Source organism: Epargyreus clarus, unplaced genomic scaffold, assembly GCF_041222505.1.
Source record: "Epargyreus clarus isolate Ecla_fem2 unplaced genomic scaffold, WU_Ecla_fem_2.2 ptg000017l, whole genome shotgun sequence".
In the NCBI taxonomy this organism is placed as follows: domain Eukaryota; kingdom Metazoa; phylum Arthropoda; class Insecta; order Lepidoptera; family Hesperiidae; genus Epargyreus; species Epargyreus clarus.
In genome coordinates this window covers 2,559,244-2,703,422 of record NW_027332225.1, presented here as the reverse complement: position 1 = coordinate 2,703,422, position 144,179 = coordinate 2,559,244, and the positions used below count along the sequence as shown (strand labels likewise).

Below are 144,179 nucleotides of genomic sequence, written 5' to 3'. Positions count from 1 at the left end.
ATATTGGATTGCACCGATGCTAACACCGCTGCTGATTTACTAATACACTCATTATCAACAGCTATAAAGGAAAGCTTGAAGTCGATTAAAACACCCAATAGAAGACGTATCATAAAGCCATGGATTACTGTGAGTATATTGCGATGTATGAAGCACCGAGACAAACTGTATAAAAAATTAAAAAAGAATCCTGGAAACGAGGAACTAACACTTATCTATAAACGATATCGCAATTATTGCACCTCTCTCTTAAAAAAAGCTAAGAGAAACTACGAGAAACAGGAGATAGAAAAAGCAAAAAATAATAAGAAAAGGCTATGGGCAGTGATAAACAAAATAGGAGGCAGAAGTAAAAATGTAGATCATTCAACGTGCTTGCTCATGACTGGTCAACAAGAGCAGAGGTTAAATGATATCAACAGTCACTTTGTAGGCATAGGTAAAAAGCTTGCAGAGGCCATTCAGGATTACACTCGACAACACACCCGGCATCTTACCTTGAGTTCTATGGCCCCAACAGATTCCTTTGTACTATTTCCAACGGATGAGAATGAAGTGAACCTAATTATCCAATCCATGAAGGAAATTTGTGCAGTAGGCGTTGACAAAATTTCAGCCAAACTAGTTAAAAAATACTTGCCTCTCCTTATACCGTCCATCACCCATGTATGTAACCTCGCCATAACTGAAGGTATATTTCCCTCAGCTTTCAAAAAAGCTGTCATCAAACCAGTCCACAAAGGTGGGATGAGGGACATTATTGATAATTATAGACCGATCTCCATCCTGCCGACTCTATCTAAGGTCCTGGAACGTATCATGAACCGTCGCCTCACCAATTTTTTAGAAATAAACCACCTTCTTTCGCCAGCTCAATACGGATTTCGACAAGGGAAATCGACGAACGATGCAGTACACGAGCTGGTGAACTCTGTGGTGGGGTGCCTTGATCGTGGGAAAAAATGTTTGTCGGTATTCCTTGATCTTGCCCGGGCATTTGACACAGTTTCAATTCCACTCCTCCTGAAAAAACTAGAGGCCTTTGGAGTGAGGGGAGTGCCGTTGAATCTTTTCAGGGACTATTTGATTGACAGAAAACAGCAAGTCAAGATAAACCATATGCTAAGTGACGAATTAACTACAGAGTACGGCATTCCTCAAGGTAGCATTATCGGGCCGACCTTGTTTCTGGTTTACATAAACGACCTGTGTCAACTTCAACTGCATAACGGTCGAGTACTCGCCTTTGCTGATGATACTGCCCTCTTCTTTAGTGGAGAGAGTTGGGATGAAGTCTTTGACACTGCCCAGATGGGCCTGAACAGGGTCGTCGAATGGTTACAAAATAATCTTTTGACACTTAACGTACGGAAAACAAAAATTTTGACTTTTGCCACCAAGTTGAGCTTTCTTCCTCCCGATCCTCTATCAATATTAGTTCACAAGTGTCGTGACGGAATCTCCGATTGTTCTTGCTCACCTATTGAGAGAACAAGTAATATTAAATATTTGGGAGTCACCATAGACCATACCCTATCGTTCAAGCCACACATAGAAACACTTGTCGGGCGATTGCGTAAAGTCATTTATATATTTAGAACACTACGACATATAGCTGACCGCCGTATCATAAAAATGATATATTATGCTCTTTGCCAATCTCTCATAGATTACTGCATAACGACTTGGGGTGGTGCGGCTAAATCACACATGTTAGAGGTAGAGAGAGCCCAGCGTATTATACTAAAAGTAGGAGCGGGTCTCCCTTACCATCACCCCACCACTGATTTGTATAAGCTATGGGATGTATTTACAGTGCGTCAAACCTTCATTCTGTCTACTGTGCTCAGACAACATTCTCGGCTAACTTATGACCCTGAGCTTGCAAAAAATAAACGACGGAAAGGAACTGTTGCCACCACCCAATCATTCCACATGTCCCGTTCATGTAATTTCTTCTGTTTCCTTGGACCTTTCCTCTACAACTTATTAAACAATAAACTTAATATTTACCCACGTAACTCTCATAACTGCAAGTCAACTGTTGCTAATTACCTCAAGACTCTCACCTATCAAGAAACTGAAAACTTACTGCATCCCATGACATAATCTTTCTATTCACTGCCTTAGTTCTGTGTCCCTTCTGTACATTCCCTCACACACACTTACACCCACCCACACACACACCACACACACACACACACACACACACACACGCACACTCTCGCACACACGCACACTCTCGCACACACACATACACACGCACACTCTCGCACACACACATACACACGCACACTCTCGCACACACTCATACACACAGACACTCTCGCACACACATATACACACGCACACTCTCGCACACACTTATACACACACACACTCTCGCACACACATATACACACGCACACTCTCGCACACACACATACACACGCACACTCTCGCACACACACATACACACGCACACTTCGCACACACTCATACACACACACACACTCTCGCACACACATATACACACGCACACTCTCGCACTCACACACACAGTGTAATGTAAATGTTCTCCTCACGCTAATATTTTAATTTAAAATATAAGATACCTTGGTTTGTACAGTTAACATTATGTTTAAAATGTATTCTGTAATCTAACCGCGGGAGGGCACTGGTGACCTGTAACTCAGGTTTCTACCTACTTCAGGCACCAGTCTCTCACAACGTAAGGCTTGCAAATAATTTTATCTCATTTTTGTTAAATGTATATAAATTAAGTCCTTTTGTGAGAGAAAATAAATGAATTTTATTATTAAAAAAAAAAAAAAAAAAAAAAATCCCGGCCCAATAATTTTGATACTGTGTTTTGGTGCCTTGGTTTAAAAAATTGACAGTGTATTACATATGTGTTACATACATAAAAAGGCAACCCAACAAAAAAGACTGAACTATGAGTATTTGGAGGTGGTAGAGACTTTTGTGGTACGGCCCCGGAGGTACCACCGACACACCTATTTATGCATTTTAACAGCAGCCTTAAGCGCTGCTCTGGAAACTCAGGTTGAAGGGTGTGGCAAGGGGACATACTTAACCGAGGCGTTCCAACTTAGTCCTCAGGGGTAAGACCGCATCGGCTAGCTTCAGGTAGGACTATACTCTACTCTTATATATCTGGGATTTATTACAGATGTCAGAGAACACTTACCATCAGATGGACTGCATGTTCGTTTGCTACTCCAATATCACCATCATCATCATCATCGTCAAGACATCACTCTCCCACTGCTGGGCACGGGTCTCCTCTCAGAATGAAAAAGATTAGGTCATAGTCCACCGCAAGTCCGCATAGACCGCAAGACCGCATAGTCCCGTCAAGTGCACATTGGTAGACTTCAATATAAAAAAGGAAAGAATAACAGCGGTGACTTATAACCTGTCAGTTATAACCTTCTCGCTTATTCAAAAAACGGATATTCCGGATTTAAAGCCCACCCGGGTGTAGTAACCGGACGCGGAATTAGCTACGTGTATAATGTTGAACACGACGTCGCACTTAGTTTCAAAACAACGTAGAGATTTTAATATACAGAGGCATGTGCATTTATATTTATAACTAGGTATCGCGTGGGTGCGCGAGCTGCAAGCAGCTCGCGGGGAAATGTCTTGTTTAGTTTTGCGTGCAAGATTTTTTACAATTTTTGTTTCTATATATTTATTGAAAATTTGTTAATTTTTGGGGCCGTTTGTAAAGGATATGAGTTAATATTTGCAAAGTACCAAGAATTTGGGACCTGATTTTTTTGTCTATAAGCCATACATTTTTAAAACATAATGAGACAATAACTTGAAATATTACATACAAAAATACCTATTTATAAAACTTGTTATTTTTTGCATGGTAATATTAAAATATTTTTTTACCAAAATGTGTAGTCTATTAGTAAATACGCGTCATACATTATAAGGTGTTCAAAAATATACAGCAACTTGAAATATTACATAAAATAGTGCATATCAACTCAGGAATGCGTTATTGCTGTTACGCCAAAAAGTCTGGAAATACGTTATATACATATTTGGAATCAGATTTTTTTCTGTGTTGAATGATCTAACACTCGTGTAGCTCTAAGAGCATTTTAAATTCATTTACAGCGTAGAAAATTTCAATGAAATGTTTTTTTTCGACCTTAAATTGCAGTAACCCTGTAAAAGTCCTTCGTTTTATTGTACTGCGCCTGTTACACTAATTTCACTATCAAAACATTTAAACACAACACGGGTTACAGCGTTTTCGCGGTCTAAGAATTTTAGTCCCAGCTCAGTTACAGTATTTACGCGGTATGAGATTTAAAGGCGAATTATAGTTACAGCGTTTATATGGTATAAGAAATACAAATATGTCATATTTAAATCCTTAATTATGTAAAACAAATCACTAAACTATTAATCTTGTAATGGAAACACACATATAAATATGGACATAAAAACTAAACCTAATCACTTGTAATGGACACAAAAACATATCTTACAACATTTTAAAGGCATCCAATATTTAAGTTTCACAATATTTACGATATTTTTAAACGTGTGCTCGCGCCCTTTTGACGGAGGCGACGAAAATGTTCCATTTGCCGAGCGGTAGGCGAAGTGGCAGGACGTGTAAGGTGTTCATTAAAGTACATTTAATTATTAAAAATAAGAATCATTTTAGGTATAATTTGAATATTATAATTACAGTCTTTGTTTAGTAAAAAAATGTAAAAATTTAAGCTATTAATGGCAAAAAGTGCTAGGTAGGTATATTTAAAATTATTGCTTCTACCCATTTTTTTAACGCGGAGATATCCAGAAGAGCACCCATGAGGATTCATGCATATAAGATCAGAAGATCGGGGGAACAGTGGTATGTCAGACTCTTACCAACTAAAACTCCGCGGCGTTCCTCTGGACGTTCAGAGACGGTTCACGAGAGAGCATTAGCATTACGTTCACGACCCGGCAATCAGACACTTCCATCCATAGCGCGAACCACCAGCACTACCTCTAGCGTGTGCTGGGCCATCTCTTCGAGGTAATCGTCACAATGATGGCATCTGGCCGTCGACACCCGCCCGATCCAGCACAAATAATTCCAGAAACAACCATATACCTAGAGTACGTGTGTCCGACGGAAAGACAGGACGCCCTTGCGCTTACATAACCACTTCTCAATAACGCACGAATTGCCTCAATAGTCCTCAGGACGGCTCTAGAATACACCGACCTTGAGTTCCACGTCTCGGTAACCCATTGGCGCAGCTCAGCTCTGTGTTTCTCCAGTTCCTGTCACACGGTCGGGCGGCTCCAGATTGGTGTGTTTCCTCGCGCCAATAACGTAGCGACGAAAAGGTCATCGCTCCCAAATCCCAGAGCAAACTTCCCGCCAAGACGTAGGCTGCCTCACATGAGATAAGGCAGAAAATCTACCAAAGGTCGCCGCCGACCTCAGGCGCTGAGGGGTCCATCCAAAGCCGGGTCCGACATTTCACCGGCTATCCAGGATGAATCCCAGATACGTTCGCAACGGCCTCACGTCGATACGAACTCCGGAGACAACCATTTAAGCATCCTGGGGCGGCGCCTTCCGTGGGCCATGAAGCATCGCCATGATTGCCATGAAGCACAGTTTCGGAATTTTCAAGATTTTTAAACACAACCGCCGTATGCGACCCACTATGAATACCGTGTAAGCGGTGACGCGCAGGAAAGCATCCCTATGGTTTCCGCTACAGACAGTCATCAGGGTGTCGTCTACATAACGAACTATGCTGACACCCGGAAGGGGAGTTCTTCGCAGCACTCAGTTTTAGCCGATATTCCACAAGAGAGAACCCAGCATCAAACCTTGTGGAACTCCGCACCATATTTCCCGCCGACACCACTGGTCTTGGCCAGGGTATTCCACCATACGCCTAGATAAGTAGTCCCCGACAATCTTCTCCGGGAGAACCTCCGTGGTAATGGGATGCTACCCTCTTGCAATTCCAGGGGCGGGTGTCAAACACGTTGGCCATATCAAGTGATACAGCCAACATTACCTCACCCCGGGTAACTGTATTCTTCGCCAGGGACTTACCACGTGTGCGGTGGATTTCCCTCTGCGAAATCTCAACTGGTTGTCAGACAGATCCAGACCGTCATCCTCGAGGTGCCCGTCCTCGTCAAGCAACACGACGGAACGGTACGCAGATGGGGTTGCGCTGGACGCCCTGCTTTCCAGGAGGACCAGACGATCTGTCTTCCACTGTTGTAGTATTCTGGACTGATACCCATCTATAAATCAAGGTTTAATGCGACTGTTGTGAACGCCTTTGTCCAGTGGACGTCTAGACTAAAGTATAGAGATTTTTTTGCGAGCTTTGATATATAGGTGTAGTAGAGGTTGTTAGCATGATCGGCTATTGAAACCACGTAACATACGCCAACGGTTGCTCAATGCTATCGTACCGAACTTTCGGGCTTTGCTCTTCGCGAAAGGTCATGCAACATACCGGTTGACCCAGATACTCACCGGACATTGCCGTTTCGGTGAGTATTTAAAAAGGATAGAGGGAGATGACGGCATAGCACACGCTGCAGTACTGCCCAGCGTGGGAGTCTCAGCGGCGGTTCCTCTTGACAAAAGTGGGACCGGACCTGTCTCCAGCACCATTATTGGAGCTATAGTTAAGCGTAGCAAAGCCTGGGACGGCATGATCGCCGAGCGAGCTAGCGCACAGCTTGGAGGAGGAGTCGCCGCGGGCATACATAACTCCCATCTGTCCCTGTAGTTCCGGGACCAGTATAGGGTTACGGTATCCTCTGCCTGTCTTAAGAGGCGACTAAAAGGACTTCCAGGGTTGCGGGTGGCAAAAGTGAGAACTCGAACCGCTCGGGCAACGAATCCGGGAAGGACAGCAGTATGTGTGCTCACCTGGACGGAGCCCGACAAGGCAACGCGCTAAAAATACTTCGGTTGCATTCTTTTGGAGATTTAAATTTCGAGGGTTAAAGCATCATTATATTCGTCTCAATGACCCGAGTGTCCTTAGATAGGTGTTAGAAAAAAAAATCACAATGGCGAATTTTTGGCGCGAAATAGTAACACATTTAAAAAATAAAGTTACCGAACCTATCGAGCAGGGTATCAAATGAAAGGAAATTAAACGGATATTATAAAAACATATTTGTATATATATAAAACAGCAAGGTGACTGACTGACTGACTAACTAAATGACTAATTCATTTTTCGGATATCAACGTACAGTCGAAACCACGGACCATAGAGTTCATTTTGCACATACGAGTAGGTTCTCTATGTAGCGTTAATAAGTACTAAGGAAGGCCTTTTGAAAATTCTACCCCTAAGAGGGTAAAATAGGCAGTCATGTCAGATTTTTTTAAATCCTTTAATTTTGAAGCAACTACTATAGAATTTAGTATTTGGCTTCCTGGATAGGAACAAGGACATACCCATTTATCCCCTTCCCAAAAATCAACCCCGTAGAGGATAAAATCGGGGTTGAAAGTTCATTTGAACAACCGTCAATTTTGAAGCAAACGCTATAAATTTTTGTATCTGGTTTGCTGGAAAAAATAATGAATTTCTACCCCTAAACGAAGTAAAATAATGTTTGAAACTTTAAATTACTGAAGTTATATATTTTATGGAGCATAAATTGTGATTTTTTTTCGCGAAATAGCAACACGTTTTAAAAAAGTTCTACTTCAACCTTTTTAGTGCATTCGTATTTTTGATTTTTTAATTAAATGACTTGTTTTATATTTTCTTTCATGTTCTAACCTAACCTAACCTAACAAATTATACATACCTACTATCTTTTTCTGTACTAATGTTACAAAAGTAAAAGATTATTTTTTATCATGATTCAAATATACAGGGTTACTGATAATTCGATACATTCCCTTGGAGGGGTAAAAGTAGAGCCCATTTGCAATAGGTTTTGTCATTAAGTACCCTAGCCGATAGTGATTTGTTTTTGAGATATTCAACTTTTTGTGTTTTTATTTCTAAGTACCGATTTCAGGCAAAAAATAAAATGCTCCTAAGTGAATGTCCTATTTTGATCCTATTTTTGTGCATAATCTTATACCTAAGATCGCAACACTTCCATAAAATGACAATACGCTGTAGTAGTACCCTTAAACTTTACGTTATGGAGGTCAATTTGCTAGAGTTCAATAAAAAAACCCTTTTTATTTCCACTTCAGAGTGAATTTGCATATAAAGGATGTATGGAATGTGTCGTACAAATTATTAAAATAATAGCCCTATTTCACTGTCTGAAACATTCGATAATCCTGTTGAAAATGCATTTGTATGAAAACATTTCTTTTGATTATGGCAACATTGGATATTGTATTTTTACGTAACGATAATTTTAAGTAAAAAGTTTATCCTCTGTCAACGGTTCTCCCTCAACTATTCAAAAAGTGAAAATCATGAAAAAAAATCTGTATGCCAGTGTTGCCAGTTGATTAATACGAAAATGGTCAAATGTCATTACGGCATCATGAAAATGTCCAAATATACATCATAGATTAGGGCCCTTCTTTAGTAAATTTTATATTTTAACCCTCTTTAATAACTCACAAAAATGTAGAAGATTATTACATTTTATATCCTTTACTTGAGTACATACGACATCCACAAAATCTGTTTCTCTGTGTCTGTTAATAAATAATTATAAATTATTACGTAGGAAGAGAATTTAACATCTTACGTCCCTTCCCATTATGTGCATGGTAGGGCACACTACAAAAATAATAATCACGAGTAACATTCATATAGGTAACGTAAGCCACAAACAATTTAACACATACAAACAATTTAACTCAAATAAATAGAATACTCAAAAACTCAAGTCATAAATAATTTCAAACCAGTTATTGCTTTCTTAACATACCAATAAGTTACCTAATTAAGATTGAATCATATATGTAACTTTTTAAACGACTCATAAATAAATTTCGAAATATACTTATACTTATAAACCCTGTAATCGATAACCATTACTTCTCTCCAAATAATTTAAACAATTTGTCTTGCTTTTCTTCTTTCATATCTTATGACCCTTCTATGAACTCTGACTATGAATTCTTCTCCTCTGAAATGGTAACAAGTGATTTAAATACTTTAGTGTTGAATGCCCAGTCCATTATGATTACATTCCAAAGACCACAGGTATTCTCCATTGTTTGATCCAATATAAACATGAAAACAAAAATAAAACTTGCAATTAATTCTATTTAAAAATGTAACTAAGTAAGTACAAGCTGTAACCATACTTTTCCAATTGTTAGTAACGTAATGGATACTTAGGAATAACGCAAATAGAACAAAAATTCAATAACCTAATCCCTTTATTATTATTATACGGATAATATAATGTTAAACAATATAACATCGATAACTTTAAAAATCAATATTACTTTCGAATATTATCAGCACAATAAGCCCTAGTACTAATATAGGACTGTTTATACTTATTCGTAATATACGTATAAATATTTAACATAAACTCCGAAACGTTAAGTGTTAAATGTATGACAAAATATTAATAATTTGAAGCATGCAAAAGTTGCCTTATAACATTAAAGTTCATCTAAACAACATTTGCTCATAACAACGGTACTGCCATTTTATATCTCGACTGTGTAAGTAAGAACTTCTAATATGATTAATATTTAAAAATTAAATTATGATTTATATCAAAAATAAGGTAAAATGAAAACATAAATATTTGGCCCAATCAAATTCCTGTAAAACGGCCGGCTAGGCTACTACATGTCTATTTAATAAACTCAGATAGCAAACTTAAGACAATCTGTACCAACCAACATTTGTATCGATTCTTAATTTGTTGTATTTAAATATATCCAATAAATTAACTTACGCAGTTTTACGCAGGCGATCCCACTGGCTAAATTGTTGGGGGTGTCTCCAATGAAAGGCTTGAATCAAGCTAGTTATTTTTATTTAATTCCAAGACCTCCACAAACATCGTCCTTGACATCTGCCATTTCCCGCCATAATACCCTTTTGTTTTTTTTTTTAAATCACGAGTACAGCGTTACAGCCAATTAAATATGTGGTCAGCATTATTTTTCGAGTGAAAGGTTTTAAACTAATTTTAATTTTATTTATTTTTATAATGTTGAACTAACGCAGTAAGGTATAATAATAAATGTGACCTTACAATAAATACTAAGAAAAAATGTAAAATGGTGCCGGTTATCGTGGTGGTGGTCATTAAAGTGAGAGAAGCGCCTGAAACATTGCATACAAAAATGCATATGTATGAAAAAATACGTTTTTGTTTGACAATTTTGATATATTTTTTTAACAAAATGATTTTTTTCAGACTATAAATACCTACAAACACCTCATACTTTGTAATGATATCAAAAGAATACAAGTTTGAAATATTACATACAAAAATATGCATTATGCAATATGCATTTTGTATGACAACACTGATATAATTTTTCACCATAATATTCAAACTGTTAAAATCGACAAACACCTCATTAATTGGAATGACGTCAGAAGGAGACAGCAGCTTGAAATATTACATACAAAAATGCATATGTATTTTTTTTTTATTTTTTGTATGGCAACACTGAAATATTTTTCCACAAATTTGTAGAGTATATATGTACCATTAAACGCCTCATACAGAAAAAATACGTCAAATGGTGCCGGTCATTAAAGGGAAACAACAGCCTCAAAGTTTACATCCAAAAATACAAATGTATGAATTTTTTTTTTGTATGGCAAAACTAAAATATTTTTTCAAGAAAATGTGAAGTCTATTAGTACCTACAATCGCGTCATACATTATAAGGCAGTCAAAAATATACAACAGCTTGAAATATTACATACCAAAATGCATATGTATGAGAATTATTATTTTTTGTATGGGAACACTGAAATGTTCTTTTACCCAAATGTTAAAACTGTTAGTGTCTACAAACGCCTCATACATTGGAATGACATCAGAAGGAAACAACCGCTTCAAATATTACATACAAAAGTGCATATGTATGAAAAAATATATTTTTTGTATGGCAACACTGAAATATTTTTCTACAAATTTTTAAAGTCTATAAGTACCATTAAACGCCTCATACAGAAAAATTACGTCAAATGATGCCGGTCATAGTGGTGGTGATCATTAAAGGGAAACAACAGACTCAAAGTTTACATCCAAAAATACAAATGTATAAAAATTATTATTTTTTGTATGGCAATACTAAAATATTTTTTCATCGAAATCTGCAGAATAGTAGTACCTCTAAACCTCTCATATATTCTAATGATATCAATACAAGACAACAGCTTGAAATATTGCATATAAAAATACATACATATGAAAATTATTATTTTTTGTATGGCAACACTTAAATATTTTGTTACCAAAAGGTAAAGTCTATTAGTACCCACAATCCCGTCATACATTATAAGGTTGGCAAAAACTATAGTAAAGCTTGAAATATTACATACAAAAATGCATATGTATGAAAATTATTATTTTTTGTATGGGAACACTGAAATATTCTTTTACCCAAATGTTAAAACTGCTAGTATCGACAAACGTCTCATACATTGGAATGACATCAAAAGGAACACAACAACAAGATGGGACTTCGTACCCACCGGTCTCTCATATGCCGCGTCTGCGTTTGCAATATGGGGGGTGGGTAGGGATTATTCGGGTCTCGAGGGTACCCTATTTGCCCGGGCAAATTCTCAAGGGAGTGAATACCCCCCGGATCAATCAAAAGGAAACACCAGCTTGAAATGTGACATACAAAAATGAACATGTATGAAAATTATTATTTTTTATATGGTAATACTGAAATATTTTTTCACAAATTTGTACAGTCTATAAGTACCATTAAACGCCTCATACAGAAAACTGACATTTAGTGATGCTGGGCATGGTGGTGGTGGTCTTTAAAAGGAGACAACAGCCCGCAACACCACATACAAAAATACAAATGTATGAAAATTATTATTTTTTGTATGGCAACACTAAAATATATTTTTTTACCAAAATGTGCAGATTATTAGTATCTACCAATGCCTCATACATTTTAATGGCATCAATACAAGACAACAGCTTCAAATATTGCATACAAAAGTACATATGTATGAAGATTATTATTTTTTGTATGGCAACACTTAAATATTTTGTTACCTAAATGTGAAGTCTATTAGTACCTACAATCGCGTCATACATTATAAGGTTGTCAAAAATACACAAAAGCTTGAAATATTACATACAAAAATGCATATGTATGAAAATTATTATTTTTTGTATGTGAACACTGAAATATTTTTTTACCCAAATGTCTTAACTGTTAATATCAACAAACGCTTCATACATTAGAATGCCCTCAGTAGGAAACAACAGCTTGAAATATGGCATACAAAAATGCACTTGTATGAAAATTATTATTTTTTATATGGCCACACTGAAATATTTTTCCACCAATTTATACAGTCTATGAGTACAATTAAACGCCTCATACAGAAAACCGACGTTTAGTGATGCTGGACATGGTGGCGATGGTCTTTAAAGGGAGCCAACTGCCCAAAACACCAAATACGAAAATACAAATGTATGAAAATTATTATTTTTTGTATGGCAAGACTAAAATATTTTGATACCAAAATGTGCAGAATATTAGTACCTATAAACGCCTCATACACTCTAATGCTACCAATACAAGACAACAGCTTGAAATATTACTTACAAAAATACATCCGTATGAAAATTATTATTTTTTGTATGGCAACACTTAAATATTTTTTTACCAAAATGTGCAGTCTATTAGTGTATACAAACGCGTCATACATTATAACGTTGTCAAAAATTTACAACAGCATGAAATGTGACATACAAAAATGCACATGTATGAAAATTATTATTTTTTGTATGGCAACACTGAAATATTTCGTTACACATTGGTAAAGTCTATAAGTGCCATTAAGCGCCTCATACCAAAAAATGACTTCAAATGGTGGCAACAGCCTGAAATCTTCGATAATCCTGTAGAAAATGCATTTGTATGAAAACTTTTTTTTTGTATATGGCAACATTGGATTTTCGATTTTTTACATAGGGTCCATTTGAAATAAAAAATATCTCCCATACATTACTTATATGCTCTGTCTACGGTTTCCGCCCAAGTACTCAAAAAGTGAAAAGCGTGAAAAAAAATTCTGTATCCCAGTGTTGCCAGTCGATTAAGACGAAAATGGTCAAATGTCATTACGGCACCCATAAAAAATAGTCCTGTGAAAAAATTCAATTAAAAATATTTCTCCTTCTACTTTTCACATTTTTGAATGAAAAGTTCCAAAAAATGTATGAAAGGTGAAAAAAAAAACTTTACCTGGCAACACTTCGAGCCGAGCTCCATAATCGCTCAATACAAAGCGACTCGCTCAAATGTTGCCAACCTCAAAATATTTCACTTCGAAAAATGCATTTTTTCGTACATTTTACAAAATGGCTGATACAAGGTCCGCCATCTAGTTAAAAAAATATGACACTGCCATATGATAAAATTGAGGATACACTCCGGCCAATAAAATAAAAATGTCGAAAAAATATAATTAAAACCATCGCGCTACGGCCCCACAAACACACCTCGAAAAATGAAAGATTTCAAACTCAAATATCTCGGCGGCCATCTTGTTTTTCCAATTTTTTCTAATTTTATCGTAACAGTCGTCCCACAATTAGCCGAAAATGACACCAATCTCAGGTAGGCGCGCAGAATAAAAAAAAAGTTGAAAATCGCAGGAGGGCCGCCATCTTGAATTTTGTATGTTTCCCATTTTTCCTATAACCACCATTATTTACCGAAAAAATATCTCATACATTATTACTACCCCCCACCAATAGTTTAGGCTGGGCTACTCGAAATGTCAAAAAAGTGAAAAAAAAAATCTAGCTCCCAGTGTTGCCAGTTAATTTGGATGAAAATGGTCAAATGTCATAACGACCCCTCTGACAAATACCCATGTAAAATATTTTCATTAAAAAATTTTCTCCTTCTATTTTTTACATTTTTGAATGGAAAGTTCCAAAAAAAGTATGAACGAAGAAAAAAAATCCTAAACCTGGCAACACTTCAAGTCACGCTCCACAACCGCCCCATACAAGGCGATTCGCTGAAATATTGCCAACCTCAAAATATTTCACTTCAAAAAATGCGATTTTTCATACATTTTACAAATTGCCTGACGAACGATCCGCCATCTGGTTAAAAAAATAAATAAATCCAATTTGATAAAATTGAGCATATATCCGAGAAAAAAAAGGAAAAAAATCAAAAAAATATTTAAAAAAACACATCAGTGCCACCTCGCGAACACACCTCGAAAAATGAAAAATTTCAAACTCAAGTATCTCGGCGGCCATCTTGTTTTTTCAACTTTTTCTAATTTCATCGTATCAGTCGCCTTCAAGTTAGCCGGAAACGATACCGATCTTGGATAGGTGCAAAATAAAAAAAAAAGTTGCCCAATCCAGCTCGGCCGCCATCTTGAATTTTGAAAGTTTCAGATTTTTCCCATAGATACGGAAGCAAATAAAAAATTCCACTCATACATCAAACCCACCCCCCACCACTCCTTCAGGTCGAGGAAGTCGATTTTTCGTAAAACTGAAAAAAAAATCCTGCGGCCAGTGTTGCCAGTCGACATCGACGAAAATGGTCAAATGTCATTACGACAGCCAAAAAAAATATTCCAGTGAAAAATTTTCATCAAAAATATTTCTCCTTCTACTTTTCATATTTTTGAATGAAAAGTTTGAAAAATTGTAAGAGTGGGGAGAAAAAAACTCAAACCTGGCAACACCTCGGACCGAGCCCCACGACCGCCCCGAACAAAGCAAATCGCTCAAACGTTGCCAACCTCCGAATATTTCACTTCAAAAAATCTGTTTTTTTCATACATTTTACAAATCGCCTAACAGACGACCCGCCATCTTGTTGAAAAAAAAAATAAATCCGATTTGGCAAAATTGAGGACATATCCGAGAAAATTTTAAAAAATGGCAACAAAATATTAAAAATCCCAAGAGATACGACCTCCCAAAAACACCTCGAAAATTGAAAAATTTCAAACTCAAATATCTCGGCGGCCATCTTGATTTTTCATTTTTTTTCAATTTCATCGTAACACCCACCTGAATATTATTCGAAAAAGAAACAAACATCAGCATAAAGTCAATAAATAAAAAAGTTAAAATTTTTAAATCGGCCGCCATCTTGAATCTATGGCATCTCATATTTTTCCCTTTGCCTCGGGGGGGAAAGGAGAAAACCCGCCATAGACAACAAAGTCGCTCCTAGACGGCAACATGGAGAACGCATGCCATTCCTTACAGGATTATATATATATAATAATAATATAGAAAACAAGCATGCAGTCCATCTGAGTAAGTGGCCACTGCCGCTCATGGAGACATACTTTTCCGAGGCGTTCCAGCTTAGTCCTCAGGGATAGCGGTGCATCTGTGAACGACCTCAGGTAGGAATATCTAATCCTATCTGGGGTTGATTACAGATGTCCATGGGCGGCAGTAGCCACTTACCAACAGGTAGACTGCATGCTCGTCTGCTACTCCTATACTATAAAAAAAAATAATAACACAACCTTATTGCTAACCCTCACGCTGCAGTAGTCTTACCAAGATCTAACAAATTCTATCCAATGATAACAACAGGGAGCGATGGCGTAAATGCCTTTTGAAGCAGTCTCCTATGTTCATGACTGAAGTCTCTGTTGAGTAGATTATTCTATATTCACACAGATTTATTCGTCGCCTGGGGTTAATCATTGCGAAGTACGCTTTGTTAATGATGAAATAATGATTGATGACCTACTTAATTAATCGAATGATTCTTTAAACAAATAGGGTGAATACACATTAAAATGTTATCTAAATATATATAACTCAAAGGTGACTGACTGACATAGTGATCTATCCACGCATAGCCCAAACCACTGGACGGATCCGGCTGAAATTTGGCATGCAGGTAGATGTTATGACGTAGGCATCCGCTAAGAAAGGATTTTGATCTATTCTACCCCCAAGGGGATGAAAATATTACTTCGTAACGCGAGCGAAGCCGGGGGAAAAAGCTCATTGCATATAAAGTATGTTAAATTCTAAGGTCATATTATAATAAGCCCAAATGTCATAAGCTACATAAAATATTTTCAGAGAAAGGTTAATTAAATACATCCCTTAAATATGAGATAGTTCCTAAGGGATCCATTCTCATAATGTTGAATGTAAAAAGATATGAGTATACAAGTACAATTTTAGCCAAAAATAAGAGTTACGATGTTTTTGAATTTTATCTTAATGGACTTAAATAATCATTCATCATCATCTGTTTAATTAAATCCGCACATGTAAATAATTAAGCAGTCATAAATTAGTTCAAATCTAATTTTTCAAAGAGAAATACTAATGGAAATTTAAATTACAGTTTAAGAAACTAAAACTCACGCTTTTACAGTCCATCAAATTATTATTATTATTTTAATAATTCATTATATAAGAATAAAAGGATGAGAATTAATGCTGTCCTAAAAGCGTTTAGTACTTTGTATGGAATTCTTGAACTAATTCTGTATTTCGGGATAACATTTATAAAAAAATCATAACAATTGATAGTAAGTCCTCCACGCATTTACCTTTCCTTAATTTACTCCTTTCATTTCCTTCAAAATAAATTACCCCACGTAAAGAAGAAATTCACGTTAAAACAATATAATATTTTAAACAAATGTCTAAACACAATGTCAAGTTAATAAAATAGGGTAAACATCTAGATAGCCCTTTTATATTCTTACCGCAGTCTGCAAAAGCTTGAAACAAAAGAATGTAAGTGCGTTGCCACTTTGAAAGATGAGACCTCTCTGTTTTGTTGCTAATTACGCTAGTGCTTTTAAATCGAAATGAAGCTTGCGTCTACCGCTTAGTACATAGCACTAACTATAGGACTGTACTTAGGTAGATGAGCTAGGCGATAGGGTTCATATAATAAATGTGGTATGTATTTTTTGATAATAGATAGGCACATGAGCTAACAGACTAGTTGACGTTTTAAAAAAATCGCTTTCTACTCTTACAGCCCGACTAGGGCTTCGGAGTCCTAGTCACCTACATGCACACATATGGATACATATAGACAAATACCCAAACCCATACATATAGACAAATACCCAAACCCAAAACAGAAATCTAAATTCATCATTTAGATAGGCCGGGAATCAAACCTGGGACTCTGCACGTCAGACCAGTAAGTACCTTTTTTGTATCAGCCAATAGACATTAGTGTTGGAAACTGAATGTATTTAGAAAAACTAGTACCTTTATTGTTTCAGTCGATATGAGTTAGTGTTGTAAACTGAATCTATTTTAAAAAACTGTAGACCACTTTGTAGGTAGTAACATATTTAGTATTTAATTTTCCTTCCAAATATTAAGATTACCTTTAAAAACAACACTTACAAGTTAATATGGCTCGAGCTTCTATTAAAATCATGCATGCAACACAAACATGCAATTTAGTACCGAGAAATGACACTTAAACACAAAATGACTAATACTTTGTTCAAAACGTCTAATTATCTCTGTAAATTGTCCTTATAGTTAATCTTGACGTTAATGTGTCTAAAACCATCCATCATATTCAAAGAAATGAATAAAAACAAGAAAACAGTCGGTTTTTCTGCTCCTGTTTGTTATTTTCGAATCTTGATGACAAAGCCAAAAGGTAATTAATAGGTGTATTTACCCTAACGTGTAACGTCAAGGCTACGGTTCTAGAATAATTGTTATATGCCGTCACTGACAGATTTTAATATGGTACCTAATTGGTATCTAAGTATAATTATGTATGTGAGCATAAAATACATTTTCTTGTTAAAATACTTGAGTATGTAACAAATGCGCTTAATAAAAATGTTAGGAATATGCTTTTTCTCGCTTTATATGAAGTACTTGGACGACTGTGTTGGGCTCAGTATTTTCTTTAAAAAACGTTACATATTATGAAGGAGCTAGATGACCGAGCTTGGTTCAGGTTTTTCTTTTAAAAACGACGTTTTCTTAAAATGAAACCAATCTAGTTCGATTTATCGCCCTCGTAACCCCCTGAGCTTCATGAAAATCGTTAGAGTCCTATCCTAGATGCAGATCCTTACTAATATTATAAATCCGAAAGTAACTCTGTCTGTCTGTCTGTCTGTCTGGTTGTCTCTTCTTCACGCCTAAACCACTAAACTGATTTTAATGAAATTTTGTACAAAGACAGTCTGAGACCGGAGAATGGACATAGGATAGTTTTTATCCCGGAAATCCCACGGGAATTAGGACACGATCTTTCGGACCCAAAACATCGATTATGTTTAATCGATATTAGTAAGGATTGAATCGTAAACTATGCATTTGATCAAGTGATGATCTTTAGCAAAGTTGAAGGTACGAATTTTCAGTTTTATGTATGTTAGTATGTTATATTTATTAACGCGGGCGAATCCGCGGGCAATAACTAGTTATATATATATATACAAGAATTGACGTTTAAAGGTATTAGATGAGAATACCAAAAAGTTTACGAGTTAAAAAAAACTTTTCTTTTATTTATAATATAGGAGTAGCAGACGAGCATGCAGTCCATCTGATAGAAATGTACATCTGTAATCAACTCCAGATAAGATAAGATATTTCTACTTAAGATCAGCCCCATATGCGCCGCTATCCCTGAGGACTAATCTGGTACGCCTATGATAACTATATTTCCCTTACTACACTCTTCAAATCAGAACACAGGAGCGCTTAACACTACTGTTAATAGGCAAGGAATAGGTGTGGTAGAACCGCAAAGGATTCTACCATCTTCAAAGTTAATAAATTAGAACGATTTTAACCCACGGGACAAGTTTAAGAAAATGAGAAAGATTAAACATTTTAAACACTAAGAAGTATAGGATTACTAAAATTGTTCTTCTTAAAGTGTCATTCAAAGCACGGTAATGTCCATCAATTGATTATCAACCGTTAATTAGTTATAAAACAGTTGGGCGATGAGCATTTCCGGGAATTGGAAAATAATCAACATATTATTGTCCATATATTTGTTAAGAGCGAATTGATGAACTTCAATAACATTAACGATATTATTATGATAAACATTTAACCATAATAACATTGTAACATTCATTGTTAAAAAACTTACAGGTTGCCTTGGATTCGAACCTGGGGTCTTTAATGTTGAAGCGCATTTATATAACAGTACCCTTAGTATGAAATTTTACGTTTTTACTAAAACCAGTTATTTTAGTAAAAACGTAAAATTCAGTAAATAAGTTAATCAGAGCTGATACAATCCACTAGGGGCGCTTATTGGAAATGTATGGGCAAATACGTAAACAAATACGAAACAGTCATTTTTGTAAAAACGTAAAAACTGGTACTAAGGGTACTGAACCCTAAAGCTAGCCAATTTATGTATTTTCCAAAATAAGGTTATTTCGTAAAATGTCAAATAAACCGCACTATACAAAAATTTGGTCCAATATTAGCTTTATACGTTAAGGAGAAACTATTTTACCATCAGATTATGGAGCAGCTTGGAGCAAGCGCATACATTTGGAGCTACTTCGGGATAACAATCCCTCAGAGTCAAAAAGTTTCAATCCCACAAAGAGCTTTTCCTCGAGACTAGCTTGACTAGTGATGGGACGTGATACTGTCGATAAATTAATAATTATTAATTAAATAATGTCTTCATACTAGAACTAATACAATATAAACCGGTCTATCTAGCCGGAATCGAACCCAGAACCTACAAAGAGTTTTGAAGAAATATACAATATACCTATACAAATATTTTAATTAAATAATATTTAGTAAAAACGGTCTTTGCATGATTACATAGAAAAAATAATTTAAATAGCAAATAGTTTAAAAATACACGATGAATAAATATGTGGGAGAATGCTTCATTTTATATATAAATATTCCGTTTTTAAAATCACATGATATTAATTTCGAACTACCGCTCCGTATTAACAATTGGCTACCTGTACCATGCTATAAAAAGGGGCGCGCAACTGTCAACGGATCAGAAGTTGTCCAATAGTGGGCACGGCACGGTGGTGCTCTGAACTGTTTGGTGTTTTGCTTGGGTGTTATTGTTACTATGGTGGCATTAACGCTTATTCATTTAATTATTTTAACTATAATTTTTAAATTTTTTATATTATATTTTATATTGGTTAAATTAGTTGAATCGAAATACCATTGTAGATCTACCTACCCGCGCGCCCACAAATAATCTCTTTCTTCTTCTTATTATTATACACATCATAATTATTATTACAAATATCCGTGCTTTAACTATCCAAATATTCCCTTTACATTTACCTACGACGCAATATTACAAATATAGTTTTGTAAAAGTAAACTTTGCCTAAATCGATATTCAGTCCATGTACAACAAAGATTTGTATGAAACAGCGAAAAGTGTGGAGTCGCTTAGCAAACCAATAACTTCCTGGCAAATACACGGCATGTTGGTTACGAAACTTGCCGAATCAGAAACGAAGACGTGAGGCGAGTTGCAAAGTTGCAAAGTTTGAGGGATTTTCCAATATCTAAAATTTGTGTGTTCGTGTGCTTCACACATACACAATGCAAAAGTGGGTTTTAATTGTATTTTTCTTTATACACTTTTAGTTTTAAAGACATGGTCATGTTTTCAAAACATACTAACATAAATTGAATATAGATTTAATGTACAGATAATAAATAATTGGTACTAAAATACAGAACAAGTAATAAAGTATTGGTAATAAAGTAAAGAAAAATATTTTTTTGACACAAAAATAACGTTAAATACTTGTTTTGTACACTAATATAAGACCGCAGTAGGTTTTGATTCTAATTCATTCTACTTATTTTCATTCAGTCCATTCATTCAGTCAAATCGCGCATTAGAAATATTTAATTTTGATTTTAAGTAATCGATTAAATTTTTAATCACTCAATATTTTTAGTGAAAACCCTTTGTGGTTCGACTCCGACGGCACCAACGCCGAATCTATTTCTACCCAATAACAGCAGTGTTAAGCGCTGCTGTATTCTGGTTTGAAGGGTGTGGTAAGAGAGACATATTTTTCCGAGGCGTTCCAGCTTAGTCCTCAGGGGTAGCGGCGCATCTGTGGCCGACCTCAGGGGTTAACTACAGATGTCCATGGGTGACAGTAGCCACATACTGTAAAGTGGACTGCATGCTCGTTCGCTACTCCTATATTATATACAAAAATGACATCTGTTTCAACTAAGTATTTAACTGTCAAATCTCTCAGACTTCTTTATTGTCTATGTGATATATTCTTCTCAAATGGGTAATTCCCCGACAGGTCCCATCACTAGTTCCAACGGAAGTGCAATATCGGGTAGCGGGTTCGCGTCAACGCAATAGTAAGTAAGCGAGTGTGGAATGTTCCTTATTGTACTCATGGAACGTCACATTCTCTTTAGATGTCAGAAATTCTAAACATTTTTTGACTTATCTTTTCTGTTAGTATCTGACTCTTGTACATTTATTATACGAAAAATTAAATGTCTCTTCCTTTTCACACACATTGAATGGAACGCAACAGAGTTTACCACTACTGTTATGCAACAAAAAAGGGTGTTTGGTGGTCTCTCCGAAGTCGAAAAACGAAAAGTTATAAAATAGAAGTAGCAGGCGAGCATGCAGTCCATCTGATGGTAAGTGGCTACTGCCGCACATGGACATCTGTCATCAACCCCAGATAGGATTAGATATTCCTACCTGAGATCGGTCACAGATGCGCCGCTGTCCCTGAGGACTAAGCTGGAACGCCTCGGAGAAGGATGTCTCGCTTACCACACCCTTCAAACCACACAGCAGCGCTTAACACTGCTGTTATGAGGCAGAAATAGCTGTGGTGGAGGTGACGCCGGAGTCGAACCACAAAGGGTTCTACCATCTTAAAATTGTGGGAAGGTGCCCACGCCCAGCAGTGGGACATAAAACATAAAAAGACTAGCTAATCTATCGTTTTTTTTTACTTTGTAGTTTCCAGAAGTTGTGTAAAAAGCCCCACACCCAGCATTAGGATAAAATTTAAAAACTCTTACAAAGTTATCACATTACATTTTCGCGTTATAACTAAGCTTATTTAAAATATAGTATATCTTGCGGTTAGCCAAGTTATATTTCGCAAACGTTATTACTGAAGAATTCCTCTCATTTCGCTTCATAGCTTTATTAAACATTGTGGTTAGAATTTGCTGATGAAACTACATATAACTATAAATAAAACATTACTTTACTTTAGTATGTAACTTTACTGTAATTGTTTATGTATAAATAAAGTTTGTGTAGATTACTAATTGTTATTATTTTTCATTTTTGTGATTTCTTTCTTTTTATAAATGTATGTCTATTAGATCAACAATGTATGTCTATCAGATTAATTCGAAGGTGGTAGAACCCTTTGTGGTTCGACTCCGGCGGCACCACCGCCACACCTATTTCTACCTAATAACAGCAGTGTTAGGCGCTGCTGTGTTCCGGTTTGAAGGGTGTGGTAAGGGAGATATACTTTTCCGAGGCGTTCCAGCTTAGTCCTCAGGGGTAGCGGCGCATCTGTGGCCGACCTCAGGTAGGAATATCTAATCCTATCTCGGGTTGATTACAGATGTCCATGGGCGGCAGCAGCCACTTACCATCAGGTGGACTGCATGCTCGTCTGTATATTATAAAAAAAAAAAAAGACAACGACAAACCCACTAAGTTTCTTACCGTATCTTCTCAGTAGAGGTCGCGTTCCGATCCGGTAGTAGTATAAGAAAAAAGATTGTAACTAACAATTTGTAAGTGCCGCCGTTGGCCTTTACAACAAATAAATAATTTCATTTAATTTCATCACTAATAAGCGGATTGTTCCACTGTTGGACGTACCCAAGGGTCTAGAGACCCCTGGGTCTCGCTTATGAATAAGGAAAGTTTAAGACCGTAGTCCACCATGCTGGTAATGTTTGGATTGGTAGTCTTTACGTACTTTGAGAACTTATAAACACTAGTGTCAATGTCGCATATTTTTAGTTTTGGATTATAATTACGATTAAGTAATAAGAATATTATATTTAAAGTTTTTGCCTAAAAAAGTGCGTTCGACAACTTTTCTAAACAGTAATTCTCAAATTCGAACTTGAGAAGGCAATGTATTAAACCCGTTACTAATAGACAATCTATACAATGTTTTGCCTACCAGAGTATGAATTTGACTGTTTTTAGATGGCAGGAATTATCAAATACCGGACATATGGCAGTAAGCAAGATGTAGAATGAGATTCCTCCTGAGGTATACCCGGAGCGCTATGACATGGGGCTCTTCAAAATAGGTATAAAACGAGCTCTCCTTCAAAGCCGGCGATGCATTAGCGACTCCTCTGGTGTTGCAAATGTCCATAGGCGACGTTGACTACTTTCCATCAGGTAGCACGTCTGCTTTATCGTTAGGAGTCTGTTTGGGTACTTCGTCCATGTCTTGCGATGTCCAAAAGAGGTAAATAAAGACACATATCATATGTAAACGTGACTAAAAGACAAATACCGTATCACGAACGCTTGCGTAGTATTTGCTTAACAAACTCTTATAATCTATAATACATTAGGGTTTCTATGCACTCAAAATATTGTTGCAAAATATATTTCCTGATAACATTCAATTGATTTATTGTCACAAGAAACAATTAGAATTATTATTATATATTTTAACATAGATTAGTATATTTTAACTGAGTTTTTTACAAACAAAGCAATGTATTTTAGGGTTCCGTATCTAGTAAACGTAGTACTAAGCCTCCGCTGTCTGTCCATCTGTAAAAGGGCTCTATCTCTCGAAGCTAGATTTAAAAACTATTTTTTGAGAGAGTAATAACAGTGGCCGTTATAACAACAAATACACAAGGCAAAAAAGAAGCTTAACAATAAATATACATTCGTAATACTGTAGTGTGGTGCTAAGGCGTTATAATATAAGATAGGTTTAGAGTAGTATTAAGTCAGTTACAATAAAGCAATCATTAAAGCAAGACGCCTTTCAATTTACAAGAGCCTGCGACATCACTATAATACAAGAAACCACAATTTTTCCGATTTTATCAAATAAGTACTAAAAATAAAAGATGAAAATGATGGTACGGAATCCTTCGTGTGCGGTTATATAACAATTTTTTATACATAAATGATGCCAATCTTTACTTACAAATTCCTACTAGCATTTATTAGTTATTTTCGGGAACCCTTAGAAATAGGAAAGCATTTGATTCCATGATATAACTCAAGTATTACTAGCTGTAGGTGGACATTATGTCAGTAACAGTTAAGTGACATTCATCTATATTGGGCAATGTAACCAAATTAGGATGGCGAGGTTAACGCAAATAGTTAGAATAAATATTTGTAGTACTCTAGCAACCTTTATGTAAGATTAACGGTAAAATATACGCGAAGGACTCAATATAGAAATTATTTATTCAAACTCAACAAAAACGAATCTCAATGCGGCCACTTGCTACTAGATGGCGTTAACAGGATCATATAGATCATGATCCTGTTAATCTATTTTATCTATCTCATGAATTGATTTCTATAAGCTGATTTTTATAAGCTGATACATAATTCTTAAAATGGTAAAGCGTAAAACGAAGTCCATGTTATAAAATTAGAATAAAACTACTTCACAATAATCCGCGATCTACCTTCATGTATGCTGATGGAATAATTATGGTAAAACTATATTGAAGCGGTAAGTATGGTGCTAAATTACACTTTCTTAAAAGGCTCGTCATACCTAGATTTAATAATAAAAAAGTTGTTAGAGTCAATCGGGGAGCTACCACCGCCACACCTGTTTTATCTTACGAGGGGAAAACGTTCAATATGCCGTGGAGCGACACGAGGTTATGTGGAATTCTTATCGCACTAAAACCCCCCCGGTGGCCGTCCTCGGCGCTGCGTAGAGGACTCCGGGATCTCCAAAGGAACGCAACCGAAGTCCTCTTACCACAGCCAAACGTGCTCACTTGAACTGAGATTTGAACCTCGGAGCCCTCGATCATGAGGCCTAAATTGTTAACCACTAGGCTATCGCTGCTTCCAAAGTACTAACTAAATTGTGTGATTTGTAATTGTTATACGTCGTGTTTTAAGGTGGTAGAATCCTTTGTCCTTTCAGAAGAAACTACCGCCATACATACATAGTATTACCGCAATGTAAAGTAAGGGTGATATACCTACTTATCCGAGGCCTTTCAACTTAGTATTCTAAGGTAGCAACGTATCTGTCCGAACTCAAGTAGGACTCTAATCTAACCTTGCAAGAGTCTTCTCGGGATTTGAACCCAGAACTCTCTGCGCTGTTGACGAATTAAGCAAATACGCAAAACAGCATTAATCTATCTTCTATATATATAAAAATGAAGGTTTGTCTGTATATCCTTTATAGAATCGTAAACTATACATTTGATCATGTGATGATCTGTAGCAAAGTTTTTGTGCATGAGCCCACGAAGGTTTCTGCTGTGGTATGACCATTTTTTTAAGTGAAGACACAAATTTTCGGTTATATACAGTATGACATGTTTTTTTTAAACGCGGTCGAATCCGCTGACCCTACCAGTATTTTATATTCGAACTATGTTATAGGTACTTTTGTCAAAGAGAACAAACTTTGTTATTCAGCTACTCAATATTAAGTCAGAACATTCATAATCGATTTGTTCTGATAATGAAATGAATATACATTAACAGTATGTTAATGTTATACGTCAATATTGTAGGTACATATTTAAGTATTAGGTTTAATAAATAAGATTATTTACTTTGTTATTAGATACTTACATTAAGTATAAGCCTCCCGACAGTCGCTTAAATATTTCTTAGAACGACGTCATATTTTCCTTTTGTTTTTCGAAGAAAAGTCGTTTTTGGTTGTAGTAGATTCAGATATTCAGACGCGTGGTATTTTTGAGCATAAGGAAAAACGAAAGCCTTATATGATCAATTATATCAATTGGTAATTCTGTAAAAATATTTCAGGTTTCAGTCTGCCCATTCAACTGCTAACATCAATGACAGTATTATTTTTAGTTAAATAGAAAAAAATATGAATTAATTCGGTAACCGAATGTATGATAAGTATATGAAAATTAATGTATGAACTTTTCTCGAAACTAGTTTTTAAATAATAAGTAATAGAGTTAAGGTCACGTTTAAATCAATTTATTTTTCAGTCAGCTAATAATTTTGGTAAACTTCTTTCATTATATTTTAAACTAGCTGTGTCAGCAACTCCACTCATTCTTATTTGGCACCCTGTCTGCCTCCATGATTTGCCTCCACCGCCCGCAACGCGTGTGCATCGCGATTTTTTTTTCCGTCATAAACTAAAATTTTAAGTTACTGTACTTGTACCTTTCATTTACGCAGCCCAATGTCACAAAATAAAAAGGTACTCTTATTATTTTGTGCCAATGTATACTGCAGTATGGACGGATAAATTGTTACGATACTAAAAAATAATCATGTAAATCGGGCCAGTGTTGATCACACAAACGGACAGATGATACAACGTTTTATAATGTGTATGTAAGGTTAAGGATAAATCGACAAATTAATTAAAAGAAAAGCAATACACCTTCGAAAACAGCGCTGAAAAATCTAAAAATAAATCTATATAAATTGAGCAATTAGTATTGTAGAACAGTTTCAGAGCGATAAAACAGAATTTTTTCATCAACAATAAAAAGCGAGAATCGATTCATTCCCGCGCAATACTCGGTTGACGAACGCACGCGCCGCGGTCCGTTCAAACGATTATACTTCGAATAAATCATTTAATACACGAATTTTAAACGAATAATTACATAAATAATTTATTTTAAATATAGTGTGTTGTGTTTTTAATCGAATATTTTAAAAATGGATCCGGAAAAAACGAAGGAAGAAGTAACAGTGGATGACATTTTGCATATTTTGGGACCGTTCGGGAAGTTCAATGTTTATAACTACATGCTGATCCTGTTTCCCGTTTTTCTGGCGGGAATGTACTCCTCAGTGTACAACTTCGAAGCCATGGACCTCAAATATAGGTTAGATTGAAGTTTTTATTCATGATTTTTTTTCGTAAGCTGTTAATTTATAACGAAATACCTTTGAGTTGATATTTTTAAATTTACTACAGAAATGGCTACACATTCATTTCAATGGATATATAATTACGCTTACATTATAGAAGCAAATTTTCATAATTTTAACAAATATTTTAATCGCAGTATAATAGCAGTATTACCTAACCACTGCTGTGTTCTAGTAGTAAGGGAGAGATCCTTACAAGAAGCGTTACTGCTTAATCCGTAGAGGTAGCAACGGATTTGTGAACCCCAGATGTGATTTGGATCTTATTTAGAGCTGATAACCATTACCACTCCTGATGACCAACCACGACCTTCCATAAAATGTAAAATTGCTTCACGCTATTGGTGGTCCTTCGATACCCCTACTAAGACTGAAAGTTAAAGCCATCTACCACCTTCAGACTTCATCGTCAACCCATTATCGTCCCACTGCTGGGCACAGGTCTCCTCTCGTAATGAGAAGGATTGGGCCATAGTCCACCGCGCTGGCCATAGTCCACCGCGCTGGCCGAGGCGCGTGATTGGTAGACTTCACATACCTTTGAGATATTTTTTTATAAATCTCACAGGTATGCAGGTTTCCTCGCGATGTTTTCCTCACCGTTTAAGCAAGTGGTAATTAATTTCTAATAGGTACACATATAATTTTGAAAATTCAGAAGTGTGTGCCTGGAATTTGAATCTCGGACCCCTGGATCGAGAGGCCGAGTTTCTTAACCACTAGGCTATTACGGCTCAGTAGGATTCAATCTTACCCCTTACATTCCCCCTTCAAACAAAATAAACTTCACACACCTTTGAGAACATTGTTAAAAAAATCTGAGGCGTGTTGGTGGTCTTACGATGTTTTCCTTCGTTTAAGCAAATGATTAATTAATTTCTAATATTTACATCATTTTAAAAAATCAACAGGGATTCGAACCTGTTATTAACAGACCGAATTTCCACCTTGGCTATCTACTGCTTATAAGTATCATAATCCTAACTAATATTATAAATGCGAATGTGTGTTTGTTTGTTTGTTACACTTTCACACATGTACCCTTACCATGAGTTTTTACGTTTTGACAAATATGACTGTTTTGGTATTTGTTTACGTATTTGCCCATACAATTTCCAGTCAGCGCCCCTAGCGGATTGTGTCAGAACTTGGAAATTTTGGGGTTTGAGAACAAATGTCCATGAGCGGCAATTGCCACTTACCATCAGGTGGACTGCATGCTCGTCTGCTACTCCTATATTATAAAAAAGCCAACAGTGGTAGAGAAATGAGTTATGATTGAGTGTTCATGTACTCGTCTTTATGTGTCTATGGCACTGTTGTCACAAGGAACTGTGTGGACCTACGCATATAGAGATTGTTTACGTTAGGTTAGGCCGCGCAACCGTAATTAGCAGTCTATTTATTTATATATGCATTGTTATGAACATTCTGTGCTATAAAAGGAAACAATTAATTATTATAGTTGTTATTATTACGGATTTTACACATTTGTCTTAGTAACTATTGACGACAGCAACATAGTAACGAGATTTTTTTTTTATTATATTGATGTTAGAAACGAGTGCACAGACGTTACTACCGCCCATGAACACTTGTTTTTATATGATGCTTATAAGTTGTCATGTATATAAAATTCTCTTGTCACAATATTAGTTACCGTACGCCTCCGAAACGGCTTTGCCGATTTTCACCAAATTTTATATGTATATTCAGTAGGTCTGAGAATCGACTACTATCTATTTTTCATACCACTAAGTGATAAGGGTCGTTCACCCTTAACATTTAAAAACCATTATGTTATACTAAACATAAGTTACTTTGTTTACTAGCTTCAGTTGAAACCTAATTGCGAAGTCAAGATCAAAGGTTAGAATTAAAACCCTAACTAATCTGTCATAATTTGCGTTAATGCATTTACTTTGAACTTGCTGACATTGACATTACCCTTATGTGTGTTATGTAAGGGTGGTATCACACGAGCGACTGAGCTAATACATGACAGTCCGTGATAGCTATCGACAGAAACTGTCGCTAGTGTTAGCCCCCTAAAAAGGTACTGTTAATATAACATGGCTTAACAAAAAAAAATATAATTGAATGTGTTTATGAGTTTATGTGTATTCTAAGTTGTCATAGTCTTAAACAAACTATTGTCCCACTGCTGACCACAGATCCCCTCTCAGAGGGCCAGGGGTTTGTCCACCGCGCTGGTCAAATGCGAACTGATAGACCTCACTCACCTTTGAGGTCATTTCTTATTAATGATCTCTCAGGCTCGTAGGTTTCGTCACTTGTTTTTCTTGTCCATTAAAGCAAGTAGCAATTAATTTCTAATAAGTATTCTATGATGCACAACCAAATTTTAATATTTATATTTCAATACACTTAAAAGTAGCTTTACATTTTTTTACAATGTACCTTTCACCCCCCTGAAGCGAGTTCGACTACGACTCGGTCGGACAGCACTGGGGGAATCTCGGAAGTATGCGCAAGTGATCCTGCGCCTCCACCCCCGCAGTGATGCGGAGGTACCCCATCTGGTTTTTGATTGGAGCTCGACATCACATTCCGTCGGCCTTTGAGGCGGAAGGCTTTCGTGCCGAGTTTTCCTGACGTACGGAAAAAATAAACCTTAACCTGTACAGACTTATCGGTTAACTAGTAACTATAAAGAGTTTAAATACATTTTAATTATTTCGAAAATATTGCAAGCTGCATAGGCAGAACCCGGACCTATCGTAGAGGTCTTGTTAATCAATTCAATTATCATGCAAAGCGCTCTGTGAATTAGATTTCGTGACTAATCAATAGGAGTTAATGGAATATTATACTATTACTTAACGTATTAGATAGATAGAGTGACGGCGTAACGGAGTTGGCATCATACCGGTCTGACGAGGAAAGGGTTCGGGGTTCGATCTCCGGCCAGGCATTGTCATTTAGATATCTCTTTTGGGTCTGAGTGTTTGTGGGTTCGTAATTGTGTGTTCATGTTCACAAGAAATACTACTTAGTGTAGGGCTGTGGGTGTAGAAAGCGTCTTCAAAAAAACTAGAAAGAATATAGAATTAGAATATTTAATACCTGAGTTTAAACACAAATACGTTACTACTCCTGAGGACAAACTTGAGATACCTTGTAAAAGTATATCTCCCTTACCACACCCTTCAAACTGGAACACGGCAGAGTTTAACACTGCTGTTATTAGGCAGAAATAGGTGTGGCGGTGGTGCCGCCGGAGTCGAACCACAGAGGGTTCTTCGTTCTGGTGATCTACTACCTATCAAGCGATGAGTCGGTTCGAGTCTATCCTACACGATGTCTATCATAGATGCATTGCTATCTAGGGACTAGATTTGAATGCAACGTGTAATTGTTTCTATGTTCAGGTTTGATGTGGTACTCTTACTGGAGGCTTTCCAACTTAGTTCCTTAGGACTAAAGTAACGTGGCAGCGCGCTAAGAGGACTCCGGTTGCGTTCCTTTGGAGATCCCGGAGTCCTCTACGCAGCGCTGAAGACGGTCACCGGGGGGGTTTTAGTACGGTAAAAGTCCCACATAACCCGTCGTTGCTCCCACGGCGTCAGGTATCTTTTGAAGGTTTCCCCCTCGTCACCAAAAAATAAAAAGAACTAAAGTAACGTAACTAAGACGTTAAGGCTAATTTTTATGTGTTGTTACCTCTATAGGCTTCCACATGAGACTCAAAACCTATTTTTAGTATATATTTTTTTAATATTTTTGTGAGACCGAATACCTCTCTTTTAGCTGTTAGCAATAAAAACATTATTATTATCTTTTCAAATATAAACTTATCAGACTATTACTTTACGATATTACAAAAATAATGTCATAATGCGCTTTTAAAATAATTTTACTCACATATTGCAGTAATGTTCTATGTACATAGATATGTAGATAGAAATTGTTTGAGATAACTCCACTATGTGTAAATAGTACGCAATGCTATGTAGTAACCGTCAAACTAAGAAATACTACAAGAATATAGGTTTTAGACTAGAATAGAATTTTCTTTTCCCTCTTCTGTTTTATATGTATGTGATGATCTGCGTGACGTAGCGGTCACCGATCTGACACACAGTGGGATCCGGGTTCGATTCCCGGCCATACATCTAAAATAGGCTAAATGATGAATTTAGATGGCATTCAAGCATGCAGTCCACCTGATGGTAAGTGGCTGCTGCCGCCCATGGACATCTGTAATCAACCCTACATAACATTAGATACCTATCTGAAGTCGGCCTCAAGTGCTCCTCTACCCCTGAAGACTAAGCTGGATGCTTCGGAAAATGTATTTAGACGTGTGTGTGTGAATGTGTATTGGTGGTGGAAGTTACGGAATCGTGACCAATCTCGTTCGAAGCAGATAAACGCATATAATCTAACTGAAAGCTGTCAGTCATTCAACTTCTGACCACGGGTTGTTGCTTAATTTTATAGATTGTAAGGTCTACATAATAAATAGTGAAACTTGTATAGAGGTTGAAACTTGGCCTCTCGATCCAGGGGTCCGAGGTTCAAATTCCAGGCACGTGCAAGATGTGGAATGAACTTCCTTCTGTGGTATTCCCGGAGCGCTATGACATGGGGCTCTTCAAAAAAGGTGTAAAAAGAGCTCCCCTCCAAAGCCGGCGATGCATTGGCGACTCCTCTGGTGTTGCAAATGTCCATAGGCGACGGTGACTGCTTTCTATCAGGTAGCCCGTCTGCCTCATCTTTTAGGTATAAATATAAAAGAAGGCACGCACTTCTGATTTTTCAAAGTAATGTGCAATGTGCATATTCGAAATTAATTATCATTTGCTTTACCGGTGAACGAAAACATCGCGACGCGAAATCTGTATACCTGAGAGAATTATAAAAAAAAAAACAAAATCTCAGAGTTATGTGAAGTCTACCAATACGCATTTGGCCAGCGCGGTAGACTATGGTCTAATCCTTCACATTCTGAGGGGAGACCCGTGCCCAGCAGGACAGTAATGGGTTGGTAACAAACTAATTAAATATATTCCGGTTTACTTCTTCGTTTACATAAAAATACTATTGTAACACGCTAGTTGATGATTTATTCAAAATATGCTCTAATTCCCAGGATTATATTATTCCAGTTAACCCAACATTGTCTCTCTATTCAAATTATCGTACCGTAACTAATATCAATGAATGCCAATTAAAACTGCAAGAATATTATCGCACGCAAGGCTCTTACTTCAATTCCTTAATTATAATAATTTGAAGGATTGGGATATTCTTCGTAGATGTTTACACCACACCTACAACTATTTCTACCTTTTTTTGTTGACCAGAGGGAAACCTTCAAAAGATACCCGACGCCACGGGAGTGACGCCGGGTTATGTGGGACTTTTACTGCACTAAAACTCCCCCGGTGGCCGTCCTCGGCGTTTGGTAGAGAACTCCGGGATCTCCAACGGAACACAACCGGAGTCCTCCTAACGCGATGCCCTTCTATCGGGCTCTGCCCTGGAGAGAGCAATTTACGCTCCTCTCACATCCCCTGCTGATTACAGCGATATGCGACCACACAAACCGCTGTCCTTCCCGGGGTCGCTTGCTGGACGGTTTTAGCTCCCACTCTTGCCGCCCGCAACTCCGGAAGTCCCCTTTTAGTCGCCTCTTACGACAAGCAAGTGATATCGTAGCCCTATTCTGGTCCCGGTACTACAGAGAAAACACCTATTCCTACCTAATAACAGCAGTGTTAAGCGCTGCTGTGTTCTGATATGATGGGTGTGGTAAGGGAAAAATACTTTTCCGTGTCGTTCCAGCTTAGTCATCAGGGGTAGCGGCGTATCTGTGATCGGCTTCAATCACTACCCCTGTCCTTTAAGGAAAGAGTCACAGATGTCCATGGGTAGTAGTTACCACTTACCATCAGATCGACTGCGTACTCGTGTGCTGCACCAATAAGAAAAAATACCGCCATGCTTTAAAATTCGATCAATTAATATAAATAAATACATAAAAATACAAAACTATATAAAAATACCCTTAGTACGTTTTCAAAAAGGAATAATCCATTATTAAACATGAATTATGTATGATTTATTTAAAAATTTAATTTACATACAATTTTCATAGCGAAATGACATTGTAGTCTCATTACTTGGTTGTCAAATGAATATTGCATAAATGTTACCCTTAAACAATCGATTTTAATATTAATTATGTAAATATTCGACACGCGACGATACTTGACACTTCAGCTCTGTCCCACTGCTGGAGACGAGTCTCCTCTTAGATTAAGAGAGATTTAGGACATAGTTCACCATAATAGCTGCGAATCGGTAGACTTTGTTAACAACCTTTAAGATTTGTAAGCAACTCTCAAGCTTATAGGTACATGATCTACAAAGTTAAGCTACGTGGGGCGCGGTTTATAGTTGGATGGGTGACCGGTGAAGGTGTAAATTCTTACGCGCTTCAGCGATTTGGAGGTCTCGTTAAGAAATTGTTGTCATTAATGATATTCGTTTAAACTTGTTGGAGATTTTATGGTTTGAAAGTCCTCCTCCCCCTATCCTCTTCGTTGTGAGGCCCGTGCCCAGTAGTGGGATTGGGAAGTATAGCAACCAAACCCTGAATAATTATAGTTTAAAAATAAAAACCACGCTAAAATCGCACAAGGAAAATCGTTAATCCAGATTCCTGATGAGGAGTGTGTGATAAAATTATGGAAATCATGTATTTTCATCGGTTCTTGGTAATTGTTCAAAATTTTAAATTAATCAGACCTTTCAAAGTGGGTAAAAATCGAGTTCAAAGATTCCGTTACATACATACATACATAGATACAATCCAAGCTAATAAAAGCGTGGTAAAATTGGTTGCAATCGAACCCCAGACACCAAGTTCGAGATACAGTTCCAACCAGTCCTTCATTGCTGCATCATTCCAAAATAATTCATTTATCCCATTTTGATAAATTACCCTTGAAACATAAATATGAAATTAAGATTTTCCCACACTTCGTGCAACAAACAATCAAAGCGTGATTTTAAATAATTTGTAATCTTTATACATGACATACTTTGTTACTATGAAATTAATGACTACCTAATTTGGGACGTCGCATGGGCGGAGTTGTTTGTTGCCAACCAAGCAGTACTTAAGGCTTCTTTGGTAAATGAGATATAAGTATCTATCAGGGTTCTAACTTATTTCTCAAATTTTGAGGATTAGGCAAATTCTAGTAGGCAGAGATTGTTAAAATTGGATGTTTGGTAGGCAAAGTATTAGTTAGATTGATTTTAATTGAAGGTAGTAGAATCTATTGTGGTTCAAATCTGAAACCCCCACCGCCTCACCTATCTCTGCTCAATAATAGCAGTGTTAAGCGCTACCTACTGTGTTCTGGTTTTAAGGGTGTGGTAAGGGAGATATACTTTTTCGAGTTGTTCCAACTTAGTTAGCAAATAATGGATACGGCAATTATCATTATATGTATTATATTTAAAAATATACCTTTTAAATTATTTTACATTTCCTTTTATAAATCCTTACAAATGATGTGGATAACATTTATCACTTATACTTTTATTGTCTGTACAGTAATTATGAAAACATACTTTTGGCACACACATAGTTATTTTTTTTTTATTTTCCAAAATCATTTCCCGCCATTTATTTTTATATTTACCTTTAAAGACTGAGTACACGTATATTTGAAATCACAGACAGACATTTCATTTTTATACATGCAAGATTTTGAAAATAAAATTAAAACCAAATACAGCGGAAACTGTGAGTTTTAATTAGTCAGGAGTCTCGAACTAAAAGAGGACGGAGGAATACTTGTAGAATTCCTCAAAAAGAAACCAAGTTGGCTAGTTAGTGGAAATGGAACCGAATCGCAAAGCCTTACTTGTTTGTGTTTGAAGATATTTTTGAAAAGAAAAATAAAACACAATGTACCTACTGCCGCGAAGTGAGTTCTTGCAAAAAGTTATTTATAGGAAGACAAATATAAATGGTTGGTTTATAATTGAAGGTGAAGGTTTGAAGGTGGCAGGTACCCTTTGTGGTTCGACTTCGGCGACACCATCGCCAGTCGCCACACCTATTTCTACCTAATAACAGCAGTGTTAGGCGCTGCTGTGTTCCGGTTTGAAGGGCGTGGTAAGGGAGACAGACTTTTCCAAGGCGTTCCAGCTTAGTCCTCAGCGGTAGCGGCGCATCTGTGGCCGAACTCAGGTAGGAATATCTAATCCTATCTGGGGTTGACTACAGATGTCCATGAGCGGCAGTAGCCACTTACCATCAGGTGGACTGCATGCTCGTCTGCTACTCTTATATTATAAAAAAAAATGTAATTATAAAAATAAAATTGTACCTATTTGTATTTCTTGTACCTGAAGAAGATCACAAATGCGTTCAAAAGTATTTGAAGCCTAAGCTGGTCGCCTAATATGTAAGTCAGTAGTCCATCATTGCAATCAGTGTTACCGCTTCTCAATTACTACTTGCCCTAACTTAGTTATGTTTTCCTAAGTTACTCTTTGCACAACTTAGTTACTCTTTGTGTAACTTAGTCACTTAATTCCCTAATTTAGTTACTTTTCCCAGAGTCCCAGAGTGCGAGAACGAAACAGCACTAAATTTACGTAGTTTAGTTGCGTTTCCTAACTTAGTTACTTCATTCCCTAATTTAGTCACTTCGTTCCCTAACTTAGGTACATACTTTTGCAGATGCGCAGTCCCAGAGTGTGAGAACGAAACAGCGTTAAACTACACGATACCAGAACACGACGGGGAGAAGTCAAAGTGTCTGAGATTCGCGCCCTTCAACAACCGCTCTACCACCAACGACACCTGCTCTCCGCTCTACTTCGACACTTCAACGGAGATCGAGTGTGATTCTTACATCTACTATGAACATCACTCTATCGTTAAAGAGGTAAGATTGATCTTTCTTTTATAATATAGGAGTAGCAGACGAGCATTCCAACTGGCGGTAAGTGGCTGCTGCCTCCCATGTACATCTACAATCAACGCCAAACAAGACAAAATTCCCACAGATGCGCTGCTACCCCTGAGAATTAAGTAGGAATGCCTCGGTAAAGTATTTCTCTCTTGCCACACCCTTCAAATCAGATCACAACAGCGTTTAACACTGCTGTTATGAGGCAGAAATAGGTGTGGCGGTGGTGCCGCCGAAGTCGAAACACAAAGGATTCTACCACCTTCGGAAGAATCTTACGACGTGTCGGCATCTCATTTTAAAGGTTAAGGTGATAGAATCCTATAGTTATCTGCCTAATAAAAGCAGTGTTAAACATTGCTGTGTTCGGGTTTGAAGGGTGTGGCAAAGAGATATACCTATCTAAGGCATTGCAAACTCAAGGATGCTCGACGAAAACATGTGTGTTCGACCTCAGGTTAGATTATAATCTTAACTAGGATTGATTACAGGTGACCATAGGCAGCAGTAAGTAGCCGCTTACTATCAGGTAAACTACATGCTTATTTTCTTTCCATTTCTTACTATAGATAAAACTACAGCTCGTCAATAGCTACTAAACAAAAAAATAATTGACAAATAAAAAAGAAAAATATTCTTAAGTTTTGCCTATTATTTATTTCGATTTATACTTATTTTAGAAGCTTGTAGATAGTCTCTAAACTTAAATTAAATAAAAATAATATTAGAGAAGAAAATAGATTAATAAGCAATTTTGAAGGTGCTAGAACCTTTTGTGGTTCGACTCCTGCGGCACCACTACCACGCTTTTTTCTGTCTCATAACAGCAGCGTTAACACTGCTGTATTGTGTGGTTTAAAGGGTGTGGTAAGGGATTCTATTCCGAGGTGTTCCAACTTAGTCCTCAGGGGTAGCAGCGCATCTGTGGCCGACCTCGGTAGGAATATCTAATCCTATCTGGGATTGATTATAGATTTCCATCAGGTGGACTGCATGCTAGTCTGTTACTCCTATATAATAAAAAATGTGAGCCGTCACGGGACGCCTGGCAGATGTGAAACATCGACATTATTTTGTAAAAGTAATATGCAGAAAAGAACATATTGTGATAGGAACTATATATGTCATAATGATAAAATAAAATATTACGATTTTTTTCCAGATAACGATGACTATTTCAATATATTCTGGTACTATTAGATTTACAAAATCTTACATAACATTAATAGTATGTCTTGTGTTTAACTGATCTTGGTGACGTCCAGTTTCAATAATAATATTTTGTGACCCCTGTGATGATTGTTGGGTTCTGAAATATTTATAAAAAATATGTTATTAAAATATACAGAAAAAAATAAATTGGCTCCAATATATTAGTAAACTCAAGAATCTTAGCTAGTTATTTCAATATATTACTAAAATCGTAAATTATAAGTATCAATAATGAATGTTTCACAATAAATGCCACTATGATTAGAAAAATTAATTAATTTTTTAATGTTCATATTTATAACAAATAAGAAAAAACTTTCGTGCGCTGCACGCCATCAGCTGATTTTGAAATACAATTCTGTCAGTCTTAATAAATTTATTCTCTGAGAAGAATGACATTAAAATTAATTAATAATTTAAAAACATTGTATGCAATGATTTTTATGTGAATTTTAATCTACCAAGATAGTAGATTTTACATTTGCTGGCGCTCAAAACACACCAAATATACGCGTGCTTAATGCACAGATAAATGCATACTTTAATTATAAAAAAATAATTAACTTACTGATGACTTGATGGTGTGTCATAGTGTGATTTTGCTTTCTTTGCAGAAGGCTGATCACTTTCACTCTCTAAATTATCACGGTCAGACATTTTATTATCAGAAAAATAAGCGGGCAATACTTAAAACATACAAAATACGTCAAGTGGTGTAAAACGAGTTAAAACGACTCCAGTCGCTCTCGCGCGGCGTAGTAATACACACGAATGTCACTGAACACGTTAAACGTCATTATTTTGAATTTTAAGCCTCAAAATGCCTTCTTGTGCAATGCATAAATGCAAAAATTATGCTCGAAAAAGAAACAAGATTCATGGAATCACCTATCACACGTAAATGAAGAGAAATTATTAAATTTTGTTTATTTTTCGTGTTCGATCCGCCATGATTACATGAGTAACCAGAAAGAGACAAAGTATGTTTTTGTCAATGAAAGTGATAAAGACGCAAAATGCATGACCATGCATTTTGCGTCTTTATCACTTTCATTGACAAAAACTTTCATTGATTGAATTGAACTGTCATAGATCAATGAAAAAATTTTCATTGATCTATGACCATAGATCAACAGAACAGAAGTGACATTTTATTGAAGCTCACGATGTTCATACGTGTATGTTATAGTTTAAGATCCCACTGCTTAATTTTTATATTAGTGTGTTTTAGTCAAAATATAACTTTTTATAGTTTATTTTAATAAAATAAAATCGATATATGGGAAATTCTGTATCCTAATCTCTAAATTTTCTTCGATATCTGTGGTAAATAATAAAAAATATTACCATAAAATTTATATAGGATACGGTATTTTAAAATTTCTTTAATTGAATAAATTAACCTAAACATAATTTAATAAACAATCTTTGTATAGCCAGAAATTAATCCTCAAAAAGACCACGGTAAGATTATATAAAATTCGCATGTCACGATGTTAGTTACTGTACTCCTGCGAAACGCTCTTACTGATTTTCATCAAAATTTATATGCATATTCAGTAAGTCTGAGAATTGGCTACTATCTATCTATTTTTCATATCTCTTAAGTGATAAGGGTTGTTCACCCTTAACATTTTTTTTATTTATATGGCAACACAATGTTTGCTGGGTCAGCTAGTACATTTATAAAATGTACACAACTTTGCAATTAATGGTCGTGTGTAAAATAAAACTGAAAATAATAAACATAAATTAGTAAAGATACTTCGCCGCCTTGAAATTGAATGAAGCCACAAACGGCTTATTAGTAAGTTTTTTTTGAATTCTTGACAAATAAAAACATTTTTAGAGAAAATTTACAAATAAATAACTAATACTGCGTAATTTACATAATAGATAAATAATTATTTCAAATATTTTAGGGACATTTTAGCACGGAGACGTGGCAAAACTTTTACGCAACTATTTCAATTCTCAAAACTGGGTACATTTTCTTGTTAGGAGTGAGTAATCTTTACTAATATACGATAATAAATATAAACAATTTTTAAATCGTATATTTTAAACCAGTCGATACATCTGTATAGATACATTCTTTCATCAAATTATATATTTATATAATAATAATTTATTTAGTTAAACTGTACTATAACATTTCTACGTAAACGATGTACTAAAACTATTATCGACAGTTCTGGACATTTTTTACCTTCTGTTCCATTATTTCATTGTCTTTGACAAGCATGAGTATCAATGAGAAATATACGTCCATACGTCCCGTTTTTAACGGGACAGTCCCTTTTTTCGATGCTTCGTGCCGTTGTCTCCGAAATGAATCGTTGCCATTGTCAATTAAGTAACAGTAAATATTATAATTGTGAAAAAAACATGGGGTGCTCCATTTATCAGTTTTCATAAAGCGCCCCACATTTTTTGCACAATTATACTATTTACTTTTCCTTAAATGATTCCTAGATTGAAAATTATTTTCTACTTTTTAGTTAATTTTATCATAAAAGCGTGTTTTTTATTATTTCTAACTATATTTTTTCAAGTAAAAAGTATTTGACATAAAAAAATCGATGTCCCGTTTTGACTGAAGTAATCATTGGTCACTATATTCCATGGTCAATATTTACGTTTGCGTACACTTGAAACGCAAGGTCAAACACTAGTTGTCTTTTTTTATCACATTGTTCTAATAGCTCTGTCCCTTATAGAACATTTGTCTATGTAGTTAAAGGTAATCGTCGCCACGCCAGAAATCTTTTTTACGTGCGGCTATAGATGTTTCACATCAAAAAAAGCCTATTAAAGCCTATTAAAATCCGCATTAATATTAAAGATAGTTCAACTTGCATATCAGGAAAGCCGTGCGCTAAAGTTTGTATCTAAATAAGGTGTTCCGAGTAGGAATCTTACCATCGTGCAATGTTGCGGTTATGTTAATTTGTTTCTCATTATAATTATTTATTATCATGATTGTGAAGACATCAAGATAATCTTGGTTAACGATAAATCAACTTGTAAATTCTACGGGGTAAAAACGACATTACATAGAATGGGGCTATATTGTTTTGTACTAAAAATGCTATGACTGTTATAAGTTGTAATCCTTACTCCTTACTAATATTATAAATCCGAAAGTAACTCTGTGTCTGTCTGTCTGTCTGTCTGTCTGGTTGTCTCTTCTTCACGCCCAAACCACTTAACCGTTTTTAATGAAATTTTGTACAAAGATAGTCTGAGACCCGAGAACGGACATAGGATAGTTTTTATCCCATAGATCCCACGGGAATTAGGGATGGCGATCTAAGATCTATTAATCGTAGAATCGATTTTTTTGACCAAAAAAAATCGATTATTTTATTCGATATTAGTAAGGATTGAATCGTAAACTATGCATTTGATCAAGTCATGATCTTTAGCAAAGTTGTTGTCCATGAGCCCACGAAGGTTCCAGAGTTGGTACGACCAATTTTCACAAGATGGTGCCACTGTCGTTCCAATGAATGTACGAATATTCAGTTTTATGTATTTTAGTATGTCATATTATTTTCTTTTAAACGCGGGCGAAGCCGCAGGCAATAACTAGTATAAATCATAGTTTAATAGTGTCAAATTCGGCGCTTTTATGAATTGTTGTTGAAAGCAGGCATGCAGCCCAACTGTTGGTAAGTGGTTGAATCCTTTGTGGTTCAACTCCGGAGTCAACACCACCGCCACACCTATTTCTGCCTTCTTAAATTAGTGTTAAATGCTGCTGTGTTCTGGTTTGAAGGATGTGGCAAGCGGGTCATACTTACTCGAGGCATTTCAGCTTAGTCCTCGTGGGTAGCAACGTATCTATGGCCTTTATTTTACGCCCTTTTTGGATTCCCTTACGCCCGGGGGAGCGAAAGGGATATGTCGGAGTCCTACCGACTAAAACTCCGCGGCGTTCCTCTGGACGCTTGATGCCGGGTCACGAGAAGCGTTAGCATTACATTCGCATCTATCTATCGTATCTATGGCCTACCTCAGATGGGATTCGAATCTTACCTGTTGATTCGAGATGTCTATGGGTGGCAAAAAGCATTTACAATCAGATCGCCTGCATGTTCGGTTGCTATTTCAATATTATAGAAAAAATCGTCAAGAATGAATAATCCTTGGAATTTGTTATGCTTTTCATTCTGAGAGGAGAATTATGTCCAGTAGTAGATCAGTAACCGCCCCACCATTCCCTCCCATCCTCTGGTGTCGAACCCAACCGACAAATGTTTCACAATTCTATATCAACAATACGGACAGCCATTACCTTACTTAGCTACTACTAAGGGCCACCTTGTTGCCGACCGCTGCCTAAACTTCTCTCACTCTAGAGAGGAGACTTCTCAAGTCAAAGCAATGCGTAAAATATTAGTAGTAATTGTACTACAGTCTAGATAAGGCGATACGGAAGGAGTTTAATTAAAAATTCCTCACTAATCGATTTGCCATGCAAACCTCACAATGGCATGAAACAAGTATTTATGTAGGATACTCGTATATTAAGAGAAACAACATTTATCTTTATGTAACCTGTTTGTTTTTATTAACGGGATAGTATTATTAGGTCTAATAAAGGTTGGATTTCAAAATGACGGCATTTCTGTTTACCTCTCGCTCGTGTTATAGTGTGTGAGCGGGAGAAATAATATATGTAGTAATTTTTATTTACAAAAAATAAGAGGTTCCTTCTCTTAGAGAATGCTTAAAATCCTATCTTAGGTACGCCCAGCGACAAGGGGAACAAAATAGGTATATCTATGACCCTCCCCTTAAGCTTCAAAAATGTCATACACATAAGGGGTCCCCTAAGGGTGCAGCTCTTCCCGTAGGAATGCAAAAAAATTGTTTCATCCCCACCTTGGCTTAATTTACTGGAATCAGGCATCGCAACTGCTCAGGTATGCGAAGCATGAAATTTTACACAAAAAACTTCTTTCTTCTTTTACACCATAAATAAGCTTTTTGGAAAATTTAAAGCTTGGTCACCTAACAGGTTTTGTAAGAAAATAAATTGTATAAACCTCATAGGATTCGAACCCTGAACCAAAACTCTTCTGCAATCTGGTATGACTAATCCTTTGTGTGAATAGTTCAATCCAAATGTCAATAACACATGTATTTATTAGGTCGAATATTGTGGTGGCGGACCACAAAACTGTTTACTGTAGCCCGTAGCGTAATGCAATACGTGATCTAATGTTATATCTTCACCGCAATCTGTGGATAGTCTGTAGGATTGGATTTAGGTAATACTTAAGATGTTTTTGAGGATAATAGAACAAGTAGCTCTTCACCCCTACTGACTTTTTTTGGGAATTGAAAATTGATTACCAAATACCTTGAACCGCAACAAACAGATATTAAACATAAAATAATTGAAAATATTGATGATACGGAACCCTCCGGTTTTGAGTTCAACTCGCACTTGGCCAATTATTTTTTTTAATACAGATCCGGTGGTGATATTGGCAGTGACAGCTTAGTAGTTAGAAACTCGGCATCGTAATCGTAGGATCGGAAGTTCGAATATTAGGGATAAAGTTTAATAATTCATCTTATTGGAAATTCATCAATAAGCATATTTTGATGTAATATAAGTATATCAGATGAGTAGGTATGCAATCTATCTGAAGGGAAGTGGCTATGGCCGCCCATGGACCTACCCGAGGTCGGCCATAGATGCGCCGCTACCTCTAAGGACTAAGCTAGAGCGCCTCGGAAAAGTCTGTCTCCCTTACCACACCCTTCAAACCGGAACACAGCAGCGTTACACATTGCTATTATTAGGCAGCTGTGACGCTATTTAACGTCGCCCTTTCGGCACCTGATCATGACGGCCTCATTTAGGACTGTGTGAGCGATGTTAGTTAAAGCCTGAACAGCTGACTTAGTAATGCGTGTACCCATGCTTATTACTGGTAGCTATTCATAATTGAATGAACCGATATCAGTGATTGGTCAGCACGAGAACTAATCGCGATTTCACAGCCATTGTAGCGGCCTCGGTGACTCATGTATCAAGTTGATGGTGTTTTACCGGAATATTGAGGGTAATGTTTTGTATGTATGTACCTATGTGTGTGTATGTATGTCTCATTCTTTGGCACCCTTTCCAGCTGAAACGCCTTGACCGATTAACATAATATGAGGTTTTGTTGGATTTGTCATAATTGTGGGAGTGACATTGCCTATCACTTTGCTTTCCAGTTAATTATTCAGTTAATTATACAGTTTATAGGCCAAGGTATGAACCTCGGACCCCTCGATCAAAAGGCTGAGAGTCGAATCATACTTACATACAAATATATACCATCTTTCAATGTTATGTTGTTAAAATATGTAGAATAAAACCGTGAACAACTAGGGGTGTAATATCCCATGTTTTTGCTAACGAATAATTTCGTGGTTATCTAAATTGACCGGTCTTTTCTTACGAGTATTTTGTAACATAAGACCCATATGATTATCCTCATCATAGGAAATACCGAACTAACTGGTACAAACTTTTGTATTTTTTTATATTCAAGAAGTAGGAAATGTTGTTGCTCTATTCTGTCTGGACGGTTAATGAAGACTGCCATCATAGATATCTGCAATTAATTCCTTAAGATCGAAAGTCGGCCACAGATGCAGCCACAGTATTTTCTTTGACATACCCTCCAAACCAGAACACAACGTCACAATGTTATTAAGCAAAAATAGATGATGTAATGATGCCTTTGGAATCGGACCACGATGGTTCCTGCCACCTTTTAATAAACAGTATTACCTCTATACACGTGGTTGACCAAAATTAAATAGTTTTTTGATGAACACGCAAAAGGAAAGGGAAGGAAGACAGGCAAATTGATGCAGAAACAAGGTTCGTTAGCTAGGTCGCAGTGTCACGTAGTATCGAAAATGGACCGGAATATTCCGTGCAGTCACAGGGCCGGGAAATCTCGACGTGTGTACGTACGGTTGAGCGAAATATCAAACTAGATTTGCGATTCCTACTGAAATTTCATATTTTTTCTGCAAAATGTCACTATTTGTAATTTAGGTCATTGCTGAGAGTATCAAATCAAAGAACGTGGTTTTCATGTGATAAGTTTTCTCACAATAAATTACGTAAGTAGGTACTAAAACTAATTATCATTCGTTAAAAATCTTGTTTTATACTTTCTCTTGTTTTTTTTTCATAAATTTGTGTATTCATAGAAAGTATATAAAAATCCGTCCATATACAAATGAATCCTTTTGTAAAAAGAAATCAATGCTTGAAAACTGTTTTGCCGACAAAATCATACGAAAACTGTTTTTTTATATATTTACAAAGATTACTTAATTAAAAATAATTAAAGATTAAAAGGAATTATTTTTGACGCCCGCAAAAGGAAAGGGAAGGAAGACAGGCAAATTGATGCAGAAACAAGGTTCGTTAGCTAGGTCGCAGTGTCACGTAGTATCGAAAATGGGCCGGAATATTCCGTGCAGTCACAGGGCCGGGAAATCTCGGCGTGTGTACGGTTGAACGAAATATCAAAGTAGATTTGCGATTCCTACTGAAATTTCATAAATTTTCTGCAAAATGACACAATTTATGTTTTAAGAGTAAACACGTGTGTTTCTACGTCATGACTTACGCCCGCTATGAACTGTCAAGATCAAATCAAAAGAAAGACCAAATTTAAGAATTTACTTAAGAAAAAGTCAAATTTTGATTGACTAGCTGACCCGGCAAACGTTGTGGTGCCATATAAATGAAAAAAATGTTAAGGGAGAACAACCCTTATCACTTAAGGGTATGAAAAATAGATAGTAGCCGATTCTCAGACCTACTGAATATGCATATAAAATTTGGTGAAAATTGGTATAGCCGTTTCGGAGGAGTACGGTAACTAACATTGTGACACGAGAATTTTATATATAAGACTATGAATTATAATTATTAACGGACGTATATCGTCAGAGTTGTCAGATAGATCGAATATTTCTTTACTTTATACCTCATAGATGTAAAGTTATGTTTGCAAATAAATTTCGACTTGCCTTGATTTATTTGACAACATTTTTTTATTTGTATTTGAACAATATGTACGCAGCTTTATAACGTTTTGTACAATTAATGTTCGCTTCAAAGCTACACATTGTAATAAATAAAAACACCATTTAGCCACCATTTTGTCACCATTTGCGAATAATCGTTACAATGATTAATGAATGTCTATTATTAAGTCCGCGTAAATTGTTTCCTTTCATTATTCATACGGTAATATTGTTGTTATTTCCAACAATTTGAGCGTTTAGTCAGACTAGATGGGAGATTAGATAAATTAAAAATCTAGATGTAGAGGCGCGCGAAAAATTACAGTTTTTATTTTTTTAACGTAAGATCGGAGCAAACGGGCCAGCAAAATGGAACACAGTAGGTACCGCTTATGCTGATATTAGCAGAAATAGTTAAGGAGGTGGTGCATCCGCAGTCGAACCACGAAGGTTTCTTCCTCCTTCAATTCTACACGATGCTACCATCGTCACATCTATATTCTTCTACAACAGTGGTTTAGACTGCGTTTGGTTTCAAAGGCACAAGCTAATGACAAGCAGAACATGAGGCGTTCTTACTTCCTCAGTGGTAGCATGGATTTGTGAGCGACCGACGAAGGCTGGCTTCTGTTTTGAAATTGATATTCATACACTGGCGGACTAGGGGACGGGGGGGTCAGGGGCTGCCTGCCCCGAGACTCCAGTCCTGTCCTGAGGGGGAACCAGATATCTAAAAGTTCCCTTGTGGACAACTTCTTAGACCGGGGGTCTCATTTAACTTTCTGTCCCAGTCCTCATTCAACATTTCCGCCCCGGGTCTATCTGTTAAAATCGGGCATACCTCAGGTGGAATTCACTTTCTATCGAAGTATTCCTGGAGCGCTATAAACTCTTCAAAAAGGTGCAAAAAGAACTCTCCTTCAAAGCCGGCGATATATTGGCGAGTCCTCTGGTGTTGTGACTGTCTTGCAGTAACTATTTTCCTTCAGTTACCATCAGTCCGTCTGCCTTAAGCCAGTGTTTAAATATAAAATGATATTAATTACATAAAAATGTCATAAAGATAATCAATTGTAAAATAAAAGGAGAATCCATTAAGAAAATAATTATAATCAGGAAAATAATTACAAAATAACTCGCTAAGTAACGAATTAATCAATCAAGATTAATATGCTTTTTTAGGGTTCCGTACCCAAAGGACAAAAATTGAAGCCTATTACGAAGCCTCCGCTGTCCGTCTGTCTGTCACAGGGCTATATCTCTTGAACCTAATAGGCAGAATTTTTACAGAGTTGGATGTGAGTACATATTTTTCAAAATAGTGGCCGCTATAGCAATAATAAATACCAAAAAAAATGAAAACAAATATGGGTCGCCATACAAGAAACCGCAATTTTTGACGTTTTTCGCTTTATCTATTGAACCATAATAGGTAGACAGTTAAAAATTTTACTGTGCAGTTACATGGCCGCTTTAAAATAATAAAAATAAATATAAACATTTTGGTGGTACGGAACCCTCCGTGTGCGAATTCATCTCACACTTGGCCAATTATTTTGTAATGTTATGTAAAGTTAAACTACATAGTAACCATTCTTGTACATTATTTACATAGATACATTAGATACTTATAACAAGTTATAATTATTATGAATAACTGTTTTATTAATAACCAACTAGTTGTAAATATGAACGTCAGAGAACATTATGATGAACACCATAAGGTAGGTATAATTATAGGTAAATAATTATACCTACCTGTCAAGTCAAGTTATAGTCAGTGAGCATAATATCGAATAATTCGTTTATTAGTTTAGTAAATAAAAATAAGACAATTATAGGAAAAACTCCAATTCGCAGCGCATTAAATACTTTTATTCCATTTTTATCACTTATCAGCCAACTAGCATAGTTTCCACTAAACAACTTATCACATTGATGGTTAACGTACGACTCGACTACCAAACTGACTACTCGAGCCGACGTTATCACAGACTTTTATAGGGATTTTAGGTGCATACTACCCACAATATAAGTTTATTTTAATATCAAACTACCTATTTCAATACAAATTTTTCAATCATTGCTGTTAAGACGACAACAAAATAATGATTAAATTCGGAAATCATGACACAATATCATATATAAGTACCAAATTTGAAATCATTTGGTCGTAATTTAAGAAATTGGCTGTGAAAGACGAACGGACAAACGCACAAGTCATCCTATAAAGGTTCAGGTTTTTATATTTTCGTACGGAACACTAAAAATAAATTTTACCCTTTTTTTTCTAAAATTGACTATGTTTCTTTAGTTTGTCACTTAACAAGTTAGTTATAATTTGATCCGCAGAAGTGACGCGGTCGAATAGCACAAAAATACAGGGAAGGTTATTTTTTTTTGCAAAATGAATTAAACTTCTTGTAGTATTCTAGGGTGCAGAAGTAGATTTTATAATTAAACAGTTTGAATTTTTGTCAAAATCGGCCCCATACCTTTGTTCATGATTCGCTATTTCTTATGTATTTTGATTGGTGTGAATATCCACGCCCGTTTTAAAAATCACACTTTATCATTCATCATCAACGCATTACTGTCCCACTGCTGGGCACGGGTCTCCTCTCAGAATGAGAAGGATTAGGCCATAGTCCACCGCGCTGGCCAAGTGCGTATTGGTAGACTTCACATACCTTTGAGATTTTTTTTTTTATAAATCTCTCAGGTATGCAGGTTTCCTCACGATGTTTTCCTTCACCGTTTAAGCAAGTGATAATTAATTTCTAATACGCACATAAATTTGAAAATCAGAGGTGCGTGCCTGGGATTTGAACCTCGGACCCCTCGATCGAGAGGCCGCGTTTCTTAACCACTAGGCTATCACTGCTTTTTATAGCATAATATTATTTACTATGTCGTACTACAAAGTAAAGATCAATAATCAACAGTGATACAGAAATAAACAAGTCGCAAAAACAAGTATTACCTACCAGTATTACTGACGCAAACACTAATTCAATAACACAACAGTATTTAATAATATTATTATTAATCTTGAAATATTTACTAAATATTATAATTGACATTGATAAAAATTGTATTTTCATTTTCACTTACATGCTCGGTATTTCCCTACGCGACAGAATTCGGAATGATGCACTATATACTCACTTGCTACTTTACTTTAAACTTTTTTTGAAAACGGTAAAACCCTTTGTGGTTCGACTCCGGCAACACCAACGCCACACCTATTTCTGTCTAATAACAGCAGTGTTAAGCGCTGTTGTGGTCTGGTTTGAATCGTTTGTAAGGGAGACTTGCTTTTCTGATGCGTTCCAGCTTAGTCGTCAGGGGTAGCGGCGCATCTGTGGCCGACCTCAGGTAGGAATATCTAATCCTATCTGGGGTTGATTACAGATGTCCATGTGCGGCAGTAGCCACGTACCATCAGATGAACTGCATGCTCGTCTGCTACTCCTATATTATAAAAAAATACCTTCAACACCTCTCATTTACTCCAACGAAGCTGTTGCACTTTCTTGTTGGTATTGTTTTTATAAAAGTTTCCTGTTTTTTCCAGTTCGACCTCGGCTGCCAGGATTGGAAGCGGTCACTGGTCGGGACAGTCCACAACGCCGGCTTCTTCATCTCCATACCTCTCACCGGACTCATCTCTGATAGGTTTGGGCGCAGAATGGCGCTGGTCTTCGCGAGTGTAGCCAATGGAGTGTTCGGAGTGATACGAGCGTTCTCGTTGAATTACGAGATGTTCATAGTGCTGGAGTTCTTGGAGCCAGCGCTCGGGGGCGGCGTGTATACTGCTTGTTTTGTACTTGGTAAGCTTTTACGAACTTTTTTCTTTTAAACAAAGTAGTGATAGTATGTATGGTGGTGTATGAACATTTTCTAGTCCATGGTATACCGTGCTGGCCTGGCTGCGAATTGGTAGACTTCAAAGACCTTTGAAAACTTTTTTTAAGAAATCTCAGTCATGTAATTTTGTTCGCGATTTTTCTTTCGCGGTTATAGCAAGTGATACATAATTTCTAATATTGAAGTCGTCAGCCCCTTAATGTCGCACTGCTGGGCACAATTCACTTGTTGAAGTCAGAAGGGTTAAGGCCATAGTCCACCGTGATGGCCAAGTGCAAGATTTTTTTTCATTTTTAAAAGTTTCACAGGTTTGTACCTAGGCTTAAGTGGTAAAGTAAAACTCTACCGCTAAAACAAACAATAATTAATTTGTAATACGCAAATAATTTTAAAATATTTGAAGTGCCTGGAATTTGAACTTCGGACCCTCCGACAAAGAGACCGAATTTTAACCACTAGGCTATCATTATCTCTATCTAACAATCATCATCATCATCAACAACCCATTACTGTCCCACTGCTGGGCACGGGTCTCCTCTCAGAATGAGAAGGATCAGGCCATAGTCCACCGCGTTGGCCAAGTGCGTATTGGTAGACTTCACATGCCTTTGAAGTAATTTCTAATACGCACATAACTTTGAAAAATCAGGTGCGTGCCTGGGATTTGAACCTCGGGCCCCTCGATCGAGTGGCAGAGTTTCTTAACCGCCTAGTGGTATCACTGCTTAAAACAATAATCAAATCTAAAGACACTCAGATAGCTAATATGTTATGTGTGTCGTACCGTTTTATTTGATTTAAAATCAATAAGATCAATAAAACGTAAACCCGTATAACAGAGGACAGCAATCTAAGGTCGTCTACTCGGAACATATCAATAACGTTACTTCCTCCATTGTGCAGATGTATGTCTTACTCGATATTCAATAAAATAACTTCCTTTTCCCATTAGATACGGTATATGAGTATTATATTTCCTAGAAAGTAAATTCAAAGGTCGAAACGCCTTCGGTTTAGTCAGAGGTCGGATTTAGATATGTTTATACAATCAAAACGAACATGGAACCTGATGCTAAGTGGTTTCTGCTACCCATCTATAATCAACTGCATATAAAACAGGGGTTCTATCTGAACCGATCACAGATGTATGAGGACTGTACTCCTGAGGACGAAAATGGTCATGTCAGTGTTGGACAATATGTAATCTAACTACTGATTACCTACTAACTACGAATACATATAGTAATCAGTAATTATAACTACAGATTACAAAAAGTAATCGTAAAAAATAGTTAAACATTTTGGTTACTAACTACTAATTGTAGTTGCAATCACGATTACATGATTACTTTTCGTAACTACATATTTAAAATGATGTGGGCCTTTAAAAATCGTATACACACGCGCGAGTCGTTCATGTACCTACTTTTCGTTTGCTAGGTAGTTAGTTAAGAGCCTGTTAGAGCGAGAGTGCAGCGCTAAGTCTTACCCCCCATCTAGACATAGGCGGGAATCGAACTCACACTTTCGGGTTTTAATTCGAGTGGCTGTACAGGCTGTACTCTTATTCCACGTTATTTCATTGCAAAATATAAGTCCACCACTAGATTGTAGCAAATTAATAACAACATCATGTAGTTTGATTACTGTAGTTAAGTTATGTTACGATTAAAAGTAGTTAACTACATGTAGTTATGATTACATTGTAGTTAGTAACCAGATTACAAATTGTCGTTAACTACGCCCAACACTGCCTCATATAAGCGCTGGTGACTTCTGGGTTTAAAGGTGTGGGAACTTGGTAAGGGAAACATACTTATTAGAGGTATGTCAGCTCAGTCCTCATGGGTAGCGGCGCATCTGAGTCGGCCTCATGTTGGAATCTAATCTTATCTAGGGTTGATTACAGTCGTACTTAAGCAGCAATAGCAACTTTCCATTATAAAAAATACTGGTTCTGTGATTCTTTACCTTACCACATCTTATAGCCCTGTGACCCTTTATTATTCACATTCAAAATCGACGTGTTTAATCAATACATGTTAAAATACAAACCTTGGCCGAGTTAAGCTTAAAATTCAATTAAATTGGTTTATCGTTTCAAATAATGCGGAAACATAAATACAAATATCTGGTAACTCACTTATATATTTAAAAATAGTTTCAGAAATAGAAAATACAGATTACGTAAAACAGAATATAAATTTTACGCGAAACTTAGGTATCGACTTTTCAACTTTCACTCGAAAAAGAAAGTAAGGAATGTTAGAATAAACTGTTAAAACGATTTGTAACTTTTATCGTATTAATATTATAGTTAACATGGGCGTAGTTATGCGAAAGATGAATTTGCAGAGGTTTCAGAAATCTGCGAAAAAAAAAGTTCTCCTATTTAATTATTTTTTGTCCTCTAAACTAAGTGGGGAAGGGCGGCGAAAAACACCGCTGCTATTATTATTTTCTCTTCTAATTTAAGGCGGATCCGCACCCCAAAACATCACCCTCGGGACAGTTTTAGTAGTTAGGGGGCTTTACACAAACTATAGCTGGTCGTCAGCGACCGCCGCGCCCGTAGGCAATAGTCGCCACAAGCTGTCGCTCGTGTGTTATCTCCCTAAAGCGGTATTTCACAATACTATGCGCTACACGGCTGAAATGACAAGACATTAAAATATTTAAAATGTTAAGTAATTGAGTATGAAGCACCCTGTATGATAAAAACTTTTTTCTAAATATTGATAAAATAAGATAAAAGGAGATTATCTATTTGTTAACTTAACTTTTTAATTACTTACATAATAATATATTTCCTTTTGACACACAGTTTCCTTATTATAATTAAATAACTACACAGTTTAGTTTCTCAAAAGAAGTAATTGTATATTTGTGACCTCCTTTATTCTACCATGATTAAGTGAAGCGAAAAAATCTTGCAAAAACACAGTCGCTGTCATTTTATTTTTAACCATCTATTTACTTCTTGCCCGAGTGTAGAAAGTGATCTCTAACACTTTTTCTGGTGTAGAAAAACTGCTGATTGTAATTGACTAACTGCCGATATAGATTTCATGGCGTGATCTTGAACTTGTGATTGATAGTCAATTCCATTATTTTACTCCATAGCTTATAAATTTACTAAATAATTGGTTCAAAAACATCATACTGATTCAAAATATGGCCTTTGTCCGACAATTTAGACGAATTCAACGATACATCAAGCTTTAAAATCTATCAAGCCGATTAAAGGCTGCAGGACGTGCCAAACAAGACATACATACATACATACATACATACATACATATGCTCGAAAATCATCCCTCCGTAGGGGCGTAAAATATAAAGGTATATAATTCAAAAATGACAGAATAGATCCCTTTCCCTTAAATGGAAAACTATCAATGTTTTTTCACCAATTTCTGCCTTATAACAACAGCATTGTAACTGCCTTATAACTCACTAGCTGACCCGACAAACTTTGTACCGCCTCAAAATCTATTTATCAAATATATTTCATATAAAATATAGCCTATGTTACTCGTGGATAATGTAGCTTACGAATGGTGAAAGAATTTTTCAAATCGGTCCAGTAGTTATTGAGCCTATTCATTACAATCAAACAAACAAACAAAGTTTTCCTCTTTATAATATTAATATAGATATTGGATATTGGAATATTAGTATAGATATTGGATATTGGAACCAAACATTATTATGTATTAGAATATTTATTTTTAACTATGGTACACATAAGATACCATCAATAACCATGGAACGTCACCCGACCTTCAGTTTACCGCCTCATCGGTTGTTTGTTAACGCATTTTTTGCTCGCATACAATGCTTACCTTAAAGTTCATGGGGCCTTTTACACACGGTTTGTCAGCATATCACTATACATAGATTGCAACAACATTCATAGTTTATTACTAGTCCATTATTTAAATTAGTTAACTTTAATTATTTTAAAGAAAGAATGATTTTACGCGCTTTTTTTAAGAACATTTTCTTCCCTCATACCACACAATATAATATTGTCTATCTTTATGCTAGGGCATTAGTGATCGAAGGCTAGGACACACAAACACATTGTCAAAACGGAGAACAGAGAATTTGATCCCGGAAGCCTCGATGTGCTATGAGAGTCGTCTTACATTAATGTTTACATGCAATTCGCATGTAGTACGCATTACATGATCCATTAGGTTATTAAAACCCCTTCGGGGAGGCTTATAACTAACGCTGGTATTTGTCCGTAACCCTACCATAATAAAGCCTGAATAGATGGACTACTGCAGCTGTATATAACTGGATATGTAAGGTTTGCAATTTTGTCAATTGGACGTAGTTATGCAAAATAGATCCAACCACAAAAACTTGCTTTTGAGAAAATAGGTCTTTTAGTAAAAGTTAAATTGCGTAATTTATGATTGGTATCACTGATATTTGTATATTTCAAAAGAAAAAATATATCATGCAGCTTGAATATTTTTTGCATATACGAAAGTTGGTGTGGAGATGCCATTTGTGATAGTAATTAAAAAAAAGGTTTTTGTGGGTTGGATCCATTTTGCATAACTGCGTCCAATTTAGGTGGTAATCTAATGTTACTTTGCTACTCCTGTATTATAAAAATGTGCAATATACACTACTCGTATTTATTTATTTGTTTGGTTTAACCATAAATCAGTACAAAATATTCAAACCCATTAGTAACCTCAAGGTTCAACACCAAGTACCACTAGATTAGTTCTTGCTTAATCAAACATCAATCTACTCCCACTACCAAATCAATTAACTCTTCACTTGTGTAATCATGTCAACATAAACATCACATACGATTTATTACGGCTAATTTATTCAACAGGTGAATGATAATCACAAACTATTACATTTAAATACCAATCATATTATTTCCGAGCGAATAAATATTTTAAAGCTTTATAATTTACTATTATCATATTTGCTGTGACTACCAAAATGTGTTCATAGGATTTACGCTTAATACATCCCTGTCATTAGTACTCTAATTGTCCCGATATTAGGCACTGGTATTCTCCCAAAAGGAGAAGGATTTAGACTATCCACCACGTTGATCAAGTTTCCAAGTACAAATAGACTCCAAACACATTTAAAACTTTCTTGGGAAGTGTGGGATAATCAATTTCTAATGCACACTTCGAATTCAGGTGCATGTCTAGGATTCGTACTTGAAACACCCAATGTGAAGAAGCCAAAATTTATATTTATTTATTTATTTATGCACACATAGATAACTGATACAAAAGACTTATTTAAAATAACATTTTGTGCAAAGGTGCATTATACCGTTATATAAAAACCTTATGCACACGCGTTTTAATTAATTACATTGTCTTTTTCAGCATTGGAGTTGGTGGGTCCCAAAGGCAGAGTCTTCGCTAGTCTTCTGTTCAACACCATGTTTATCCTCGGAGGAGTAACGGTTACCTTACTATCCTGGTGGCTCCAAAGCTGGAGGTACCTGTTATTCATCATCTACACCCCGTCAATCCTAGTCTTCGTCTACATCTGGATTCTTACCGAGAGCTTCCGATGGTACTTTAGCAAAGGGCTCTATGAAGAAGGCTTGAATGTCCTCCAAAAATGCGAGAAAGTCAACAACGTGTCAGTACCAAAAGACCATTATGACCAAGTGGAGAAGCAAGCCATGAGACAACGGGATGCGAGGAAATCAGAATCTCTAGAGAAAAACCAGTCGACGTTCAAACAGCTGCTTCTATCGCCATTAATTTGGAAGAGACTGTTCATTTGTTCGTTCCTCTGGACGGCGTCTACGTTGGTCTACTACGGTCTTTCCATAAATGCGATAGAGTTGTCAGGGAACAGCTACTTGAACTACATCGTGGTGATCGTGATTGAAGCGCCAGCTAATGTGTGCAAGTTGATTTGTCTAGACAGATTCGGAAGGAAGCGAGTGATAGCAACAGCTTTCTTGCTAACTGCATTAATTCTCATCAATTACGGATTTATACCAGGTAATTATTTTCAAAAATATAAAGGAGGTTTGGCATCTTGACTAAGTGCGTCTACTCATGAACTCATCTCCATACGCAGGTATTAAATTCATCAAACGATGGAAAAAATCCTCCATTTTCCAAATGTGTAAAATTTACTTTAATCATACATTTTAGTACATATTCGACTTAGTAAATTTAAATATCTTTCATCACTAAAAAATTATGAATGGGACAAATCTGTCCAATCTTCTTTTAAATTAAGACTTTATATTTCGTTTCTGCGACAAATATCTTTAAAATCTGGCAACGTTAATCATTTTTGAATTATATTTTCAGCTGGAAACTGGTCCACAACATTCTACCTGGGTGGGAAGTTCTTTATCACTCTTGCCTATAATTCTCTATACGTGTTTGCTGCAGAGGTGTTCCCAACTAACTATCGTACTACATTGCTGGCCATCTGCTCAACCTTGGGAAGAACGGGATCTGCATTGGCTCCACAAACACCTCTCTTGGTAAGTTACGAACTAAACTGGTAGTTTTAGCTTTTTACGAATCGAGTTTTCTTACCTTATAGCAATAATAATTGACGACCCGCATGGCGGAGCGGTCACCATGCCGGTCTGACGCGCAGAGGGTCTCGGGTTCGATACCAGGCCAGACAGATTACTAAATGATGAATTTAGATGTCTGTTTCTGGGTCTAGTGTTTTTGTATTTGTCTATGTGTGTGTCCATAGCACCCACGATACAGGGAATCCTAATGTAGGGCTGTGAGATACCCCTGCTGTGTCGATGTTATTACAAAGGGTATTTTAAGGCATATTACTTAATGATGTCTCACCTAATATCTATGATTTACATTTGGAACCTACCAACGACAGAACCTAATCGAAGTGTGCCCCATACCTTAATATGCACTTAATAAATGGAATATACCGATTTCATATATCTATTGGACCAAAATATTAAGTGCAAAATTAGGTATCATTAATAAAAGATCTTTCAAATCAGAAACTGGAATCCGAAGCGTTCGTAGCTAATTAGTAATTACCCAACGTTCAAAAACAGTTCTACTTACTTACAGAAATTTTGAATGAATGCACCATGACTTTTCTATAGTTGCAAAAGTCTTTATATAATGATAACCATTTACCATCAGCCTTGGATTTGCCGCGCTATGCTTTAATAAAAAAAATAGTAAAAATGAATAACCCTATTTGAATAACCTTTTGGTTAAGCAATTAAGTAGGTAGCGGTAGGTAGCCTGTGACCCGAAAAGTTTATTTTGGACCATTTACGCTATTTCCACGCTACGTATTTCACGAGGCAAACCCTCAAGTCGCATATTTTAATTCGCTCCAATGGATTTCTTTTTCCGTGAATTAAATTACGTAGAAAAGGCACGTTTTTAGACTATTTGTCACAAAGCTGGTTACACAACGCTTGCCTAAAACGTCTATTCAATGGAGTTTCAAAGCATTTTTGTGTAATGAAAGCAGCATGGTATGGTGAGCATGCCGCATGAGGACATTTATTACTATGAGTAGAAAAGGAGTGCGTCCTCTTTAAAAAAGAACAACTATTCAAAACTAAAATATATTATGGTTACCTAAAGTGGAAATAATAATTTTAATGTTTTAATTCATGTTATTGACAAATAAGAAATGAATGATCACTTTCTTTAACGGTAAATGAAATACGTCGAGAGGAATAAGCCTTAGAATTCTTTTAAAAAAATTAAATGTGAAATCTATCAATTCACACTTAGGCGACTAAATAGATTATGGCACAATTCTTAGTAATAAATATGCAAATGATTAGCCTATCTATCTATAGTAAAAATATAGTAAGAGTATAGGTATAAAAAAAATTGTTTATTTATGAAAATCCTTACTCTATTTTCAGGCGAAATACTACGAGTTTCTTCCAACGATGCTCTTTGGCATAATGGCAGCGTTATCCGGTATCCTGGTCTTCACGCTACCAGAGACAAACAACCAGAAACTACCGGATTCATTGAAGGAAGCACAAGAACAGGACAAACAGCAACAGGAAACAGAAGAGAAGAGTACAGACAATAAGACTAGGTTATGAGGGAAAGATGTATATAAGACTACTTTAGATTTATTATGCCCTGATACAAGAAGGAGGGGTATAGGTTTGACGTGTGTCTGTGTGTCTGTATGTGGCATCCTAGTATAGATCCAAAAGAGATAAAACTATTTTTATTTCGTTTTTATATATAGTATAGTGATAAAAGGCCATTTAAGTATTACATAAGGGAAATGGGCGGGAGATCTTCGATTATTTTCATGTGATGAAGGCCGGGAGGCCAGCAATATTATTTCTAATTATTTTTCAAAATTTGCACAGGAGTGGGGGAAAGACTTCGCTAACAAGATGGAGGTTAAAAATATTAAAATTCTACTTAAGTAATACTTGAATGACTCCTAACTATTATTATAGCTGACTATAGAAAATTTGTTCAGCTGTTAGAAGGTCATTAAACCTTTTCTAGTTGGAGTTGAAAGTTTTTAAAAATTACGAATGAATATACTTGTCTTATTTGCAATGTAAACTGGCTGTGTAAATTAATTTCTCGAATGATATGGGTAGGGAAACTGCACGATTTTTGTAAGAAAGTCCAGCACCTAATGCGATTCTTATTGCTTTTTACGTGTAAATAAGTAAATAACATGTTTCTCTGTAATGTCATGAAACTAGAGAATTATTATTACCCGACTGATATGTTGTAAGTAGCATATGTTATTTACAATTCAGTCGAATTCAACGACACCTGATATTTTAAAATCAGTCATGCCATTTGAGCTGCAGGGGGCCTTTTTTTCTTTTTTGTCGACGAGGGGGAAACCTTCAAAAGGTACCCGACGCCATGGGAGTGACGCCGTGTTATGTGGGATTTTTACCGCACTAAAACCCCCCCGGTGGCCGTCCTCAGCGTTTCGTGGAGAACTCTGGGATCTCCAACGGAACACAACCGGAGTCCTCCTAACGCGATGCCCTTCTATCGGGCTCTGCCCTGGGGGAGCAATTTACGCTCCTCTCACATCCCCTGGTGATTACAGCGATATGCGACCACACAAAACCGCTGTCCTTCCCGGGGTCACTTGCTGGACGGTTTGAGCTCCCACTCTTGCCGCCCGCAACCCCGAAAGCCCCTTTTAGTCGCCTCTTACGACAGGCAGGGGATACCGTAGCCCTATTCTGGTCCCGGTACTACAGGGACAGAACTGCAGGGGGCCTACCACCATCTTTTAAAAACCATTATAGTTCTGGAAAGTTTTATTTCCTTTTTAAAACATTTAAATATTCCGTCATACACAGTTGAACAAACTTAAACCCTTATTAATTTTTTCGCTTATAAATAAAACCAACTGAAATTGTCATATTTTGCTTAAAAAGTTAAATTTCCTGCAAAAAAAGTAAAAGTATGGTTAAAATAATATTGTGTTAAGAAATGGTAGTAACCCCTCAGGGCGTGACAAAAAATGAGACATATGTTTGAAACATACTTTAATAGGATATCTAAATGATTAAGTGAGGACAATTTTCTTATTTCCAATATTAGACTAAAGCTTAATGATTTCTCACACAGTCTCATATAAGAAACTTTCCTTATAAATCGAATTTTATAGGAGATACTTTTGTGATTTATGTATTGAATAATAAATAAATAATTACATAGATATGAAATTAAAGTAAATAAAGCATCGTTAGCTCGCGAAACTTTATTTACGACATACATTTAAAATTTAAGTCAAAATTTTAATGTATAAAAAATAACGACCTGAATATTTTAGATAATAATGATTGTAATAATGTGAGATATTTAGTTTTTGTATTTTATAAGTACAAAAGTATATAGTATACAAAATATATATTATTAATAATTAAATGTGATATATTTAAAAACAAATTCCACGACAACATTAATTAATTCATTTGGATTTTTAATATTTCATTTCAATGTCCATAGATAAGTATATTTCAGACATCGACAACTGTATAAATATAATTTTGTTAATTTTGACTGCAATGTGAGATAAAGTGACGTCAAAACATATCAATTTTACTCAATATTATGAATATTGATCAAGTACGAACATACATATGGTCAAATACTTAAGGGCTAAAACATTTTATGCCACCATAGATGGTAATATATAATATCATTGTATAACACACGATATGACATCACACATTGCGACGTCATGTCACGTAACGATATCGTGTCGTGGTGAACTGTTAAAAATCACGATGTGACGTTGTGTCGGGAAAATTGGCTATGCAATTTTTCGCGCTTTTCCTGAAAGGAATTATTTCTAGCAAGAAATGGATGTATATGTGAATAATAGTAGTAGCAGACGAGCATGCAGTCCACCTGATGGTAGGTGGCTACTGCGGCCCATGGACATCTGTAATCAACCCCAGATAGGATAAGATATTCCTACCTGAGGTCGGCCACAGATGCGCCGCTACCCCTGAGGACTAAGCTGGAACGCCTCGGAAATGTCTGTCTCCCTTACCACACCCTTCAAACCGGAACACAGCGGCGCCTAACACTGCTGTTATTAGGTAGAAATAGGTGTGGCGGTGGTGCCGCCGGAGTCGAACCACAAAGGGTTCTACCACCTTAACTAAATAAATAAGTAGTATACTTTGTACGATTCTTCAAACGATAGCTGACCTATAGCATAGAATAGAACGATAAGTATACAATAGTAGAGTCCGCGTAAAACTGCTAGTCGCTCTGAATATAGAAATGAATCGCGTCGCCATAGCAAATTGTATGACTACACCTGCTCGCAACAACTTCAGAGCGGACTAGCAGTTTGGCGGGGACTATAACTTAGTTCAATAGACTTGTAATACAAAATGGCGGCTTTATATCATAGAGGGTAATCAATCACTTATTAAAGAGAACTACTACTTACTACTTTGGATTACAATCTTTACTGATCTAAGTTATATGTAGATAACTTAAAAAAATATATGTGATCGCAACTACAAGTACAAATGACAATTTTATAATAAATAATAATATTTCAATTAAAAGGTACTTTTTAAGTTAACTTGCACATAAACAACAAATATAATAATTTATCTTGCTGTGTATTATCTATGTGTAAAGAATCTCAATATTATTATATATTATGTAAACACAACGTAATATAGTATAATTATGTATACAGATATTATCTATTATTCAAAAATAATTAAGTTATCTTTATTAAGCAAGATATCTTCTATCAACTATTAATAATTATTATTTCATAATGTTGGGGTTACAGTATTTTTTTCAATGCATATTAAAATTAAGGCATAGTAACACTGTCTTTGGAGCGAATTTGAAATAGAGACACATTAAAAAATTAAACCCAAAGAGATTTTAATAATATATAAAACTATTCTATCTAAAACCGATTACTAAATAAAAATACCTCATTTAAAAATATTTTGTTTATAACGCCAGTGTCACACGGTTGTTATAAAACGTAACGGTTATGCGTCTGAAATACAAAACATTTCGAGCCACTATAAATTCATATGGTTTTAAAATGTTAAAATATTAAAAAAATTAAATATCATTACAATTCGTCATAGTCGTAGAGCAAAGTCGGATTTAACAAATACCAAACTTTACAGGGCAGCCATTTCAAGTTATTCACAAACGTCATTTTACTATGAGCGCATATAGATCCTTCGTTATACCGACTGAATAATTTGAAAACTAAAATACATATATTTTTTTCTGTAATGCAGTAATAATATTTAGACAATATTTTATCCAAAATGATAAAAAGTGAATTTCACATTTTTGTCAAATCCGTCTTTGTTCTACGACTATGACGAATTGTCCTTCAGGTGCGAAGACCATGTTGAATAAACATTTTTTTTATTCTGTGAGTAAACCCTAATAAGTTAATGTTAAATATTTTTAATAGTACATAAACTCCTCGTAAGACAGTTTTGTTGTAAATTGTTGATACTCTTTCATTTGTTTTATTTTTACTTGAACCCTAAAATATTAAGTTCCATAGTAATAAACGACACACTTAAAATTATTTATTAATTCCACATGGCGACACAAACGACATAGGAGCGTTAATTCACTTGAGACTTATAGAGTCCACTTGAAAGGACTAACAACACGGAATAAAATTCTAAATTTCATATAACACCATAATAAAAATACGTGAAAATGATTTTGGATTCCACGAAACGAATAACATACCAATATTAACAATAAAGAAATACAATATTTCACATAGAAACCATAGATTAGTAAAGATTGATCACTTCTAACAAGAAAACGTAACCAGTTTTGACAATTGAAATTGTCACTGTCATCTATTTTCGTGTTTGAAAAATATTTAAAAAATGTAGTTTTTAGATCATTTACGAATGAAACGATATTTCTCCGCACTTTTCCTTCGATTTCGTTTTTTTGCACCACTTAAATGCGCATGTCGGCATTGTTCCGCGTAAATTACACCATGACAGCCATTAAATGGCTGACAGAATCGTCAGCCGTTTAATCCATTTAATGGCTTCCTTTAATTACAAGGCAGTGAAATATCTATACTTATCTATGGCTAATATACGGTAAAATATCAAATAATTAGATTTTTTTACTCGAGGCCTACGAATCATTCACAATGGGGTTTCTACCACAAACAGCGTTACTAAGTGACACTATTGAACCAATAACCTAGGAAGTAATTCAATAAACATCTAGTTTCTCTAACAATGTCTCTTCCGCGTCATAAAAAAAAACAAATAACGCGTCGACTGACGCTTTCAAGGATATGGTTCGGAAGTCCCATGCAATAGCCATCATCGATAACGAAATACCTTGCGAAGTGACATAAGTACTATAAAGAATCTGCTTTTTAATAAAATATTTTTGACTTTGACTTTTAAGTATAGTATCTAGCACTTTTTATATAGTACCTATTGAAAATTCTCGTGTCACAATGTTAGTTACCGTACTCCTCCGAAACGGCTTTACCGATTTTCACCAAATTTTATATGCATATCGTAGGTCTGAGAATCGGCTACTATCTGTTTTTCTTACCCCTAAGTGATAAGGGTTGTTCACCCTTAACATTTTTTTTATTTATATGGCAACACAACTTATTTTCTTTTACATGGCAACACGTTTGCGGGGTCATCTAGTATATAGTATAGTATCTGCTCTGATTTATAAAGAACGAGCATAAGTGCTTCAGTCACGCAAGTCGCGTGAATTCGTGATTCTATAACTGATTCTACTGCGTATGTCTACACAGTAACTACTCATGGATATGTCTAACCGGATGGTTAAGTCGATTCTATTCTACATTAACAGGTAGATCAAAACCAACTTGACTCCAGCCGAGAGTAGGTTATTTTGCCTTAACCATAGATTAGTAAAGATTACTCACTCCTAACAAGAAAATGTACCCAGTTTTGAGAATTGAAATAGTTGCGTAAAAAAGTTTTGCCACGTCTCCGTGCTAAAATGTCCCTAAAATATTTGAAATAATTATTTATTTATTACGAACAGTATGCAGTATTAGAGATTTATTCGTATTTTTTTTCTAAAAATATTTATTTGTGTATTAATTTAAAAAAAGAACTTACTAAAATAAGCCGTTTGTGGCTTCATTCAATTTCAAAGCGGCGAAGTATCTTTACTAATCTATGGCCTTAACAGGCTTCTTAAGCCAAAACCTAGTAGCGGAATGTCAATATAAAAAACTACACATTTGCTTCAGACATCTAAATCTAAGAAGCCAGAAATTTTCCAAATACTAATTAATACATTATCCCGATTTAACCATATTTATCGTAACACTATTCTTCATCACTTATCAAGACTAGATAACGATAACAATAATATTATAAACATTATGGACTCCCCGCACTGCCGACAGCGTCCGCGCAGTCACGCGCCGGTAAATGGAATCACGTTCCGAACGCATAATTACGTTCAACGCTAAAATGGAGAATGTTTTTATTTTAATAATACATCACTCTAATCCCGCGCCAGAATTAAAATTCGAACGTGACCCGTTTCAGTTTTTCAAATAATAAATTTATTCTGTTGCGTTCGAAATTTTGAATACATTTTTTATGATTTTTTTTGTAAAATATTGCGACAATAAAATATTAGTTATGACATCTACATATTGCGTTATTTTTTGAAAATATTGTATACCAAACATTATGAGTTACGTAAGTTACGTTAATATTTTTTCTCAACAAGTCATTGGCGCATAACTACACTGTGAAACAGTTGTGTAGTTACGGAAACTACAGAAATTGTTAATCGAAGACAGAAATCTTATCTAAGGTTGTTAAGAGGCGTCTCTACTGTAAGAACACGTAGAGAATTTTTATAGCTGTGACTCTACTTTCACACAGCCTCTAAATAAGACCAAAACACACCAACACACCAACTTACACAGTCGAAACAAGCAGAAATATGCAGATTCAAAAACAAAAAAAAAGAAAATGACAGAGGAAACGTTAGCACTTATAAAAAAAAACTGAATAAAAGATAAAACTTATTGTACCTATTTATTTCTTTAGATATATTTAACAGTTACATTAAAACAAACGGAAAGAAATAAATATGTAAATACCACTTAAAGTTCTGCTAAAATTTATATCCTAATAAATGAACAAAAAACGACCAGTAATAAGTCTCGGGGTAGTTCTGCGATCTCATTTGCATTCAATGTTGTCCCGCCATTCCTGTTTAAATTCCCGGAAAAACGCCACCGGCGTAATGAACACTATCCTGGGAAATTTATTTTTGGTTCAATAGGAAATTTGGATAACGCTCACAGCTTACTGATATAGAAGTTTTCGTAAATTGTTTTTCAATGTGGTAAAGATGTATTGGTGTGGTAAGGGCATAGATTACTAAAGATACTTCGCCGTCTTGAAATTGAATGAAGCCACAAGCACAAAGCCACAAGAATTCTTGACAAATAAAAACATTTTTAGAGAAAATTTACGAATAAATAACTAATACTGCGTAATTTACGTAATAAATAATTAATTATTTCAAATATTTTAGGGACATTTTAGCACGGAGACGTGGCAAAACTTTTTTACGCAACTATTTCAATTCTCAAAACTGGGTACATTTTCTTGTTAGGAGTGAGTAATCTTTACTAATCTATGGGTAAGGGTGACATACTTATCCAAGGTGTTCCAACTTAGTCTCAGTAATGCATCTGTGATGAAAATCCATAATGATGCCTAATAAGTACATTATGAAAAAAAATGCAATAACTATCCAAGTCTAGGGAATTCCCTTCAGCTGTATACAGCTGTGTATACATTTTAAATCATGAAAATAGCAATCTGTTATACGAAATAATTCACGCACGACAATATAATCTGACGTGGTAATGGCGTCCTCAATTGCTGAATTGAGGTTCATCAGACTGGAGCACCATTTACTGCCGTGACGACAATACACAATTATTGTTATTACTATTACTAAGCAATTACATTCTGTATAGCTATACTAGTGATATGCCTGTGCCATTGTCGGTTTGTCGCTATAAATAAAGAATTTAGACTGTATGAATGCAGAAGACTCTTAAAGATTTTGAATCAATTAGCAAGTTAGGTACTGGCACATGTCTCCCCTGACTTCTCTAGCTCTCAGGTAATAGGGCCTAAGCAATAACTAATTAACTAATTATGTACAAGGTCTGTACAAAGGGTATGTACAAAGTCTGTCTACCTTACCACACCCTTCAAACCGGAACACAGCAGCTCCTAACACTACTGTTATTAGGTAGAAATAGGTGTGGCGGTGGTGCCGCCGGAGTCGAACCACAAAGGGTTCTACCACCTTCAGAAGAAGTTTTTTATTTTAGGCAATTTATTTATTTTGTAAATATCTTCAATACATAAAATCTCTATTTAAAATATTAGACCACAGATATATATTTAGGTAATTTGCGCGCGAACTTAACGCCGCCATAATCGTGTCATCTGTCACCGAGCTGTCAACAATCAACAATCCAATATGGCCGTCATAAATCGCTTTAAGTCAGTGCAGTATGCTGTATGTGTATTATAATTAAGCATTCCTCTGTTGAATCAGCGGCGAATTATTAGCGGGTCACCGCATCATCTGTTCGCGATGATTACAAATTACAGAGGTTTTGTCGTAATGTCACGTTATGAGTTTTGATTGTACGCAATATTGTAGGTATGGATATTGGGTAGGTAGTTTTATAATGTGTCCTCATAAATAAGTATGTGTCGTCAAGCTTTTATTAAGCTAAGCTGTATCTATTCTGTGATCGGTTTAGTAAATCAATATTGTGTACAAGATTATGTACCCGAATGTGATTATATGTTTCAAAACTAAACAAAATACCCATCTATTTTTGATCATTCAACATAAAAAATAATTATATTAAGAATATCCAGGATGTACATCGTACGGTTTCAGCATTATTTTCCACATTATCTTGGTAAGAGATTAGAAGTATTCACGTAACGTGTTATAGAGGGTGAAGTTGGGTAACGAATCAAATAAGCTGCTTAATAATCTACAACTCTACCATAGTTACTTATACATACGAAGAGACTACCCGCAGTCCGCATCATACCACTATTTATTAATCTGTGATCATACCTAAGTACGTTAAATAGGAATCTCGATAACGTTCTACCCACAACATCATAATGAACACATGAATGAAAGCCTTGTAGAAAACGAATGGAGACATAAACACAACTTCCTTTCGGTATAAAGTGTCGCACGGCGCAGTGCCGTGGTCGCAAGTTAAGATTTCAGCGGCGATTTGTCGGCGACCGATGTAAGTACCGCTGCAGGTGCTACGGCCATATTTGTGAAATGTCAGTTCGTTTTTAGGGTTGACTCACCACGCAAAAGTAATTTCTTAGTGCGAAGAGTCGCACCGCAAGATTTTGATCAATATCATCTAAAGTTTTATTAGACTCTAGTTTAGGGTACTTCAAAATACCGCATCAGCTATAATTCATTTTTAAACATTATCAGCCCTATGAGAACAATAGTCGTAATGTGACTGAATGGGACACGATAAATCGCTAAATACTTAATGCAATGCTTCATTGCTTCTACATCGATAATGACACCACGCCATCAAGTCGAAATATTCAATGGTCAACACAGTAACACGGAAAGTAAGTCAACGACGTCACGGTAGATGTTTTATTTAAATAGCATTGTAATGTTAATTTTTGTTTCAATGGTGTGTTCCGTATGAGATAGTTTTTTGGTTCACTTAGACTATTCTAACTCTAAATTAATTTTATGGACGCATAGAGATCAACATTGATTTCATGTTTATAAGACTTTGCCGTTAACTATTGAGTAGGTATACATAATAATATCCACAAACCAATGAGATATATGTTGCGTTTTTAAGTATTTTTTCACGATTACCGATTTTTAAATCAAAGTATGCGGTAACCCTACGCAGGTGGCATTTGCAATTCGCTCGCAATAAATTGCGTTACAGCGGTACTGGAATGCTTCATTACACCGCTGCAGCGATAGGGATACGTAAATATGTGTGCATGTGTAACTTATGCATATTCACCATTACATAGATAAGTGGAATAAGTGGTAAAATGTGGAATGAATGTGAAATTCCTCCTGAGGTATTCCCTCAGGACTATGACATGGGGCTCTTCAAGAGGGGTGTAAAAAGAACTCTCCTTCAAAGCCGGCGATGCATTGACGACTCCTCTGGTGTTGCAAATGTCCATAGGCGACGGTGACTGCCTTCCATCAGGTAGCCCGTCTGCCTTATCGTTAGGTTAAATATTAAAAAAAATAAGTACTTCGGCCGGTAAGTATTTATTCCGCATTAAAAACTTCTTAAACTCGCATTAGAAACTCTTGATTTCGTAAAGATTAACTAACAAATTTACATTAAAACACGTTGATCATAAACAAAACTATACTTTAAGCTGAGAATTTGAGTTTGACCCATTCGTTAGCTCCGCGCTATAACTAAGAGTTGTAGAATATACTCGTAGATACACTAAAAAAGCTACCGAAATATGCAGAATCAATTCAGAAAAGAATTTCAATTTCATCTTTGATATTATTAATCCGTAACAATATTGATTTGTATTAGATTACTTGACCAAAAGAGATGTGCCGAGTCAGGGCGACTCGAGACAGTACTCGAGTATTTACGAGTATATAAACTCGCCTACTCGAGTACCAATAATTGATACTCGAATACTGACGGTACTCGTACCCTGACTCCAGTCTTAGGTACCTTATATAGGCAAACGAGTGAATACAGCAGGAATTGTGCAAATTAAAACTTGTTGAATTTTGTTTAGTGAGTGACTTTTTTTTAATACCAAAATCGACCGACTCGGCACATTATAAGTCAGTGTCGCCATTTACTTGCAACTCCATATAAATTTTTGGGTACAAAACAAATACAGGTCTGTGTTTAACAGCGCTATCTATTGGCGGAGTGCTGAACTAATAGTCTCACACCATGGCAATCTAGTTCGATTCACTATCGTAGTTGATTTAAATGTATTGGTTGACCTGTAGTCGCATTACCGCAAAACCTTTTTCTGCCTTATTACAACAACGCAATTGCCAAATATACGGCACAAATTTAGATTTGGAGGTGCAAAAGAGAGATGTAATGCGAAATCAGGAAGCAGTCTACCTAATTCCACAGTGATAGCATTCGTGCCGGACATCAGGCAGGGCTGATCTTATTTTATGGTTGATTACGAATGTCCATAGATTTTTTATTTTATTTTATTGTATTTTGGACACAGACAGTCATGTATTACATTACGACATCTTAAGCTAACTTAATAAATGTAATCTAGACTTTGAATGCCAACAATGTGTGTATTAAAATACATTAGACAAGTTTATAAGTTATTGAATTGTATCTCAAGGAACATTGTAGTGTATTTTAGTAGTTACATATTACAAGGTATTATACATTTTTTCAAATAAGGATTGATTAACTTTTACTTTAAATTTAGAGATAGATTTACATAAAGGATCAATATCACCAATATGTTCATTATAGGCAGCCAAGCAACGATTGAAAAGAGTTAGAGGTAACTCGGTGAGTACTCGATATAGCAACAGCAAATAAAATATTAGGTCGGCGAATACTTTTTGACGGTATTTTTAAAGAAAAGTTTCCAAAAATTTGATTGTAGTGTCCTCATAACATCAGAACTTTTGTTGAACAAATTTTATGAAATGATTGATTTAAAAAGAGAATTATGATCTGATTAATACATATGTACAAGGCATACATCAGCCTTTCCAATTTAGCTTTTAAAACACGAAGACACACAATTCCTAGGACATTACTTTGTTACTAAGAAAAGATCTCTGTAAGTTTTTTTTTTAAGACTAATGAATAATTCTCAATTTTCAAATTATAAAACTACTTATTACAGATATTTTCACATTTTTCAAAAAAGTGAATACTATAAGACAGTAAATAAAAATAAAGACATTATAAATTCAACAGTTTATTATTAAAAAATCAACCTTCATCGAATACAATCTTTTTACCTTGGAACGGTAAAATGCCTGACTGACGCTTCTTAGCTTCCCATGAAGGATGTAATTTCTCTGGTTTTGTCTCATCAATATTACGTTTGCTAACATTTGACTTATTAAAATTGCCTATATTTTTACTATCATCTGAATTGTTAAACCTTCTCTGATTATTATCAAAACCATTTGTTCTATTATCTCTTTTTGCATTGAAATTATTTTTATTATCATCAAACTTAGTAAATTTATCTGTTTTTGAATTAAAATTGTTTCTATTATCATCAAATTTATTAAATCTTGGATTATTTCTGTCAGGTCTAAAGTCATCTCTTCTTGGTTTCGCTTTGGGAACATGTCCAAACATGACTGCCCTTCTGTATTTCCTATTACCTTCTTTATGTACCTCCTTAACTTCATCAGGCTGTCTTGGTTCAGCCACCGACATATAGTTTTCCCCTGTAGCAGTTATAAAGAATGGGTCTACAACTTTAGTTTCCTGTGTTGGTAGTTCGGATGTGTCTTTATGGAACGTCTTCATTAATATCTTAGTATTTAAATTCCTATTTTTATGACTGTCCTTATGTTTCTTTTCCACATTTTTCTTAATAGTAGTATCTTTCTTTTCAACTTTATTAATTGAATTATTGTTTACAATCTTATCATTATTTGTTATACTTGGAGTAGACTTAACAAATTGCCCTAAACTGCTATTTCTATCATCATCATCTTCACTAGGTTCGTCATCAGATTGCTCATCATCGTCTGATTCACTATTTTCGTTAGAATCAGCTATTTTTTCTTTCCTTCTATCAATTAAATGTGTATTATTCGATTTCAAATCATCATCACTTTCATTAATTGCATCACTCTCATCGCCAGACTGTTCCTTATCAATATTATCATCATCGGATTCATCACTTTTATCATCAATTTCATCATCATCATCAGATGCATTATTCTTATCTTCACTTTCATCCATGTTAATATCCTCAACATCCCAATCGCCTTCAACTTGTACTGGTTCATTCCCTTTACCTTTTTTCTTATCTTTTTGTTTTTCTCTCGCTTCTTTCTTGAGTTTTCTTCTTTCTTGTCGCGACATTAGTAAATCTTCTATAGATATATTAGAGAATCTCTCCCTAATGAATTTATATTTATCTTGTAGTGCCTTGTGAAGAAGTAATCTTGCACATGCCTTGTCAATATCTACTGTTGGTCTATTTAAGTATTCATTTAGCTGTCCTTTATGTGTGACTATGAATTTGGCGACATCTCTTGGCTTTATTTTCTGAAATAGTTATATACAATGAGATTAGAAATAGTACTAAACAAACAGAGTTACATTTCTGATTATTTCTAAATACTAGGCAATCATCATTGATCATAATAATCAATGAATCATATATTATTGTGAATGTTACAAGTATTATAGGATACAGCGGCAGTAGTTGTAGAATTTTAATTGAAAGGAAAATAATTAAAATCTAATAATAAATGTTGTTTGAAATGGCAAAATCACCATGGTACTCTATCATGTATCAGAAACACGATTAAAGCTACAATTAAGTGTTATTTTTACCAAACTGGGTGTATGTAATTTTGTTTAGGAGTATCCATGGCATATATAACACAAGTAATTTATAAAACCGGGTTGTGAGCATAGAAAATAACGTTCATTTTAATTTTCTACCAATTATTATTAATCATAAAGTAGATGAAGGAGATACCTTAATAATTAAAACTTCCTTAACAGCGGATTCAGCCTTTTTATTGAATTTCCCTTTTAATGTTTCTGGAACCTTCTTCTCGGTCAAGGTCTTTGCCTTTCTTGTAAGCTTGTGTATAATTTGTATTTTGGCTTGATTTAGTTTCTTTTTGAGTAATATGACCTGTAACATACAAACATTTTATAAATAAATAAGTAATTAAAATTGCAATGATGGCCAAACTGCTAGAGCAGGTGTAGTCATAACATTTGCTATGACAATGCGATTCATTTCTATATTCAGAGCAGACAAGCGGTTTTACATCAACTATAACACATTATTAAAATTTATATTTATTAATGATCTACATTTAATTTTTTTAATAATATACAAGTGGCAAACGAGCATGCAGTCCATCTGATAATAGGCTGTAATCAACCCTAGATAAGATTAAATTCCAGCCTGAGATCGACCACAAATGCCCCTGAGGACGCCTGAGAATTAAGCTGGACAGTAGCCGCTTACCATCAGATGGACGGCATGCTCGTCTGCTACTGGTATAGAAAAACACCACTGCCACATATCACCAGTCACCACCATACAACTCTAGGAATTCATGGTAAAATGTATGGTCAATAGTGTACCTTAAATGAATTAAATAAGACTTACCTCATTATTAAATGCTTGTTTCACCGCTCCAACTTCCATTTTGGTTTATAAGTTATTAATTCAAACAAAAATACGAAAATTATAGGTTATGTTCCATGCACTGTTCTTTCATAACAGTAATTTATAGAAGATGTAAATTGTATATTTACAATTTACTAGATATTTTTAGTAAGAAGGTAATTTTAAAAACTTAATTTTGTTTTTAAATTAAAACACTTATGAAAGTTACAGGGAATCCATAGAAAATTACAAAAACATCAGTCACTGAGAGATAAATTGACAATAAATATTGAATTGAATGATCGTAACGTCAACAGGTCAATATATCAATACTGTCAATATCAATAATTTAACAGAGTACACACACTTACATTAATATGGTCTATAGTCTTTGATCACAGATTACTAATAATTATAATTATGACCACCTCGTACTGCTTTTTACGATATTATTATTTTTTTAATACTTTATAACGACATTCGATTAATTTATTTTATCTCCAAGTAATACTCATACTTTATCAACCCCTTAGTAGAATTTTAAAACTTTAGTAAAGAAATAACTCAAAAAACATTACAGTAAACAAATAGCGATTCAAACATAATTATGCTGTTACAAATCATCACCTAAAGTATTATTTTATATTACTCCTAGAATAAAAAAACGAACTTTGTGATATTTGTTAAGATATGTGGCTAACGAAGTATAAAAAGTTAACGTTATCTGTAGCTTGACATTTGTCAAATTTCAAAAAACATTGAAAACTTCTTTTTGGTAGAACTGTCAATTGGGAAAGTACGTGATAGATTTTTATACTTGCATTTATCAAATTAATCCATGAAAGCTGTGCAAAATAACTTTACAAATAGAGTTATTGCTGTTAAAGTGAATACTTGAACTATTTATTTTACGTGCATCAGTTCACCTATTTGTTATTTTCAGCATGGCTCCCCGATTTGAAATCGCAGTTGGTCTGCGGAAAGGCCACAAAACTACTAAGATTTCCGCCGGCAAAAAGGGAATTACAGACAAAGCCATCAAAATCAGGCCCGCTAGGCTAAAGGGTGTAAGTATTCTTTAAGTTGTTTACTGGTTCAAAAAAGGTTATGTTTGTGTTACTTTTCAAAGATTATTGGAATTCTTTAAAAGCTTATTAATTAAAGTCAATTAAATAACTTCTAGTGATTGTTAGGAATGAATGCAAATTAAGCTGAATCGCTACCAGCACTAGTCTACATTTTAAATGTAAGAAGCCCTAAAAATTGGTTAATGTTAGTATATTTATCCTGCACTATTTGAGTACAAGTGACTCCACTGAACTGTAAATTATATGTTTAGTCAACGTATATAAGACTGCTGTGCCCACTGTCAACACTCCTAGATTCATGGTTGACATAATATTTTAGTTAAACTACTACTAATTGGTAATAACTTTTGTATAACACTTCGTCCCTCTGCCCGGTCTAGTGCTGTATACAGTAGAACAGATGCTAAGCTAAATAAAATGTTTAATAACATGCAAGGTTGCCCTAATATGTTGTACAAAGACCCTTTTGTAAGAACAGTGAACCCAAATTAAATGATTATTATATTGTTATATTGTCACAATATTTAGAAATGATTCTAAATCCATAATAATATTTTTTTAATTCATCAAATTACATCAATACTGTAAGACAACCCTTATTAAGCCATAAAGTAGATTTTACAGGAGAGTGATTTTAAGGTGAAATATATACAAAAATTAGAATAAACTCCATAATTGTTAGATTTAAATGACCTTAACAGACATATATTTACAGAATAAGGATTGCCTTTCAACCATTGATTGATGTAAACACATGGTATAATTTCAAAATCTCTGATCTGATCTGAAATTTTATTTCTTATAGTGACAAGAATGTGATTCTATGCTATATTCCTGTTTATTGTTCCTGAGATCTCTGTTTTATGTTATCTTTTTACTCAATTTTTATTATTTGTTATTTCAGCTTCAAACCAAGCACTCAAAGTTTGTGCGTGATCTGGTCCGTGAGGTGGTCGGCCATGCACAGTATGAGAAGAGGGCTATGGAGTTGCTGAAGGTAAACTAATTAAATATAATAAGATGTATCAATGACAGCTGACAAAATAACTGCTTCTTCTTTTTGTATTGATGGTTCATGTACATCTTTTAAAAAATTGATCAATGGCAACATTGTGTAAAACTATAGTAGCAATACATAAAACTACAAGAACACCCTGATCCGACTTGCAAATACAAATTTAATGTGACTTATAAAGCAATCAATACTTTTACTTGTTGTAACTTAACAAAGACAACTATACAGTCTCAAAGTATGAAGTTCTTGAGTGTTTGGGTGATTAAATCTAATCTGACCCATTCACTGTAATTATTTAAACTAACAGTTGTCCTAATGTCTTAATTTCTCTTAAAAACAACCCTTGTAACCTAGGGATGGTGATTCTTTCCAATAAAGATTGATTCTTGAATTGATTAGAATCGAAATGTAATAGATGGATTCACCAAAAAATCGACGCCCCAGGGATTGGTTTTCCAAAAATCAACCTTCGATCATTCCAGCTAAAAAAGTTGAAAATAGCTAAAAAGAAAGGTCATCAGGACCAAACAAGCACTGAAATACATATCCATCAGCAAGAAGTGTTTATAAAAATCTATAACACATTCAACCAACTACAAAAAGATCGATTTTCTATGATGAAAGATCGATTTCAGTGAATCGATCCATTACTGGAGATCAGTTACAATAATCGTATTCTCGCAGATCTCCATTCCTATTGTGAATCATGTTTAGTTGCAACAGATTCAAAACCAAAATATTATGGGATTTTAGTTTCTCTTGCTTGTAACATGTATTGTTAATCCATACGAAGCATTACGCCTAAAAATGACTGTACCTATTTGGACAAGTAATTTATACAACAATATGGAAGAATAAATGAAGTATTGTGTCTTACTATTGAAGCAAAAAAATTCAGAGTCAGTAGAAAGTATCCTAATGGCAAAATATCAGCTTTTTATCAAGTTTTATCTCTAATTTCCAGGTGTCAAAGGACAAGCGCGCCTTGAAGTTCCTGAAGCGCCGCCTGGGCACACACATCCGCGCTAAGAGGAAGCGTGAAGAGATGAGCAATGTGCTGACACAGATGAGGAAGGCCGCTGCCCAGGCTCACCACGCTCACCATTAATACAATAAACTGTTAAGATCTAGATGATTGTTTTATTCGTAATTTAGTGTTGTTTGCCAAGAAGTTCTTGTTGAGATCTAGATATTAGTTTTATTCACAATTTCATGGTGAAAGTCAAGCAGTAAATATAATGTGCTTTAAAAAATCAAAGAATAATAATATGAACATCGACAGTAGGTAGGGTTGAAACGCGATACCCTATGTGGGAAAAAAAATGTAAATAATAGCGAAAGACTACAGGTATTTTGTATCGAAAATGAAAGTTTTCTTGGGTATGTTTTCATATCTCTTTATACTTTAAAGATTGTACTATTCTTAAAACTCCTAAAAAAAATAATAACGAATCAGCTTTACAGGTTGATTTGCATGGAAGTCGCTAATATTGCTACTACTTTACTAGACCTTGTAGAAGCAATGAATGTTTACAATAGATCTTAGTGGACATCGCCGAAGTTAGCCTGAACACTACTTATTTTGGCATTCGCTGTATTGATAATGGCGGTTATTTTACATATAATGTGCAAACAAGAATAGATGGTTTACTGGCAGAGCAGTGTTTATTTAAGGTCATAAAATAAACAATGATTTAAACTTTTTAAAAACATCGGTAACCGAAGTACCTACCTTCTTTTTTTTTTCTCGAGGGGGAAACCTTCAAAAGGTACCCGACGACGTGGGAGCGACGCCGGGTTATGTGGGATTCTTACCGCACTAAAACCCCCCCCCGGTGGCCGTCCTTTATAACGCTTGTTGGAGAACTCCGGGATCTCCAACGGAACACAACCGGAGCCCTCCAAGCGCGATGCCCAACGGGCTCTACCCTGGGGGAGCAGTTTTCGCTCCTCCCACACCATGTAGTGTTTAATACGGTATGCGACCACACATACCGCCGTCCTTCCCAAGATCGCTTGCTGGATGGTTCGAGCTCCCACTCTTGCCGCCCGCAACCCCGGAACCCCTCTTTTAGTCGCCTCCTACGACAGGCAGGGGATACCGTAGCCCTATTCTAGTCCCGGAACTACAGGGACAAACCGAAGTACCTACCTAGAATTCTATAATCTCAGTGTGAAACATGTTGAAGGTTTTAGGCTATCAGAGGTTTGAAAAAACTAGAATAAGATTTCTCTCACGTAATATCATTCAAGGTGAAGCCGGTATATTTCGTAAGAATTGTTTCGTATTTTTACGTTAACATGGTTGCAAATGGTGCATAGATTTCATCTGATATTAACTGGCTATTGCAGCCCCATGGGCTTGCCTCTAAGTTTTCTTGAGAAGTGTACAAAGTGTAAAAGTAAATGGTTTTCCCCCGAACTTACACAGAAAAGGGCAAATTTATGCCAAGAAAGGAGTGAAGCCTAGACACTCCCATATGATAAAACCATAATTTTAAGTTAAATAAATTTACGACCTACCCCTGAGGATTATGTTACATTTCTAGGTAGTTAGGTCCCTAGTATAAACTAAATATATGTAACTAAATGAGGCTGATATTGCCGCAGTTATGTGACGTATTAGTCCGCGTAAAACTGCTAGTATGACTGACTACACCTGCTAGCAACAACTTCAGAACGGACTAGCAGTTTAGCGCGGACAATTCCTTTGTAACAAAATAATCGATATCGTTATAAATGCAAATGAAATTACATAAAATAGTCTTCGATCACTAATAAGAACAAAATAGTACATACTTATGTTTCTTGTTTGTACCCAATACCAAAATGATATGTCATGAATTATTTATTAGATTAAATACAATGTAATACCTGTTAAATACGGCTCATATTGCGTATGATTGATATTTATCCTATGTATTATTGAAAACATACAAACAAGCTACACGTCATAGTTTTAATAATCACCAACTTAATAATATACTCGTAGGTATTACATGCTTACTAGATATTTATTAAAATAACATTGGAAACATTTCGTATTTATCAGTGTGCTGTGACGATAGCTGTTGGGGGTGTACATAGGTCGCAGGCTATCTTGTATCAAGAATCCTTGCTTTTGAGTACTTTCTTGAGTAATTTAACATATTTTTTAAGCTTTATGTTTGTAGTTTTAACGTCTTTTACTCGTAGTAGATGCATACATACTATATACCAGACATGGGCGCCACCTATAAAATGGCGGCGGGGTGGAGATTTTTACTCTACGAGTAGACGGTGGCAAGAAATTTGGGGCGTAAGCCAAATGTGTTTTTTTTTATTAATCTCAGGTGTTTCCTGGCAATGTTTTCCTTCACCTTAAACGGTGAAATTAATTTCTAATACGCACATAATTTTGAAAATCAGAGGTGCGTGCCTGGGTTTGAACTTCGGACCCCTCGATCGAGAGGCAGAGTTTCTACCACTAAGCAATCACTGCTCTAGTGCTATTTAATCCAGTGATAATAAAATAAGTGTTAGGTATAACAAATGGCACTTGTATTTTGTATTTACCTATTTTTTGCTTATTATTTTACATGTTTAAAAATTGTTAGTGTAGTATAATAACTACTAAACCTACTATTTTGACCCATAACATTTTTCATCAGTGACGAGGGCACTGCTGATAAAAAAAACGCTACTCACAATGTATCAAGCTAATTAAACTGTCTTGTGTCATTATCAGAAAATTATATTAAGTACTTACCTACTTACTTGGTATTTACCTTCGTTATTATATAAATAAAAGATGGAAATGCAGTAAAGGTATGTGACAACGGCTATCTGTATAAATACTACCTACATGATTCATCATCAACCCATTATTGTCCCATTACTGGGCACGGGTCTCCTCTCAGAATGAGAAGGATTAGGCCATAGTCCACCGTGCTGGCCAAGTGCGTATTGGTAGACTTAACATACCTTTGAGATTTTTTTTAATATAAGTCTCAGGTATGCAGGTTTCCTTACGATGTTTTCCTTCACCGATACTACATGATTATGAAATTACAAATTACTCTGTCCTCAATAACCATGGGAACAGCGTGGTTTTACAGAAGTAAAAAACGAGCGTACTTAGTTATAGTCCATGATAGTAAGGCAACCGTTGCACATTGAAATCAAACATCAACCACAGAAAGGATTAGAAGCCTACTTTAAGTAGGGCACAGATTCCTTGCTATCACTGAGAATCTGCTATCACTAGTTGGAACGTGTCCTAGTCTACATGTATCTGAATGAAAGGTATACTATAGGCCTCCAGTAGCAATGCGAGATAAAAAGTAGCAGTCTGGGTAGTAGTAGTCTGGGTGTGTGTGTATTTGTCTCTGTGTGTCCATAGCAACCACGATACAGGGAATCCTAGTGTGTGGCCGTGAGTGTAGAAAGCGTTTTTTTAATACGAGGCGATAGTCCACAAGAGTGGCAACTCATCCATGATAGACTTCATGTAGAAGTTAGAACCCCTGGTATTGCGCGAGTTTGTTACAGATGTGCATGGGCGGCAGTGACCAGTACCCTTATCATGAGTTTTTACGTTTTGACTAATATGACTTTTTGGTATTCGTTTACGTATTGGCCCATACAAATTCCAAGTTCTGACACAATCCGCTAGGGGCGCTGATTGGAAATTTGTATGGGCAAATACGTAAACAAATACCAAAACAGTCATATTTGTTAAAACGTAAAAACTCATGGTAGGTGTACAGTTCTACAGTTCTCATCAGATGGATCGCGTGCTCGTTTGCAACTTCAACCTTATATAAAACAGCTTTATTCATAGGTGATCATTATCTACAACAGCCGATATTTTTAGACAAACTTCCGACATCATTATCTTATACTGATAGAGATAAAAGACGCATACCTAAATACAATAAAGGCTTCTACATTACATTTTTTTAAATGGTTGTATAAATTGTAATTATTCAATCAATCGTTTCAAAATATTGCCATTGGCATGTTCTCAGTCGGTAATAATGCAGAGTTTGCACTATAGGTGAAACGAAAACCGTCTTATATTTTTGTCTAGCTATTCATTTGTTTGAACTAGTTACGTCTACCCACTGTAACATGCCTTAAGCAGTAATTTGAAGCAATGTCTGAATCCTCACAATGCATCATATACTTACTTACAAATAAAACGCAACTTGATCACTCATGTAATAAGCTACCGACAACAGTCGTCAAGTGTACATAGGACACTTGTTTTCACTAGATATCGAACGAGCCCACAAAACAAACATCTTAACATCAAGGACAGTGACCTTAGGTCACTCGGCGTCGACATTTTGATAACGTCATGATGTAATACACAGATTGATGCGATCAAACAATTATTATGAATGTGGCAGCGTTATTATTGAGTGCCTGTTATTTTTGGACTAAGGCCGCTTAAAGCGCTCAGTGGAGAATGTAACCACCTATTTTGATATTCGCTGGACTTTTGTATATCATCATTAGGGACATGCTCCTCTTACGTGCTTAGCTGTTTTACTAAACGTTAAGGATTTTTTTGTAAAAAAAATATTTTATTTTCCAATCATAATATTAATCTGTATTAGAGAGGTCTAAATTAGAACGCCTCAAAAAGTAGGTATGTCCTTACCACACCTTTCAAAACGGAACATTGTAACGCATAACACTGCTGTTATAATGCAGAAAGTTGTGGCGATGGTGCTTATAGAGGTGAACCACAGAGGATTCTACCACCTTTGATATTATAGAGCAATTTCATCCTTGAATTAAATTATATTTTCACATTGATTTTCTGATCTTAAAAATGGGACAGTCCCGTTATAACAGTACGTGTGGCCTATCTTTAAATATGACAAGCGTTTTGTTTGATGTAGGTACTAACAGTCTTTTCTTGCGTGGGTTTTGGACTCGTTTAGTACCTATTACCAGCCATGTAGCAAAATTAAAGTCACAGCTGTTCCTACTGGGTATAATTAACATATTACATAGATTTCTTTCCTTATTCTATTCTAATAAAATTGGGGTTCCGTGGCAGAGCAAGTCTATTCTTGATGTCGGATGATCCTTATTAATATTTCCATATTTAAAATATAAAAAATATATTATTGATAGCGGTAATCGAATTTGCAGCTCATCGTTTAAGATGGCTCTGCCACCCATGGCCCTTGCAACAACAGACTAAGTAACAGAAATCCTATCTCCCATAGAATGCTGTTAAAAATAAAGTAGGAACGCCATAACTTTAAAGTTTTACCACTGATATAAGGATCGTAACGAGGAAAATAGAAAAGTAATTAATATTTAATGATATGTTGTCATTGTTGATAAGTTTTAGCCGAGATGTTGCTAGATTAGACTTTTTAGTTAAGATATGCATAAACGTAAAACCAACACGGATCCAGGCTTTCGAAATTAAGTATGGACCATAGGTGGACCTACCTATATGTAGACTTTATAATTGCCATTTTTTCCAAGAGCTCATGGCAAAACAAAACTGATTCGATTGTAACATCTCTCTATACTGTTAATTTGAACTTGAAGCGTCCGAAACTTGTTGCGTTTTGCAAGTTTATGGTATTTATTCCCGACGATGTGTATACGTTGCCAAGAATTTGCCATTAATATGTATAAAAAAAACGATATGAATTTCCAAGTTTATTTGGAGGTCGATACGAGAGGGAAGCGGCTAAAAGCCGAATTTAAAAATCAAAGGAAATAATCTTATAAAAAAAACACTTAAGTGTTTTTATATTTATTTATGTCTTAGTGTATAAACCAAATATACATAATTATTTATTTTAGAAAAAAATCTCCTAATTTTCCTAAAATTATCTATGCCAATGAAAATACATAATTAAAATAAAATTTGCGAATTGGCTCTTGAATTTATATACTAAAATAAAGTGCATTGCATAACATTTAATTATTTCAAGTGTATATAAAAGTTTCCACCAGTTCCAAATTTTAGTAAATATATACACCAATAAAGGCCACTTGTACACGTTTTCAAAATTGCTTCCAAAGCTAAAGTTTATTACAAATATTTTTATACTTTATCTATATACTAAAATTATAACTGATAAGAAACATTAGGTAGCTAGTTATAACTGGACAAAAACAATTTTATGTCTTTTAAGTAATTAAAAAAAAAAAAGTGTGAAATAACATTCATAGACAAACTTACCTCATTTAAATGCAAATATAAATTTAAGAACTCTATGGCATCATGGAATGGTTCTACGACTACACTATATAATATTGTCATGACAAAATACCAACGAATTTGGAAGTGTGTGTAATTTTATGATGCGTTAAATGATTGATGCTCTAAAAATATAACTTAGCTGAAACATGATACATATTTTATATGGAAATAGTGACAGACAGGCACGCAGGCAATCTGTTACAGCAATCTTATGAAATTTACAACCTATTTTAAATGAATTACATTTCAACCAAAGATACTGTTGCTATTTAGATAACATAATGTTAGAAAACAACACCATATACAGATATATTAGTACATAATGTTAAATTGGTTGTGTTTAAAAACTGAAGCCACATTTAGTGTTGCTTCTTTAACAAAGTGGTATCTAGACAAACAATATCTAAGGCATGTTACAGATGTATTTTCACTGATGAGGACTAAGATGGAATGCCTGTACTGGCTAGCACGCGTCAGACTAAGTCGGCAGTATAACAGATCCATCAGAATCTCCCACAAAAGTTGTACCTTTGATGGAAATTGCAGTAATAAATGAATATTAACCAAGTCTTATTTAACTTAATGAGATTAAAACTAGAACTAAATTAGTATGTATCCAACAGTCCTCCTATAACATTAATACAAATTGTACCTTGAGAATAACAATGAAATAAGTGGAATAAAATAGTCAAACCAACTTTTTTTTTAAAAAACGCTTTAAAAAGTGCTAAACTATCAAATGCAACATTCGACTTTAGTCTTATTATTGTAAATTCCAGTAGATAGAAGTAATTTTCATTTACGATTGAAATAATGAAAAGGAATTTTGTAGACATGTTTTTTTCTATTAAAACAAACCAATTGACAAGTTCCTTCAATTCACACTTTGTTTCTTATTTTAGTCTGCGGATATTATTATTATCTACTTCGGATAGATTCGATCCTCATAGGACTCTAATTTCATACTGTATTACAACTCAAATTTTCCCGACAAGTATATATAATTTTGCTTGTTTTGCATATTTTAGCTTTCAATCTTGCGTATTTTAGCTACTTACATCATTGTAATTCTAAAGGTAAGAAATAACGATATCACTGCTTTTCGGTAGAAATTTCAGCCTAAGCTAAGGTTATAACAATATCATTTAGTATGTCAACACATGCAGATAATTTCATGCAATTACAAATGATGTTGGAGAACGTATCCTAAATGTAAAAAATGAATTAAGCTAGTAAGGAACATTAGAAAAGAGGTATGAAACGGATTCCCCATTATGTGTACGCCGCACAGCCTCCGCTAACATCATTGATACATCAATACACTGTATTTTGGGGCACTCCTGCATGTGCCTCTCTTGTGGAATCGTATTCGTTACGACAACAGCTTCTAAGCAAGCGTTGTTGATCCTCGAAATGGCTGGGCCTGAGAAAATTCCATGGGTCAGTATTGCATACACTTTAGTGGCTCCAGCCTCTATTAGTTTTTCTGCTGCGTGACAAATAGTTCCACAAGTGTCCGCCATGTCATCCACAAGGATGGCAGTGCGGTCTTTCACATCTCCAACTAACACCATTGAGGCGACTTCGTTCGCTTTCTTTCGCTCCTTGTGGATAAGAGCGAACTCAACATTCAAACGATCAGCAATGGATGTGACTCGTTTTGCTCCTCCGGCGTCAGGGGACACGACAATACTCGTTTTCCAATCCGGAATGTTCTCTTTAATCCACTTGAGGACTGCCGGCTCAGCGAACAAGTTGTCGACGGGGATGTCGAAGAACCCTTGGATTTGAGACGCATGGAGATCCATTGTTATGATGTGGTCGGCGCCGGACACGGAGAGAATGTTAGCGACGAGTTTCGCGGTGATCGGCGCTCGGCTTTTGTCTTTCTTGTCTTGACGCGCGTACGGGAAGCACGGGATAACCGCGGTGACGCGGGACGCGGAAGCGATCTTGCATGCGTTTATCATAATAAGAAGCTCCATCAAGTTGTCGTTGATCTCCCCGCTGCCGCTCTGCACGATGTAAACATCTTCGCCGCGCACAGATTCCCCTATCTCCACGCACGTTTCCATGTTACTAAATTTCTTGGTTACCACTTTACCGAGATCGATCCCGAGGCGGTCCACGATCTTTTGCGCCAGATCCGGGTGCGAGCTACCGCTGAAAACTTTGATGTTCGGCATCCTTGTGGTCAGAGGTAACGCGATATTATCCAATTTATTCACTACTTCTTCTAACGTTATAGTTGATTTCATCAGCGCCGGAGAGAAATGACCTCCGATCCGTCGGCAGCTGTATGTACGACGGGAATAAAGCGTTGAACTATTTATGCGCGTCTAATTAATGATAAGAGGTTGGTAGTTGTGGCAATGGCAACGTGGGGACTCGCGCCGTGCCGCAAATACGCCACACTTCACGCGCTCGCCTCGCACGCACGTTTTTTATTTTATTCAATGAAATTAAATTGTCTTGTCAAGATGAACGAAAACGACAAGGACAAACCGGTGTGACCAGTTTTTTTGTTCGAATTTGTAACTTGATCGACTTCATTCTTCTTATTGTTGGAAAAAATAAAAAAAATGAGAAAATAAAATATAGCCTTATGTTTATTATTGAGTATTCATGTATTTTATGATTGAATGACGTATTCATGATATAACAATGACGTAAATTAAAATTATTGCCTTATTGCGTCTGTGGTTATGTTTAATCTAAGCCTACGTCGGTACGACAACAATAAATATTTTGATTTTTGACATTGACAAATGACAATTTTATTATTCATTTTGTTATTTTCTTCCCGCCGAGAGTACTTATCTTAATCAATTGGTTCATTGTTAATTATTTTGTGGTTTTTAATACGCCATATATGGAAAATACCATGTGGAATAGTTTAGATGTGAAATAAAATAATCCAGTACTATTTTATAACTTTAAAGGCGGGAAAATGGCACAAGCTGAGGAAGAGACAAGGCCAGCGAAAGCAAAACTTATTCGTTGTGTGGACTGGCTCCAGAAGCAGAACGAGTTGGAGCCGAAGAAGCTATCGTTGCAGAATAAAAATGATATTCAGTTCATTATCGAGTGTAATGCGCAGCGGAAGAAATTCTTGTTATCTGTTGCGGAGAACGATAGTGTTCCCGCGGGTGTAGACGAACCTCCCGTGGATCCTGTACAAGTGGTATGTTGTTTAAAAACAATACTAATATATCATTAGTAGTTTATGTAGTTGTGATATAATTTTGGCATCTGAATAAGAAAGTAACAGGTGTTACGAAGCCTGCAGTCTGAAAATGAAGGCTTCCAGTACCTTTTAAACGATACGGCCAAATTCTCGGTTATGAGTTCATAATGAAAGGGAGTTTATAATAAACAGAATAACAAAACAGGTGTAGTTTGACATACAGAGGATTCCAGGTTCAATCCCTGGCTAGACAGATATCTAAATGGTGAATTTCGGTTCTCATCTGGTTTCCAGTATATGCTGCTATACTATTTAATATTACTAGCTGACCCAGCAAACATGTGTTGCCATATAAATTAAAAAAATGTTAAGGGTGAACAACCCTTATCACTTAGGGGTATGAAAAATAGATAATAGCCGATTCTCAGACCTACTGAATATGCATGTAAAATTTGGTGAAAATCGGTAAAGCCGTTTCGGACGAGTATGGTAACTAACACTGCAACACGAGAATTTTATATATAAGATGCTATTTTTCTGTTAAAGCCCTTGCGTCGGCTTCGTGTGGACTGTCTCCGCATGCTGTGTGAGTGGCAAGAATGTCAGTGCTACTTCGTGGATTATGAACTGTTTCAGAAGCATGTCGTTGATCATACCTCACTGGAAGTGAGCGAGGGGAATGAAACTGGTGAGTTATCTATAGATATCTATTAAAAATGGAGCTTTTTGTGGCTATACATTGAATATGTTTGCACAAAAATAGGAGAATTGAGAATAAGTAATTGTGGTGCCTTCTCGTTTCCTCATCTGTGGTGACTTCCCACTACTAGTCAAGAGATGGCACTACACATATTCTGAATCTTGCTATCAAAGTTTTCTCAAGATCTTGCATATATACAAGCTCCGAACCGAGACTGTTAGAGCATGGTAGCTCCCCGGGTATGATCACCTAGCGTGGCAGGAAATCTCCCTTTGCCAAATAATAATAAGAGTTTCTATAATTTGTTGATCTCTTTATATGTGTTTTTGAACTTATATCAGTATATTTACTTCACTTTAAGTTTTTATTTTATTTAAATCGATCTGTTTTATCAGAAGTTCTATCAGAAACACTTTAAATTCAAAAGTATTTTTTTTTTACTGCATGTTGCAACCACATACAGTACAGATGCCTATTCGCCATGGAGTTCACAATATATCATACTAGTTTTTGCCCGCGGCTTCGCCCGCGTTTAAAAGAAAATAACATAACATACTAACATACATAAAAATCAAAATTCGTACCTTCAACTTTACTAAAGATCATCACTTGATCAAATGCATAGTTTACGATTAAATCCTTACTAATATCGAATAAAATAATCGATGTTTTGGGTCTAAAAGATCGATTCTCCGATTAATCGTTTTTAGATCGCCATCCCTAGTTCCCGTGGGATTTTCGGGATAAAAACTATCCTATGTCCTTTCTCGGGTCTCATACTATCTTTGTACAAAATTTCATTAAAGACGGTTCAGTGGTTTGGGCGTGAAGAAAAGACAACCAGACAGACAGACAGACAGACAGAGTTACTTTCGGATTTATAATATTAGTAAGGATAACATATGTCTATCTAAATTGATATCCAAATAATTTTAAAGGTACTAGAAGCCTTCGTATTCCGACAGGCTCTACTGTAACACCTATTAGTAATATTTTTTATATACTATTATATAAGTTTATTTTTATTTTCTAGTTAAGTACATGTGTCTTTGGGACATATGCGGTCACAGCACGTCAGACTTTGATGAAATGGTGCGTCATATGAATTACCACGCGTATCATGCAAGGTTGTTGTCGATCGGCTTCAACGGCAGAGCTACCTTGAAGTTGGAACGATGCAAGAAGGACTCTAGCAAACGGAACAAAGTGCCTTCGTTGAAAACTCAACATGGTTGCATGTGGACTGGGTGTTATGAAAGTTTTAACTCTATTCAGGTATGTTTGATGAGGTTTGAGTAGGATAGGATAGAATTTAAATATGTTATAGCAGCGCTTAACACTGCTGTTAATAGGCAGAAATAGATGTGGTGGTGGAGGTTTAATACTGTTTTTTGTTACTGCAATATGAGTATTATGGCTGGCTGCAACTTTTTTAAGTCTCATTCCTGCCTAGTCTTTCCAAAGTTGGGATAAGCCTGATGCTTAGTCTCAATACACAACTTAAATGCACTTTAGTGATGGTTTGATATCATTGTGAGTAATTTGCTACACTTCCAGGCGTTCTTCGACCATGTGAAAGTCCACATCTACCTATCATCTGATAGTTCCTCCGAGCACCTATGCTCTTGGGCGGGCTGCGGCGAGGTGTTCCCGCGGCGAACGTTGCTCACTATGCATGCACGTTCGCATACTGGGGAGAGCCTCATAGCGTGTTACCACTGTGGCAGGCACTTCGCTTGTAATAGGAAGCTACGGGATCATCTGGCTAGACAGGTAAGTGTGGTGAGGTGGTGCGAGCTGACTTTATTTATGGGAGTTATGTTGTTTTTTATAATTTGTGTGGGCTTTCAAATGAGTTGGGTGTGTTAGGATTAAGTAATAACTTTGGTTGAAGAAAATATGTATTTTTAGGTGGTTTTTAAAAGATACTACATTATTATATTTTGGTAAAAAGTTACCTGTGGTTTTAAGAGGTTTATAAGGTCAATAGAGTTGCCATACATGGATCTGTGTCTGAAGACTGGACTCAGTGGTGCACAGTGGATTGACATCTGCTAATGAGCTGTGTTTTTGCAGAACGTGCGCGCGGACCTCGGCCACCAGTGCAACGTGTGTTCGCAGTACTACGCGACGGCGTACCTGCTGCGCGAGCACACGCGGCAGCACGTGTGCGCATACGCCTGCCACCTGTGCACGATGTCCGCGACGTCGCCGGCCGCGCTCGCGAGCCACGTGCGCTACCGGCACGTGGCCGGCGGCGGCGCGCGCTGCCACGCCTGCGCGCTGTGCCCGTACAGGTGCGTGTGTGTGTGCAGTGCGGTGCAGTGCGGTGCAGTGCGTGGTTGCGCGAGAAGGATCGAGTGTGCGTCCGTGCGTGCAAGCTCGAGTGCCCTGCTGTGTGAACGTGCATGCGTTCACGTTCACGGGAGTGTGCGTGTGTGTGCGCGCGGGCGTGTATGTTTATGCGGAAAGTGGTATTTTATGTGTGAATTTCAGGGTTCGTACTGGTATGATTAGAGTGTGTTGCAGCGAGGTATGGTGAACTATACGACTACATCCGGCAGCAAGTATGTGTATTTTTTTTTTTATAATATAGGAGTAGCAGACGACCATGCAATCCACCTGATGGTAAGTGGCTACTGACGCCTATGGACATCTGTAATCAACCCCATTTTCTGTCCACACCCTTCAAAACAGAACACAGCAGCGCCTAACACTGCTGTTATTATGCAGAAATAAGTGTGGCGGTGGTGTCGCCGGAGTCTCTCACAAAGGGTTCTCGTCCACCACGTTTACTTCGTGATTAGCTGATATGCGTTACATTAGGAAATGAGATGCGTTACGGTGAAGTTTAATGCGGTAAGGTGAGATAAAATGTGTTCAAATGTGGTAAGGTGCGAAAAGTCGAGTTTGCGGTTGTAAAACATACTCGTAATATTTTTCAAAAGAAAAATTCTCACAATTTCACATTTGGCTTACAGAGCGGTAACAAAGTCGGATCTCCAGAAGCATATGGCAACGCACAACCGCAAAACAAAAAGCGAGGAAGACGACAGCAGTGACGTGGGACCGTCTGATGAAGAAGATTCCGATGGAGAACTTAAACGTAAGAAGAAAGTGCCCAGGAAGTACGCGTGTCATATATGCCCTGAGAGGGAAATGAAGGTGTTTTCCAGGGGAACCCGCTTGACCACACATTTAGTGAAAGTGCATGGGGCTCAGTGGCCGTTTGGCTACAGTCGGTTTAGGTGAGTCTCTCGTATTTAATCGAAAATAAATTACAGAAAAGTAAAATGGTGCTAGCAGTAGTACAAGAACCTCGGCCTCTTGATGGCCGTCAAAGTTCACCTCTGATTTTTCAAAGTTATATATGGATTAGAAATTAATTATCACTTGCTTAAATGGTGAAGAAAAATATCGTTCGGAAACGTGCATACCTGAGAAATCGTAAAAAAAGTTTTTGAAGGTATGTAAAGTCTACCAATTTGCACTTGGCCTGCGCGATGGACTATGGCTTCCTTCGGATCCTTCTCATTCTGAGAGGAGATCCGTGCCCAGTTGATGATGAAAGAAGTGCTATTGTATGCTATTGTAGGTTGATACTACACAAATCTAGAATTTCAAAATTATACATTTAGTCAAGTGAAGTTTGGTTTATTTGTGATGATGACTATTTTTTCACTGTTTACTTGAGTTCAGGTTTAAAGGGTGTGGTACACTAGACTTTCTTGTATGGTGCTTGAACTTACTTCTCAAAGATAGTAATACATCTGGGACTTTCATGTCTTACCCTATTCGGACTTGAATGGTCATTGGTAATTATCGCCTATGGGCTGTAGCGGCCACTTAACATTAGACTGAATTGTTTTGTTTTAGGTACCAATTAAGCGATGACGGCATCTACAGACTAACCACAACGAGAATTGAATATTTGGAACTGTCACAAGAGATTGTTGGTGGGTACAGTAGAGGTCCCAAAGGCACGATATACGATAAAAAGTTAAAATTCGATGTCAAACAAGTGGCTGAGGCAACTGAAAATACCCCAAATTGCTTTGAGATTACTCTTGAAGATGGCAATGAATTAAATATGGATTTTAAGCCAGAAATTGAAAAGACTGAACCAGACAATGCAGTAGAGATTACTATGTGTGATGTGGATGAACACGGCAATATTATAAGCTCTAAAGTTATCAATTCTGATTATGTTTTTACGTAGATTGTGCTACTAAATGATTAACATTGTATACGATATTATTTTTAAAACATATTTGGTAACGGGAGATTTCCTACCAGGCTAAGTGATCTCCAAAGGTCTTGTGTATTAAGATGTTAAGAAAAGGACAATGCCCATGAAAGTATGGACTGCCGTCCAGAGTTGCATCAAATTAAAACTTGTTGTGGATGTATAAATAACCAAATACTACCACCAATAATTATTTTTTAGATCAGCACCCGGGTTCTCAAGTTATTTACCGAAATGTTACATAACCTCAAAATCGAAAATATCCGACGATAGATCGATGGTCGGTTTTAACTGATAGTAGGTACCTATAATGTACTTCGATTAACATATTCCATTTACTTTTAAAGATAGTAGGTAAAAAAGTCTAAAATAATCCTAAAAACCTAAAATATGGAATCCCCTTTATATTTAAAGAAACTATTCTGATCGACAAACCATGTAAAAAAATCAAAAAATAATTTTAATATTACTTTCATTTTGATGCATGAGAAAAATCAGTACCAAGAATGGGCATTCTCCTTTCGTTAGCATGATTCAGCGCCATCTCTTGATGAGTTGCGAGAAGTCGCCATACTTACAATTATTTGGATTGGTGACCTCTACTAAGGTGCGTTTCTATCAGGGAAAAGCTAAATGTAGTAAGATGTGATATGAAAATACGTAGCTTTTTAAAATATAGGAGTGGCAGACGAAAATGCGGTCCACCTGATGGTAAGTGGCTACTGCCGTCCATGGACATCTGTAATCAACCCCAGATAAGATTAGCTTCCTACCTGAGGTCGCCCACAAAAGCGCCGTTACAGCTGTACGTTGAATGTAAGGTTTATTTTTGCCATCAGACATTGAGCGTGTCAGACATGTGCTGTGGCAGACAAATGAATATTTTACGACCTGCGGAGGTCACCATACCGGTCTGACGCGCAAAGGATCCCGGGTCCGATCCCCGGCCAGACAGATATCTAAACGATGAATTTAGGTCTCTGTTTCTGGGTCTGGGTGTTTGTGTAGTTGTCTCTGTGTGTCTCCACAGCACCCACGATGCAGAGAATCCTAGTGTGGGGCTTTGAGTGTAGAAGGCGTTAAGCGTTACTTACTTACTATGTTCGAGAATAAAAAATGCCTTAAAAAAATAAAAAAAATGCCTTGTGTTCAAGTCATTCCATTTATTTTACATTTTGGTGTTGGGGGATTGTCAATATGGCTCGCTTGGCTCTGATTGGCTCGCCGACGTCTGACGTCATTTCCGTTATATTTTTTTCAATCAATAAAATACAATATGAGCAAAACTGTATAAGTGTATTTACATACATGTGTTTGTATGGATACTTTTTTCATAAATTTTGTGAAAATAAAATACAACTTTGATAAATTAATTTTATTTATATAATATTTTAATATTCATATCAATAGTGTGATCAAGTAAGTGTACTTCAATAAGTATTATATAGGAATATTTGTTACTTATTAATAAGTAGTTCTAGTATAGTTAATAAAGTACTTAATAACAGTTAACATTGTTTCACTTGTAATTTATAACACACATAGTAAATAAGCAATATATAATTACAAATTAAAAAGTTAATAGTAGTCAACCTCATTATATTATTGGTAAATAACAAAAAAATATGCATTATCGTAGTTAAGAAATAAAATAATAAAAGAGGTTACTAAAAGTCAATGTAACAGGTGGTAAACATAACGTATTAAATATGTAACAAAAAATAGTCGCAGTAAAGTAATAAAAAAGTTTTCTAAAAGTATTCTTATCGTAGGTATTTAAATACCTAATTTAAAATATGTTAAAAAAATACACAAGCGTCGAATACTATAAAATTGTTTGTGGTTGCTTCTTTAGGTGAACAATTTAGGGTGATTTTAAAGCAATAACATGGCAACACCGATTACTTCTTGAATGTGGCAATAAGCCGCTCAGCTTCCCTGAAGCCGGATTCCACAGCGCCGTGCGCGGGCCCGTGGTGGTGGTGAGATGTTGCTTCCCCAGCGAAACATACCACTGGGAATCTGTTACAATAAATTGTATTTAACTGTCATAGATTAGTAAAGATACTTCGCCGCCTTGAAATTGAATGAAGCCACAAACGGCTTATTAGTAAGTTCTTTTTTTGAATTCTTGACAAATAAAAACATTTTTAGGGAAAATAACTAACTTACGAATAAATTACTAATACTGCGTATTTTAATAAATGAATAATTATATCAAAATATATTTTAGGGACATTTTAGCACGGAGACGTGGCAAAACTTTTTTACGTAACTATTTAAATTCTCAAAACTGGGTACATTTTGTTGTTAGGAGTGAGTAATCTTTACTAATCTATGTTAAGTGTAGAAAACACACGTTTGATTATGATTAAAATAAAAAGTGATGTCTGTGGATATGCTCTTATCATAGACATTGTTGTTTATGGTATTGGTATGGGTATGGTATGGTTATAATAAGTCAATCTTTGCTTTTAATTTTAGCCAATTGATAACTGTCTTATGTATAATCAAAGGTTTTTATATAACGAGGCCATAAATAGGGGTCTGACTGGCAAGGTACAGTCGACCTTATGAACTTTTTGGCCACAACGGTTATATCTCTCTTCATCAATCGTAGATATTAATCTATGCCATCAATGTGCATTATAGTCGAATAGCATATTCTGGAGATTTTCTGGAGGATGTCTCCAGGTGTGGGATTATTCCCAAAAGTGAGAAGAACGAGTTACAACTATAAAACCTACCCTTTGCTGCTGTCGTGGTACAGAGGCTCGCTAAGAATGACGGCACTGCCACCTTGTTCCTCAGTGTCAACGCCACGGTATGAATATGTACCTCTCGCTAAGGGATTGGAAGCCCATTGTGACCTGGAAAATGTAGGGTAAAATCGTTAAAAACATGTAATGCGCCTTTTAAGTTATATAGTTTTTCGTTCTGAGCTGAACGGTACGACTACAGAGTGAATCATAAAGAATATTTCAGGCTTTCATTACATTTATTCTTTTATAGAATGCATTTGGCAGGGGTCCTTTTTGTATTTCAAGTCATGACATAAAAAGTTGCCAATTTACATTGCATGGACTGCTTGTTCGTTCTAAAACTTAGCATTAAATCTTTAGTGCATAGTAAATTATTATTATCTCTTCTACTCTTGATGCGACTACAACTAAATGACTATCGGAATATCTTTCCGAGGGACTTATAAACAGATGGAAAATTAAAACGTAAAAAGTTTTTCACTAACCTCAATACAGCTTTAACGGGAGTCACTTTAAACTGTTTCTTGAAGACCACATCCATGAGTTTGCTAACTCCAGCCTTCACTCTTTCTGGGCTAACTTTCTCCATCTCCTCCGCACCCTTGCCATATATCCAGGCCAGCAATAAATTAGGTTGGTACTCCACAGTCAAGAACCCATAGATCTCCGTAACCCATTTGTCGTCAGCAAATTTGGCTTTGTCCTCTTCAGTCCAGAGGAGGGAGATATTGCCTGGAGACTTCGGCCACCAGGGTTTGGTGAACTCGATGTAGATTTTGTCCAATACGCAAAGTTGGAGGGAGTTTATGGATGTAACTTTCTCTTTTGGGAGAGGCGGGTTGAAGAGCTTTTGGTGTCTGAAAGATATCAAGTCAACAATGTTTTTATTAATGGACAACTTTAGAATTCGGGAATAAATCAAGAAGAAGAGGTCCTCGCCGCCCCGTTAAATGTGCCGTCGTGGGTGTGAGTACAATTTTGTCGCTCCGGAAATAGGTCGACAAAAGTGTCGTGGGCCGGCAATTTCCCATATAAATTCGATTATTTGATTCTATTAAAGAGACTAGCCAAAAAGTAACAGTTCATGGTGTACCTAATGGTATTGATTGAGTAACTTTTTGACATATTTACCTCTCCTTCAAAACCCCAATAGACATGGTCACGATAACACTCTTCGCCGCGTACAAGCTGCCGTCCTTACACCTCACGTGGACCAATGAGTGGTCAGGCTCCTGCCCCGGCTGTGTGCTTCGCCATTTGATTGTCTCCACCTCCTTATTTAAGAGAATCTGGACCGGGATCTCTTTAGAAGGGTCTGGGTACTTGTTCTGAATAATTCAAGTTAGTTAAGATTAAATTTGGAGCTTTGGACTAGGATATTATTGAAGTTATCTACTATTACTTTTCCGGCTACTACTACTATCTAAGCTACTAGATAGTAACCTAATTCAGCAAATGTCTGCTGCTTTTCCCACTACTAGATAAGTATTAAAAGTAGTTAAATTTAATTTACTTTTGATCCATGCCTAAGACAGCACTTACCTACAATAATCCTTTTCCAATATGTGTCGGAAAAACAGACTATTATAATATAAGATAATCATCTACTTGGATATGTAAATAAGAAGGTTTTGGAGGTGTTGCCCCGATAAAAACTGAATACTGAAGACTTTTGAAGACTGAAACAGATCTTTGTTGAAGATACTTACCAAAAGCACGTCCAGAAGAGTCTTAAACCCCCTCCCTTTCCAGTTGAGCATGAACTCTCCCTCGCATCCCCAGTGTTCCTCCAATCCCTTCAGAGATTTGCCTGTCTTCGGATTAGTTTGACCCCCAACATGATTGTTCCTCTCGTACCATTCTACGAAAGATTTGGCTAGTTGCGGATCTTTCTTCAGGATTGGGTTTGATTTGGCTCTAAAACAAGACGATGGTAAGATCAATATTATTTCATCACCATACAATTCGTCAATCTTAATGCAGGAACTTTGGATAATATGATTTTTGCAATAATAGCTGATGCACGATACTGTAAGCTTCTGTGCGTTGTAAATTTTAATGTGGAAAGCACGGCTAAATAGTTTCTGTACCTATAAATGTAAAATTATCTGTATGGAAATAGTCAACCAATTCAAATGGAAAAAATCAAGGCATTCCTCGAAATTTATTACGTACATACGTTTTATTTCTGCCTAATAATAGCAGTGTTAAGCGCTGCTGTATTCTGATTTGGTAACATACCCTATGTCAAGGGAGACATGGTTTTTCGAGGCATTCCGGGTTAGTCCTCAGGACTAGCGGCGTATTTATGGTCCACCTCAGGTAGTAATCTAATATTTTTTGGGGGTATATTATAGACGTCCATATGCGGCAGTAGCTACTTACTATCAAGTCGTTCAGGCATGATCGCCTGCTACTTCTGTATTATAAAAATACCTACAATCTACATTCTACTTAAATGGTAGAAAATTATCACAAAACACTTACGCATTCCTCACACAGTCAGAAAGAGATCTAGTGTTCGCCTTATCAGCCTTTGCAATTTCTTCACTTATGCCTTTTGTGATCGCATCGATATTTTCGTTTGGTACCAAATCTCCGTTCGATTTGACATACCATGCCGTATCTGGGCCGGATGGTCTACCCAGAAGATCAAGAGGATTGGCCAGTTCAAACACTACGTTGTCCTTTTCACCATGACACCTGAAATAAAAAATGCAATTATTTAAAGGGTGGTAGAGTCCCAGAGTCCCCTGAAGTTCGACTCCGGCGGCACTACCGCCACACTTATTTCTACTTAATAACAGCAGTGTTAAGGTGGTAGGGGATACATACATTGCCGAGGCATTCCATGTTAGCCTCCAGGTCCCATCTGTGGCCGACCTCAGATAGTCTACAGTAACTTGTTACCATATTTGTCTATGGTAAGTTTTAATTAAGTAAATAGAATAAAGTTCTACAATGCTATCCAATGATAACAACCGACCGGATCGGCCGCATATCTCTAAACCGTGCCTAATGTAGATTGGTTAAGATAGACAAGCCAAAGATGTTTTACATACCAAGCAGCACCAATATCCAAAGGCCCCTCTCCAAACTGCACAGTCTTGATTCTTCCCCCGATCCTGTCATCAGCTTCCAGTCCTAGTACCTTCAGCCCTGCATCATGAAGCTTCCGTAACGCAGCGATGCCGGCTGCACCACAACCAATCACGACGACATCCATTACTGGCCTGGATAAATCAAAAGAGAAATCTATAACAATATGATGGGTTTAATTAGATGACAAGATAATAAACGAAAAAGAGATGGAAATATATTTGTTGCAGATATAAAGAAAGAAAGAAAGAAAGAATTCTAAGAGAAATAATCACTCTTTATATCTGCAACAAATAATCACTCTTGTAGTATTAAGTGTTGCTAACTTCTGGTTTGAAGATTGTGGCATGTACGGTATATATGTATATGTAAGGTACGTCTTTTAATAGTAGTAGGTATTAGTTCTGCCGTTTCGATTTTGAGAAGTTTAGCCAGAATTTAGAAAGGTAGGTATAGTATCATTAACAATTAAACGGCTAAACAATAAAAAACAAACAATAACAAAATAAGTAACCCGAATTTATTGTCTCTAATGTGAAAATGCCTTATCGACCGCAAGGTAACGGTCATTATAATTGTGACAACTATTACAACTTTATAAGTAAGGAGATAATTAAGAACTTAAAAACATATTAAGTGAGACAAGTAAAAAATCCGAATTAATTTTCTCGGCAAAATATTTTTAATTTTTACTTACGCCATTGCCGACAACGGTGATTCCAAAGACAATATTAATAAAAATAAATATATTTATTCTGTTTTGCACTGCAGCCTGAATTACCTTACTAAAGTGACTGGCCGTGATAATACAAACTTATCTGTGTGAAGTGACCTTATGACTCTTATGTAGTCTTTTTTACGCAATACACGATAGTCTAGGGTCAAATGTTAATTTACTTTAGTAGATATTTAAAAAGTGGTTACAATTATTTATTTTTTTATTTATTGCATCTCTATAAAAATAAAAAGATACTAAAGGGCACTTATATACCTATATGTTTATGTTATTTGTATTTGTCAACCGTACAAAGGTGCATAGGTTTTGCCAAGTGTACCTATATGTTACTGTAGGGGTTTACTTTATTTCAACATTTATCTTGAAAACTAAGATGCAGTCAAGTTTTTCGAACCTCGAACCATGTCCACAAATAGGTAAGCAGAGTAAATATTTTAGAAAGAAATATATATTAAATATAATTTCTTACGAAAATGAAGACAACGTTTACAAAATACAAAAAATAAAATAAAATGAAAGTAACCGAAATTAACTAACAAATATGTTTAAAACACTGTTTTATTTTTGATGTGAAACATCTATAGCCGCACGTAAAACCGATTTCTGGCGTGGCGACGCATGCCGTGGCGCATACGATGGTATATATATACAGTCTATATGCAGTAGTGTGTACGGTGTGGCGACGCGTCGCCATGCGCAATCGAATTCAATAAATAGTCATCGTTATCTGGAAAAAATCGTAATATTTTATTTTATCATTATGACATATTTAGTTCCTATCACAATATGTTCTTTTCTGCATATTACTTTTACAAAATAATGTCGATGTTTCACATCTGCCAGGCGTCCCGTGACGGCTCACATTTTTTTACAATTACATATGGTTCGGAAATATCTCACTTAATCAACATTGCTAAAATAATAGGTCCAATTTAAAAATAAAACATTTCCTTTACATCTAACGGCTGCAGTTTCATAAAAATCTAGGCTCAGGACTATAAGCTGGTTTGCCACCGCAGCGTCACAAAAACATTACGTGGTGGGGTGTGGACTAGACCTGCGGCATTCTTCCACCACTTGTGACACGCGACTACGCGTATCGTTGACCATGAATAATCTGAGAAAGGGATTAAAACTTAATCGAGGTCAAGGGACTTTTACTAATTTTTATTAAGCTGAGTCAAAATATTGGCAAATAAGAAATTAAATACCGCGTATACTGAGTATCCGTTACATTTTAAAATGTCTCGATTCTGCGATGGTATTGATCTAAAATCATATTTGTACATTTTATTAAAATAAAATTATTCAATGGAATGGTAGAAATGCATGATTTTTATAATAAAAGAGTAGCATGCGGTCCACCTGGTAAACTAGCTACTGCGTCCCATGGACATCTGTAATCAACCCCAAATAAGATCCCTACCTGAGATCGCTCACAGAGGCGCCCCTACACCTAAGGGCTAAGCTGGAATGTTTCGGAAAAGTATTTTTACCTTACCACACCTTTTAAACCAGAACACTGCAGCACTGAGCAAACAGGTGTGGCGGTGGCACCACCGGAGTTAAACCGCAGAGGGTTGTACCTCCTGAAAACATTAGTTCTAAAATAACTTCCCCAGATATAATCTGGATCTGGAGGATTTTATTAACTTTTACTAGAAGTAACTTTTTATTAGTTATTTTAGCATGATTTATATATATATTTTATTTTAGTTTTTATAATTAGTTTAGTTTACATTACTTTTTGATATGTAACAATTTTTTTTTTATTATTTGTTGTAATTACTGAACTGATAAAACATTGTAACAGCAAGTAGCACCCCACGTGTGTGCCATAGAAAAGTATGTAGGACAAATAGTATTACAAACAATAATAAATAATACAATAATAAATAATACATAACAATAATAAATAATAACACTGAAAATATTGTCACCCTACAGAAGATGCAACGCCGCGGACAACGTCCTCTCAATGACGTTTTTAGACTTATTACATGAGTTCTAAGAACCTGTAGTAGTTCTAGTTGATCAACAATTACTTGTAGCTCTTAATGACTGGTTCTAGCGAAGCTACTTTGATACTCATTTGATTTTATAAGACTTATTTAAAATCTGCTACGGCGACACTTTCTTATTTGTAATTCGATGGGCCATTTTTTTATGATATAGGAGTAGCAGACGAGCATGCACTTGATGGTAAGTACCCATTTCCGCCCATAGACATCTGTAATCAACCCCAGATAGGATTAGATATTCCTACCTGAGGCCGGCCAAAGATGCGCCGCTTCCTCTGAGGACTAAGCTAGAACGCTTCGGAAAAGTTTGTCTCCCATACCACACCCTTTAAACCAGAACATAGCGTTCAACACTGCTGTTATGAGGCAGAAGTACTACTACAGGAAGGAACTACAAAGTGTTCAACCACCTTCAAACAAATATGATAGAGTAAGTGTGTATACGTGATATCGTAGTGGTAAAAACTCGATCGAGAGGTCCGAGGTTGGTATCCCAGGCACGGTCCTCTGATTTTGTACTTAGTTAATTAACACTTGCTGAGCGGTAAAGTAAAACTTCAAGCACTTAGAGTTCCTAAAAACATTTTAGTCGTCAGGAGTACCAACGCATCTCTGGCTAACCTCAGACAGGACTTCAACCTATTTAGGCATTTAATTATAAATGTCTTAGAGGCAATGGCTACTTGCAACTAAATGTTTTGTTTTCGTATTTCCTCGTTTCTTTACATAAAACTGTACCAGTTTTTGGCTATGTTCAGTACATTGGTCAAATTAAAATTTTGTATTCATGTATGATTTTTTCAGTAAAATCTCAGATTTCCTCATCATATTTCCTTTGCCCTTAAACAAGCATTTACTATTACTTACTTATTAAGTACTTGAAGCTCTGCCACTTCCAGTTCCCACGTATGTACGGCAATTTTCCTACACGAACAGGCAGTAGGGATGTGATAAAATAATCAATTATTTTTATGTATAATCGATTTTTATTAATCGGTTTCTTTTATGGAAACTGATTATTGCAACGATTATTTTAAGTCAGTGGTCGCATCGTGCGTCCAAAATCTACAATTTGTGAATAAATTTCGAGATGACGTATAACCGATTTATTCTGAAGGTTGAATAATCGATTATAATAATTGTTTTTTTTCTGTCGTTTCACTTCCCTAATATGTCAGTATGCTTAAGTTGCCTACGCACCATTAAAATAGTTTTTGCGTTCACGTCATTAGTCATTCTAGAAACTTGATTGCTTTTCGTATTTAGAAAATGATTGACAGCTTTCTTAACTATAAATATAATATTTGATTCAAATTGTTAGTAGCGTCGGGAACAAGTACCCATCTACAGCTTGAAGGTGGTAGAACCCTTTGTGGTTCGACTCCGGCGGCACCACCGCTACACCTATTTCTACCTAATAACAGCAGTGTTACACGCTGCTGTGTTCCGATTTGAAGAAGGTGGTGAGGGAGACATACATTTTCGAGGCATTCCAATTTAGTCCTCGGGGGAAGCGGTGCATCTGTGGCCGACCTCAAATCAAATCAGTCTTTATTTGCAAATAAGGTTATACAATAGGTGTTCAATTGATACAATGATCTCTTATTTTGCTAAATAGCATGCAAATATAAAATTATAGTTAGTAGGTATTACAATTATTAATTATGTTTATGTCAATTATTTTATAAAATATATTTTAGGGTCAATTTTAACAATGTCAATATTTTATTTACTAAAGTCCATTGAAGTAATTTTATCATTTAAATATTCATTAATTGTGTAATAACATTTTCTTAATAATAATATTCTATCGGGGATTGATTACAGTTGTCCATGGACGGCAGTAGCCACATACCATCAGGTGGAGGGCATGTTCGTCTTATTTTATAAAAAGCTGCAAAACACATTTGGGTTATAATTTTGATTTACCAATTTTGATGGATTTCTCAGTTGCTCCTTCTTAGTCAATTATCAACCCAATATTGCTCCACTTCTTTGGATTTGTCTCTATTCTCAGACTGAAAAGGGCAGTCGTTTGCTAAAATGCAAATTGGTAGATTTCACATAGATACCTTTGAAAACTTTTTATTTCACATTAAAGTTTCTCGCGTCACACTACTGTTGTAATATTCGGTGGTGCCTCTTGATAATAAAGGGTTCTACCACCTTCAATGTATTTTTAGAACATTAATAGGCGATTGAGCCCACTCCCGGGGTCAAGTGTTAAGCTGTGTCAACATATTGGATTTATGAGCGAAACCTCATACACCGCTAAAACCCTACAAGCATCAGGTTACGTGCGTAAATAGATTTGCAGTCACCTCTTAGTTACTTCCTTATGAAGATGTTTTTATAATATTGAAGAGAGTACTTTTTGTAAAGCGGCAAACGAGTGGAGTCCATCTGATAGTAAGTAGTCAATATCGTCGATAAACATCGCTATGTAGAAGCTATCTAGGTTCTATCTCGATCTGAAGTCGATCACCGATTAAACTATATTAATCTAAATTTATCTGACGACGTGATTTTAGAATTTCAGTAGTAGTTGCCCATACAAATTCCAATCAGCGCCCCTAGCGGATCGTGTCAGAACTAGGAAATCGTATGGGCCAATACGTAAACAAAACCAAAACAGTCATATTTGTCGAAACGTAAAAACTCCTGGTAAGGGTACTGGTCTCTGAACTACAGGGACAAGTAGAACGTAGGCCTAGAATCTCAATTTGAAAAACCTTGCGCTCAGCAGTGGGACAAAATTTGGTATAAGATAAAGATGATAATCTTCGATCAAATATATCTAAGATGATAATGAACAATAACATAGGTACCTAAAGTACCTAGTAACTAACACCGTCCGTCAGTTGTATAAACATAAAAATACCGTCCGTGTTACGAACTTATTTTACATTTGACCTAATTATTACGTAGAAAGGGCAAACGCAATTATAACCTGTAACTTATCCATATTTCGTATATTAAGCAACTTAGTGGGCGTCAGTTTTTACAAAGCAGCTGACGGACAGGTGTGGTCGCACGTGCCTATACACCTTACACTATTGGACAAAGTGATGATAATTTTTTTTTAGTATAGAAGGAGCACATGAGCATATTGTCCACCTGATGGTGAGCGGCAAGTTACGCCCATGGACGTTTTTAATCAAACACAGATAGAATTAGAGTCCAGCGAGCGGTCGGCCACATATGCGTTGCTTCCTACTCTTGATGAATAAGTTAGAATGACGAGGCATATGTCTCTACCTACATAGGTATATCCATTAACAAAGCCTGTAAATATAGTTGTCAGTGGTAACAATGCACATGTTGTCAGCCTTACGAACTATTGAAGCTGTCTATAGATATCTAGATAGATAATCCCGAGAAGCAAAATATTTATGCGGACAAAACTGCGCCATTTAGTAATATTCAATGTTAACCAATTTTTACCTATAAAGTGATTAGTCAATAATTTATTGCCTAGGACTATTATACTGCGAAGTGTGGTATCCAAGAAATGGTTACAAATTTAAGATAGATCTACCAACGGGCGTCTTTTGATTACAAACGTTAGTCTTGCCGGATGCCCCTATCGTTGTTAAAGTTTAAATACTCGTTCTGCATCCTGTACTCTGAGGCTAGAATGTGAATGTGTACATTGTGTCCAATGCATAGCGCATATGCATTACATATATATTTACGGTCTTATTCATAAAAAGTTATAGCACACTTATAACGTTGCTATAGTACGATTGTCAAAAAGTGTTATTCATAAACGAATTTTAGGCACTAAACCGTTCTATAAGCCTTCTATAACTTATAGAGGCCAGAACCCTACTATAACAGTGCTATAAGACAAAGATGGCGGACTCTCATCAGCTGATTAGTGATTACTAAACGTCAGTAGGATAATATATCTATGTTACTAACCTAATTTGACAATATGTTTTGAATAAATTTTAAATGGCAATGTCCGTTTTGTATATAAACTTGAAATAATTTATTTAAATATCCGATAAATAACATTATTATATCACTATTTCAAATTACAATGCAAATTTTACAAAGCTTAGATATTATTAATAATCTAGAAAACCGTCCACTTCGAAGAACATTGCATTGCACCAAAGAGTGATCCGTTTTCTTTAAACGACGAAGACTTTCTGAAGCGTTATCGCTTTAATAAATCGACAGTAAATTTTATAATTGATCTCGTACGTAATGATCGTAAATTAGATCGCGGAGATCCTGGTACACCTTCTGAAATACAATGTTTACTGCCATAAGATATTGCGAATGTTTACAAAACGAAACTTAACAAAACATTTATATCCAACCAATTTTCACTCCTTTATCTTTTAACAACTTTTGCTTAATATCCTATTTTAACAAATAAAATATTTTTAATTTCGCGGTATTTACAAATACAATGACACTGACATGTTATTTGGTTTTATTGACAACGCATTGACAAGAATGTCAAGACAGAATATTTTTTTAGTACGAAATAATGTCATTTAATGATGTTTATCTATGGATATTTGTCAATTTGTTCGCCGAACTTCACTATAATGGCAACATTTTCATTTATAGTTGACTTTAGCGACACATTAGTTATAGAAGGTTTATGGAACGTTTATGAATAAGCAGTTTTATAGAACGTTTTATAAGCTTATCGAACACTTTAACTAATGAGTGCTTAAAACCTTCTATAAGCATTTTTTATGAATAAGACCGTTAGAGTCTAAACCTACACTTTAAATTGTCACATGTCACATGCTGTAAGATCTAGAAAGATCTTGTCCAAACCGAAAAATAGAGTCTTAGTGCAGTGACGAATTAATTTCATAATCTGCACTTTGCTTTACAACTTATCCTAATCCTAACTAATAATATAAATGCGAATGTGAGTTTGTTTGCTTACTACACTTTCATGCCTACATAACTGATTGTCATGAAATTAACCGATTGTCATGTTAATACATGTTGTCAGGGGTCCAGTAAAGGACATACCTTTTATCCCGAAAAAAGTACCGTTCCCGAGCGAAACAAACTATTATAAAAAAAAGTTTAGTTGTAAAGACCCCCTGTAAAATGATATAAAGCTATTTAACATTGATGCAATTCTCACTTCTCGTCTGTGTGTTGTGAAAATCAAATACTAGTTATTTAACAACTTAGACGATGTTTGTCGTGTAAACAATGTGACCTAAATTGTCATACGAAATACTTCTTGACCCACAAACGCGTATACGCCTCGTCTGTAACCTTACCAGGAGTTTTAAGTTTCGACAAATATGACTGTTTTGGTATTTGTTTACGTATTTGCTCATACAAATTCCAATCAGCGCCCCTAGCGGATTGTGTCAGAACTTGGAATTTGTAAGGTTACTGAACCGATTCACAAAGTTTGGTGTGGTCAGAAATTGTATGATCGCTAGTGGAAAAAAATCATGCTATCGAAGGGAACAACATAAGCTGTCGCTATAACAACATGCAGGCAAAGGCAGTGATAACCTAGTGGTTAAGAAACTCGGCCTCTTGATCGAGAGGTCCGAGGTTCAAATCCCACGCACGCACCTCTGATTTTTCAACTTTATCTGCGTATTAGAAATTAATTATCACTTGCTAAAACGGTGAAGGAAAACATCGTGAGGAAACCTGCATACCTAAGAGATTTATTAAAAAAAAACTCTCATAGGTATGTGAAGTCTACCAATACGCACTTGGCCAGCGCGGTGGACTATGGCCTAATCCTTCTCATTCTGAGAGGAGACCCGTGCCCAGCAGTGGGACAGTAATGGGTTGATGATGATATAACAACATAGGACAATAACTGGGTGTGCAAATGTTTAATCGTCGGAGGCCGTAATAGTTGTGGTTGAGTACTCTTCAGGCCTCTCTCGGATATGGTAAGAGACCCGTGCCCACCAATGGAACATAAAAAAAGTTTGCGGTATCTGCAAACTTTTTTATGTAAGAAGTTTGAAGATGGTAGAGTGTTCCTTCGGTGTCGCAAATAGAACTGTTTCATTATCTCACTTCTGTTTCTGATGTTGTTTTTTATTTGAGGTTTCTGATTAAAATTTTTTTGCTAACTAGGTAGGACTTAAATGGTCAAAGGATGATACAAGAACTCTTCCTGGTTCGCTCCGTAGGCACCACCGACAGTCTCTACAAATTGTAATGAGAAGCCTAGGTACAACATATAAAATGAGGTTCAACGTAGTAAAAACACACGAGATCGTGTAAATATTTATAACGAGACGAGCGAATGAAGAAATCAGATATTAATTACGAAACATTCGATAAAACTAATGGAATCATGAGATTTGAGTGCATATCAATTTCATGTGCATCGTTCATTTATGTGAAAACAGTTATAGTAAATATGTACTTGTTTAGTTAAAATCTTATTAAGATTATTTTGTAGTAGAAATAACGTTTGAGGTAGAATGGAATTTTGTAAATGATTTTAGAATGCTAGATTTGTATGAGTTGAAAGGTACATAATTTTCTTGGTTTTGTTTAAGTCGTTGTAAAGAGGTAATCTTAAATTAGTTGTATGAAAGCCAGTTATTTATTGAGTAAATTACCCGTATACTTTACAAGGAAGAAATTGGTTAACTGGAAACATAATTTTAGTGTAATGCCAAAATGTAGAGTCTATAATAAAATGTAGCCTCTTTTAATGATTTCTGGCCACATTTAGGCTGTAATTTTGTTTGTTTTCCTTTCCAATAGAATTAAGGTACAATTGTTTTTGAATGATGATTTCTGCTCAATAGATATTTAATTAACAAACAGCTCCGTCCGACCTTATGTTTACAAACTTCATTATTCGGCTTGTTTGTTTGGGCCTACGTCAGGTGTTTGTTGTTACGCGATTGTCCTCCGCTGTATTGTCGGGGTAAGTTTGGTCGTTGGTGGTTGTCGAGTGCACCCTGCACCGGTTTGATTGACATAATTACGTGCAGGTAGCGAGCGGCGAGGGGCGCCGAGCCGGCCAGTCGAGTTGCGACCGTCGCGCGCTGCGTTCGTGTCGCCCGTGAGCGCATACAAAACCGGCCGAATGCCGGAGAACCAGTCGGCGGGATGGCGGGTCGCGGCGTGAGAGCTGCGCTATGTTGAAGCATGCACAGCGGCCGCCGGCGGCTAACGATGCCGACCACCGCTACCAGAACATGCCGCGGCGGCCGCACCACCATCTTCCTCTCAACGTCTCCACACTAGATTCCTCGAAGCACTCCGTGGGAGGAACGTCCGCGAGCGTTAGCCCCGGCGCCCAGCCTCCGGCCACGGCTCCCGTGTCCGTCGTCTCACCGATACCGATCACGTCGCCCCCCAAGTTGGCGAATGGGAATGCAACGGGACTGCAGCCGGCGAGACCGGCCCTGAGCAGGGCTCGGACCACGCGGGCGGCCACGGAAGAAGCGCTCACGTCTCTAGCACTGCTGTGCCTCGTCAGCTTGCTGCTCGCTCTGCTGGCACTGCTGTTTCTGCTGAAGATATCCGCGCCCGCGACTAGTGCTCCCGAGGAGTTCGCAGTGGTGTACGAAGTGACGTTAGCATTGTGCGCGTTGACGCTCTCGCTGAACCTCTGCTGTCTGCTCGTGTGTGCGATCCAGTTCCTGTTCGCGGTGAAGCTGGTGCACTCCCCGTCGGCGCCGAACGGCCGGTGAGTCCGCAAATCAATCAGTTCGTATCCGCGGCCTCGCGTCTTATCCGTTAAAAATACCTCGGAACCGGTTCCGCTGATTACGTTCCAGTACGTTAGGATACAAGAAAAAGATACCGTGTTGGTTACCGCATAATTTAAATATTTGAGTTCGCCATTGCCACACGATAGTGACGAAATAATTTCAGTCAGCGGGTGCAGTTTTTGAGAATCACGGCGCAAAGAATTCAAGTTTACTCGTAATTAATTGTGGTTAGCTATTTGTAACTGTTCATGCTCGTGCCTATTCGCGTTGTAGACTCGACTTTAAATTCTTTATTACCGGTTTCCGATCCACTACATGTTCTATCGATGGCGCTGATCATGGTTTATCAGTATATACGTTGGTAGGTATGTAGTAGGCAGGTGGTAACGGTCCCCTCTGTCGGTTATTTGTGAATGATCCGATAAAAAATGTTCCGTGTTCAACGGTTGATAATGATAATAATTCTCGCACGCTTCCATATTATTGTCTGGTTTATTGTTTTTCAATGTAACGCCGTATTGGTTCCAATGTATAATTGCAGCGTCGATAATTGGGTTTACGGTAAATTATATCGCGATTTGATTTGTTTACCTACTTCAGACGCTATGTGCATTAAAGTGTACGATTATGCTTATCGAATTGCAATTCTCAATTTCTGTACCCATAGATTAGTAAAGATACTTCGCCGCCTTGAAATTGAATGAAGCCACAAACGGCTTATTAGTAAGTTATTTTTTGAATTCTAGACAAATAAAAACATTTTTAGAGAGAATTTACGAATCAATAACTAATACTGCGTAATTTACATAATAGATAAATAATTATTTATATCACGGCGTGCGTAAATTGACGTTTTACGCACGCTTCGCGTGCGCAAAACCCCCATTTCCGACCCCGTAATATAAAATTTTATACAACACGCGGACGAAAAATGTTTTTCTGACTCGTGTGATTGCAGTCCTCGCCTGCGGCTCGGCCTGCAAACTCACACTTGTCAGAAAAAAATTTTTCGTCCTCGTATTGTAATGTACTATTTAAATATTTTAGGGACATTTTAGCACGGAGACGTGGCAAAACTTTTTTACGCAACTATTTCAATTCTCAAAACTGGGTACCTACATTTTCTTGTTAGGAGTGAGTAATCTTTAGTAATCTATGAATGTACCTATGATTTTAGAGTGCAATTATCGCAGATTTGAGACATTTAAATATGTAAGCAATGATATAAAAAAGTAAACGGGTACTCACGATACACCGTTTTAATTTCTTTATTGCTGTTTCGACCCAGCGGCTTCTGTCAAATAATTTAAGCAAATTCTATTGTAGTTAACTTGTGACATTCAACAATAATTTTGTAGTAAGTATTTTACTTAGCTACACGCTATGGCGTGTCTATTTTGAAGTTAAATCTGAAATTTCGACGTGACTGTGGATCTAAACAATAGATAGGTAGGTAATTTATGCTAAAAATTTTGCTAATTGGGTACCTATTTAACTTTGCCGTATTATTTAGTGTTTTTGTTAGCACACAAAAACATCGAGTGGATGTCATGACTTTTTTCTTAGACACCTACTTACCGACTACTTTGTTTAATTTTTATAATTTCCTTTAAATATTAAAGTTTATGTACCTACATCTCTACAAAATGGTATGTTAGTTAATATTTATTTTGTGGTTAATACATGGTTCGACACTGGAAGCACAACCACACTTCTGTCTAATAACATCGGTATTAAGTTCTGCTGTTCTGATTTGAAGGACTAGGTAGAGACACTTATACAAGACGTTCAAAGGCCGCAAGGGTCGACCTTAGGTTTATTATAAATATCCCTGGAAGGCAATGAATAACAGTCACTTAGATGCACTGCATACTCCTCAGTCCACCTGAAGGACCTACCTTCATCTTCAATAAAAAATAACAATTGATTACTAGTTATACTTAAATCCTAAGAATATAGAATGTAATAATAAATAAATAATGAATGTCTTCTCATTCTGAGAGGAGACTCGTGCAATGGAGACGCCCAGCAATGGGACAATAATGTGCCGCTGATATCAATTCGCTCTACATTTCTTCTAAGATTGTACGCGCTACTTTTCTTATCTGTGTCTTCAGAGATGATATCACTGATGACTTAACCTAGTGTGGTTTGAATATTTTACACATAAAAAACTTTTAACAAAAAATAAAACTGACTTCAATATCATTGCAAAGTAAGCATTTGAATAAAGATTGTAAGATACAAAGGTCTGAAATGCATTTGAAGACTAAATAAGTACTATTTTTTCAATATATTACGCAGTATATTATTATTTCGCTGGATCACGACGTAAACGTATCCAAAATGGGCGCCATGACGGTTCAGTTTATAATACTAATAACGTAAACAATGAAAAATGATAATTATAATAGTTAAGAATATTGGACGATAAATTGAAAATAAGTGATAACCACTTCTGAAACTTACTTTGGATAAAGAGCTAAAACAGCTCAAACTAAGCAATGTTAGTTTTATCCGAACTTAAATAACCCATTAAAGAAATAAAATTCGTATTAAAACAAAACAGCTTTTTTATTTCGCGCTAATAACAGTCTGTGAATTTATGGCTATCTTACCGGAGATTGAAAAGTGCAATTGTTATGTAATTAAAAGGTAATAAAAAAGGCATTATCACTACGGTATACCGTGGAGGTGTGAATAAAGGGAACGGTGTTGGCTATTAGTGCAGATAACTGGGCTCAGTACAGGCGCAGCGCCTTCCGCATTCGCCTGGGTAGGGTGACCATGGTGCAAAGAAATCTAAGATTATCCATATCAGATGTCTACTGTTTGGTGAACTTTAGATACATATGCGTACGGTATTTTAATTTAAGTAAACGGCAATAAAAGAGGTCGAAGTTGAAATGTATGATTATGACATTATTTTTTTCGCTACAATCAATGATCATTCGAGCTCTCAATGATTGCGTGTGACAACATACTGTCTCACATCAATTAAAAAATTGAGCCATTTTCAAATCAGAGCTGTTATCAGAGCATATTAAAATTTCCATATTACATAGACAGTAGCATATTTGTCATGAAGTTTATTTTATAAGAAGAGAAACATTAAACTTCCCTGTTAAGTAAAAAACAGAGGTAACTGTCTTATATAGGTTTATAAGAGTACATCCAAAATCTTTAAAAGCTTAAAGCAATGTTAAAATACCTGAAAGTTTAAAATTTGTTTTCATTTTCCATCAAGACTTATATACTTTGTAAATTGACGAGATAAATTCCACGATTGTCCTGCTTATATCCACTATAAAACATGATATGTGACAACCCTATTAGGTATTTGCGTTGTGACCGCATAGCGCGGGGAGTACTAGGACAGCATAGATAGGATAACTAGAATTATATGTTATGTAGTACATATAATGTGCATAAAATTGAAAGGCGGTAGAGACCTTCGTGCACTATTGGCGGACACCGCATCTTATAGAATAATACTATTAAGTGCTGCTGTGGTCGGGATTGAAGGCAGATGCCATAAATCTTATATATAAAATTCTCGTGTCACAATGTTAGTTACCGTACTCCTCCGAAACGGTTTTACCGATTTTCACCAAATTTTATATGCATATTCAGTAGGTCTGAGAATCGGCTACTATCTATGTTTCATACCTCTAAGTGATAAGGGTTGTTCACTCTTAACATTTTTTTATTTAGATAGCAACATAACGTTTGCCGGGTCAGCTACTAATACTATAAATCGCGGCAGTGGTCTGGTTTGAAGGGTGTGGGAGAACACAGGTGGAGTTTAAATTTTGTCCTTAGGGAAGCATCGGTGATCTACTTTAGATGGTATTCCTATGTATATACGTACTCCTAGTACAAGAATATTCATGAGTATTGAGCACTAGAGCATAGAAAGTGGTCTTCAATTTTCTAAAAGAAGTATTATGTATTGCCAAAAATTACACTACTACTCCCTTCTATGCTAGGTGACTTTGGTGTTATACGCAAGATGTTTGTAAAACTTCAATAGCGTGTTTCAGAATATCTAATATATGTGTCCCTTAGTCCTTGGGAATGGCAAACATTTTCTGTTAGGTTAATATGTATGTCCATGGGCGGCAATCTATCAAACTTATCTTGTTTAATACTTCAATTTAAAAAAAAAACGTGTTTTTCAAGGTATTCAATCTGGTCTTTATACTGAAAGCTAGAATAGTGAATTTCCTCCATTCCGTTTTTAGCTTTTTGTCTACTAGTCGACTTATAAAGGCTAAAGTATATTATATAACTCAATAAGTATTGATGTAAAAGTGCGTAAAATTATGTCATTTATTTGTTGACGTAATCTACAAGTTTACAGTTCCTTTTAAAAACTGGCAAGTTGTGATGTAATATGTAGGCTTTTTATTTCAAATTAAATTAAGTAAGTTATTGACATAACGAACGGGATTAGTAGAGTCGACCAAAAAACAGAAGTAGGGCGGGATTGGTTTAATCGTAGTAGTAGAGTCGACCCTTCGAAAAATAGAAGTAGGGTACAATCATTAGATATCGCCCATTTGTTATAAAACATGAAAATCTTCAAATAACTGACTCATTTAAAAAATAATCTAAAAAAAAAATCGAGTTCTGTTCATCCTTTTACAAAGACATTCAACTCTAATATTATAAGAATTATAAGAAGTAATAGATTTTACATGTTGTATGTTTCGTATATTTGTTAATAATAGTTAGTAATATGTTGTTCTGAAATATATGTGAAATGTCAATCGATTCATCATGGTATAAATTTGAAACGAAATCAAAGCTTCTGTATGAAGATCTTCATCATTTCGACTCAATAACCACATAATATTTTTATTTCTCTGACGTTACAACCATTAAAAAAAGCAATTAAAATATGCACAACCAATAAGTATGGGCTTAATTAACAAGAGTGTTGATAATATCAGTAAAACCGACGCTGCAACAGTGTTGCATGCAGTGTTGCAATCATGACTTATCTAAATCTTTTACATGTTATTTATGACTTTTTAAATAATTATTGAAGCTTTGAAATAATAAAAGATTTGTTGTAGTTAAGTGATTTTTTTAATAATTCAGTACAGCTTTTCAATTAGTAAACAATAAATAACAATGTTTCAATGTTATTATCAAACAAGATTCTCTAAAAATAATTAAATTAGGAAAAAATAAAAAACTGATTAATTTTGAAATAGCAACACGTAAATGTCATGTAATCATAGAAACTTCATTATAATACCAAACTTATTTCGTGAAAGACGTACGTGTACTGTTTGTTATGCTATCTCTTCCATGAGTATTTTTATATTATCGACTAAACCGTCATGTGCCTCACAACTGAACAGTAACATTGTGAGATCAAGTTTGCAAATCAAACCAAATCACAACAAGTAACCGTTCGCTTCCGTACGCCTGACCTTATGTTGTGTAAATTAAAACTGTCATTAAGCACTCGCTTATATTGCGAATTGCGAACGATTTAATAAGTCACTGATTTTTATTTATAAGTATTATTAAGGAATGCGAATAAAATTATAAGTATTTTATAAGTGATCGTGAAAACGATTGTTTTGACGGTCAATTGAGTTTACGAGCTAATTGCTGACAAAAATCCATTGAATTTCAAAGTGGCTTAACTATACAAATAAAATATTTATTTATGTTGTATTTACATAAAGACTGAAATATGTTTTTACTGATTAAATTAATTGCCGATTCAATGATATAGGCTTTTTAGGCCATTTTTAGTGGTCCAGAAAAATTATGTTTCTCTGAATCCACCCAATCTCGACTGTCTTTTGTTAATCGAGTATTATTAAATAATAGCTTAAGTATATCGATAGATATTCTACTAAATGAATTATTACACAATACATTATTTCAAGGATAATGTTCCATAGTTCTTGTAATAATTTCAAGGTTAATTATAAATTGGGTCTCGATTATTATTTTAAAGTTCCGCGAATTTGTTTTTATTTAAATCTGCTGGGCTAATATTTTATTCTTGCTCTTTTTGTTCGTAACTTTGGAAATCGAATGGATTATGATATTATACCTTGTGGGGTCCCTAAACTGCGCTATTTTACCCTTTTTGGATCAAATTCAGGAGAATGCTTAGTGTTCTTACGAAGTTATTCGTCTATTGTCATGAAAGGGTAAATGGTGGCTATGAGGTTTTGTTCTAGGGAAGTTTTTTGTCCAATAGTGGATTTGTAAGCTAATGAACACCTAGATGCTCACATAAAGGACTTAGTACGAGCAATATGTGCTCTTAACCATATGGTAACATTATGAATCTGGGTTCCCGTATAAGCCGTAAGAAGAAACTTATAAGTAATATGTGTTACTTAGGAAGTTGATAAAAACATAATAAGAGAAAGTGCAATTTCAATTCCATTAGTGTTTTATGCGAAATACGAAGACACTTTTCCTACTAATATTAGTTATGAAACTATGTCTAAGTAGACACTGTATGTAATTTACTTCCCTTACTTAATTTTAATTTAATGGAGGCATAGATTAAGGCTTCTAAGGAAATCGGTTTTGAAAGGTAATTACTGTTACAGATAAGATATAATTATATTTCTGTATGTAATTAAAATAAACTTAGCATTTATCTTCTAACGAAGTATCCAAATTGGCTCTTAATAGGTTATTTTTTTATTTTGATAAGTTTATCATATGGGGAATGACAGGTGCCCAATTTACTAAGACATTTGAGATGATTATGTCGATGAAGAATTGAAGATGTTTAAATATCTAAACAATAAACAACGAAAATTTATGTTTTGATTTTTTAAATTAACATTTATAACATGAAACGTGTAAGATCATGTTTTATATGTACTTATAATAGTTGTTACCTGCGGCTTTATCCGCGTGAATTTCGAAAGGTGAATATTTATTATTATGTTACTCCTTAATGGGGGATAATTAATATAACATCTCTCTTCGCCCTTTCAGATGACGATTTTTATAAAAACCCTGATACAACTTTTTATATCAAAATTAACCATATTTCATACAATATACAATTGAGTTCCCCATGACGAATTGTTTTTTTAATGTATATTCTTAACGACTTATATACTATCTCCATAATACATTTTATCAATATCGGTTCAGCGATTTAGTTGTGTGATTCGCATATTTTATAATAGTATTATTGTATTCTTACAACACATACCATTACCATACCAGTGATATATATATCGGTATTGTTATTATTATTATTTAATGGTCACTTTAGCATTTTATATCGTAGTTATTTTTAACCACCGGTTGATGGGTGCTGTGTAATGTTGTAAGACGGTTAACCACAACCAGGTTTAAAGTTTCATTGTGAAATATAGAAAGAATAATAAATCTTCACGGTCATATTTAATTTTAGCGCGATATTTTATGGTTATGGAAGCTTTTGTAACACCACAAAAATGATTTAGACATCTATCGGGGCCAAAATATATTTTTAACAACAAAAACAGCAACAACAAATACTCATTATTTATACACTAAATATAAGAAACGTATAAGACAATATATATATGAGATAGCATGCAAAAAGACGGTCTTATCGCTTAGAAGCGATTCCTTCCAGCGTTTAAGTTAAAGATATATGAGACCTTGAGAAGGTAGGGTACCAATAAATGAAAGTTTTTAATAATATAGAAGTAACAATCGAGCATACAGTCCACCTGATGGTAAGTGGTTTCTGCTGCTATAGACATCTGTGACAAACTCCATATAGATGAAGCTCTACCTGAGCCCATCGCAGAAGTGTTGCCACGTTGCCGCTCCTGAGAACTAACTTGGTCGCCTCACATATAAGTCAACTATCCTCCACACTCTCCCACTGAAACGTAGAACTGCTTTGCGCTAGAAATGGGTGGCGGTGGTAGTGGGGAGCTACCACTCGACTACTATATTGGCTCTTGGTAGCTCCCCAGTCAAACCATATTGGCTCTTTTTTCCTTTCACGTTTCAAAATAAATCATTTCCATAGACCATTTTTGTAAACACTAACTTAAAATAACACGTTTTATTACAAGAATTGGGAAAAACAAATTAAAGCACCATTAATTCGATACGCGTGAAGAATTTTATACATTTTTGTATGTGCCGCGGGGGTCGGTGGTACTGTAACTGTGATTGCGCCGAATGCATTTAAATTACACCTCAATAGAGTGTTTAACTTAGTTTAGGGTCATTAACATTGTTTTATTTTACTAAACATGCTGGGTATAGGAATCACGGAAAAAATGCGGCCATACTTTTGCGTACCTGCTTTGTTTTGAAAACAGTTGAAGTGTTTTTAAGGTAACTTTGACACATTGATAAAGGTGTTCAGCGAGCGATGTAGTTATACTATTTCCACTGAAAATGTTTAAGTGGGAAATGTAAAAATTTCGAAAATGAATGAAGCTCTTTGATATAATTACTATGACGCAAGGACAGTACCTCTTAAGTAATTATGTTTAATACCATAATGGTTTTGTGAATAAAAATCGCGTTTTGATATTCAAGTGAAAATTATCTATTTTGCCAAGGATCGAACCCGGAAACCTGTGTGCCACAACAATTAACCTTTTTCCAAATTGTCAATATTTCATTTCTTTTATATTTGCTCCTTGCTTAATGCATTGGAATTGAAAAAATAATACTTACGCATCATATATATTATCCGACCTACATTATTTTTTAAATATTTCTTAATGTAACAATTGAAAAAAAAATCCCAAGAATTACGAAATCGACTCTATACTTTTTTTATTTATAATATAATTAAATCTATGAATCGGAAAAGTGATATATCCGTACCATCAAAATTACCATACGTACGAGTATTAGATGTCTTACGGTAATGCGGTCGACCTATTTCCCCGCGTAAACAGTTGCATGAATGTTTACACCGATGACTTTCGACACGCGGAAGCGGCAGCGGGGAATACGCTTCATATTTCACACGTCTTTAATTTTAAATATAGGTTACTGTTATAGGTTATGTGTTTATGGCTTGCGTTTAATGTATTTTATAATTGGAGTAGCAAAGCGAACGTGCAGGCCACCTTTTTATAATATAAGAGTAGCAGACAAGCATGCAGTCCATCTGGTGGCAAGTGGCTACTGCCGCCCATGGACATCAGTAATCAACCCCAGATAAGATTATATTCCTACCTGAGATCGGCCACAGGTGCGCCGCTACCGATGAGAACTAAGCTGGAATGCCTCGGAAAAGTATGCTCGTATGCTACTCCTATATTCTGAAAAAGCTATTTATTTCTTCCTTATAGAAATATAAATACCTAATATTCTCATTTGTTAAAACGTACACAGGCAAAGTCGGGATGCTACTACTGTAAATACCTCGTTTATTATTGTTATAACATTCTCATAGCAATAGATAAAACGCGATGTAGCCCAGATAATATATGAATAAGATGATATATTCACATAACTACTCTGTTTTATCACAGTATGTTGGTTATATTGTGTTTTACATGACTGGTGCTACTCCGTACGAGAAGCGATAAAAAATACCCAATATAGTTTCTAAACTATTTCGTGATAGAATTCTTTGTTTTAATAGAGAATAGTCATAGTAGGTACAACTGTATGCATTTCGTACTGTCATTTTTGGAGAGATATTTGATTTTTTGTAAATGAGTTCAAAGATCGTTAATGTATATCTGTCTATGTTTTTGAACAAGCAAGAAGCGTTTTAGAAATTCATAATTTTTATTACATACTAAAGATAAATATATTGAGAAAAGCTGCATTCGTTCTTCATTATGATTTGAACAGTGCGCCCTTTTTACTAATTGCATTTGGGTAGTATGGATAAAAAATCACAAGCGATAATCGCTCTTCGATACTCGCTGACAGTGTCACAGGTGCCTTAATCCTGGCTTATGCAATGGGAGCGTGTTAAACAAATGATGGGAGACTTGAAATGTTCTATTGTTTTAATTATGAATTCATGGATCTATACCATAGATAGATTTTGGGGTCAAAACTAATTAATTTAACGATGTGAGTGCTGCATACAATTTTTGTTTTACAATTATCTAAAGTATTTATTTCCAACTTTACTTAACAAGATAGATGTAGTGATAGCTTAGAGGTTTAAGATTTGTTTTTTTTTTAAGCCGGAGGTCTGGGATTCGAATTCCAGTTGCACACCTTAATTTGATTTACGTGTGAATGAAAACAGTGAGAAATTTCCGTAATTAAATCCTACATTCCTGAATTCCAATTACTACATATGTACTAGCATTTTAAAATAGTTGTCAAAAGATTGTCAACTCTACCAATGCGCTCAAAGCAAGCGTGATACGCACACAGACCTGGGGTACAAAACAAATACAGGGGGCCTACCACCATATTTTAAAAACCATCATAGTTCGGGAAAGTATTATTTCCTTCTTAAAACAGTAAAATATTCCGTCATACACATTGAACAAACTAAACCCTTATTAATTTTTCGCTTATCCATTGTATAAAACCAACTGAAATTTTCATATGTATATACATGTATACTATTGTATACATGTACGTGTGGCTATGAGCGGATTGATAGATCTTTTACCTAAATCATTCTTTTGTGTTTCGACTCCGGCGGCACCACACCTATTTCTGCCTAATAACAGCAGTGTTAGGCGCTGCTGTGTTTTGGCTTGAAGGGTGTGGTAAGGGAGACATATACTTTTCCGAGGCGTTCCAGCTTAGTCCTTAGAGGTAGCGGCGCGGCGGCGATCTGTGGCCGACCTCAGGTAGGAATCTAATTCTATATGGGGTTAATTAAAAATGTCTAAGGGCGGCGTTAGCTTACCATCAAGTGGACTGCATGCTCCTCTGCTACTCCTATATTATAAAAACATGGGAGTACACTCATGCTCAGCAATGCGACAAAAATGGGACAAAAAAACGGTGATGACAATAATAATCGGAGAGAATGGAACATAAGCACTTATTTATTCTGTCCTTGTTTACACCGTCCTACTGTCTTGTTGGTTACAGAGCCTTAATTGTAATTTCAAACGTATGACTTTATTTACCCTTCAAACCGGACTGTAACTGTGATTTGTGGCTTTGATGTTTAACCTTTGCCTAAGGCCACAGGTCTGTGCCTAAGACTCACCTCTTTATGTTAAGTACTATGAAACCGTATTAATTAAAATGTACTTATGGAGCTAAACAAGGATGTATGCGGCATTAATATTTTTCCTAATTACAAATCTATACATAATATTTTTTGTATTAAAACGTCTTGGAAACAGTTTTGAAACTTTTTACGTTTTTTTATAGTAAAGTTCATGTCAAAGAATTATAATACTTTTATTAATATATTACTTATGAAGATCTCTACAAAGTTTTTAATTTAAACAAAAGTTATTTGTAAGCACGTTATTTTAATAACATTTCAGTTTAAATCATTAACATTATTATTTACAAAACTTTCACCTACTTCCTTTGATATGAACAAAAACTATGGAATGTTATTCATAAGAAATCGATCCCAGCATCTCTGGTCCATTGTGAATAAACGGACTTACATACAACCTCTGTATTGGATCGTGGGAACAGAAGCCCTTTATAATGCTCTAATAAATCGAATCTGGTGGGATTGTTCGATTAACTAATGTTGATATTATATTGTTAGAAATCTATTCAAATTATTTTATTATTGATGTTATTTTAATTAATGATTTTGTGTTATTTTGATAATGTTAGGTTCTTATTTATATAATTACTGGTAAGATTGTATTGTTTGCATAAAAAAGAAAAAAAAAACGGCTTGGACGTCGGAGTTGTATTTTGCGCGGGAACAAAAAAAAAGTTGTAAATTGGATTGGAAGAAAAAGTTTTATTCTTTCAATATCAATTAGCTATTGATGAATCTAGCTGTAAAAGAAGTGAACACTTACGTACAGTTCAAAACAAAAATAAAGTTAATTTTGGAATAGGTAACCGCTTGTTATAACGTTAAATCTAAATTTAAAAAAAAGTAATAAAGAAACTGAAATCAACGAAAATTTTGTTAATTATGTTTAATATCTTTCACATTGTTTAAGAAATGAGTAGGTGTGTTAATGTAAAGAATCTCTAACTATTAAACTTACTAGCTGACTCCACGATCGACCTCGCAAGATCAACCAGATATTGAATGTGAGGTGTACATTCGTGTCATCACTGCAGCCATTTGTTGCTGAATGGACTGAGATCAAGCTGGAACCGGTTGTAAGGCCGCCACAGACGAGGCGTTTTTGTAAAAAACGTTCAACAGTCATCCGCTGATTGTTTTGATTATGTTATGTTATTCGCAATAACCCTGGACTTGTGTTTATATTGGTAAAGGATACAGTAGCTAAAGTGAAGCTGTCAGCTTGGTTAGTTTATGAGTCAGTCAAGAACACAGGAGCTTGAACACTTTGGTTTTTGTAAATTAAATGTTGTGTCTATTATTCCACATACCTAACTAGAAAATTATTAAATAATAAAAATATAAACCGACAGCTTAACAATATCTAAGGCTGTGTCTCCCACAGTTAAGATGAAAACAAGAACACCTCGTATGTAAAAATCCGGCAAGCTGTTTAATCCGGCATTCTTGGACGATAAATGTGTTGGACAAATATTAGCATACTATATCTTTCCTTAAATGTGGTGTACAAATAAAGAGTATTTGTTGTTGTTGTTGTTGCGTTCACCAAATTCCAGACACTCTTTACTAGAACGGTTTTAGGACGGTTCTAATGTGAAAAGGTTAACGCTTTTACCAATTGAGAGGACAATGCGGAATTCTTCATGGAAAACATTTCATCCCGCGTAAAAAAACATGAATTAACTACATATTTTCAAATAATCTAATTGTTACTTTAAAATAACACAAATGTAATCAAAATACCTACAAACAAACACCACATTTAACACACATCCTTTCAACGAAAACATACAGATTCCACAGACTAACTGTACATAGAAAGTTGAATAATAAAATACAGATGCGAATCAACATTTAATATTTTGCCCAAAAAAGAGAAAACGCACGCAGCTGAGAACATTACCTGTTTATGGCAACACCGGGTTGTAAAATGAGTGGATTTAAATTATTTACGGCCCACTTGACTGTAATGGTGGCATCAGATTATTGTTTGGGGGTTATTTGATATTTTCTAACTATAAAATCTTGGCCTTGTGTGTAGTATTAATTTAATGAGTGGCGAATGGGCATGCGGTTCATCTGACATGATAAACCCTCTGTGGTTCGACTCCGGCGGCACCACCGCCACACCTATTTCTGCCTAATAACAGCAGTGTTAGGCGCTGCTGTGTTCCGGTTTGAAGGGTGTGTAGCCAAAGCCTTTATCTAGCGTAAAACAATCCTTGCGTTTCAATCGAAGATTGCAGATGCCAATTGGCTTACATATGAGACTTCTTAATCCTCGGGACTTGCAACAAATCTACTATCTTCTTTTGCGTAGAATCCTTGTCCTATATGGAGTTGTCTGAAATGTCCATGGGCGGTAGTGACTGATTACCATCAGGTGGACTGCAAGCTCGTTTGCTAAGATAGAGTCCGAAGACATTGTTGTCTTCGGACTCTATCTTATAATTATTTCGAACAATTCTTACTTTTTTCTACTACATCTTTCTGTTATTTAATCTTTTGAGTTACAATTATGCGAATAAAATTTTTTTTTCTTTCTTTCTATTTACACTTCGCAATTACTATACAACCTAAATGGAATATCTAGTGACCCGTAGCAATTTGTAAAGTCGACGACCTCTGGATAATCTAGCGTTAATTTCTAATGAATGGTCTCATTAACAATAGGTGGCCAATGAACCGTCTAAGCCGCACGTGTTTATTTCACTCATGACCAAGAATAATGAATCAGCGAGTGGATTTGAAGAATTCTTTCGTTTTTGTTTGTTTTCTTATAAACTTTGGATTTTCTTTTTGAAAATACTAAATATGCTCTCCGTCCATCTGAAAGTAAGTAATCGAGATTTGCAATTAACCCAAGGTAGAGTTGGAGTCAAAGAGATAAAATATATAATTGAATGTCTTTAATTAGAGTTTCAATTGAAGTCGGTTACGTGAAGCTACCTAAGAACTGAGTTGGAACGCCTCGTGTAAGTTTATCTAGCTACTTCAAATAATTGACGATCCGGGTGGCGGAGCGGTCACCATGCCGGTCTGACGCGCAGAGAGTCCCGGGTTCGATCCCCGGCCAGACAGATTTTCTAAATGATGAATTTAGATTTCTGTTTCTGGGTCTGGGTGTTTGTGTATTTGTCTCTGTGTGTGTCCATAGCACCCACGATACAGGGAATCCTAGTGTGGGGCTGTGATTGTAGAAAGCGTTTAAAAAAAATTTATCAAACTTAGATAATTACTTTTCTACGTGAGGTCGGCCACAGATGCGCCGCTACCTCTAAGGACTATGCTGGAATGCCTCGGTAAAGTATGTCTTACTTACCAAACCCTTCAAAGCAGATACAACAGCGTCTAACACTGCTATTATAAGGCAGAAATAGGTGTGGCGGTGGTGCCATCGTAGTCTCTACCACCTACTCTACCTTTGATGTCTCCTGAGTCGAATTGCGAAGAGTTCTACTACATTTACGGACTATAATTTAACCCATGGCGACATGGCCCCTGAACCGTTTCCTCGTGGGAGGGTCAAACTCGCTTCGAGGTCACGAATTGTAGGCCAAACCTGCTCACCCACTCGGTAAACCAACGACTTCCATTAATGGCCAATTACGACGGTTTTACATAACCGAATTGAATTAATAAGGTTTAATAGAATTGTGACTGCCAATTCGACAGTCTTAGAATCAATAGTAATATCCATAACGACTAAATATTTGAATATTGTGTCGAGTTGCTGTTTCATGTATTATTTTGTAACATACAGACATACATAACGTTGTGATAAAAAGTGGTACAAATTCATTTGTTTTCTGTACAAATATTCTAAAGTTTATCTAAAAAACATTAATTGATATCCATTAACATGACTATTTGTATTTCAATTTTAATAATTTTATTTAACACATGAATTTATGTTATCTCATTCTTTTTCATAAAATATCTTTAATTAGTAATTAGTCTATTTCAATTAAATTAAGAGATAAACAGCGTTCAACAATAAAAAAAACCGTTTAGTTATTATTCAGTTCGTAATTCGTAATTCTACAATGACTCTATTCTTAAGTTAACTAAGTTCTCCTCAATTTGTTGTTCTACGTAAAGCAACTAATTACAATAAACTCCTTGCTTACAACCAAAGGGCATCAGCCCACATGCTTATCGGAGCCTAATTCTCGCTATTTTGTTACTAACAAGCAGACCGCGACTTTCCTCTGAAGACAATAGGATCTCCGAGTTCTCGGTGTCGGCTGTCAGCGGGTTAGATGGTTGAACAAGCGGTCATCGTACCGGTCATAAGGAAAGGGTTCCGGGTTCAATCCTTGACCAGGTTAAATGATGTTTTTAGAAGGATGAATTCAGGTTTCGGTTCTTAATTCATGTGTTAGTGTACTCAGACGTGTTTATGATATTCATGACACGTAATTAAGGAGCAAAGGAGCAAGCAGCCCATGGACTTCTGCAAGTAACTCCATAAAGAACAGGATTTTTACCTGAAGGCGATTCTTGAGGTCTCAAATTTAAATTAGCCAGCATCCAAAACGCAAGTCATGCTCCAAGCTAGAAATACCTAGTTGTGGCGGTAGTACCTTCTCAGTCAAACCCTATATAGGATATGTTCTTTCAATTCTCTCCTCTATACCAACTCTAAGACTTTTTGACTTTGCATTATGTCCATTCTCCTAGCGAAAACACTGCAACGATGTACACTGCTTTACAAAATAAGTATGACATTGGTGCCTTCTCAGTGAAACCTTTAAACATTAGTCCTAAAATTATTTCTACAACCAAATATGTCTCCGTCCCAAAAAGGACAAATTATATTTTATCCCGTGAAACTGAAGTACCAGGCGAGCATAACTAAAGGCTAACAAACCTAATTTCGATCAACTTTGATCCGTAGCTCGTAAGCTTAAATCAAAACAGGTTACCCAACGAAAGTAAAGGAGCCTTGGACAAGGCCGAATGGAATGCCTCGATTATTTCCGGTATCATAATCGATTCCTAGAAGAATTCCGAATGTGTAAAGAATGGTTCAAAAAAATCTAGTGGAACGTGATGCTTTGACGTGTCAATTTGTATACAAATATTAAAAAACTGAAGAGATTGTGGGGACCTCGTAATTTCTGGATTTTTTCTCATATTAATTACATTTGGGACCTGAATCTTTTCAAATTTGATACCCCTAAGGTTAGGTTAGGTTAGTCTATTATTGTTTTAGGATCCTAATATCCGGGTTCATCCCTGGCCAGACACATAGGTATTTAAATTGTAAATGAAGAATGCACCCATGAAATGAATGTACAAAGCATTATATATTACCTATTTGGTTATTTACCATGATTAATGAGTTTCAGTACTTTTTAGTACTCTTGAGGTATCTAGTTCTTCCTTAGTGAAGAAATCCGCGCGCTTAAGTAGCACCTACTTTATTATTTTCAAAGCGTCAAAAATATAGTTTCGTAAAATCTTATAAATTCTATAAATTACTTCCGCTGACATCATGGAAGTTTATAGGCTTAAAAGGATATTAAGGCCTTGTCATAGATACTTGAGACATTTAATAATGTTATTTAATATCAAAGAATTTGACGTGAAGCCGTATGATGCGTCAGCGCTGACCACACACTTCCGCGCTAAGCAACTGACACCTTAGTTTTAATAGATACCTAATCTTTTTAAACGTCTTCGAATTTTATTAAAATCTTCTAGGCATTTAGTTTTGGAATTAAAACCTACCTGCATAATACTACTTTGTAGATTTTAGCAAGGAAGATTTTTAAATAGGCAGAACCCTTTGTGGTTACTATTTATTTATTAGTTGCACCAATAAATTACTACTTAGATATAGTACACGTATTTCTGGCTAATATTAGCCCTTTAACACGTTCCCTGCGGCACAGATTTTTCTGTACTTTCCATTACTGCGTTACGAGTTGTTTTAAACCTCGTCCTATATCCGACATTGTGGCGGCACGAGGCGTGTTAAATCCCACCGCCCGAAGGAGACTAAAATCCTTTTTTTGGCGCCAAATAAGACAAAATCGACGGCTTTTGTCTTGATTATTATTAACAATGAGTTTATTAACCTAAAACTGCCGCCGCCCTTGGTTAAATTCGTTACTTTAGATTCTATGGGTAAAATAAAATGTGGGTCTAATGCACCTCGGACCGCACTGAAAAATGGCAGGTTTCCATATAATTTAGTGATGGGAAAATAAATATCGATTTTATTTTATTGTTTTTATTTATCAACGTTATGGACAGAATGAATACAAAAAGGGGAAAAGTTATGGATGTTTTTCATTGAAACATTTCAGACAATAAGGTTTTTTGCAAACAGTGCATTTCGTGAGATTTTTTTTTTGGTTTTTTTGTCTGCCTCACGACATGTCAAGAATGTGCGGAGTTTTTCGTAGCATCCAACACATCTCTTCTTCTTTGGACCCTTATCGAGATGATGTGCTTTCTTTGCAGTGGATTCTGAAAAGTAGGAGCGAGTAGATTAGGGTAAAGAGTAATCGGAATACTCGGTAACGATTTTGCCTACGTTTCCTATATCAATAATGTAGCTGCTTAACTTTTGTTTGAACCATAACAGGAAACGTAATTATCTATAATGTAATTTCTTACTATACGGATATACGCCTAGCCGGCCTAGCCTGCCAAGTCTCACTACTGGACTTTCACCTAGACAGAGTATATTTGTGACTTACCTGTTTTTGAAATATCTTCCTGTATTCTGATTCTGGCTCAGATTTTTCAACCGGTTTTTCTTCATCTTCCTCCATGATCAACTTTTTTCGGCAACGTTTCGACATGATAATTTTCAACATAAAGACAGCGGTCCTACTTCGTCGCTACGCAGCCTCGACTGCGTTGCACAACACTAACCACGTGAAGCTAGCGTGGGGTGCGGTACGAGGTGCGTGGGGAAACGAGGCGTTCCCAACCTCGTTCCGCACTGTGTTAGCATTATTATTTGTTCAGTGCGGTACGAGGTCTAATAAACCCGACATTAGGTTGGTGTACCATAGAACTAGGAATCAGTAGCACATCACAAACATATAGTTATCACTCTCCTACACTGAACCAGACGGAAGTTATGCCTCCCGCACCACAGAGAAGTTAAAGTTTTTTCTTACCGCTATAACGACCAGACATGGACGAGGTGTTTTAAGCCGCGTTCCGCAGCTAACGTGTTAAGTAGCTTTGTACTGTTGAAGGTTGTTGTACTGTACTGTACCCTTACCAGGAGTTTTTACGTTTCGACAAATATGACTGTTTTGGTATTTGTTTACGTATTGGCCCATATGATTTCCTAGTTCTGGCACAATCCGCTAGGGGCGCTGATTGGAATTTGTATGGGCAAATACGTAAACAAATACCAAAACAGTCATATTTGTAGAAACGTAAAAACACCTGGCAAGGGTACTGTTTACGACACGTAAGGGAAATATACGTATTTACTCATCCGAGGCGTCCATTTTAATTTTCAGGGGTAGAAATGAGGGTGGTTACAAATGTCAATGTGCGGCAGTGGCCACTCAGTAATACCTAAATGAACGCTAATTTCTTAATCTTGTACCTATTGTAAAAAATATATAATCCTAATATGCAATTTACATTCAATAGAATGCAATCTAAATATAATGCAATTGTATAGGTATACCTAATGCAATTTTCACGGGAACTAGATCGACCTAAACGCTAAGGGAAGCCGTATTCTTTCAGCCCTGTCTGTTATGTCTTTACTTACCCTACATTTGTTATGGTAAGTAATACAAAGTAATATGTAATTGGATTACATTTTAAACAAGAAGTGTTTACAATATACAAGATATTACGTCTTTCTATACGTCTAAATTTAGTTACTTCGGGTATCATCATCACGTCAAATCTTCAGCAAAATTTAACTAGCAACGTCGTTTTTGAAAAAGGGGCGTAAGAATTAGCGTAAGCTATTAGCATGGATAAGCGATTCGAAATACAGAAGGTACGTATTTATAGCGGAATACATAAGGATGGTAAGGAAAACATACTTCTCCGAGGCATTCCACATTAGTCCTCGATAGCACATCTGTGGCCGACCTCAGATAAGAATCTAATCTTAACTGGAGTTAATTACAGATGTCCATGGACGGCAGTAGCCACATACCATCAGAGGGACCGCATGCTCGTCTGCTACTCCTATAGTACAAAAATTATACATAGTTTAAAACTAAAACCACCCTAAAATCGCACCAGGAAAATCGTTAATCCTGATTCCTGATGATCCTGATGAATGGGATAAAATTATTAAAATCGTGTATTGTCATCGGTTCTTGATAATTCTTCAAAATCTTAAATTAATCGGACCGTTCAATGTGGGTAAAAATCGAGTTCAAAGATTCTGTTACATAGATACATACATACATACAACCCAAGCTAATGAAAGCGTGGTAAAAAGAAACATTTAGGTATTTACTTTTTTACAAAGACAAAGCAAATAATTCACACTCTTTTTTATTATTTATTTTATTATTTTTATTATTATTATGTTTTTTATTTTATTTTTTATTTTTTTCTCTTTTGTTTTATGTTATTGTTTTTGTATTTCCGTTATATTTATTTTGTGTTGCAATTTATCCGAATAAAAATGTTTCTTTCTTTCTTTCTTTCTTTCTTTCTTCACACTCACAATTTACTACCAATTAGTTAAACGTCAAATACTTACGATAGCTCTGTTATTGAGTTATCGCCTATCGGGCAATGGGTTTGGCTGCGAATTCCATCTCGCCATTACAATAGCATTCCGTTCCTAGCAAATCCATTATGTTTTTGTTCACATCTTTTGAGCCAGAGTTGTTAAGTGTGAAATATTTTAAGTTTGCAGTGTTCCGTATATTATAATTATTGTTATTGTTTTTATGCAAAACTAATACTTTTTGTGTGACATAAAAAGAGGATTCGGTCTTACCTACCTGAAATCGTTCACAGTCAGTTACAGCTCTTAAGGACTAGGTTGGAATGCCTCAAATTAGTATTGAGCTGAAACACACTTCAAATCGAAAGCGCCTGTTTTGTCACAAAGAGGTCTTCCAACTTCAATAATAGTAAAGGTGAAACCAATAGAGCAACAACGCAAAAGACGAAATTGCAATGTAGATCAGATGAGATTAAATAAGTTTAAAAATGAAAAAAAAAAACAACATTATAATATGTGTTTTGTTATAACGTATCACTGGTATTTTATGATTTTAATTAATTTATTTAATGTGCTCTAACAGAATTAAGATCTCATAAAAAATCATGTATCTACAGTCTACACATTCCCGTTTTTTTTTATTTTAAGGTACCAACAATACGGTACCCTAAACAGTAATTCCCCACGTCATTCTGGCATCTCTTTCTATTCCTCTACCTTGAAAAGGATGCAAAAGGGTCCAGAATATTCAATTGCAGGTATGACAATTATAGGAGGCCCGCAGAATTGCATTCCTTGGAGAGTTCCGATCATTACAATAACTAATATGTTAGATCTTAAAAAATAAAATGGAATGTTTTGAAATTTCATAGCATTTTGATTACTCAATTTTATATATTTTTTTCACAGTATTTGTACACACGTTCTGTTCTGAATTTAACGAAAATAACGAATTTAATTTAACTGCTTAAAATTTATTTATTTATATACGTATGTATATTTCAATTGAGAAAATTCTTGTACACCTAAGTAAATGATCTATAAGCTTTCATAAAATCTTATTGGTTGAAAGTCTTAAGTATGTTTTCAGAAATAGTAAGGTCTCTATGTCATTCTCTGATTCCTAAACTACCACTACGCATGTCGACCGATTGGTCTGAGAAACGAAAATAAATCTATCCTAAAACTAAACTATGTGCTATTCAAGACCGTAATCTAGATTCCACATTTTATCCAGATTCGCTCAGCCGTTCGGAATTTATGACGTAACAAACATCCATCCAAACTTTAGCATTTAAGTATAATGAGAAAATTTATTATTAAGGTAAAGTCACCTAATGCCGAGGGGTTCTGAAATTGGCACCATAATCCGTGGTATTTACAAAAACGGCTTTTATAAACTATTTACCAACACATTTTTAATAAAAGGTATGTTATTTAATAGATAATTTATCACTCTACTGTCATATGGCTATCGTAATAGTATTATGTGTATGGTTTTTTAAATAATCGCATAGTTTTGCATTAGTGCCTCCATCAAACGTATGCTTCATACATTTTGGGCCTTTTACACGTCAATGTCACGATTTCTCAAATAGTGATTTTTTCAATAAATTTGCATATGTGTGATAGTGTTTCGATGAAAACATTATATTGATTATATATGGAATCGATAACATTTAAATATTGTGCTTTTTTCTTAACAGATAAGAGTAAAAATAAGTTTAAAAATACAGCGGCATTAGGTGCCAAATATTTTGGGCTGTCCCTTAAACCGAGGTATACCACGGAATAGCAATTTCATAGACTTGTTTTTAATTTCAATTTTTGTAGTTGTTTTTATGAATAAGCACGCCTTGCTTCGAATTTGACAAATTGAATACTCAATTAATATCGAAATCATTTTCCGTTGTACTGCATTGTACTGCATTACCTAATTATATAATATCAAAGATGACCTATCTAAGTACTTTCCTAATTTCTTCTATGGGACAACTAAGGAGAAAAAATTAAGTTCATCCAGATATGGATGTAATATTGAACAAGTATTGTGTATTATTATGTACATATTTTAATAAAGCATCTTTCTGTCTCAAAATTGTGTAAAAGTCTTTTATTATTTAATAATCGGAATTTGGAAACGTGATTTTTAGTTACTAAATGTTATTCCGATGTATATAAATCGGAATTAGGTTATATGGGCACATTAATCCGCGGCATAACCGCAAAATACTATACAGGGTGTTTAAAGATTTCATCAGTTTTTAAGAACATTTCTATTGTTTGTGTCAGTAGTTCGCTTTATCCTAATTAATGAAGAATTAATATTGTTATACGATTTTAATGGATATTTAAATAAGAACTAGAACATTTTACGACGTTTTCATTTGATTAAATAATTCAAAATTAAATAATTATATAAACCTCATGACGGTATTCCATATTATTATTATTTATGGTGTACGATAATAAACCTTAGTAAAGTACACGAAGAAGAATGTCAAAAATTGTATTGCAGATACACGAATTGACTGCAGTTTTAAAACAAATACATGATATTAGTAAAATTAACCAATCAAGAAACTATACTATAAAAAAGTTTTATTTCGGCAGCTTCCCTTTAATCATCGCTAAGAACACTTTTGATAAAGCTACTCTTTAACTAATAAAAAAAAGTTAAATGAAAATTGAAACTAAGTTCAATAAATAACATTTATTTGTATACACCATGTAGCAGTCGTTCTATCTCTTTCACTCCCTTATTTTGTTTACTCGGAATTAGGAACCAAATACATCGGAATAAGGATTTTTACATCGGAATTAGGGTTTTTTGACTTGGTTCATATTGATTTAAAATACACATTTAAATCAATATCTAATCGTAAAATGTCGAGTCTATTTCAAGAGTACAGATAATAAAGCTTCTGATAAAATTATCTACTTCCTTATTAAGCCGTAGCAAATGCTTAATATCTGACGCTCTTCCTAGTTTTGGTGAAAATACCGCGGAAATAGGTGACTTTACCTTATATATGTTTATGTAGATGTATATTTCATCATCAACCTATTACTGTCCCACTGCTGAGCACGGGTCTCCTCTCATAATGAGAAGGATCGGCCGTAGTCCACCGCGCTGGCCAAGTGCGTATTTGTAGACTTCACATACATTTATTTATTTTTTTATATATCTCTCAGGTATGCAGGTTTCCTCACGAAGTTTTCCTTCACCGTTGAGCAAGTGACAATTAATGCATGCCTGGGATTTGAACCTCGGACCCCTCGATCGACAGGCCGAGTTTCTTAACCACTAGGCTATCACTACTATTTTATGATTTATATTTAATTTCATAAAATACCCATATATGTAAAACACGCCTGCATTGAACGTTTAGCCAAAGTGCAAGGCTGAGCGTGTGAACGTCCGGAGGTTCGAGAAATACAAATAAATGTAAACAAACTGTCATAAATCACTGCCGCTGCAAGGTTACAATGTACTTGCTCCATGGTAGAGAATCAGTACGGTATTAGAGACACGGAAATTCATTAGAAAGTAGTGTTGTTAAGTTAGGAAGATAATTCAATTGATTTAATAGTTGCTTTTTTGTACGTACTTTCAATAGCAAACGAGTATGTAGTCAAGCATTTTGATAGAATTAGCAATAAGTAGTTTGGTGGAATATGTGTTTATGTAGATATATATTTAATTTCAAATAATATGTAAAAGACGACATCATTGAACGTTTAAACAAAGTGCAAGGCTGACAGTGTGAACGTCGAGAGGTTCGAGAAATACAAATAAATGTAAACAGACTGTCCTATATCACCGGCCACAAGGTTACAATGTACTTGCTCCATGGTAGAGTACTACGTTAGGGGGATGGCAATTCATTAGAAAGTAGTGTGGTGTTAAGTTAGGAAGATAATTCAATTGATTTAGTAGTTTTTTTGTACATACTACATACTCGTTTAACGGCTAAGTGGCAAACTACATACTCGTTTAACCGCTTTCTGTGAGTGTAGAAAGCGTTTAAACGACTATGTAGTCAGGTATTTTGATATAATTAACAGCATTTTTATGGAATATATGTCTATATAGATATATATTTAATTTCACACAATATTCGTACATGTAAAACACGCCTTCGTCGTGTTTAGTCAAAGTGCAAGGCTGAGCGTGTGAACGTCTGGAGGTTCGAGAAATACAAATAAATGTAAACAGACTGTCATATATCACCGGCCACAAGGTTACAATGTACTTGCTCCATGGAGGAGTTGTATCCCTAGTATTATTATATTAGGGACATTAGGGACACGGCAATTAATTAGAGTTTTGTTTATGAGTTAGAAAGATAATTTAATTGATTTATTTGCTTTGTAATTTAAGTAGCAATTGGTAGCAGCCAGATATTTTGATGTAATACCACTTGATGTTGTTGTTGATATATCTTGATATTACGCCAATTTCTCACGAATTTTTTTCACTATTAGGACAGGAATCGCTTGAGTTTTAAGTAGATATAGGTTCTTATTTAGTACACTTAACGAATTAATTTAATTACACAGCATTTAATAGTACATCAGTAGCGCTATAAGATAGAAGAATTTTAAAAATTAAAGTATTTCTTTCTTTCTAGTTTCCATGGGTAATTTAAGGGTCATCTAAAGGGAAGGCATACTAAGGGGTCCGAATCCGATAGCAAGAAAAAATATTAAATTTTTCTGTTATTTTAGATATTACTAGCTGACCCGGCAAACGTTATGTTGCCATATAAATAAAAAAATGTGGACAACCCTTATCACTTAGGGGTATGAAAAATAGATAGTAGCCGATTCACAGACCTACTGAATATGCATATAAAATTTGGTGAAAATCGGTAAAGCCGTTTCGGAGGAGTACGGTAACTAACACGAGAATTTTATATATAAGATTTATTCTGGACCCAGCGACGGATCAAGAGTTCTGACCGCCCTAGGCTAATTATGAAGACACGCCCCCACCGTTACGATAGACCTCAAAAGTAATATATTAGTTTTGACTTTATTTACTAGCATGAAATTAAAAGTGCCGAAGACATAATTTTGGCGCGCCCCCACCGATCCTCGCGCCCTAGGCTGCAGCCTAATTAGCCTAAGGGTTAATCAGGCTCTGTCTGGACCCCCTTAAAATATGGTTTAAAAAAATATTCAAATATCCTCCTATTTTTAAAATAAATGTATAGAGTATTATTTTCAATGATACCTAAAATTTTGCGAACCATTCTGTGGAATGCAGGTAACTATAAAACTTAAGTACAGGACATACGTCTTTTTAATAGCCAATTCCAAGGAAATCTCCATAGCTCTATGTAGAGATTCGTTTCGGTTATTTATTTGCAAAGCCACATATTAGAAATTTTAACACTTACGACCATTTATTTGAAGAAGAATATCTTCTACTTCATTAATTATAAACATGTTCATTTTAATAAACATATTTTTTCCATCCTTTTACTTCATTTCTTAGTATGCGTTTTTCTTTCCCTTTTTCTACTTTTTTTTGTTTTTCCTTGTTTTCTTATTTTATTCTAATGTTCACTGTTGGAAATGCAGGTTTGATATGTGATGTTTTTGTTTTGTTAGCCAATTAGTTTGAGATGTCAAGATGTTTTGGAATTTTGTTCATTTAACAACGTTTTATACGGTTTTTTGCATGTCCGCTTCCATACACAGTGTGTCGTAGTGTGGAGTTGTGTTACTTTCTAACTATTGCTGTCGTATATTCTTAAAAAAAGGAAAAAAATATGGGTTGTTTTTTAATAACCAAAGACTAAAGACTAAACTATGATTCATAGATACGTAAGATAAATCTTTTAACAAACTAGATACATAGTATTTATTAACTTAGTATGGGTACCGTATATTGAGGTTGCTAAGATTATTAGCAGACATATGAAGTGCAAAATTACCTCTCAAACAATTGAGTACGCACGTAAATTACCTCCGCGGTATCATAGCGTCTTACTTTCGCAATGTCTTGCAATAAGGTTGCATAAAACGGCATTTTCAATGGAATGTCCATAACTAACCTTTCAGTAAAGAAAGTAAGTAGGTTATTTTATACGATAACCGTTTGATAACAAAATGGGTTTCTTGCAGATGTAAATTTTGTCTATACTATGTTAAATATAGAGTAAAAAATAATGTTTTAAATTAAGACATTTAACAATACTATTGGCAGCATAGTCATAATATACAAGTGCATAAGAATAATGCAAGTTAGAAAAAACTTACAAATTGTAAAAAAACATCATGTTTGTCTATGGCTCGTAGTGCTATTTAAAAAGTCACAGATAAGAACAAAAACACCTGAATACATGATCAATGTCATCAATGGCGCCAAAAGTTACCGCCAATTCGAGTCATGAGCATGACACAGAGTACAAAACTCAACGAAAATAAAATCTCACGAGCAAACGAGAGGAATGTTCACGAGAGCTTTGCCGAGTATATTGTACTTACCTGTTATTTGGAATTCGTTGTAGATACGTCGGAACCGGTCCCCTCAGCTGACAAAACTGAATTACTAAAATGGTCGACGTTGCCGCGCTCACTGATAACCTAATCTTATCCAGCCATTATATAGGTATTTCTATTGTTTATTTATTAGTGATAAAGTACTAATTAATGATAATTAAAACATTGTTGAGATGATCTTCGAACAAATCTTGCGGATTGTAAACGTTCTATTGTTTCGTAATCCGTTTATTGTTAATCTTAATTGTTTTATAACATTACCTCAATATAGGTTGCAATTAGTGATGTACGGGATATCCGTTTCCGTATCTGCGGTTATGCGATGGAAAAAAGATGTGTACCGTATTCGTCACTTTTTGGCGGATCATGAACGGATCTTACTTACTTGTAAATATCATTTAAATTAATTTTATTTTTGAAATAAATATAAGTATTTATATGGCACAAACGAATATAAAATGAAATAAAAGCTTAAAACTTACTATATCGATAACTAACTATAGTAAAAAAAAAATAAGTTTTACTATTCAATTTTATTTTATCCATTGTTTTAAAGACAAGCTCATCGACATCGCCTTTGTAAAAAGTTATGTTCCGCATCCGTATCCGCAGATGCAATTTTGTGATACGAAACATCATTGCAATAGTAATTTTACTCATCACTACATTGGTAGTTTCATACGTATTACTATGTAGGTACCTACTACATATTAATTTACTCGTTCTCAGCAAATAACTTGTATTAACCATTACATGTTTGATACAGTAAGTAATAGTGGGCTTTAAAATGTTTCGAACTTTATGATCTTTTATTAACATGTATTTTTATTTATTGCAACTTTATCATAGATTAGTAAAGATTACTCACTCCTAACTAGAAAATGTACCCAGTTTTGAGAATAGAAATAGTGGCGTAAAAAAGTGTTGCCACGTCTCCGTGCTAAAATGTCCCTAAAATATTTGAAATAATTATTTATTTATAATGTAAATTACGCAGTATTAGTTATTTATTCGTAGAAATTCTCTAAAAAATGTTTTTATTTGTCAAGAATTCAAAAAAAGAACTTACTAATAAGCCGTTTGTGGCTTCATTCAATTTCAAGGCGGCGAAGTATCTTTACTAATCTATGCCATTTATTTATTTTATTTATTATATAATTGCACTTGAGATTTGTGAAAATATCTTTCCTGTGAAGCTTCAGTCATTGATTTAGGTACTCGAAGTTTCTAAGTTTTATTTCGAATACGTTCAAAGTAAATAATTATTTATTGCTTAAAAATACACCGTTGAATTGATTCAAAGTTTAGTTAGTTATCAAGGAATGTTATGATAACTAACTAAATTATTCCTATTCCTTGTAGGTATTCCTTACTATGGTCTCTACTGTATCTATGATCGAAATTGTTTACAACCATTGCTTGAAGGCTTGATGGCCTGCAGTGATTACTAAATTCCAATAAAGATCAACCATTTAGGCCTTGTTAGAATTCAGTTTAAGATGTAATGTTTAGATGCGTACTAAAGGTTTTATCTTTAGGTCAAGCCTTTCGCTATTTTATAAGGCAATCAATGATTCTATAGCTGATACTGCCTTATTAGAAATAGACGGTTAGATACAATCTATCCATAGATGAGAAGGAAAAGGAAATTGTTTCTAAAGGTTCTTAACAGTATTGGTACTATAACAGTACTAGAAGTAGTTACTGTGCTATGGTTTGTAAGGTGTGGTAGAGCGCACAGGCGTCCTGTCCTAGTCCTTATAGAAAGCATTTATGGTTGAGTTGAGCTAATACTGTTTGAGTAAATATTTTTTAATAGACAAGTAAGTAGCAGACAAACATGCAGTCTACTTGCTATCACTGATAAATAAGATGTAATTTCTCGTAGAAATGACTCTCCCTTATCACTTATCACATACCTCAATCCAGAACATACGAGCGTAGACTTAAAGCAGTCTTTAATTTTAAAACCAGTGTGTTATTAGGGGAAATATAAGTTACAGTCGTGCCCATAGACGCACCATTATAATCTACCAACTGGAATATGAGATTAGGTTTAGTCCGTGTAAAACTGCTAGTCCGCTCTGAGTATAGAAATGAATCGCGTCGCCGTAGCAAATTGTATGACTACACCTGCTCGCAACAGCTTCAGAGCGGACTAGCAGTTTGGCGCGGACTATACCAATTTTCATACATACAACGAAATTATACAGTTTCGAATCTATATTTATTCGTCACGAAACTTCAAATAATTGCGACTAAAACATCGTGACTCATATTAAAACCAGGGAACGGTTAGAATGTTAGATGATTTGGTATTACAATTCCATTGAGTTTACTCCAAAAACATAATTTTACAAACAATAACAACATTAAAATTATTTGTAAACTTACTGTATTACACTAATCTAGATCAGAGGTTCTCAAACTAATTTCGTCTACCACTTGGAGAATCGATTTTTATGTTGCCTAAATTTTCAAATTAGGCTATTTTAGTATTTTCCAATCTAATACAGCAGGAATAAGCACGAAATGTCGTGTACTTCAGACAGGTTGTAGATTCTAGTAAAAATATCAGAACAATTGTACTATAACCACTGTATGGCGCCAACACCTTCCAGTCTCCTTTAACTTTTTTTTTTATACTGTAGAATTAGCAGACGAGTATGCAGTCCACCTGATGGTAAGCGGCTACTGCCGCCCATGGACATCTGTAATCAACCCGAGTTAGGATTAGATATTCCTACCTGAGGTCGGCCAGAGATGCGCCGCTACCCCTGAGGACTAAGCTGGAACGCCTCGGAAAAGTCTGTCTCCCTTACCACACCTTTCAAACCGGAACACAGCAGCGCCTGACACTGCTGTTATTAGGTAGAAATAGGTGTGGCGGTGGTGCCGCCGGAGTCGAACCACAAAGAGTTCTACAACCCGAAAGATCATTTTTACAATGACTAGTATGAAGAAATTTTACAATTACGTACTAGTGTGAGGTAATTGTCAAATATCGATGTTTGATAGGCAACCAGTAGACAGATTGATTAATAATAACAGACGTCATCCATATACAACCCCCCTGGAAGTCTCAAGTGTTTACTTTAAGAACGAGTGATCTAAATTGTGGCTAAAGTTAGGGCATATACATACTATGCTTTAGAAGCTTCATAATATGAAAGCGATGCAAATGCGATATAGTCGCGATACAACACGGTAACCTAGTCTTGGGTTTTTCTAATCTGATATTTATGGCGTTTGACCTACTTACATAAATATATCAACGTAGCTGAGGCAAATCTTAATTTATTACAATCTGTCACAATCTGCATCCATAGATAATATTTTATTTTTATAGAGCTAAGTCAATTATGGTTGAATTACAACTTTTTATAAACCAAGTTATAAAGTTTGGATTTATTATAAAAATAATACAGGAGTAGCAAAGGAACATGCCGCCTGTTCCTTTGCTACCTGGCGGGAAGTTGCTACTGCCGCCCATGGACATCTGTAATCAACCCCAGATAGGATTAGATATTCCTAATTGAAGTCAGCCACAAATGCGCCGCTGCCCCTGAGGACTAAACCGGAACATCTCGGAAAAGTATGTCTTCCGTACACACCCTTCAATCCAAAACACAGAAACGCTACACTGCTGTTATGGAGCAGAAATAGGTGTGGCGGTGGTGCCGCCGGAGTCGAACCACAAAGGGTTCTACCACCTTCAAAGATAAAAATACTTCGGAAGTCCGTTACCAACGTGTATGATGGTTTAAAGTTTAAACTTTTAACACTGCAGTAAAAAGTTTAAACTTTAACCTAACTTTAAACTAACTAACCAACCTAATGTTTCGCTCCTTCCCACATAATGTTTCGCTGCAAAACTGAGCATCATCAGGGTAAGTTGCCTTTACGACGGTTAATTACTAACTAACTTTATTATTTCCGTAAAATAACACCTTATTTTGAGAGATAATAAAATTAACTGGAATTCTAGTAAAAGTTATTAATGTCCGTACAAACTGCGCCTATTTGATTTATTTGCAATTAAATGTTATATACCACTTAACCGCTATCTTAATATCACTTGCGTAATTTATTTAATAGGAACGTTTCATTTTATTACAAAACGAAGGATTTAAGGAACTATTGGTTTTATGAGTGTTTACGGTAAAAGTTCCCTTTACCTTGTATTTTAAAAACGCCGGAATGTAATCTGTGTTTGTTATGAATCCCACATCTGTTTTTGACGTTAGAAAATATTTTTGAAATTAAATAAAATAAACTTTATTAGAAAAATAATTAAAAGCATTTAAAAGTTTAGGATAATTTATATATTTACTTAATTAGATTTTAAATTTTATTATTTTTTACTTTAATTATCTAAAATGCAAGTGCCATATTGGCTATGTGCGGTAACTTCTATAGTAATCAAAAGCTTTTTGAGGTGCTACGTCTATGGGTGTCTTCAATATTTACTAACGCAATGACATCATAAGTCGAACAAAATGGCCATTACAATTTCCGCGGAAAAATTCGAAATTACAAGAATTACCAGAGCTTTTAGAACTACAAGAGGTTTTTGGGAACTTTTCAATTTTTTTTAATTTAATAAGAAGAAGTTTAACCTTATTTAAGGATCATTTGATCCTTCATTGATCATTCTTTATCAAAGGCAGTAATACTGCATTATGATAAGTAACGGAACCCATATTATTTTTCCGTGATTAACTGCTTAACCAGTTTAAGAAACATCATTTATTAAATTTACATTTATCATCAAATTAATTACGTTGCGACGATCCGTTAGTGAGCCAAACTTAGAAGTGACCTAGACACGGTGATTTCCATTTGGTTATGGAATCCACTGTTATAGATCTTTGATAACACAAATGTGTTTATGTCCATCATAGATTACTAAAGATACTTCGCCGCCTTGAAATTGAATGAAGCCACAAACGTTCTTTGAATTCTTGACAAATAAAAACATTTTTAGAGAAAATTTACGAATAAATAACTAATATTGCGTAATTTACATCATAAATAAATAATTATTTCAAATATTTTAGGGACATTTTAGTACGGAGACGTGGCAAATTTTTTTTACGCAACTATGTTCGATTCTCAAAATTGGGTACATACATTTTCTTGTGAGGAGTGAGTAATCTTTACTAATCTATGATGTCCATGGGTATGCGGTATGTACTTTATTTTGAACAAATAAGGGTCCGTCCAAATTACGCTGGCTGGACAGTTGTAATGTTTGCCGACTGACAGATGTTGCTGTTTATACTAAGCACCAAGAGCGGATTTCGTTCAAATTGTCAGAATGAACGATTTGTTAATGTTGTTGTCATTATAATCTGTGAAGTGGTAAACGGTAAACTGTCGGTAAAACGGCCGATCTACTGTGAACGGGCCCTTACACCGTATTCTGTTTGTTTTGAGTATTTGACCGTTTCTCACATTAGGTATATTTGTATGTAATTCGTATACAAACAGTTTATAAATTCGTTTAGAATGCTATGTTACTTAAATAACAGAAACCACGTTATTAATAAGCTTACGCGTAGTGCCTTCGTGCTGAATTCCCATTCTTTGTTTACTTCTACATATTATAATGACGTGACAACCGGTTTATGTCTTTATAATTTTCAACTAATAAGGGATGCAAGTTGAACACAAACATTGATGTGAATTATAAAGTGAATACATATTTAAATTTTATGCGTATTTCCGAAGACAACCAAATTATTAAACACTAGCTGACCCGGCAAACTTTAGACCGCCTCAAAATCTATTTATCAAATATATTTCATATAAAATATAGCCTATGTTCCTCGTGGATAATGTAGCTTTCGAATGGTGAAAGAATTTTTAAAATCGGTCTAGTAGTTTTTGAGCCTATTCATTACAATCAAACAAACAAACAAAGTTTGCCTCTTTATTATATTAGTATAGATAATATCTTAGTTTAAAATAGGTACAATTATTGAAAAAAATATCGAAGGTCAAATTTAGTATTTTTATTTGGCCTAAGTCTTATTTATTTTACTTCATGGTCTGCATACCCTTAGGCTTGCATGTTACAATGTACGGTTACTGCATCTGGCATACATGGCAACGGTTTTGCCAATTGCAGCCAGTCGCGCTTCGCTGCCTCCGAGGGTTACCGGGAAACCGTTGAAATATAAATGTCGTTATGGAAATTATTAACCTTTATTGATATTGTAAGTATAAATACTTACATAAAAATATTTAGAATACAAAAAGTAACATAAAAGGATAATGCTGGGGATAATTTCTTAGTATTTTTTTAAAATATAGATTTGTATACCTATGGTAAACTGATTTGAATTGACTAATGAAATGATGAAAGTAAATAAAGCTAGGCTAAAAGGCAAGAAGCTATGGCCGTAAAACACTATATTGTTAGGGACCGCGCCAAACTTCTAGCCCGCTCTGAATATAGAAACAAGTCGCGTCGCAACAGCAAATTGTAGATATTAACGATTTTATACCAGCCATTAATTGCACTGTTATTATTCAGATTTCTCAGAATGTAAACAGTTTTGGTCTAACTGCGTATAAATAGGCTTCTTACATTTTTCAGAATGCTACGCTGCTGAGGCATAATGAAAATTTCCTCTTTATGGTTTTCTTTATGTTTTTTATGGTAATTAAATAAAGTTAAAAAAACTATATCTAAATATATATAACTCAAAGGTGACTGACTGACATAGTGATCTATCAACGAACAGCCCAAACCACTGGACAGATCGGGCTGAATTTCGGGCAGGTAGATGTTATGACGTAGGCATTCGCTAAGAAAGGATTTTGATCAATTCTACCCCCAAGGGGATAAAATAGGGGATGAAAATATTACTTCGTAACGCGAGCGAAGCCGCGGGCAAAAGCTCGTAAGACATACAAACAAGACTTGATTCAATGATTAGTAAAAAAATATTATCGTAATGTAACGCTCTAGCATAACCGTTATAAAATCGGTACAGTTTTCATTACTGTGGGCGCCTAAAAGATTCACTTGAAGAACAATTACTTCTTTATTTAAATTACAAATATGTGCATTTCGGTATCCGCGATTAGGTCCTGTATCAACTCTCTAACCGATCAACCCGAGATGAGTCAGTCCTCTTACGTAATTAAATAGTTGTCAAACTCGTATGAGTGCCATTTGTAGATGTTACAAAACATTACGAAGTTCCCGCCAATAATAGCTAATTATCTGGGAACATTTCTGTGTCACTGACTGGTATGAGTATCCGCTGGGTAGGGTTGGGAATTGACTTAAAAAGAAATAAAAGGTGAACATAAATCATAAATCAATCGGTTTTAATAATTTAAAATCGATATAATATATATATAGAAAATCGATGTTATAAATAAAATTGAGGTATCTATATTTATGTCTTTTAATTATTAATTACTTAAAATAATAAATAAATGTTATAATTACTTTAAATTTGATTTCACAGTACTCTTGGGGCGACCTTTGTTACAGCGGTCACTATACCGGTCCGACAAGGGTCTCAGATTCGATTTCCGGTTAAGACATTAGTCATGGATTGAGATTTACGTGTCTTAACTTGTCTGTGGCATCCATGAGACAGAAAAAATGAGTGTAGGTCTTTGAGTTTTTGTTATTTATTTGTAAAAAACGTTTATTTCCCCCTTTGACTTTTTAGCCATGAATTGATCATAAAAGGATATCTAAGGTCATTTAACACTACCTATTAAATATGTTGATTACCATACTTAGGTGTTAGGTATTTACCTAATTATTTAATTAAACATATCATATTTTACTGATTATTTGTTTTAACCTGTATTGTATTGGCAGACCACACGTTGGTAAATATGCAGTTATGCACTCTCACACCCGTTTTCCAAATAATTAGTTTGATATTTACAATTTTACATCTCGGAGACAAAAAACTACATTCAGATAACGTATTTAATTATTTGTAAAGTTTAAGTAAATAAAATGTGTTTATGTAAATAAGTATAATAGATAAGATTCCAACGATGGGTACTTTACGTAAATTATGCAAATTTATACAGGTTCCTTCGAGATTGCAGTGTTTCAATGACTGCGAATTTATTTGAAATGTCTGAGAATTTTTAAATTGTATTTTATATACGTGTAATAATGTACAGTGAGTATACCATACGTGTAGTATTTTTAGTTTTAAATTAAACTCAAAACGATGTTAATGATTCTTTTATAGATTTATTAGAAAAACATGACAAAACTTTTTTGTCTATTTCTTCCTGCATCGATAGGTACTATTGCTAGGTTACGGGACTCTTTACTTAGGAGAAAAAGCCATGGTGCATCAATATCATCAAAACAAATAATGGGCCATGTAATTATTATTTAAATTAGGTACTTATATTGCGGTATATTTTTAGTGTTTTACTACTTTCATTTATTTAAATAAACTTAAGATCCATACGACCAATAGGATTGTTTTAAATATAAGGAGTAAGAGAATATAAGAGTAGCAGACGAGCATGCAGTCCATCTAATGGTAAGTGGCTACTGCGCCCATGGATATCTGTTATCCACCCCAGATAAGGTTAGGTTCCTACCTCATTTCGGCCGTACCACAGATACGCTGTTATCCCTGAGGACTAAGGAATGCCTCGGAAAAGTATGTCTCCCTTACCACACCTTTCAAACCAGAACACAGCAGCGCTTAACACTGCAGTTATTAGGCAGAAATAAAAAAAAAATACTAAAAAAAAAAATACTAAAGAATAAAAAAAGTCAATAAGATTTAAACAGTGACAACCCTAATCCCACACTGGAATAACAGGTGTCTGATCCGTTATCCGCCCAAACAAGTTCCGATGCGACTTGTTAATACACTATCAATTAATGCTTGTGCCCCATTAAGTAATTATTTGGCTTCTGTGCATTTCTGTATCTCGGGAACTCGCTTACTTTATTGCACTTTTATATTTTATGCTTATAAATATTTTGTAAATGTAAAAGTAAGTAAAAAACGTTGAGTGCAGAGGACTTATGTATGTGGCGTGAATTAGGAGGCATACATTATCAACAGTGTAGCTTCAAAAGCTGATGGATAAAATTATTTAGTTTTAGTTTAGTAACGCTGTGAAATTAAAACATTTCATAATACAGTATTCAGATAATTGGCGGGGTGCTACCGCGGCGCTATGTAGACCATCATGGAAATAATGTATGTATATAATGTATGTACATAAGTATGACTTCCAAGTAATAGACATTTTTTATCTATGTATATCTGTGCTGTAATATTATATGTTTATCTGTGCGACCAAAATGAAAAGACGTTGTATGTGCAATAAATACATTTGAAAGATGTAGGGTTTTGTAAGAAAACATTTTCTAAGAGCAGGAATGTAGCCTAGTTTTAACTGTTAATAATATAGAATGTACATAAAATAATTATGACTCAATATAAAATATTTGATCGGTTCGAAGGACCAAGTAATATGAAAGTTTCTTTAATTTTATTTTTTTCTTTTATTACAGATCCAACAAATATCTGCAGAAGTCAGCGATCACGCGGGTCTGCGCTGTTGGAGGCTTCTTCATATCAATACCTGTATTTTTAACAGGTATACCATTTCTTAAGTAATTCGTAATTAAAGTAACTTAAGCATCTGAGAATTACATTACGTTATACCATTACGAACGTTTTTACATTACATTAACATACATTACGAGAGTGCATGTAATTGTTTATGACTTTTTCATTATTACGGTATTAAAATAAAACGAGGTTATATATTGGCTTTTTACCGGTACAATTAGTAATTATTTTATGCTTTTTAACCAAAATAAATTTTACATATCAATACCATATGAGACACGTGAGAAATAAGAAACATTACCGGACATAAAAAAAATCGGTCAAATAAATTATTAAGTTCATTGATTATTATTCTTTTTTATTTTACTGTAAAAGTTTTAATGTCACTTGTAATCCAAATACGACTATTTTCCTACTTATAGTTGATCGCAGTCGTTCCTTCTTAACACCAGTTGGAATCCTTAAATCATTAGGTACTCTACTATATCTTTCAAACCAGAACAGCAGCATTACACTATTGCTACGTCGAGTGGCTTTAATATATCAAAAACCATCATAATTTCCAGGTATAATCCTCTACACCTTCATCCAATTCCACTCAACGCCGGCGATCGTGACGTCAGTCTTCATTGGAGTCGGGATCATATTCTGCGGCTGCGCGATGGTCCATAACGTATTCGTGTGGCAAAAGGAAAAGACTAACTTAGTTAAGGCGTTCCGAACACAAGAACTAAACACGAGCGCCTCGCCTATGAACACATCGAATGGTGTAATCATGAATGGACATTTAAATAATACTGGAAATCTAAGCTTTCATAGTATGACAGCGCCGTATACGCATCCCATTACGTTGCTGCAACAAGGAGGGCCTTATATTATTAGGTAAGAGTCAAAATGCAATTTTTCCCAAGCGTTAAGTAACACATGCTATTCGATTTAACACTTAATATTAGTTTTAAACACTTTCATTGTCATGTCAAAGACTTATTCTCAAAATAGAACAACTATAACAAAATAGAACAATGACTTGCAAAACCTTGTCATGAAAATGATAATTCATTTTCATTTATCATTTTTTAATTATTTTATTCATAAATTGTGTGAATTGTTATTAGATTGTTAGATTTTGTAGATAAACATCATAGATTAGTAAAGATTACTCACTCCTAACAAGAAAATGTACCCAGTTTTGAGCATTGAAATAGTTGCGTTAAAAAGTTTTACCACGTCTCCGTGCTAAAATGTCCCTAAAATATTTGAAATCATTATTTATTTATTACGTAAATTACGTAATTATTACGTAAATTAGTTATTTATTCGTAAATTTTCTCTAAAAATGTTTTTCTTTGTCAAGAAATAAAAGAAAGAACTTACTAATAAGCCGTTTGTGGCTTCATTCAATTTCAAGGCGGCGAAGTATCTTTACTAATCTATGGTTTTACTAATTTACTTCCAGGCCCCCAACCAGCACACCACCAGGAGAAGGTGCGGCCACACCCGGGGTGCCCGCCGCTACCATCGACCTCAGCCACGACACACACGAACTGAGTACTCTAGTGTGACTGTGACCTTGTCACTGATGTGACGTACGAACTGTTATAACACTGAAATTACATTTACATTCATAGACACATGGATTGGGCCTCTGTGATCTTCTTAGGTACCTGTTTATAAGGTAAATGGAGTGGAGTCGTAATCATGTGTTTTATGGTTTCGGATCTTGCCTCGTTATATTAAGAAATAATTATGTATCTTAAAATAATGATCGTGGTAAAACTGTAATTCTTCCTTTTATTTTGTGTTACAAAATGAAAAATGATTTTTAATAAACATCGATTCAGTATTCTCACTTTGGAAAAATAAATATAAAATACCATACCAATATGAGAATATTACAATGAAACTTTACTAAGCGATTCGAAATACAACGAAAATAATCGAATTTTACTAAATACGTACTCGAAAATGAACAGCGAATGACTTTTTTAAGTCAAGGCTTGCTATCGAAATAAACACTGCCAATATTTGTGCCACTGTGTTTAGTACTTAATCAATTAACGTATGTAATATAATATTATCCACCGTGAGTAACGTTGATACTGGAAATAACACGTAATTTTAATTACTTTTTAGAAATAAAATCGACTGGAGGTCTTATTTTACATAAAAAAAATGGTATAGTTTCAATACCTGTCTATATCTCATCTGTTTCCGTAACAACTGATGAGTTTTAATACAATAATGTTAGTATTGTATAATGAGAATATTTTCAAAATTACATTTATATCTACACAGGAGTTAAAGACTCTGTATGTCATAAAATGTGCATTAAAGTATTTATGACAGATGCTCATTATCAAATTGTATAGAAACATATTATATTGTTTGCCTCGGCACGTGTCTTATACTCTCAATGTATGTATACCCGTATGTGTACACGTATCGGTAAAAATCATTAATAGACACAGATTGACATCCATTTACATCTACGAACACTACTTCATTGCCTTTTAAGTTACACTTACACAAACGTAGGTAGTGTAAGGAAAGATAAAAGGTCTCTAGCTTGCCTATAATTTTACAAGCACGTGTCTTTTTATATAAGTGTATTAACATATCTGACACGTGTCTGTGAATGTTAAAAATAAATTATATAATATAATAATTGTATTTAAGTATGTTAGTAAAATAAGGCCTCAGTAAGTGTGATTTTTTAAGCTTAGTCTTAAATAACACTTTAAATTGTATATTATATTTAATTGTAAATATTGTTTCTAATGTTAAGATGAGATTAGTCTCGCTCTGCCATGTTCTTTACTCTTTGTTTTACTCTGTTTTAAGGTTGTACTTATAGCAAAGATGAAGATATTTCTAGATGCCAGTACAAAATGAAATGATAGTGAAATATGATTTGAGTTTCCAACATATCCGAGACAATATCTACTATATATGTACATAAGTATGTATGTAAACAAAGTTTTTGATTGATTTTTTTGTGTGTAAGCATTATTGCGATATTAAAGTATTGTGAAATGCTTAAGGATGCCTT

At 35.4% G+C, this 144,179-nt stretch overlaps 7 protein-coding genes across 8 annotated transcripts; 4 read left to right on the top strand and 3 right to left on the bottom strand.

Moving 5' to 3' along the window:
• Positions 1 to 26,951: 26,951 nt before the first annotated feature.
• On the top strand, positions 26,952 to 57,507 carry LOC140749072 (organic cation transporter protein). The gene is made up of 6 exons (XM_073082089.1): positions 26,952 to 27,261; positions 36,039 to 36,246; positions 49,121 to 49,376; positions 54,795 to 55,427; positions 55,746 to 55,924; positions 57,317 to 57,507. The coding sequence occupies exons 1-6, from the start codon at positions 27,092 to 27,094 to the stop codon at positions 57,503 to 57,505; spliced, it is 1,635 nt and encodes a 544-aa protein (XP_072938190.1). The 5' UTR covers positions 26,952 to 27,091; the 3' UTR covers positions 57,506 to 57,507.
• An 11,451-nt stretch (positions 57,508 to 68,958) lies between these two features.
• Rlb1 (lysine-rich basic protein Rlb1) lies at positions 68,959 to 71,666 on the bottom strand. The gene is made up of 3 exons (XM_073082062.1): positions 71,378 to 71,666; positions 70,730 to 70,891; positions 68,959 to 70,290 (listed from the first exon to the last, which is right to left on the bottom strand). The coding sequence occupies exons 1-3, from the start codon at positions 71,414 to 71,416 to the stop codon at positions 68,989 to 68,991; spliced, it is 1,503 nt and encodes a 500-aa protein (XP_072938163.1). The 5' UTR covers positions 71,417 to 71,666; the 3' UTR covers positions 68,959 to 68,988.
• Positions 71,667 to 72,018: 352 nt separating this feature from the next.
• Positions 72,019 to 74,610, top strand: RpL36 (ribosomal protein L36). Its single transcript, XM_073082121.1, has 4 exons — positions 72,019 to 72,173; positions 72,321 to 72,444; positions 73,370 to 73,462; positions 74,445 to 74,610. Exons 2-4 carry the CDS (start codon positions 72,322 to 72,324, stop codon positions 74,586 to 74,588), a joined length of 360 nt encoding a protein of 119 aa, XP_072938222.1. The 5' UTR covers positions 72,019 to 72,173; position 72,321; the 3' UTR covers positions 74,589 to 74,610.
• Positions 74,611 to 80,216: 5,606 nt separating this feature from the next.
• Positions 80,217 to 83,204, bottom strand: Prps (phosphoribosyl pyrophosphate synthetase). The gene has a single exon (XM_073082022.1). The coding sequence runs from the start codon at positions 82,958 to 82,960 to the stop codon at positions 81,932 to 81,934; it is 1,029 nt and encodes a 342-aa protein (XP_072938123.1). The 5' UTR covers positions 82,961 to 83,204; the 3' UTR covers positions 80,217 to 81,931.
• A 280-nt stretch (positions 83,205 to 83,484) lies between these two features.
• Hinfp (Histone H4 transcription factor) lies at positions 83,485 to 89,236 on the top strand. The gene is made up of 7 exons (XM_073082021.1): positions 83,485 to 83,886; positions 84,436 to 84,577; positions 85,623 to 85,864; positions 86,147 to 86,362; positions 86,666 to 86,886; positions 87,571 to 87,837; positions 88,466 to 89,236. Exons 1-7 carry the CDS (start codon positions 83,653 to 83,655, stop codon positions 88,806 to 88,808), a joined length of 1,665 nt encoding a protein of 554 aa, XP_072938122.1. The 5' UTR covers positions 83,485 to 83,652; the 3' UTR covers positions 88,809 to 89,236.
• Positions 89,237 to 90,186: 950 nt separating this feature from the next.
• On the bottom strand, positions 90,187 to 131,598 carry LOC140749018 (spermine oxidase). Of its 2 annotated transcripts, none has more exons than XM_073082019.1 (8): positions 131,520 to 131,598; positions 94,660 to 94,830; positions 94,085 to 94,300; positions 93,307 to 93,514; positions 92,729 to 92,925; positions 92,083 to 92,454; positions 91,583 to 91,705; positions 90,187 to 90,857 (listed from the first exon to the last, which is right to left on the bottom strand). In XM_073082019.1, exons 2-8 carry the CDS (start codon positions 94,821 to 94,823, stop codon positions 90,737 to 90,739), a joined length of 1,401 nt encoding a protein of 466 aa, XP_072938120.1. In that variant the 5' UTR covers positions 94,824 to 94,830; positions 131,520 to 131,598; the 3' UTR covers positions 90,187 to 90,736. The 2 variants fall into 2 exon arrangements, with proteins under 2 accessions (XP_072938120.1, XP_072938119.1); XM_073082018.1 differs by lacking the exon at positions 131,520 to 131,598 and adding an exon at positions 95,394 to 95,609.
• On the top strand, positions 104,447 to 143,258 carry LOC140749019 (uncharacterized). The gene is made up of 4 exons (XM_073082020.1): positions 104,447 to 105,125; positions 141,070 to 141,155; positions 141,697 to 142,012; positions 142,587 to 143,258. The coding sequence occupies exons 1-4, from the start codon at positions 104,572 to 104,574 to the stop codon at positions 142,690 to 142,692; spliced, it is 1,062 nt and encodes a 353-aa protein (XP_072938121.1). The 5' UTR covers positions 104,447 to 104,571; the 3' UTR covers positions 142,693 to 143,258.
• The last annotated feature ends 921 nt before the right edge of the window (positions 143,259 to 144,179 follow it).

Excerpts from the sequence above, each read along its gene's own strand:
- LOC140749072 (XM_073082089.1), top strand. The coding sequence starts at position 27,092 with ATGGATCCGGAAAAAACGAAGGAAGAAGTAACAGTGGATGACATTTTG. Across the intron at positions 36,247-49,120 it reads ATCACTCTATCGTTAAAGAG|TTCGACCTCGGCTGCCAGGA; the intron begins GTAAGATTGATC and ends TGTTTTTTCCAG. Across the intron at positions 55,428-55,745 it reads CAATTACGGATTTATACCAG|CTGGAAACTGGTCCACAACA; the intron begins GTAATTATTTTC and ends TTATATTTTCAG.
- Rlb1 (XM_073082062.1), bottom strand. The coding sequence starts at position 71,416 with ATGGAAGTTGGAGCGGTGAAACAAGCATTTAATAATGAG. Across the intron at positions 70,892-71,377 it reads AACAAGCATTTAATAATGAG|GTCATATTACTCAAAAAGAA; the intron begins GTAAGTCTTATT and ends TGTATGTTACAG. Across the intron at positions 70,291-70,729 it reads AGGAAGTTTTAATTATTAAG|AAAATAAAGCCAAGAGATGT; the intron begins GTATCTCCTTCA and ends TAACTATTTCAG.
- RpL36 (XM_073082121.1), top strand. The coding sequence starts at position 72,322 with ATGGCTCCCCGATTTGAAATCGCAGTTGGTCTGCGGAAAGGCCACAAA. Across the intron at positions 72,445-73,369 it reads GGCCCGCTAGGCTAAAGGGT|CTTCAAACCAAGCACTCAAA; the intron begins GTAAGTATTCTT and ends TTGTTATTTCAG. Across the intron at positions 73,463-74,444 it reads GGGCTATGGAGTTGCTGAAG|GTGTCAAAGGACAAGCGCGC; the intron begins GTAAACTAATTA and ends TCTAATTTCCAG.
- Prps (XM_073082022.1), bottom strand. The coding sequence starts at position 82,960 with ATGAAATCAACTATAACGTTAGAAGAAGTAGTGAATAAATTGGATAAT.
- Hinfp (XM_073082021.1), top strand. The coding sequence starts at position 83,653 with ATGGCACAAGCTGAGGAAGAGACAAGGCCAGCGAAAGCAAAACTTATT. Across the intron at positions 85,865-86,146 it reads AAAGTTTTAACTCTATTCAG|GCGTTCTTCGACCATGTGAA; the intron begins GTATGTTTGATG and ends CTACACTTCCAG. Across the intron at positions 87,838-88,465 it reads TTTGGCTACAGTCGGTTTAG|GTACCAATTAAGCGATGACG; the intron begins GTGAGTCTCTCG and ends GTTTTGTTTTAG.
- LOC140749018 (XM_073082018.1), bottom strand. Across the intron at positions 92,455-92,728 it reads ATTGGGGTTTTGAAGGAGAG|ACACCAAAAGCTCTTCAACC; the intron begins GTAAATATGTCA and ends GATATCTTTCAG. Across the intron at positions 90,858-91,582 it reads TACCACGACAGCAGCAAAGG|ATTCCCAGTGGTATGTTTCG; the intron begins GTAGGTTTTATA and ends TTATTGTAACAG.
- LOC140749019 (XM_073082020.1), top strand. The coding sequence starts at position 104,572 with ATGTTGAAGCATGCACAGCGGCCGCCGGCGGCTAACGATGCCGACCAC. Across the intron at positions 141,156-141,696 it reads AATACCTGTATTTTTAACAG|GTATAATCCTCTACACCTTC; the intron begins GTATACCATTTC and ends CATAATTTCCAG. Across the intron at positions 142,013-142,586 it reads GGAGGGCCTTATATTATTAG|GCCCCCAACCAGCACACCAC; the intron begins GTAAGAGTCAAA and ends ATTTACTTCCAG.